The sequence below is a fragment of the Macaca nemestrina genome, chromosome 8 (genome assembly GCF_043159975.1).
Source record: "Macaca nemestrina isolate mMacNem1 chromosome 8, mMacNem.hap1, whole genome shotgun sequence".
NCBI lineage: Eukaryota > Metazoa > Chordata > Mammalia > Primates > Cercopithecidae > Macaca > Macaca nemestrina.
The window spans coordinates 40,957,644-41,096,151 of NC_092132.1; the positions used below are offsets into that span (position 1 = coordinate 40,957,644).

Here is a 138,508-nt window from a genome sequence, read left to right on the forward strand (position 1 = left end):
AACTTTAAATTATTGATGCTTTCTAATTTTTAATTATTTTGAGGTTTGTGTAAGCTGAAGCTTTAAGAGATTTGGCAATAATAATGCCTCACATTCCGCTATTGAAAATGCCATCTCTGAGGTCACATGTGACCACCTTGTCTCGAAACATGAAGAAGGTATCTTCCCAGTGTCTGTCAGTGGAACCTGCAAGTGACAAAAGACTCAAATCAGCTTAAGCAAAAAGTGGAAAGTCCAGGGGAGGGGGCTTTAGGCATGGTGGGATTCAGGAACTCAGTGTCATGAGAAGCCAGCCTGTCTCCATCTCTCCTTCCTGTTCTTGATGTTGGCTCTGTTCACAGAAGGGCTATTTCTCTGTGTTGTCTAGAAGGCTCCCAGAAGCCCCTTGTTTACACTCCCTAGGAGTCAAGTCCATGAGGAAAGAACAAGCCTCTTGTCTGCTCAACCTAAAAATAAGAAGTCTTGGGATCTGCACTCACTTCGTGGGCATGAGAAGTCAGCCTGGAGCGTGTGCCCATCCCTGTATCATCACTGTGGCTTGAGGATTCCCTGCCTTGATTGGAAGAGTCTAGGTGAGAGCTCAGTGGCAGAGCTACAGGTCCCACTGTTATGGGTGGGTCTTTGTTCTTAGAGCTCCCAAGATGGTGGTGGGCCGCTCCCAAGATGGCGGCAAGCCTTTTGTTCTCTGACCTGGGATTCTTGGCCTCATAGAGTCCAAAGAATGGAACCTTCAGCCATGCAGTGAGTGTTATAGCTCTATTAGAAAACATGGGACACGGAAGAGAACCATGGAACCTAACGACTAGTGTTCCGCTCCATTAGGACAAACCCGGGCACTTAGCCATGCAGGAACAATGGTGAGTCTCCAGCCTGAGCTACGCAGCAATGGGCACCTCGCTGGATCAGGAGCGCAGCGGACACCCTGCTGGATCCGGAGGGGTGGAAGTCAGCGGTGGGTCTGAGATGGCAGCAAACAGCAGTGGTGGACGGTGAGTAAAAGCTCAGGTGGAGCGGTAACAAACACAGACCAGAAGCCTGTGCAGTCAGTTGCAGATTTAATAGCGTGAAAACAGAGCTCCCATACAATAGGAGGGGACCCGAAGGAGGTTGCCGCTCCCTGCTGGAATGCCTGGGGTTATATCCTGATCATTGCCCTGCCCCCTGTGCTCTCAGACGATATATGATTTGACTATTTCTTTACCTCCTGCTTTTAGCCTAATTTGTATTTTAGTGAGCCCTCTTTACCACCTGACTGGTAGGGTGTGAGCTAAGATACAAGCCCTGTGTTTAAAGGTAGGTGTGATCACCTTCCCCAACTAGGCTTAGGAATTTTTAGTCAGCCTAGGAAATCCAGCTAGTCCTGTGTCTCATCATCAGTTTCTCCAAAACAAGTGTTCTGAGACTTCAGGCAGAGGATTTCCCACCACAGAAATGCCAGTGACTATTAACAGAATAAGGATGAGAATACATGTCTGGTCAGCAGATGTCCACCCCACCTCCCCACAACCTTTCATAACCCTTCTGCAAGATTCCATCCTGTTGCCCTTCTTAAAATTCTGCATTCCTGTCTTCCATCACATAGACCTGTGGTCTCCCTTCTCTCTGACCACTCTGTCTCTTCTTCCTCCTCCTCCCCTATAAGCAAAGGGATGGTCCAGGATTCAGTGTAAGCCTATCCCTCGTAGCTTAATCACAGGGAGTGCATTCCTTCATCCTCTCTGTGCCTTTACACACTGTGTTCACTCTACCTGGAGTACCATGTCCTCTTTCCACCACTCATCTCTGCGTGTTCACATTCTCTGTATCCTAGTTCAAATATCTCTTCACAAATCTTCCATATCTGATTTCTTTAAGCCAGAAATAAACTCACTCTTTCCTCTAAATTCTTATCTTTATCCCTTCTCAAATATATAATGTTCTGCTTTATATATTGAAATATGTATGTGTGTCACTGTTGGCTGTTGGCTACTTGAGGGTGGAAATGTGGTTTATCTTTCTCACTTAGCCCTCTAACCAATCCCCCTAGTCAGCTTTGTAGTCCTTACAAAACCAATATTTAAGTGAATTTGCATGGTGCTTCCCACTTTATTAAGGTGTATTCACAGCCATCATCATATTTGCTTCTCAAAGCAAATCTGGAAGGCAAGAACAAGTATTACTCAGTTTTATATATGAGAAAACTGAGGAACCAAGAGAATAAAAGATTTAACTGAAGATCTCTAAACTGGTTTTGTGGAAAAGCTGGGAGTAGAAATCGAAATCTTTAGAGTTACAGTACCAGTTATTTTCCAAGAAACACTTGCTGATATGTGTTGTATCATTAAAATGTGGAGAATAGTTGGCACCAAGTCGTTTTATTTCAAATAGATTAAATATTTTACTCTGATCTTTCCCTGTGTCTGCCAATTACTGGGATTATATGATAATTTGCTCCTGGCTTAAGAACGTTTAAAAGGAAAGCCAGATCGAGTGGCTCTGTTCTGGCTTGGGTGTGTTTGGGTATTTTTGTTGCTACTTCTGGTGATGGTTCTTGCTTTCCTTCTCCCTCTGGATCTGTCTTTTGGTACAAACACACCCCCAACCAAGGGAAGAATGAGGTGGATTTCTTTCCCTCAGGCGCCTAATCTTACGATGAAAAACGCATGTCCCTTTCTCTTAAAACTCCAAGATCTTTCCCTTCCAATGACTCCGAAGCCTGGGTGGATACCTCGACTCAGGGCGCAGAACACTTGGGATCTGAGTGTGAAAGGACCATGCGGACCTTTTCAATCCCGGCCTTTGGGCTCCAGCCCAGCCTTCCCGGGGGAGGAGCCGCATGTGCGGCCAGGTCATAAATCCGCCAGGCCGCCGTCCTCCGGATTTGCGGCCCGGGCCAGAGCTCGGGGGCTGTCGGTGGGAACTTTGCAGGAGGGCACCCCCAGCCCGGCCAGCCCAGCCCAGCCCCTGCGCGCATCCCGGGCCGGGTAGGACCCGGCGCGTCCCTTGCCATGGCGGCGCCCTCGCGGCTCCTGATCCGCGGGGGTCGCGTGGTCAACGACGACTTCTCCGAGGTGGCCGACGTGCTGGTGGAGGACGGCGTGGTGCGGGCGCTTGGGCACGATCTGCCGCCTCCCGGGGGCGCTCCTGTGGGGCTGCGGGTCCTCGACGCCGCCGGCAAGCTCGTCTTGCCCGGAGGCATCGACACACACACGCACATGGAGTTCCCCTTCATGGGCTCGCGGTCCATCGACGACTTCCACCAGGGCACCAAGGTACCCGCCCCGCCGCGACCCCGCCCCGCGGTACCCACGGAGCCTCAGGCAGCCTCTCCAGCCGTCCCGGGGTCCCCAGCAGGGCCACCTCGCGCAGCGCGGTGCCGAGGGGCTGGGTGGGCGGGAAGGAGCGCGGCCCCGGCGGGTGTCAGAGGGGACTCAGATTCTCTTCGCTGGGGTCCCTTGCAGGCTCCCCTTCTGGGCAGCAGCCCAGCAGCCTTGGCTCAACCAGACGCCCTCGACTCCTCCCTTTGGTTAATTTGATGAGTTTAAGGCCATCCCCTTAACCTCATTTCTCTATACCGCTTACTCCCCAAATCCCCCCGCCACCCCATTTTGATTGGTGTTCTGTGGCAGTCGGAAATCTTCCATACCTTCTTTAGAATCTTTTTTAAAAGTAGGCAGTCCCAGTCATTTCTTCCAACCATTTCGACCCATCCTTTATCCCCAGCCAAAACCAAATGAAAAATCCATTCACCTGGGAGTTACAGCCTTGACTCAAAGTGAGCAGTGTAGCGGGTGATGTATCTGAGTGGGCTAGATGCCCACTGTGTTCACGTTCCCGTCCCCTACCCTCTGCCCCCACTCCCACCCCCAGTAGAAAAAAATATAGCCCCGACCAGGGTTTAGAAGAAAAAGTATTCCGGAAACGACCTCGCAGCACTCACACACACCAACGCAGCCTCACAGGCTCTTTTCTCCATCCCACTTGTTCTGGGGACACAGCATTCTTGCTGCTGAAGTACCCATAGTTTTACTGATGTTGCAGGAGGGCAGTCAGATCACCACTCCCCAGGTGGAGGTAGGCTTGGGTTTCTCTAGATACAAAGACCTAGAAGTTTGGGTCAATGAAAGGAAACTTACCAACCTTGTCCAACCTGCAGGCGGCATGCAGCCCAGGATGGCTTTGAATGTGGCCCAACACAAATTCATAAACTTTCTTAAAACATTATGAGATTTTTTTTCTTTTGCAATTTTTTTTCTTAGTTCATCAGCTGTCGTTAGTGTTAATATATTTTGTGTGTGGCCCAAGACAAGGGAAGCCAAAGATTGGACACCCCTGCAACATTTCTGCAAACCTCCTCAATGCAAGATCGAGAGACTAACAGAGCAGCTTTACAGGAACATAGAGTGAAAATTCTATTCTCAGCACTTGGGCTAAAGTAAAGCCCACACCCTCCTTGAGTCCTGTGTTTTGAGCTGCCTTGGGAGAAATGGCTCCTTCCAAAGTGAAGGTGTATTGATACACTAAAGGCCTTGGCTTTTCACTTGGACCACACATTGATGTGTGAAACAAGTTGGGCTATTAAGTCCAGTGTATAGTAGGCTTCCTTCCTTCCTCGCTCCCTCTCTCCATCGCTCCCTCCCTTCCTTCTCCCCCCCACCCCCTCAATCCCTCTCTGTCTTTCTCTTCCCATGTTACTATGGACAGGCTGACGGTCTTTCAAAGCAGTTTTGGTGATAGCTACTTCATTCATATACTGATTTCTGACAGTTTTGCTCTCCTTACACTTCCCCCTCTCCAAGTTCCCCAATCCTCTATGATTGACAGGAATGTTTAACAGAAAAAAAGGAAGGCAGGTAGATTTGACCCAGAGAGAAGGATCTGGGCAAGCTGCTCAAATCGCCATTTGGAAAGCTTCTCCCTGATTACTAATTATCAACCTTTATCATTATGTCAATAAAGTCTTTTGTAGAATAGATCATTGTCTGCTTTAAAAATTGGCAAACTTTGTTTTGTGTATTCATTTTCCCTTTTGCTAAAAAGTAATATGCACTAAATTTGAATGAACTTATTTTTACATTTTAATGAATTTTTTAGCTATCAAAACAATATGTGATTATAGGAAACAATTGGAAAAATAATAGGAAAGTAAAAAGAAGAAAAACATTAATAATACTCTCCCTTTCAGTGACAGCCAATGTTTTGGTGCATTGCCTTTACATGTTTTAATATGCTCTATTTTACATAATTGAGATCATATTGTTCATGTGTCTGTGTGTGTACACCTGTATTTAAAATGTCAGAACTTGCAGTCATAGCGCAAGCCCTTTCTATTGTCATAGACTTATCATTAACGAAGTCCTTTGCTGATGGCAGGGCATCCCATTGAACACTCCCATCTGCAAGGTGGGGAGCTGCTATTTCTGACCACTAGCATCATTCTCCCTCTTATAGCTGAGCAGTAACTTTCATTCTCTTTCTGCCGTCCAGATGAAGCAGCAAATAAGAGAACTGGAATGCTGTGGGCAGGGGGCATTCCCTCTCTTTCTCAAGATTATCTTTGCATGCTCCAAGATCCTGGAAAGTGGGGTCTTCCTGGTCTTCTATCTGTTCCTTAGCCATTCTGGGATTCTCTAGTTTAGAGAGATTTACAATTCTTAACTGAGAATGTAGGTCCTTATGGGGTATAGTATGTTGTTGTCAACATCTCAAAGGATTTATCCACCAGCCGATCCTCTAAGCATTTCTGTACTTAAAAGTTGTGAAAACATTAAACAAAAACATGTTCTTCGTGAGTTTAGGATCTTAAGCAGAAAACGATATGGTCAGAGATACTAAGGTCAAAGGTTTAGCAAATACCAAATTCCTGTTGAATATTAAACAGTACTCACAAAGGGGCTGTATTGCAGTAGTCTACTTCAGAGTCAGTTGGTAGGATCCCAAAAGGTAACCACTGCCACCCCCAGAAACAACTGAGGCTTCATAAAGTGAACCAGATGGGGAAGTATAGATAAACATGAACATTACAGTATTGGCCTGAATTCTGGAAGAAGGGCATTATAGAGTTATTCTGTCTTCTTTCCTGGCCTTCACAATAATCCCCAAAGCAACGTTGGTGGGTGTTTGTTTTGGGCAGCTAGAGACAAAGATAGGCCTTTTGTAAATACTGGTTGTATGATATGTTAAACTTGAAAAACATCTTCTTATTTATACCTTTAAGTACCATCTATTTTATCAAGCGCATACCAGGCAATGTCATAAATTATGCATTATCTTCCAAAAATCCCAGATGTCATTGTCTACTTTTTTACAATTGAGGAAACTGAAACCTAAGTTACTTGCCTAAGGTCTAAGGTTGTATACCTAGGGCTGTAACTGATCGAGTGACTCTTCAAATTCAGTACTGCCTGACCCATCGCTAAAGCTGTTACCTATTAATGTCTGTTCTTTTGAAAAAACATCTAATGTTCAGATTTGTCAGGGTGGCAAGTGATAGATGACAAAGCCACATAAGTTGCATGTTAATGTGAAGCATCTTTTCTCGAAAATAGAGCAGAGTCATCCATAGAAAAGACAGTAGCTCTTCACTTTCCTAAAGCTAGAGGCAGTTAAGGTTATCAAAATAAATATACACGGCAGGTATTCGGTTTATAAGGCATTTGTATAATACATGCATTTATAGCCACATCATCTGTAAGGCTGCAGAAATGGACCTTAAGTACAGAAAAAACATAAAGTAAAAATGATATATTATGCTTTCAGGAGATGGGCCCCTAAAGGTTAGACCAATAGCTGTTTGCATTCTACATCCAGCAGGCTGATCATTTATAATACCTGACAAATAGAAAAGGATATTATTTCTGGTACTCTATTTATCGATCACTAGATTGTGATGGGACTCAATTTTAAAAACGAATATACATTAACTAAAGGTTATTTATTTCGTAAATCTAATTCATGTCAGAGATTGGTTTAAAGCCTGTAATTGATTAGCTTAATTACAGATAAAAGCTTTCTGAAGTAACTAATGGAAATAATGTTCTGCTTTAAAGAAATCGTATTTCATTTTGTTGGTCTATACCAGATGTACAGTGGTCTTCAGATAATTCAATATCTATGAGGAAGGACAATGGAATTTTTTATTCAATAGGTAGTATGAATTCAATAAATTTGAAAGAATTGTGACTTTGCTTTTATTACATTCTGTGATAAGAGAATGAAGTATAAGAGTTTGGCAAGTTTTCAAATATACATAAATTTATATTCAGAGGTGTATGCAGGTCGGAGTGGGTGGAGTTGCATTAAAAACCCAGTAGTGTCAGCAGCTGGCAGGAGGAACATCTTTTTAAATATTGGGAAACCATGCAACACACTTCTCTTTTTCTCTTTTCTTTTTTCTTTATTGTAAAGGACAAAAAGTTCTCAAAATTATTGAGAAAGGAAATTACATTATTTTGCTTTGAAACTTTTTGGTAAAATGCCATTGTGGTGATTACTTACAAGGCAGTGTAAGGCATGTGATTAAGCACACCACGCATTTACAGTTGTATTTATAGAGCTTCTGCAACTTATGGAAGAGCTGTGCTTCAAAAACCTTGGTTGCAAATCAAATCCCCTTTTCTATAGCTTTCCAGAACTCCAGGCTGGGCTTCAGGAGCTGTATGGGCTGATTTTGTGACCTTGGGCAAGTAACTTCCTCTCTCAGGATTGTCAGCATTTTCTTTTCTGTGAAATGAGGCATTGGTTAGATGAGCAATTCAAAAAGAGTTTCTTAAGTTATAAAAACAATATATACTTATCATCCAGACCTTAAGAAAATGCTGGCACATTGTAGTCACTCAATATGCATTAGTTAAATGAATTAACTGCTTTTTTAAAAAAGAAAAATGCAGACGAATATAAAGAAAAATAATATTTAAATCACCTATAATTTTAACATTTGGCTCCCTATCCTTCTAGATATTTCTTTTTTTGGGGGGACATATAAACAAACATTTGTTTCCTTCTACCAAATTGGGCATACTGATTGGAGTCAGCCTTGTTCATTAAACATTTCCCCCGTCCTAAAATACCACTGGATAATGTGATTTTGTGGCCGCATTATCCTCTCTGAGGCTGAGTCTCAGATCTCTCTCTCCAGCCTCCATATTCCTTAAGCATCAGGCCTCAATATCTGCCTGTCTCTAGATATCACAACCTGGATATCCCAGAAGCACCTCAAAACTCAGCATGTTCCAAACCAAACATGACCTCTCCTCCAAGTTTTAAACTCATTTTTCTTCCTGTTTCCCCAAACTTTGATGGTTCAGCTCTCATCTTCTCCATGATGAACATTTTGGTGATCTCCAGTTTTTTTCCACTATATCGCAATGCTGTGACAGACATCCTTATATGTAAATTATTGTTCACATTCTTGATGATTGCCTCAGAAATCATCCCTTAGAGTAAAATGCCTGGGCCAATGAGTATTAGACACATCTTAAAGGAGTTTAGTACATTCGTTCAAACTGCTCTTCAGTGTATATGCCCATTATCATCCCCATTTCACTGCATTCTGGTCGATATTGGATAATGACATTATTTTATTCTATTCTATTCTATCCTATCCTATTCTATTCTATTCTATTCTATTCTATTCTATTCTATTTTATTGAGACGGGGTCTCATTCTCTCACCCGGGCTGGAATGCAGTGGTGCAATCTCAGCTCACAGCAGCCTCAATCTCCCAGGCTCAAGCAATCCTCCCACTTCAACCTCCCGAGTAGCTGGGACTGTAGGTGCATGCAACCATGCCCAGCTAATGTATTTTTTTTTTTTTTGTAGAGACAGGGTCTCACTATGTTGCCCAGGCTGATCTCAAACTCCTGAGCTCAAGTGATCTACTCACCTCAGCCTCCTGAAGTGCTGGAATTAACAGGTGTGAGCCACTGTGCCCAGCCTGGATAATGACTTTTAAAAAAATCTATGTTAATTTCAGAGGAAAAACATAGCACTCCTTACTGTCTTTAAAAGATCATCTCTTTAATAACTGGTAAGGCTGAGCTTTGAACCATTGTGTTGTATTAGTAGTTCAGATGCTCCAGCTTTGAGGGTTTGTAATTTCGTGGTTTCCTTGAATGGCTATTTAATGATTACAAACTTAACCTTCAGACTAATCAGAAGAAGCACAAAAAAATCTCAAAGATTAACTGAAACCACTTGACGCTAACTAAAGTTTTGGTTCTGTTAAGGGTGTTGTGTGTTAGGAATCCTTTCACTGAACTTAGATTCCACAACTTGCCTTCTTTCAGCTTTGATATTCCATTGGCATGCTATTCACCTCCACCCCTTGTTTTCTCTCTCACATGTCTGGTCTGGGTGTTTTCAATGTCTGTATTAGTCTGTTCTCACACTGCTATAAAGAACTATTTGAGACAGGGTAATATTTAAAGAAAAGAGGTTCAATTGACTCACAGTTTCACAGTGTGTACAGGAGGCATGACCGGAGAGGCCTCTGGAAGCTCAAGAGAACTCACTCATGAGATCAACAAGAGGGAAATATGCCCCCATGATTCAATCACCTCCCACATGGTCCCTCCCCCAACATTGGGGATCATAATTCAACATGAGATTTGGTTGGGGATACAGAGCCAGACGATACCAATGTCTGAGAGAGGTAGTCTAGAAATCAAGGTTTCCATGACGCTTCTGTCAGGGAGGAAAATCTTTTCCTTGACGCTCTTATGTTTAGTAATTGGGGGCCTGCAAATTAAACTGACAAAAGAGAGATTCACAAAAGAAAAGACTAATTAAAAAAATTCACATGCATATGTAGGAATTCACAGAAAAATGTGACTCAAGGAGGGGGCTAGATTTGGGGGATTATACACCATCTTTTTTTTTTTGAGACAGAGTCTCACTCTGTCACCCAGGCTGGAGTGCAGTGGTGCAGTCTCAGCTCACTGCAACCTCCGCCTCCCAGGTTCATGCCATTCTCCTGCCTCAGCCTCCCGAGTAGCTAGGACTACAGGCACCCGCCACCACGCCTGGGTAATTTTTTTGTATTTTTAGTAGAGATGGGGTTTCACTGTGTTAGCCAGGATGGTCTTGATCTCCTGACCTTGTGATCTGCCCACCTCGGCCTCCCAAAGTGTTGGGATAACAGGTGTGAGCCACTGCACCTGGACAAAATATGACTCAAAGAGGAGGCTAGATTTTGGGGGTTTTACACCATCTTAACAGAATAAGGGAAGGCGGAGCAGGCACTTGCAAAAAAACAAACAACTTCTTAATAGGGGACGGTCACGGGGAGAAAAGACACATAGGGAAACAAATGACTTTTAGAAAAGATAAATAGGCCCTTAGAAGGAGATATGGGACATATGATAGTTTTGTGACAATGTCTATTTAGGTATGGTGTCAGCTTCCAAGTCTCTAGTGATAAGTCAATCGTCTCTGGTATGAAACCCCTGGAGAGGGAATCTATGATAATTGAGGTCTTTGGGGAGGCTTTGCTTTATAGCAGATTTGGGACTTAAGGAAAACAAACAAAAAACAACACCTATTCTCAAATATCTGGAGCTCAAAATAATCTTTATGCTACAGTGGCATATTCTAGAGCCTCAACTGCCATCTACTATGGAATAATCCCAAACTAAGGATTTTTCAAGTTGGCTGTTAGGTTCCATTAATTTAGTCAACAGGTATTTCTTGGAAACCCACTAAGTGCCAGGCATTGTGGCTGGTGCAGAGGTTATAGAGATGAAAACCATGGTATTCGTTCTCAGTGGTAAACAGACTAGAGGTATATGGGTCTCTAATCTGTCTGGACTTTGATAATAAATTTTATATAGTAAGTTTGAGCTTTATAGACTGTGCTTTGATGATTGTGACAATTTTTTAGTAAACATGTGAGGTCAGTGACATCTGGCATTTTCCCCTTTGCTGAGTCATCAGTCACAGTGGCCTGCATCACCTGGTTGTGTTTCTGAGCTGCTTACTTGGCTGACAAGTGAGCCTGGGCAACTGCCCAGTATCTATGCCTCAACACTGCTTTGTGCTTTCTTCTCACATGTCAAGTAACAAGTTGAGAAAGGACACTTCAATTTTTCTGTTATGTTTCATTGCACCTAACAGGGAAACTGCATTATATAGTGATAGTCATGGATGAGTTCCTGAGCCTGAGGATCTATTTTTCACACATGAAAGCAAAGACCTTAAAATTCACCTGAAAGTAAAACAAAATGTAATCTTTTTTAGAAGTCAAGAAGTTATTTGAGGCATAGATACAGAAATAAATTAAAATTGTGTTTGTTAAAAGTCCTAGTTAACACTGATTTGGTAACGAACTTTGGAAAACCTGAGCATTCAGCCTTCAGATGTGGTCTGCATTGACATTCCATATTAATATTTTCATAGAAGGATCTAGGAAACTCCAGGACCAGGACTAGCAATATTTTTGGGAAATGACATTTCACACTAACACGCAACTTACACAGGTTTCCCAGTTTGCTATTGGAAAAGTGAACCATCATAATTATTCCATCTCTTAACTTTTGGGGAAATTCACTGGTCCTTCTCTTCCTTTCCCCTTCAAACATTTAGAGAATATTCATGTGCCAGGTACTGCAATGGGCACAGAACATACAGAGATGAAACAACATTGATTAAATCAGAATCTCTGGGGAATGGAGTAAATGCTTTCTGTATTATTCCAGCATGATCCAGGGTTAAGAATTGCTTGGACTCAGCACAGGAATGGGTAGAGGAGGGAAGAACATGAATGATGTCTCTCTCTGAAATGGGAAAGAACTCAGGTCTCCTAAGAGAGGCAGGGACAGAGTCAGTGGAGCGGAGTGAATGAGTTGAGAGGGAACAACTCAATAGAGAGCTTTGGAGAAAGCTAAAGTTCAGGTCATGCAGGATCTTATGGGTTGAGCAACAATTGCTTTTTCTCCATCTTCAGAGCAAAGAGAACTCAGTAAAAGACGGGAAGTGGCAGATATGGCTGGGCAGACATATAGTAGGTATACCTCCTACCTTGGAGTTGTGTTCATGTTGTTGCTCTAAGGATTTTCTGGGGACTGAACTCTGGTTGCTCACAGTGGTAATCTACTCATTAACACACCCTCTTTATGGCCCTCTTCCTTTCTGTTTTCCCTCCCTTCTCCTTTCTTCACTGTGCTAGCCCTGTGGGAAGATGATGGTGGCACCAGGCAGTAGAGGTGAAGATGCAGGAGTGGAGAGGCTCCTGGAGTTCATAGGAGACAGCCTCCAGGGTCTTGTTGATAGATTGGATTTGGGGATACAGGGAAGAAAAGTGGGTGTCAAGCGTAACTCTTAAGTTTCTGGTGGGATGGATGATAGTGTGGTTAATATTCCAAACTTAGGGAGGCAAGAAGCCAAGCGTGGACAGGAATGTGCAAGACATCTTTACAAAGCTGAGTGTGCTTCTGGATTTCGGACAGACGTTGGGATCATGAAACTTGTTTTCATAGGTTTCAATGATTGTGAGAGAGTTAGAAATTCAGCCACGAACTTTTCTCCCTAAGGCTCAAACGTACTGTTGGGTTTCTTTTTGTTTTACTTGGGTAGTGCGGGTTCTGTGATGGATTTTAGTGAAACAAAGTCACTTGTTTTAGGATAAGCTTAGAAATAAAAATTTGGTGGCACCATAAAAGGGGAGAAAATGCATTTGAATACAGTAGTGTACCCTGAATCACAGTTTCAATTTCTGCAGTTACTTGAGGTCAACTATAGTCCAAAAATCTTAAGCAGAAAATTCCAGAAATAAACAATCATGAGTTTTAAATTGTACAACATCCTGAGTAGTGTGATGAAATCTCAAGACATCCTGCTCCATCCTACCTGGGACTGGGATGTGAGTCCTCCCTTTGTCCAGTGCATCATGCTGTAGATGCTCTCTGCCCATCACTCACTTAGTAGTTGGCTCAGTTATCAGGTCAACTGTCACAGTATTGCAGTGCTTGTGGCCACCCACAAGTCACCCTTATTTTACTTCATAATGGCCCCAAAGTGCAAGAGCAATGCTGGTTATTTGTTCTATTTTTTATTAGTTATTGCTGTTAATCTCTTACTGTGCCCAATGATAAATTAAACTTTATCATAGGTATGTACATATAGGAAAAAACATAGCATATGTAGGGTTCAATACTATCCTCAGTTTCAGGCATCCACTGGGGGTCTTGGAATGTATCCCTCTTGGATAAGAGATAACTACTGTACTTTCAGTAATAATTTACGATGGAATATTCTTAAACAAAATCTTGTGTAACATTATGACCCACTGTTAGAGTTTATCTCAATTTCTGTTCCACTGCATTTCTTCTGGAAGCAGCATGGGCTCCCCTGTCCCCTAAAAGAGTTTTTTAAATAAATTGGAAGGTTTATAAGGAAGAACAGCAAAAGTAATTAGGAGCTGAAATAATTGATTTGTGAGCCAAGATTAGAAAAGCTAAATCCATTTTGTTTGGCTAACTGACAAATAAAAATGGAAAGAAGTCAATTAGGAATAAAAGCAAAGGAAATAACTAGGCTTCATGTAGCTATTTGAGAGAAATTCAGCCCCAGCCATCCTTTCCGATTCAATACAGCTTCTCCAAACTCATTCCCAGTCTGGGGTTGGGAAGAAGGAGATAAAAATGGGGATAAGAAACAGAACAAGAAGAAGCAAACGATAAGTGGCTGTTCCTCTCCTCTCTCTTTCCTGCTCCTAGTTAATTAGGAAGGTGGAACATTTGTGATCAACCCTCATTTAAGAGCTTTCAAATTGTAGCCCCAAGAATTTTCATTTGCTTTAGTGTTAGAAGAGTGGCCCTTTGACTATCATATCTTCAATCTGGTAAGAAGACCATCAACAGCTCTGTCTATTTAATTTATACACCATATATGGTCATGTGTCACTTAATAGCTGGAATACATTCTGAGAAATGTGCCATTAGGCAAATGTGTGGTTGTGAGACCATCATAGAGTGTACTTACATAAACCTAGATGGTAGAGCCTACTACACACCTAGGCTATATGCTATGACCTGTGGCTTATAGGCTACAAACCTGTTCAGTAGTTACTCTACTGAATACCATAGGCAATCACAATAATAAATGTGTATTTAAACATTGCTAAACATAAAAAAGGTACAGTAGAAATATGGTACTGTGATCTTATGAGGCCACCATCATATATGTGGTCCTGTCATTGATCAAAACACCATTATGGTACATGACTGTACATATATATGCCTTGTGTCATATATTTATATGTAAGATATTTGTTTTTCATATAAAAATTCTGATTTTAATAGAAAGTTTAGAAAATATTGAAAATAAATTTTAAGTAGGGGAAAATTTAAATGGCCTGGAATTATACCACCCAGAACCAGCCACTGTAAACATTTTATCTTGGCTCAGTGTGGTTTTGTGTTCGTGCTGAGTATTGGTATGTTCCGAAGCATGTTATTGTGGCTCATGTTATCATGTCTGGCTTCTGTCTCCCTGACCATTCCGGCCAATCTCGGGACCCCTGTGGCATCTTCTACCAGGTCACTCCTACATTTTCTCCTAGTCTTGTATGCTCTTTGGAAACAGGTCTGTATGTCTTCCTGTCTGCAAATGCCACCAGGTGGACACGTCCCCAGGCACCTCACTCTCAGAATGTTCCACACTTCATTCACATCCCTCCTAAGTGCAGATCATGCTCCTCCTCCTCTGTCCACTTGCCTGCCATCTTCTCACTCATCCTAGTCAAATCGCCTCACCTGACTCCCTTCACAACTAAAAACAGTCATTGCCTGTCTTTCTCCTCTGGGACCACCACTTTATATGGTCCCCAGTCACCTTAATTCTGCCCTTTAACACTTTCTGCTGAGCTGCTACCTCTTCCCCCCAGATCTTCTTCCTCAGAGCCCCTCCTCATGCAGTTCACATTTCCTGGAGGCTCAGGCTCTAGGGCCTGATGACTCAGGTTCCAACCCTGCCATTGTTCCCTTGCTGGCTATGAGACTTTGGCCAGGTTATTGATGGTTCTGTATTCAGTTTATTTTTTCTTTATTTTACTTTAAGTTCTGGGATACATGTGTATAATGTGCAGGTTTGTTACATAAGTATACATGTGCCATGGTGGTTTGCTGCACCCATCAACCCGTCATCTAGTTTTTCTGCATTCAGTTTTCACCACTCTAAAATGGAGTTAACCATAGCACCTACTGTAGAGCTCTTGAGATGGTTAAAATATGCAAAACATTGGAGTAGTTCCTAGAGCATCATGGTGCACAAAAACAGCATCACAACACTTGCTGTGAGTCAGATATTATTACACTTAATTGGAAACTTCCACGTGTATGTCCTAATCCTGATTGAAATCCAAGCCATCTCTGATCTGAGTTGATCTTTCTCTCCTCTGAATTCCCAGTCATCTTTTCTCTGTACCCCTTCTAGGGAGCTTAGCGAATTTTACCTCCCTTTAGCGATTTTTATACTACTGTTTATACTACTGTTTATTATAAAAGTAGACTTGCTACCTGTTATTACAATATTTCTGCTTCTCCTATAAACACCCTGAGGGCAGAATCATTGCCTAATTATTTGTGTAATCTACCACTTCCTTTGCTACATATAATGGCTTGGATGTGTAGACCTTTTCTGGTTTTATGGAGATAGAATCCACCTACAATACAATTCGGCCATTTAAAGCGTATAGGACAATGGCTTTTAGTGTATTCACAGAGTTGTGCAAGCATCACCATAATCAATTGTAGAATACCTTTTGGTTCGTTTGTTTGTTTTGAGATGGAGTTTTGCTCTTGTCACCCAGGCTGGAGTGCAGTGGCACTTTCTCGGCTCACTGCAACCTCTGCCTCCCAGGTTCAAGCAATTTTCCTGCCTCAGCCTCCCTACTAGCTGGGATTATAGGCACCCACCACCATGCCCAGCTAATTTTTGTATTTTTAGTAGAGATGGGGTTTCACCATGTTGGCCAGGCTTGTCTCGAACTCCTGACCTCAGGTGATCCACCTACCTCAGCCTCCCAAAGTGCTGGGATTACAGGCGTGAGCCACCGTGCCTGGCCAGAACACTTTTGATACTCCCAAAAGAAACACCATACCCTTTAGCTATCACCTTGGACTCTCCTCATTCCACCCAGTCCCAGACAACCACTGTTCCACTTGCTCTAATGGATTTGCCTCTTCTGGACATTTCATATAAGTAGAATCACACAATATATAATCTTTGTGACTGGCTTCTTTCACTTAGCATCATATTTTCAAACTTCACCCATGTCATAGTGTATGTCAGTACTTCATTTTCTTTTATGGTAAAATACTATCCCATTGTATGACTATATTAGATTTTATTTATCCATTCATGAGTCGATGGATATTGTATTGTTTTGCTTGTATAGTTTCTACTTTTTGGCTATCAGGGATCATGCTGCTGTGAATATTTGTGTGCAAGTTTTTATGAGAACATGTTTTCATTTCTCTTGGCTATAGGCCTAGGAGTGGAATTGCTTGGTCCTGTGGTAACTCTATCTTTAACTGTGAGAGGAGCTCCAAACTGTTTTCCAAAGTGGCTGTACCATTTTACGTTCCCACCAGCTGTTTATCTAGTTTCTCCACATCCTGTGTATGGTAGATTTTAATAGGGAAAGAATAGAAAGAATAGTTCTTTAAGCTTGATTTTCTAGTTCAGTAGATGCTAAAAGAGGACTTTCTTCTAACGCTTTAATTAACAGCAGACTCTATTAGAAAAATGTCCTTCATCCTCAAGGGATGTCTTGTCATACTGGGAAGACACTTTAAGAAGGAAGAAGGTAAGAAGATTAATCTGTATTCAAAAATACAAAGCCTGAGGATTTTTTTTTTCCTAGTATTTTCATTACATCAATAGGGTTTTCTTAAGAAATGCAAATATGTATGATTTTGCCACAGATAAGGCAGTGTTATTTAAAGGTGGAGACAATGTACCAGATCCTGTACGAAAAGTGAAATTTTGAGAGCAAAAAGAATTGGAGTGGGGTCAAGTAACTTAAGGAAAAATAAAAATCTATTGAAGTAAGCAAGAAAAGTGGGGGTAGAATAGAGTTGGCATATCAGGTAGGACATGGGGGCATCCGGTATGTCTGGAGGCCACTGGGGGAGGGTGGCGGGGGCTGGAAAGAGAGGCAGAGGCACTGCCCCTTCCTGTGTTATAACATGACCACATTTCTGGTGATGAGATAACACGATATAGTCAAGATGGAAAAATTCCTAATCCTGAAATAGTAGTGCTCAATTCATAAAGCACTTACCATGAATCAAACTCTGTACTAAGCACTTTATTTTTATTTATTTGTTTATTTTTGAGACAGGGTCTCTCTCTGCTGCCCAGGCTTGCATGCAGTGGTACAATCACAGCTCACTGCATCCTCGAACTCCCAGGCTCAAGTGATCCTTTCATCTCAGTCTACCAAGTAGCTAGGACTGCAGGCATGTGTCACTATGCCTGGCTAATTTTTCAATTTTGTAGAGATGGGGTTTTCACCGTGTTGCCCAGGCTAGTCTTGAACTCCTGGGCTCAAGCTCTCCTCCCACCTCAGCCTCCTAGAGCGCTGAGATTACAGGCATGAGCCAAGGCGCCTGGACCTAAGCATTCTGTATACATTACCTCAGTTTAATCCTCCTATCAAGCCTGTGGTTTAGGTACAATTGTCCTCACTTTGCAGATGGCGAATTAAAGGCACACGGAGGTTAAGAAATTGCTCAGATGACCACAGCGAATAAGTGTTGATGCTGAGCTTTGTGCCCTGGTGCCCGTGAGCCTCCCAGGTCCATGGTCTAAGCCACTGTGCCAGCATCCCTCCTGTCTATGTTTTCTTCACCTACAGTGTCTGAATACAACAATTAAAAACAATGAACCATCTTGTGATTTTAGCTTAATTGAAATCAATGTAAATAATTCGTCAAAGGCATGTGATTTAGTAACAGTTTTAAAATGAGCAGTGATGTAATGTAATATAATGTGTTAAGGGGTATATTGCAAGTTGAGGCAGAATGCGGGGATTTATAGACCATGTTATGAAGATTCCAGTTTGTGCAGAGGCAGGGAGAAGCACTCAGTTTTCATCTTTGGAATCCAGTGATCACATTTGTGCTTTGGAAATATCTCTCTCGTTGCAATGAGGGGTTTGTATTGGAGGGAATGGGAGATGAAGATCAATCAGGACTCTTACAATAGTTAAGGTGAGGAATGAGAAGGATCTGAACTAAGACCAGGGCGGTAGCAGTGGACAGAGGGACAGGTGCAAATCTAAGATAAAGGGGTCACCAGTTGGTTTCTGGGAATGGAGGCAAGACCGGAACCATGTAAGTCTCCCAGGATTCTGAGAGGACCACAGGACAGTTAGAGATACAGTTCATCAGGATGGATTCTAATAAAATGGAATTTTATAATAATGAATATCGCTTCTCAAGAACAAAAATGTGTGCATTTTTTCCACTTTTCCATTTTGATTTTTCTTTACAATCCTCACTCTGTTTTCTTTGAGTCAAAGCCATTTTCGTCTTATCAGATATGACATTCTTTTTGCAGAAGCAATTCCAGCAGGTTTAATAGTTTAAACTTAATTTATGAAAAGTCTATTCATGCCCTTCTGGGTCATTTAAACAGGCAGCATCTTTTTGCAATTTCCTGGACCCATGGAGTTTGCCCAAGTGCTTACAAATGCACATTGTTCAAGATGATAAATGACTTAACTAGGAAATTGATAGCTAATTTGTTGAAAACCTCTTATGATTCCAGGCTGCTCTCGCAGGAGGCACCACCATGATTATTGATTTCGCCATTCCTCAGAAAGGTGGCTCCCTCATTGAGGCCTTCGAGACCTGGCGAAGCTGGGCTGATCCCAAAGTTTGCTGTGACTACAGCCTTCACGTGGCAGTGACGTGGTGGAGTGACCAGGTAAATCACCTGAATTTCAATGTGTTCCCATTGTCCTCTTGTCCTCACTCTGCACAAGAGCAAGAAACTGGTGATGTTGATTGCTTCCGAGATAACTGGAGGACAGAATTGGCAGGAAGACTTTTCATTGCATATTCTTTTGTATCTTTTGAATTTTTAATTCTGCAAAGTATTATCAATTTTAAAAACTAAATTAAAAAATCATATAAAGACAATAGGATAAATCTTTTACACTCATTCATAACAGCTTCTCTTAATATTTAATTGATGAATCATCAATGCTTTAAGTGTAGTGTTTAATATACTGATTTCTCTTTTTCTTAAATTCAATATCCCCAGAATCTTTTAAACAGTATTTTCCCACAGGTTAGAACTTCAATAAAAAATGTTTAATTTCTCAAAAAAAAATCAAGGAAATTCTAAATTTAGAATTCTCTAGAACTAGAAGCCTGCCTTCCCACTCATGAGCCTTCTTTAGAGAGGAAGGGACAGACCTGGACTGTTTCCAGAGTCTTCTCCTAGCAGTATCTTGACCGAGTGATCTTCCTGCTCTGCTAATGTTACTACCTGGCCAGACCATTTCATAATAGAGCTTAAAGCAACCTTCCATACCCACTAATTGCCCAGGGCATGGCAGAAATAACATGATTTAGATAGAAAAGAAAGTTTGAGAGATGTTAAAATATGTTGATTTCCTCCCACATAAATTTGTGTGTGAATTTTGGAAGAAATTTTTACTTGGAATTTAAATTGCAACATGTTTTTCCACATTTCCCTTAATTCAGCAATCTTTTTACCAGAAAGAGTTCACCATTAGGACATAGTCTCACGTCCCCCACAAACTCGGGCTTTAGACCGCAAGTTAATCAAAAACAAATATCAATCTTTAACAGGTAGTTCAGCAAACATAATAGCAAGGTTTATAGTCCACAGCTAAAGTTAGTTTTTCTTATGCCTTTTTAGTGATGCATCTGAACTCTTATGCTTTTAGGATCATCCCTCCTTCCCTTCCCTCCCCTCCCCTCCCCTCCCTTCTCTTCTTTTACCTCCCTCCCTCCCTGCCTCCCTTCCTCTCTTCCTTCTGTCTTCTTCTCTTTCCTCCCTCCCTTCCTTCCCTGTCTTCATTTTCCTATTCTCCTATTTTAAAGATGGAGCAAAGGTGATGGTGTTTGTCCTTATCAGTGCTTCTCACACTTTAGTATGCAAAGAGTCACCTGGTAAACCTTGCTAAAATGCAGATTGCAGATTCTGTTCAGGGGGGTTATTCGTTTGCTAGGGCTCCTGTAACCCTAGCAAACAGAATGTACGACAAACAGAATGGCTTAATCAACAGACATTGACGGCCTCCCAGTTGTGGAGGCCAGAAGCCTGAGATTTAGGGGTCAGCAGGGTTGGTTCCGCCTGAGGGCTCTGAGGGAGAACCTGTTCCGTTCCTCTCTCCTAACTTCTGGTAGTTTGCTGACAACCTTTGGCGTTCCTTGTCTTGTTGAAGCATCACCCCAATCTCTGCCTTCATCTTCCTATGATGTTCTCCCCGTGGCAGGTCTGCATCCCAGTTTCCACCTGATATAAGGGCACCGGTTACACTGAATAAAGCCCATGTGCTCATGTCCTCATCTTAACTAGTTACATCTGCACAGACTCTATTTCCAAACAAGGGGTTAGGACTTCAACATATGAATTTTGAGGTCACACAAGTCAACCCATAGCAGTAGGTTAGGGGCAGATGGGACCCGAGATTCTGCATTTCTAGCAAGCAACCAGGTGACGCTGCTGCTGCTGGTTCAGGTGCCACACTTTTGGAGGAGCAAGGCTGAAGCTAATATCCTTGCAAGTTGTATAATGAGACTCTTGCATGGATGTGGATGGCAGGGATGATTAATGAGGGCTCTTCTACTCAGAGAGCAAAAGATATTTCATGTAAGCAGTGCAGATCATAATCCCCTTTGGAAGCCCATCATGTGAATATGCTAACAATGTTTTAAGCATTTTTTTTTCTGACTATAAAACTAATGTACTCATTGTAAAAAATTAGAAACTGTTGGGGGAAAAAAATGAGGTGCACTGTCCCATGTTCTGTCCCTCCCAATCTAACTTGGAGCACATTCCATCGCTTGTCCACTCTCAATATTTTGGTGCTTTTTTCTATATTAATTAAGTAGTAATTAATTTATTCAATAAATAGTTATTGAGTGGACACTATGCACCAGGCACTGTTCCAGGACATGTCAGTGGACAAGCCTCACAAGGCCCCTTCTCTCATGGGGCTGAAATCCTAGTGGGGTAGACAGGTGATCAGTCCTTACTGCTTTGCTGGGGGATAAGCACCATCAAGAAAAGGGAGGGACATTTCCAAGGAAATAAACAGTGATAGTAATGAGTAAATTCACGTGTAATATCATTCTTAAACTTTGCTGACTCAATAGAATTACACTGCTTTATTTTGCACTTTTTAGTTACTAGGAAGTTTATTTCTTGCATGTGTTATTAGTCATTTTATTACTCCATGAATGGTTGGCAACATTTTTCAACATGTTTTTCTTATCAAATTGAAAGAACTTTTATTAGCTAAGAGCAATAATTCTATGCTCGTTACGTTTTTCATTGTGTGTGTATGTGTGGGTGGGTGGGTGTGGGTGTGTTTTAACATATAGAAGTTCAAACAGTCTTATTTGGTCAAATCTATGAGTTTTTCCTCTCAAATTTTTGATCCTTATTGAGACTTGAATCTGACCTACAAAAGCAATTATTGAGGCCGGGTGCGGTGGCTCACGCCTGTAATTCCAGCACTTTGGGAGGCCAAGGTGGGCGGATCACTTGAGGTCAGGAATTCAAGACCAGCCTGGCCAACATGGCAAAACCCTATCCCTATTAAAAATACAAAAATTAGCTGGGCATGGTGGTGCATGCCTGTAATCTCAGCTACTCAGGAGGCTGAGGCAGGAGAATCACTTGAACCTGGGAGGGGAGGTTGCAGTGAACTAGGATTATGCCACTGCACTCCAGCCTAGGCAACAAAGCAAGACTCTGTCTCAAAAAAAAAAAAAAAAAAAAAAAAAAAAAAAAAGAAAAGAAAAAAAGGAACAATTATTGAGATAGCTTTGATATTAACTTGCCCCTGACCCCTGGCAACCCTGAAGGCCTCTGAGCTTCCAACAGGTCCAGAGTTGAGTCTCCAGCTCTCACCTCCTAGGAGCTGCCAATGGGTCCCATGCCCGCTACGGCTGGCTCTACAGCGACACCCTGAGCTCGTGCTTTCTCAGGCATGCTTGGGTCCATCTGCATCTTCTACTTCCTCCTTCTAAGAACTCCACCTATGGCTTTCAGATTTGAACCTGAATCTTTACCTCACATTAATGTTCATTCCTGCTGGATCCATGATTGCTTCTGTTGCTGCCAACCTGGCTTCAAGGTCATTTTCTAGAATAATTTTCTCGAATTGGGAGATAGATGCAGAGAATTTTATATCCAAGTACAGAAATAAAGTATTTTGGAAAAAGCTGTTCACTTTTTCATGATTTAAAAGTATGAGAGCAGCAACAGTTTATCAGATGAAATGGGGTATAACCTTGGAGAAAGATCAAGGCCTTGATTGCATTTTTGTGGAACTAAACTGTTGTCCTTATTTTACTTAGTTCTCTTCCAAATGCAACGTTTTAGAGAATGTTGAAATTATCATTTAAATTAGAGTAACATATTGTTGTTGTGGTTGCTGCTTCCTTTTAGGTTAGAGAAGAAATGAAAATCCTTGTGCAAGATAAAGGTGTTAACTCTTTCAAGATGTTTATGGCCTATAAAGATCTATACATGGTGAGAGACCTGGAGCTGTACGCAGCCTTCTCTCAATGCAAGGAAATTGGAGCAATTGCCCAGGTCCATGCAGAAAATGGAGACTTAATTGCAGAGGTACGCATTTGCATTCCAAAGCTTCTACAGAAATGACAGCAGCCATAACTTAAGGTGAAGATGATTGGGACTACATAGGTAAACTCATTTAATGCATTGGAACATGAGAAATCCAGAAATGGATTTTCTGTGGCTCAGAAACGGATTTTCTGTGACTCAGAAACTCCCGACTCCATTTACTCGAGTCCCTGCTCTCAGCTTTATGCAGGTGGTATATGCACTAGAATGAGGACTTCCCCCTGCAAACTAGCTCTTAGATCTCAAACATGTGCTGTTATGAAAACACAAATACTTTTCTTTGTGTCCTCCAGCACAGTTTTGGCTTTGTTGTTTTTCAGAAGCTCAGGCTGCCAGTTCAGAATACCAAAGCGTGGACAACATCAGTGTCATCTGATGACTTAAGCAGTGTATTAGGTAGCTGTTTAAAGCCCTGCTCTTTTCAGAAACTGGATATTAAAATGTACTCTGGAAGAATCTAGATGATATTTATTTCTCATGTTAGTCCCATTATTAATGCCTGAAGGGTACACCGTCTGCAAGATTTAAAGAGCTGTCTCTTGCCCTTTATATTAGCTGACTTTTTTTTTAAACTCCCTAGGCTCAGCTCCCATTAAAGTGAGTGAGATAGAGGCTCAGTGGCCACAAGGCAGAGAGGAATAATGAGATGAGAGCGTGAGCTGTAAAAACAAAACAAAACAAAACAAAAAACAGACCAGGGTTTAAATTGGACTCTTCTGCTTTATAGTTTCATGACATCAGGAAGTCTTTTTACCACTCTGAGTCTGGACTTCATGCCCTTTTTGTAAGGAAGAAATAACATTTTGAAGAAGAAAGAGAACAGGTCCAATACCATTTAGTGGGTTGGGTTGGGGAGCAAGTGAAGAGGATTATTCCACAAGAAAAGTAAAACTGATTACATAGTATGACAGGGAGTCACTTCAACAAGGATCCATAGTATTTTTATTTTGTTTGTTAGAATCAATATTAAATCTTAAATATAGATATTGCTTTTCAAAGATTGTGATTAGAAATAACTTCATATCTTTTTCACCTTTTATTTTTTAATTTTTTTTTATTTTTGTGGGGTACCTAGTAGATGTATATATTTATGAGGTACATGAGATATTTTGATACAAGCTTGCAATGCATAAGAATCACATCATGGAAAATTGGGGATCCGTCCCCTCAAGCATTTACCCTTTGTGTTACAAACAATCCAATTATACTCTTTTAGTTATTTTAAAAGGTGCAATTATTTTTTATTTTATTATTATTATTTTTTGAGACAGGGTCTCGCTCTGTTGCCTAGGCTGGAGTGCAGTGGCATGATCTCTGCTCACTGCCAGCTCCGCCTCCCAGGTTCATGCCATTCTCCTGCCTCATCCTCCTGAGTAGCTGGGACTACAGGTGCCCGCCACCATGTCCAGCTACTTTTCTGTATTTTTAGTAGAGATGGGTTTTCACCGTTTTAGCCAAGATAGTCTCAATCTCCCGACCTCGTGATCTGCCCACCTCCACCTCCAAAAGTGCTGGGATTACAGGTGTGAGCCTTGCGCCTGGCCAAAAGGTGCAATTATTGATTATAGTGCCCCTGTTGTGTTATCAAGTACTAGATCTTATTCATTCTTTCTAACTTTTTTTTTTAAACACACGAACCATCCCCACCTTCCCCCTCTCCCCACAGCCATCCCTCCCCACTAACCTTCCCAGCCTCTGGTAACCATACTTCTATTCTGTATCTCCATGAGTTTAATTGTTTTAATTTTTAGATCCCACAAATAAGTGAGAACATGTGATGTTTGTCTTTCTGTGTCTAGCTTATTTCACGTACATAATGACCTCCAGTTCCATCCATGTTGTTGCAAATGACTGGATCTCATTCTTTTTATGTGTATATGTACTACATATTCTTTATCTATTCATCTGTTGATTCCAAATCAGGTTCCAAATTCCAAATTAGGTTGCTTCCAAATCTTGGCTGTAGTGAACAGTGCAGCAACAAACATGGCAATGCAGGTACATCTCTTCGATATACTGATCTCCTTTCTTTTGCATATATGTCCAGCAGTGGGATTGCTGGATCATATGGTAGGCTCTATTTTTAGTTTTTTGAAGAACTTCCAAACTATTCTCCATAGCAGTTTTACTAATTTACATTCCCACCAACAGTGTACATAGGTTCCCTTTTCTCCAATCCTTACCAGCAGTTGTTATTGCCTGTCTTTTTAATATAAGCCATTTTAACTGGGGTGAGATGATATTTCATTGTAGTTTTGATTTGCATTTCTCTGATGATCAGTGATATTGAGCACTTTTCCTATGCCTGTTTGCCATTTGTATGTCTTCTTTGGAGAAATCTCTATTCAAATCTTTTGCCCATTTTTAAATCAGATTATTAATTTTTTTCCTGTAGAGTTGTTTTAGTTTTGTATATATTCTGGTTATTAATCCCTTGTCAGATGGGTAGTTTGCAAATATTTTTTCCCATTTCATGGGTTGTTTCTTCACTTTGTTGATTGTTTCCTCTGCTATGCGGAAGCTTTTTAACTTCATGTGATCCCATTTGTCCATTTTTGCTTTGGTTGCCTGTGCTTGGTTTTTCCCCTTTTCAATAAAAAAAAGTGATGGTAAAATATGCATATGGAAAATTAACTTATATGATTAGAATATCAAATTTATTCTTACCAAATATACATGTTGTATATATACACCCACACAAACATGTTCACACACACACACACACATGCACACACACACCCCTATACCTAACAGATCAAAAGCCTGGCATTGCATTTAATTTATGATAAAATAATGATATCTGTCATTAGTAAACCTTCCTTGCACGTATGCACATTCCTGCTGTCTTTTTAGGGAGCAAAGAAGATGTTGGCTCTGGGGATAACAGGCCCTGAGGGTCACGAGTTGTGCCGCCCAGAGGCAGTGGAGGCAGAGGCCACGCTGAGAGCCATCACCATAGCCAGCGCTGTGAACTGTCCTCTCTACATTGTGCATGTGATGAGCAAGTCTGCAGCTAAGGTGATAGCGGATGCAAGGAGAGACGGTAATTCCTGAATGTAACCTCACTTAGAACTCAGTGTTAGCTGAAGAGGAAAGTCCATGTCTGTGGCCTCTGCTTCAGTTTAGGAGAGAGTGCATGTGGATTTTCACAACTTTTCTTCCTCCCTTTTTATTAGCCTCCTGGTTTCGTTTATCCTTATGTGTGTCTGTTTTCCCCCACTTTTGTTCATCTTCATCCTTGCCTCTCTACCTTCAGGTTTCCTTTGTTATTTCTTCTCCATCCTTGGGACCCCAGGACATTTCCTTTAGCCACATGCCCCCACACTCAATGCCACTAGCAGCCACTTTTAAATACGATAGTTAAATGCAAAGCTCTCAGGTTTTTGTTTGTTTTTGTGATGGAGTCTCGCTTTGTCGCCCAGGCTGGAGTTCAGTGGTGTGATCTCGGCTCACTGCAACCTCTGCCTTCTGGGTTCAAGCGATTCTCCTGCCTCAGCCTCCTGAGTAGCTAGAATTACAGGTGAGCACCACCACACCCAGCTAAATTTTATATTTTTAGTAGAGGCGGGGTTTCACCATGTTGGCCAGGCTCGTCTCAAACTCCTGACCTCTAATCATCTGCCCGCCTTGGCCTCCCAAAGTGCTGGGATTACAGGTGTGAGCCACCATGCCTAGCCCTCTTTCATTAATTTTGAAGAAGCTTCCCTATCTCTTAGGCAGCTCCACTACCCTTCCCTCTACCTAAATCAGGGCAGTGCAAGGCACCTAGTACATGCTCAATAAATTTCTTTTGAATTGAATTGATTCATCTGACAGCCACTTGGGTGTTGGAGCAATTGAAGCAATTATCCAAATGGTGTTTTTATGATAGTTATTTTAAGATTTTAAAACCTAAGTTATTTTTACCCCAAATTGCCTAATTGCCTCAGTTCTCTAGTTCAGTCTAGCATGTAAATATTCATCTTAAAGGAAAGAGAAAATCTCCTATTTTTGATAAGCATTGGGCAAATAAATGATTTCATTCTTTTGCCAATACTGGTAGAGAAAGGACGAAAAACAAATAAGGTGCATTTTACTCAATGACTTTAGGCCCATGGTAGCTTCTGTCCTCTCAATTTTAGGAATACAGATAATCAGAGACAGTCTTATAATTCAACCTTGCTGTTTTTTTTGTTTTTGTTTTTTTTTTATTAAAACAGGCTGTATTTTTATAAGATTCATTATAAAAATAATGGGTCTCACTCTGTTGCCCAGGCTGGAGTGCAGTGGTAAAATCACGGCTCACTGCAGCCTCTAACTTCCTAGTGATCCTCCCATCTCAGTCTCTCAAGTAGCTGGGACCACAGGCATGCGCCACTATGCCCAGCTAATTTTTAAATTGTTTGTAGAGACAGGGTTTCGCCATGTTGCCCAGGTTAGTCTCGAACTCCTGGGCTCAAGCAGTCCTCTCACCTTGGCCTCCCAAAATGTTGGGATTACAAGCATGACCCACCGCATGGTTTTGGCATGTATATAATTGATACCAAAATAAATTTTGTCAAAATTTCTTCTTGTTGCATTAAGGTTCAGTAATGATTTGTGCAAGCTGTGTGCACTTTTAAAATGTAATCCATCAATATTTTGTGTTAAGAGTAGGCTTATTTCACATAGGAGTTAATAATGTCTTATTAACCAACCATTTCTGATTGCTACTCTCGTATGTAAAAGAATTTCACCCCTTAAAAAAGAAAATATAAGTACTGCAATTTTAAAGTTATAGGTTTTTCCCACCAGATGGTGCTGTTGCCAACTCTATGAGATGAGTTGGTCTGTAATTATTTGCTTTGTTAAGTCGTGTACCAGGTCCGTAATGTCAGAATATTATTTAAGGAACAGTGAAATCAGCAGAAATTTTCACTTCTAACCCATCTTCAAGCTCCAATTTTGACAGTTCTGTCAGGAAGCAGTTTCTTGATCTTGGGTATTTGTTTTTCATTGAGATAGAATTCCATTAGGAGCAAAGTAAAAGTCTAGAGAGGGTTTTAGAATACAGATCATAGGCAGAAAACTAGTAAATACAGATATTTTAATTTTATTGTAAATTATTTTAAAATTCAATATTATTTCTTGAATCTGTAAAACATTTGCATGGTCCAAGAGTCAAAGTTATATCTAAAAATGTTCAATGAAGTTTTACTTGCCTTCTCTAGCTCCTTCTTCCCATACAGTATAAGTAATGATTTTTATTAATTTATTTCTGGCCTATCTTTACCATGTTTCTCTTTACCAAATAAGAATATAGTTCTTCTTTCCTACATAAAAGGTAGCATACTGTACACCTTGTCTACACATTGCTTTGTTTTCCACTTGAAAATATGTTCTGAAGGTCAGCCCACATTAGACACAGAAATTTTCCTCATTCTTTTTTGTAAGTACAGAGTATGCTACTGTATTTATTCAATGAGTCCCCTATGGATGGACATCTGGGTTGTTTCTGATCTTCAGCTGTTTCAAGAGAAACCACTGTGATGACCTTTTGCATATGCCATTTCAATTTGTGAAAGACACATTCGTTCTGGAGGTCAGAAGCCTGAAATGGGTCTCACCAGGCTACAGTCAAGGTGTCTGCAGGGCTGCATCCCTTTCTGATGTACTAGGAAGCCCTTGCCTTGCCAGCCCTTGTGAGGCCCATCGCATTACTTGGCTTGTGGCCCCTCCCTCCATCTTCAGCACCAGCCACAATGGTTGAGACCTTCTCACATCACATTATTTTGACCTTTTTGCCTCTCTCTTTCACTTTAAGGGCGCCTTATATTAAGCCTACCTGATTAATTCAGGATAATTTCCCCCATTTCAAGGGCCTTAATTTAATCATATCTATTAATCCCTTTGCCGTGTAAAGTAACATATTCACAGGATATGGGGATTAAGATGTGGACATCTGTTGGGCTCCATCTTTCTGCCCACCACAAAATGGGTATCTTGAGGGTAGATTCCTAGAAGTGGGATTGCTGGTTCAAATTGCATATGTAATTTTTGGGACATTGCTCATATTTTCCCCAAGGAATTATAAACACGAAATATTTAAAATACCACCCTAAACGTTGTAGTTGAGTCAGACTTACTGTGACAGTATAATACTTGTGAAAATACCCTCATGTGCAATTGTCAAAGAGGCGACATTGCTTCAGAATAAAATAGTTTGAAAGATTCCCTACCCCATGCATGTGACCAAGGCATGGGATCAAGCAGGGGCCCAAAGAGGAAGGGGTGGACATAAACTGTGCCCAGCTGTTCACATGGTGACTGCATCAGCAAACCAAAGGACAGATCCCTGCGGGTACAGTGGGACAAGAGCCGTTGGACCACACTGACCTCTTACAGAAGATGCATCTACCCTGTCTGCACTCATTTATTATCTCACATCATTTCTAAATGTAAAAGAGCAAGATAGATGTAAATAAGAAATCGTTCGGTTTTACACATTTATACTATGAAAATCTCCCATCTGTAAATACCATTGCCAGCCCATTCTTTTTTATTTTTTATTTATTTTTATTATTTTTTTTGAGACAGAGTCTCACTTTGTCACCCAGGCTGGAGTGCAGTGGCGTGATCTTGGCTCACTGCAACCTCCACCTCCCGGGTTCATGCACTTCTCCTGCCTCAGCCTCTCGAGTAGATGGGATTACAGGCTCCCACTACTATGCCCAGCTAATTTTTTTGTATTTTTAGTAGAGACAGGGTTTCACCATGTTGGCCAGACTGGTCGAGGTGGCTCATGCCTGTAACCTCAGCACTTTGGGAAGCCGAGGCGGGTGGATCACCTGACGTCAGAAGCCCATTCTATCTTCAAGGGCCTTGACTCTCACAGTGTGGTCCCTAGAGTGCAGCCTCCACATTGCCTGGGAGCTCCTTGGTCACTCAGAGCCTTGGGGCCCATCCAGATTCCCTGAATCAGAAAGTGCACTTATAACTAGAACCCCAGGTGATTCATATGGATATGAAAGCCTGAGAATCACGGCTCCAGGAGGCACAAAGAAGATCCAATTATTGATTGCTTCATTGTGGTAGCCTAGAAATATAATGCTATTAAATTTGATTTTATTGTTCAATCGCCAGCTCTATACCCAGAAGAGCGGGATAGTAATGATAACAACTAACAGCTTGCTGAGTGCTTAATATGTGCCTGGCACATAGTAGTATTTTAATCTCTTTTATCTCATTTCAGGTTTTACTATATTCTTATCATCAGTGCGTTTTAATACACATTGTCTTTTAAAAAATTGTCATAATAATGCCTCATGCTCAATTTTACCACTCTTTTGTGATTGATGAAATTGAGGCTTGGGAGAGATTGGTGAATTGAGCCAAAGATCACTTTATTAGTAAGTGCTAAACTTGGAATTCAAGTCCAAGTCTATGTGTCCCCAAAGACCAAACTGTTTCTGTCACTCTCCACTCTGTTAAAGGAGAAATTGATCTGAAGTTGGGAAGACCTGGATATCAAGTTTGTATTTAATGGGCTTGGGGTTTATTTATTTATTTTTAGAGGTAGGGTCTCTCTGTCACCCAGGCTGGAGTGCAGTAGCACAATCTTAGCTAACTGCGGCCTCAAGTTCCTGTGCTCAGATGATCCTCCCAACCTCAGCATCCCAAGTAGCTGCAACTACTCATGTATGCCACCACACCCAGCCAATTTTAAAAATTTTTTGTAGAAATGAAGTCTCCCTTTGTTGTTCAAGCTGGTCCTGGCCTCAGGTGATCTTCCTGCCTCAGCTTCCCACAGCACTGGGATTACAGGAGTGAGCCACCACACCTTGCCGGTTTTGGTGTTTTAAAATTTGTAATTGTAATTGGTTTTTGGTTTTTGGCATTACATTTAAATTTCTTATTTAAGACATTATCATCATTTTGCTATCTTTATCATTAAAAGATTAATTTTGGGGGCGGAAATGATGAAGTATTAAATGGAAAGTAAATATCTTCTATCTCTCTCAGCTCATTCTTTAGAGCCAGTGATTTTAAACTTATCTATCTTTAGTTTTTGGTGGTTACCTCTAAAATCCTAAACTATAAGTTTGTAGTGATTTGTAATTTTTGACAGTATCACTTGACTCTCAACTATGAAAAATGAGTAATTTAGTTCCTGTAAACTTCTCACCTCCTGAGTTTTGTCAGTAATAAATGTCAATTCAAATAATATATTTAATTTTACGTGTTTTATTTTACGTGTTTTAGCTATTCCTTTTTTTTTTTTTTTAGAGGCAGGATCTCACAGGAGCTGGAGTACAGTGGCAAGAACGCAGGTCACTGTAGCCTCGATTTCCTGGGCTCAAGCAATCTTCCTGCCTCAGCCTTCAGGGTGACTGGGACTATAGGCATGCACCACTGTACATGGCTAATTTTTAAATTTCTCGTAGAGTTGGTGTTTTACCATGTTGCCCAGGCTGGTCTCAGGCTAACCTCCCACCATGGCCTCCCACAGAGCTGGGATTACAGGTGTGAGCCACCGCACCCAGCCTGACATCTCTTCTCTATAGGCTGAAAAAGAAACTTAGAGGCCCTAAATGCTCTCTCTCTCTGCCTCCTCCAGATGTCTACCAGCTGTATTATTATCTTTACACAGACTCTGTAACTCTGATTACGTCTTCCATGCTTTCTCTATAGGTTAAGTCTAAAATTTAGAACTGTCGCAGGGTAAAATTATGGAAATATTCTTCTCTGTAGAAACTATTAGTGAGAAAAGAACTTCAGAGAAATTTATAGCACTAACTTGGAGTACAAGTTAGTGTTATTCAAATTAATTCTCAGAGAAGCTATTTCCAAGTGTCAAGGTCAAGTGAGTTTTCTTCATTCCAATAGGACTCAAAAGCATGCCTTATTTTAGTTTGCTACATATTTAGACCATTATTGTCTTGTAAAGTTTCTTGTTTCTCCTGACATTTTTCCAATTAGCTCTTTTTAAAATAGGTTGAGAAAAGAAATATGTGCCTTCTTTACCATATCATGAAGAGTTCTAGCTTCTTCATCATACTTTCTATTGAATAGAATCAGCGCTACTTGCAGAGATTCTTTGTGGGAGGAGAATCTGCTGACTTTCACTTTCATTTTTCGTAGCTGCTTGCTAAGCCTGCAGTAGAGATGTCATTCTGGGATAATGAGGTTGGATATACTGATTCCTGGTTTCCATATCTCCCCTTTTCTTGAATTACTTTGAAGATTTTCAGGTAATTTTTAAGGAAAAGTGTGTAAAAGGTGAATTTTCTGATTCCTTGTCTTCAGGCTTGTTGGGTGATTTGAATGGGCGTGGAATTCTTGATTCCGAAATAGTTCCTTCTGAATTACGAAGGCACAATTTCCTTCTCTACTGGCATCCAGTGTTACTGAGGAACAGGCAAATCTCTATACAATTTCTTGTCTTCTTATCACAAACTTTTCATTATCTGTAAGATTTTTATCCTTTCTCTTCATTTTAGATGTCCAGAGATTTCATTAAGACTATTACTGGGAAGGGGTCCCAATCCAGACCCCTAGAGAGGGTTCTTGGATCTTGCTCAAGAAATAATTTCGTGTGAGTCCATAAAGTACAGTGAAAGCAAGTGTATTACGGAAGTAAAGAAACAAAAGCATGGCTACTCCATAGACAGAGCAGCCCCAGGGGCTGCTGATTGGGTATTTTTAATGTTAATTCTTGAATATCTGCTAAATAAGGGGTGGATTATTCATGAGTTTTTCAGGAAAGGGGCAGGGAATTCCTGCAACTGAGAGTTCCTCCTTTTTTAGACCATATTGTGTAACTTCCAGATGTTGGCATGGCATTTGTAAACTGGCATGGCATTGGTGGGAGTGTCTTTTAGCTAATACATTATAGCTAATACATTATAATTAGTGTGTAATGAGCAGCGAGCATGACCAGAGGTCACTCTCATTGTCATTTTGGTTTTGGTGGGTTTTGGCCAGCTTCTTTACCGCATCCTGTTCTGCAGCGCAGGAGGTTTCAGCCTCATGTTACCCAGCCCCTCTTCAAGATGGAGTCGCTCTGGTTGGAACACCTCTGACGAGGCTATATTTAGTAGTAGGCCTTTAAAAAATTTACCTTCATGTTCAGAGGCCTTTATCAATCTGACAACTGAGCTTTGATTCTGAAAATTTCTTCTGTGTTTTCCTCCATATTCATTTCCTCTGTTTTCTTTTCCTGGGACTCCATCATAGTCCTCCATGTCCTTTAACTAGTGTCACCTTTTAAAAAAATATTTGAATTTTTGCTCTACAATTTAGGAAATACTTTTGTTTTCCTGCCCTTCTAATAAACTTGTGTCTTGGTAATCACACCTTTATTTCCAAGAAAACGTTCTAGTTTTTTAAGTGCTCTTTTTTTCCATGGTTGCTTATTCTTTTCAATGTTTTTCTTTCGATAGATGCATGATCTTCCTTTTTGAAAAAAATTTTGTACTTTATTTGTTTATTTATTTATTTTTATATAAAGACATAGTCTTACTATGTTACCCAGGCTGGTCTTGAACTCCTGGGCTCAAGTGATTCTTCCGCCTCGGCTTCCCAAAGTGTTGGGATTACAGGCATGAACCATTGGGCCCAGCCTACCTTCTTAATCTAAGAATACTAATGAAGATTTTTTTTTTTTAATTCTCTTCTGTTTCCTGGGTTACTCTGTTTCTTTCTAGTTCAATTTTTCAGGGTTTTTGTTGTTGTTGTTGTTGTTTGTTTGTTTTTAGATGGAGTCTTGCTCTGTTGCCCAGGCTGGCATGATCTCGGCTCACTGCAACCTCCTCCTCCCAGGTTCAAGTGATTCTCCTGCCTCAGCCTCCCGAGTAGCAGGTGTCCACTACCATGCCCGGCTAATTTTTGTATTTTTAGTTGAGACAGGGTTTCGCCATGTTGGCCAGGCTGGTCTTTTACTCCTGACCTCAGGTGATCTGCCCACCTCTGCCTCCCAAAGTGCTGGGATTACAGGCGTGAGCCACTGTGCCCGGCCAATTTTTCAGTTTTTAAAACTCCTGGTCTTCCTTTTTGTGTGTGCATGTGCTGTTTGTGTTTTCTTCAAAAGTCTGGTCATCCTTGGCTGTCCATATGTGGACAGGACAGTTCAGTTGGTCAGTGTGGGAGTGGGCATGGAATTTCTCTTCCACCAAGCATGTCTGTTTCCTGAACTTGCTGTGTGAATGCAAATGGGACATAGTCACTGGACAGCTTCAGTTTAAGGTGTGGGGACCTCAGTCTAGCATCAACACCACCTAAGAAGCTTCATTTCCCAGCAGAGGTGAGGGTGAGTGTTGAGAGACCCAGACCTCCTCCTCCCCTCCCCTTCACTGCCCTTTCTGCTCCAGGAGGAAAGCTCTTCTTGACTCCTTCTACTCCTTCAGGTCAAGCTGTCACTCCGCCTAACTTTTCTTTATGAATTATTGCTATCCCATCTGCTTTCCACATTCCTAAAATCTACCAAAACCCTAGTCAGCCATGATCCTTTTTCAACCCCAGTGCAGCTCTGGATTCTTTCCCTTTTGTCTGTCTTCACCAGGATTTTTATGTGAACTGGGAAAGAAGAGGTGGGGAATGTTCAGTGCATCCAAAGCCTGAGCTTTCTTTTTGTTCATGCCTTGATATTTTCTTTTAGCATTCTGCAATAAAAAGTGAAAAGCAACTTACAGAAAGAAGAAAACTTTCAAGTCCAAGCCATCAAAAGTGGTGTCACCTTTGACAGTTTGCAAAGAATGCCCATTTCATGGTTAAGTCTTTTTTTGTCCAACTTAAGTAACTATTAGGCTGGTGCAAAAGTAATTGCAGTTTTTGCCATTACTTTCAATGGGAAAAACCACAGTTACTTTTGCACCAGCCTAATAGAACTAGGTTAGTTCTCATCCACCCTTCTTGTGAGAAGATGCTTTTGCAAAGATGAGGCAAGGGAATCAGGTGTTTCTCCCTAAAGCATTATCCTTTTCTTCCAGAAGCAGAGTTTGTCTCCCTTGCTCCATAGCCCAAGTGTGAAGTTGGACAAACAAGCTGTCATTGTGTTTCATGTGGACAGTCCAGTCTGCCAGTCTCTGACTTCTATCACCCACTACAGTCTAGTTTTTGTCCGAAGAATGTATGTGTCAATGTGTGTCATTGGCTTCAGAGACCCTTTTTAAATTTTGGTCTGAGTAGCTATACATGTTCTTTTTCTGCCACAGTATTGGCATATGGGATCATTAATGGCTTTTTAGGAAATACTTTGTTCACTTCACCTTCGTACTTCCCAGTAGAACCTGTAGGCTCATGAATTCACTACCTTTCTGTGATTTGTTTAGAATGGTGGCAATTTCTCACAGCAATTTAACTTGATGCCCCACTTGCTATGTATCTGGCATTATTTGTTTCCCATTTATGACTGAAATTGTCAATGCACTGATTTGCTGTTGTTTTGGTTTACAGTTAAACTTGTTTTAGCTTGTCTTAATAAAGCTTACCTCTATTTTATATCCATGTTCCTGTATTTAGGGTAAAAATATGATGCTCATTTGAACTGAACAAATATTTTCTTTATGTTTTTCATAAACAACAAAGTTCTTGGATGCCAAGTGCATGCTAGGTACTGTGCTCTAGGCATTAGCTTTGCTAAGATGATTAAGACAATTTCAGATCTCAAGCAGCTCACAGTAAACTGGGCTAGATTGTGGTTGTTTAATGTGTTTGTATATTTGATTTGATTTCGTTTGGCTTTAGTTTTGCTTATAATAGAAAGTTTTACTTAATAGGCATGTCTTTGTAAAATAAAAAGTTCTCTTGCAGAGAGGTGTAAACAAAAAATAAAATTCTAAGACCCCTTAACCATCTGAATGGACCTCTCCTCTCAGTCAGGGTGTTTCAAAGTTAACCTGAAAAACTGGTTCAGGCCATGCTGGGAAGGGAGGGTTGGACATGCCTCATTATGTCCTCCTCCCTTTTGGAATTCGGGAAAAGCTGACCAGCATTTAACATCAACACAGACCTTAAGTCTAATAAAAACCATTTACAATCTGTTCTCTCTGAAGCCTGCTACCTGGAGGCTTCATCTGCATGATAAAATTTTGGTCTCCACAGTCCCTTATCATAATCCAAACATTTCTTTCTATTGATAATAACTTTTTCAACCAATTGACAATCAGAAAATTTTTACATCTACCTATAACCAGGAAGCCCCCACTTTGAGCTGTCCTGCCTTTCTGGACCAGAACAATGTATGCTTACATGTATATGATTGATGTCTCCTGTCTCCTTAAAATGTATAAAACTAGGCTGTGTCCCAGCCACCTTGGGCACATGTTCTCAGGATCTCCTGAGGGCTGTGTCATAGGCCATTGGTTACTCAAATTTGCCTTAGAATAAATCTCTTCAAGTATTTTACAGAGTTTGACTCTTTTTGTCAACAGAGGCTTTGGTATTCCTATTTTCCATTTTATGTAAACTCTTTTTTTTTTTTTTTTTTTTTGAGACGGAGTCTCACTTTGTCGCCCAGGCTGGAGTGCAGTGGCCGGATCTCAGCTCACTGCAAGCTCCGCCTCCCAGGTTTATGCCATTCTCCTGCCTCAGCCTCCCGAGTAGCTGGGACTACAGGCGCCCACCACCTCGCCCGGCTAGTTTTTTGTATTTTTAGTAGAGACGGGGTTTCACCATATTAGCCAGGATGGTCTCGATCTCCTGACCTCGTGATCCGCCCATCTCGGCCTCCCAAAGTGCTGGGATTACAGGCTTGAGCCACCGCGCCCGGCCATATGTAAACTCTTTATGTAAACTCCCATATATTCCTCTTGTGTTTTAAAAGATGGGGAGAAAAATCCACACAGTGGCCCCTCTCTTCCCAAGTTGTCACGCTGAGTGCTGCTTGGCAGTGTTGAACAAGAATACACCAAGTTTCATTTACTTGCGTGCAATGAACTGATGCTTAGGCACTAGTGCTGTAGGCAGAATCAGTGTGCCACTGGGTCAAGGTGATTTTCAGTCTCAAGTTTCCTTTCTTCTCTTTTTTTTTTTTTGGAAAAAGAGTCTCACTCTGTTGCCCAGGCTGGAGTTCAGTGGCATGACCTTGGCTTACTGCAACCTCTACCTTTTGGGTTCAAGTGATTCTCATGCCTCAGCCTCCCAAGTAGCTGGGGCTATAGGTGTGCACCACCATACCTGGATAATTTTTTGTATTTTTAGTAGAGATAGGGTTTCACCATGTTAGCCAGGCTGCCTTTCTTCTTTCTTGCATATGAACATCAGAACACTCCATTGTCCCTTAAATTTAGAACAAGATGATTTACATTACATCAAATTGCATAGCAGTTAAAAGCTGGCCATTAAAAAAATAGAATTGTGTGGCTATCAGGAAACTAACATTTGTGGAGTGTATGAGTTTTCTACGGCTGCTGTAACAAAGTGTTACAGACTGGGCCGCTTAAACAACAGGAATTTATTTTCTCACAGTTCTGGAGTTTTGAAGTCCAAAACCAAGGTGACAACAGGGTTGAGCAGGGTTGGCTCCTTCTGAGAGCTGTGGAGGAAGGATGTGTTCCAGGCTTTTCTCCTTGGCTTGTGGATGGCCACCTTCTTCCTGTGTCTTCACGTTACCTTCCCCTATATGTGTCCAAATTTCCTCTTCAGATAAGAACCACAGTCTTATTGAATTAGGGCCCGCCCTAATGACCTCACTTTAAATTTACTACCTCCATAAAGATCCTTTTTCCAAATACAGTTACATTCTGAGGTACCAGGGGTTAGGACTTCAACATGTGGATTTGTACAGAGGACACAATTCAGCCCATAACATGGAATGTCTCCAGGGTCCCAGGAAGATTCTGGGTACTTTCATAAACATTAATTTATTTGACCTTCACAAAATTGCCACACTAGAGGGACATTGTGATCCCATTTCACAGATGAGAAAAACAGACTAAGGGCAATGACTTACCTCGTACAATGTCACTAGCTAAAAAGTAGCAAAAGCAGGATTTGAACCTAAATTTGTATGATCCATTCTACCAAGCTGCTTCTACGTGTTTTCCTTCTCAATTATTTTCTTCCTTTGTAAATGTAATGTTTGGAATCAAAATAAAGTCCAGGAAAGTTTGGCTCTATGCTTTTGGCTAGGAAGACTGATTTCTATAAATATGTTTGGCCTCCTATTTAGTGGCCAGGGCTTTTGCTCCTGGATGCCTATGCTTTTTCTCTGCATTTTTCAACCTTCTCTAGCAGATCTCAGGACTCAATAGGAAGCGTTGCTGGCAGATCCAGACAAGGTGTTAACATCTGCTCTAACACCGTCATCTAATAAATGGGTCATCTGGTCAGTGGAGAGTTTGGATTGGTTTGACCTGCTCATTACTGGGAAATCTTGAATATCTCTCAAATGGTGAAACTCCTTTAAGTGGGAGGTTACATCATAAAGGGCAGAGGCTTTTCTTTGTTTGGGTTTGAGCCAAAAAATGGACAACTAAGGAGAGAACATCTATGGGTAGACAAGATACAACCTAATGTGAAGCTTGCTAAGACAGTGGGAGGAGATTAATGATGAAGATGTTACTATCTCCTAAGAGCTGTTGAAACCCTCCAGTTGTGAATGTAATCAGGATAGTACCAGGCTCAAGACAGATAGAGCACTCTTCACTGCCAACCAACTAAGTGTAGTAAATGAAACCAGTAAGTGAGATTGGAAAAATGCTCAGCCACATCCATAAATAGCCTGTGGTTGACTTAAATATTTAGAAATACATGCTCTTTCCCAAGAAATAAAAAATGGCACTTTTCCTAGTAACATAGTGCATATGATATGATATTATAATACTATGACTCTAATTCTGGCTGTACCACTTAGTGCCAGTGTGTGCTGGGCACATTAATCTCATTGAGCATCAATTTCTTCACCTGTCAAACCAGCATGAAGGCAACTATGAAGGTCAAATGAGATTGTATTTGGGAGCCTTGCAAACTATAGAATGGTATGCATGTGTTAGCTATTTTTATTGTTATTTTATTTTTAGCCCAAGTCTAACAGAACCCATAATTATGCTGAATTATCCAGTTTGAGTATCCAATTTATGGATTATCCAGGCCTCCTGTTTTCCTTCCCCTTTTTAGTTCTTGTATGCTTTTTAGTCCTTTGAAAATGCCTTAGGAATAATGAAATAGAAAATAGAGAGAATATGCAGTTAGGAATTTTCACTTTTTAAATTTTATTTTGGATATTAACAGATACTAAATGGGGAGAAAGTAGAAAATAGCCCAGTTAACGAAGAGCTTGCTGTATATACTAAAGTGGCCTGTCACATTTTAAAGGAGCTAAGCCCTTCCAAGGAAATTACCTGTCATCTGGTTTCAAAACAGTCCTGGCAGACTCCCGGTAGATGCTGACACTTTTAATTTTTCCTGAGTGCTGTTAAAATTGTAGGACTTTTGGAACCATATTCCCATATCACCTTGATGAGCCAAGTGATTGAATAGAACATGTGATAAGGATCTTTCCTCGATGATAAAGCACCATGGAAAATCCTCAGTCAGCAACTTGTAAAGTGATTGCAGATCAAGTCTCTGAGTTTTCCTTGTCCAAGCATCTGTAAGACGTTCCCTTGGAATAGGAAGGTCTCTTCATATTTGCAAATAAAATATCGTGTCCATCTTCCCAGTTCTCCCGTAGATAGTACATTACCTCTTCATTCACTGAAAACAATTGCTGCTTATTCTATATTTAGAAAGAATTGCTAATGGTGTTTCTCCTTTTCTGGGGATAGGGCAGTAAGAATCCAAATGGGGACGGGATTCATCTAGTAGGGTACGTCATGGAAGCAAAGTAACTTAGCCATGGCTGAGTCCCTGGGGGATAACTTTTATTGATAATTGGTTACTTAAGAATTGAAGTTCTTAGGCTTCAGTAAGCCTTGCTTTCATGGTTTTCCAAATTCCTAACCTAGCTAGTGGAAGATGGCTAGTTTGGAGAAGGATCTATGAAATAATAGGGTGCTGTGTTCCAATTTGGTATGACTCAGTCAACTGGTGGCCATCTACTGTCAGTACTCTCTGAGGAAATCTGTTAATTTCAGTCATATATCAGGATTTTAACTAAAACTCAGCATCTAATGAACAAGAGTGAACTAATTTGGTATGCCAGCATCTCTCTACTGTGCACTCTCCTTAATGATTGCCTGAATATGATCAGGTTGATGCCAGCAGAACTATTATTCTGACAAATGCTAATCAGAGATAGGATTCTGATTGATTTTAAATTCAAATTCACTGTGCACTATTAACTTTTCTAACATTGTATGCTTTTTTGATGGCCTCATTTGCATGATTTTTAAAATATGCATTTCTGGCTAAGAATTTATTATCTGAGTGTTCTTTCATTTAATACAAGTTTTTTGAGGAGTTCTTTTTTTCAAGGGCATGAAAAGATTATCAATTGATTTGCAGCAGAAATATGCTGTGGTTGAATTCCATATGACCTAACTAATAATTATCTGTCATCAGGGTAATAAAGCATAAAAGTTAGGACCACTGGAGTCAATATGCCTGGGTTCAAATTCTACCATCTCCACACCACATGGAGTGTATGTAAGTGGAGTGTACATATGGAGTGGAGAAGTTATTACTCCATAGCTTTATTCTCATCCTTTGATGGAGATAACAATAGCGTTTATCTGGTAGGGTTTTGGAGAAGGTTTCATTAGAACGGCTCTTGTACCGGCCAGCTTTTGCTAAGTTATATGGCCGTAAAAATGGATCTAAAATATGAATAGCTTACACTTACAGAGGTTTGTTTCTCATTCATATTTATGTTCATCATGGATTTTTAAATCCTGTCCACAAAAGTAAATTATAGTTTGGGATTCTGCTAAACTGTAGCTATTACCCTCTGCTAGGGCAGAAAAGATTAATATTTATGTGTTTGTCACATGGTCCTCTTAAGAATAAATTAAAGTGATGAATGCTTCTTTTAATCTTTCCAGGGAAGGTGGTCTATGGCGAACCCATAGCGGCCAGTCTTGGCACAGATGGCACACACTACTGGAATAAAGAATGGCACCATGCCGCCCACCATGTCATGGGTCCACCTTTGCGACCAGACCCCTCAACACCCGACTTCCTCATGAATCTACTGGCTAAGTAATCATTTTGCAGATGACTGGGAAGTGTATTGCCAAAAGAAGGTTTGGGTGGAGGGGAGCTCGTCCTCCCATCTGGACCTTCCATTAACCTCCCAGTATTCTCTTCTACTTGACCTGACAGGCCCTGGGTACCCTCACCTGCAGAACAAAAAACATCGACTTAGTTATGCTATGATATGTTGCTAAAGCCTTTCCTAGACTCACAGAAATCAGATCACTTTCACTGAAACTTTACTCTTTTCTGACTTTTTTCATCTCTTGTTGCCTAAACCCAGGGCTCTTCATTACGCTTTACTTTTTATCAGAATATTGTTGAATTTTTTTCTATGCTGATATAATCTGGGAACTAGGTTGTTGTGTAGGTGACCCTGTTACTTTCTGGGAAGGTATGATCATTTTTCTTGAAAATTCTACTATTCTTGGGCCAGATGCAGTGGCTCATGCCTGTAATCCCAGCACTTTGGGAGGCTGAAGTGGGCAGATCACATGAGGCCAGGAGTTTGAGATCAGCCTGGTGAACATGGCAAATCCCCATCTCTACTAAAAATACAAAAATTGGCCAGGCATGGTGGCTCATGACTGTAATCCCAGTTACTTGGGAGGCTGAGGCATGAGAATCACTTGAACCCAGGAGGCAGAGGTTGCAGTGAGCAGAGATAGCGCCATTGCACTCCAACCTGGGTGACACAGCAAGACTCTGTCTCAAAAAAAAGAAAAAAAGAAAAAGAAAAGAAAAAAGAAAATTCTACCATTCATGGACATCCCGACACTCCCCATTCACAGATACTCAGTCTCAAGCTAAGAGTTTTTCATGACAGACCTTACAAGAGTTTACTTACCTGTTCTTTACAGCTTCCTTCCTCCTTCATGATTCAACATCCGCAAGATTACTCACGAGTCAAAGCAGGATTCCTGTCCCTGGTAATATCAGCATCCTCAGCCAATCTCACCCTCTGTTCATTCCAGTGGGCCGTGTGGCTCAGGACTGCCCCGGAGGACCTGCCCTCCATTCATGAGGATCACCATGGTGATGTCTTTGTGGAGTATTCTGCTCACAAGAGGTTTTCTCTTACATATTTGCTGGTGATTCTGAAGTTATCTTCATCAAGTACATATAACTATTCATTTCTAGATGAGAAACAGAGTCTCGGACAAGCTCATATCACAGAGCTAGTAAGTGACGGAGCTGAGCTTAGAAGCCAGGTTTCCTAACCTGTCTTGCACCACGCTTCCTATCAGTGTGTCGTCTGAAGGTGCTTCCTAGAATAGAGACAGGAGACGGATGAAATATGTTCTTGAAAAAACTGTTCATTCTCCATTGCATTTTTCTGACTTCAATTGAGAAGGGAGCCAGGAGATTAGTAAAGGTTATGGCAGTTTCCTCCTAACGTGTTCTGTATACTCACCCCATCACTCTTGTGTTTTTTTCTTTTACAGTGATGATCTAACCACAACAGGGACTGATAACTGCACTTTTAACACCTGCCAGAAAGCTCTTGGGAAGGATGATTTTACCAAGATCCCCAATGGGGTGAATGGTGTTGAAGATCGGATGTCAGTAATATGGGAAAAAGGCGTGGTAGGTTCAAACGTTCCAGCCTTGCTTTGCCTAGTTCTTCAGCCAGGATCCTGCCCATTTGAGGACCAGAGTGGCACAAATTTTCATAAACAAACTTTTTGATTGTTTTTACTAGGGAGGATACGAGGAATGCAGTACTATCACCTCTGCCACCATTCCATCCCTCAGTATAGCATCAGCAAAGAAATAATCTCTGCATAGTTTATTTTAGTTTAGAGGATGCATCGCACCATTTTGCAGAGACATTAGGAGATGAATTAAGATTGCATACAAAGAGGGTTATTCTTGAATTCTCTGAAAAGGCATAGCCCTTCTGCTTGATTTCTCATGCTCTTGAATTCCAATGCCTCATGTGTCATTGGCACAAATACTTGAAATGATAAAAAATACACAAAGGGGTTGGGTGCGGTGGCTCACACTTTTAATCCCAGCACTTTGGTAGGCCAAGGCGGGTGGATCACTTGAGGTCAGGAGTTCAAGACCAACCTGCTAACACGGTGAAACCCTGTCTCTACTAAAAATACGAAAGTTAGCCGGGCATGGTGGCACGAGCCTGTAATCGCAGCTACTCAGGAGGCTGAGACAGGAGAATCGCTTGAATTCGTGAGGCAGAGGTTGCGGTGAGTCAAGATGGCACCATTGCACTTGAACCTGGGGCAACAGAGTGAGACTCCATCACACACACACACACGAAAATACACGAAAGGTATTCATTATGCTTATACCTCCTTGTCATGAAATCTTTGTCGATGTCAGTTGTTTTTTGTTTTTTGTTTTTTTTTTTTTGACGGAGTCTCACTCTGTTGCCAGGCTGGAGTGCAGTGGTGTATTCTCAGCTCACTGTAACCTCTGACTCCCAGGTTCAAGTGATTCTCCTGCCTCAGCCTCCCAAGTAGCTGGGATTACAGATGTGCGCCACCATGACCAGCAAATTTTTGTATTTTTAATAGAGAGGGGGTTTCACCATGTTGGCCAGGCTGGTTTCAAATTCCTGACCTCAAGTGATCCACCCGCCTCGGCCTCCCAAAGTGTTGGGATTGACAGGCGTGAGCCACCATGCCCAGCCTGATGTCACTTCTTAAAGGACCCTTGGATATCATATTTTTAAATTGCTGTATGAAGTCACAAAAGTAATAATTTAAAGTCTGGAAACAAAATGTAAATGCTCATGACTAGAAAATTTCTCCCTAAGGATGGAGAAGAATCACATAACTAAATGTCTGTGTGTTAACTTGTCCAGCCAGTTGACATGTGGAGCTGTGAAGACCAGCAGAGGGGACTTGCCTGGTTAGATTTCTGGTCCCCAGTGTCATGCCCTTCTCACCCATCTCCTAGGATGCCTCCCTTGAATGACACATTAATTACATCTCACACTTCAGAATCCTCTTCAATTGCCTTTACCCTACACATACCACCTACTTCTAACTCTAATGAATTATTCACCAAGTCTTGTCAATTTTATTTCCAAAGTGTCTCCTTATTTCTTTCTTCATTGCTGCCATTCTAGTTGGAGGCTCATATTTTGTTTGGACCTTTGCAGTAATCTCACAGCTGGTCCCCATCTCTAGGGTCTCACTTGCTACAATGTATTCTTTACTCCAGTACAAGAACTCTTGTTCTGTACTGAGAACAGCTGACAATGCTTTTATTATTGTTTTTACAGTATTATAGAGGGAGGATAGGTTTCGAATGGGAGCTCTCATTCAAAAATAAAGTTCTGTTTGTGCTATTGTTCTCTTAAAAACCCTTTACTTGTCTCCATTACTTAGTGGATGATAGTTGAATCATTAACTTACAATTAGATCTTCAAAGCATCTCTATAGCCCCATCTTCTGCTGATTATTTTCCTTACCCCCTCTTCCTCCACCCCAACTCTAACCATCCCCGACGACTTCTCTTCACTCAGATTTTCTTGATAACAGTTCAACCTTCCACTTGAACTTCTGTTATTACAATGAATATCTTTATTATAGCAGGTTTTCATCATCCATATAGTTCCCTGGTATATAAATGGCTTTACAGTGACTGAATAGTTCTTCATAATATATAGAAAACCATGTCATTTTATGAAACATTAGTGTGGTTTACTTATGGAAATATTACTTTCAGGGCATGGTTCTTAGTGATTTTTAAGGCAAGCACTCTTTGGTAATTAAATAAACCTTAAGTACCCTCTTACCATGTAAATAGGAATAAACTCCTAACACTTTTAAATTTTATTTTAGAGGAGCCACATCCCTCTGAATTCTGTCCATATTAAAATCTCTTGCAATAGACTATCCATAATTGTTGGTTCGTGCAAAACTTCAATTGCATAAAATTGAACCTCTTGAGTTGATTTTTTTATCTTTTCAAAAGGATTGCATCTGGGTGTGGTGGCTTATGCCTGTAATCCTAACACTTTGGGGAGGCTAAGGCAGGTGGGTTGCCTCGGCCTCCTGAAGTGTTAGGATTACAGTTCCAGATCAGCCTGGGCAACATGGTGAAACCCCATCTCTACAAAAAATTAGCCAGGCATGGTGAGGCATACCATACCATGTAGTCCCAGCTATTAGGTTGGTGCAAAAGTAATCACAGTTTTGCCATCACTTTTAATGGCAAAAACTGCAATTACTTTTGCACCAACCTAATGCTTGGGAGGCAGAAGGGGGAGGATCACCTAAGCCAAGGGAGGTTAAAGCTGCAGTGAGCCATGATCACGCCACTGCATTCCAGCCTGGGCAACAGAGTGAGACCATGTCTCAAAACAAAAAATGAAAAAAAAAGGATTGTCACCTGATTCAGAAGTGTTGGCCCCTATCCTCACTCTATAATATTCTTTAAAAAATAATAAAAGCATTGCCAACTGATTTAAAAATGTTGTCAGCCAGGTGCAGTGGCTCACGCCTGTAATCCCAACACTTTGGGAGGCCAAGGAGGGTGGATCACCTGTGGTCAGGAGTTGGAGACCAGCCTGGCCAACATGGCGAAACCCATCTCTACTAAATACAAAAATTTAGCCATGTGTGGTGGCGCATGCCTGTAATCCCAGCTACTTGGGAGGCTGAGGCAGGAGAATCACTTGAACCTGGGAGATGGAGGTTGCAGTGAGCCAAGATCGCACCATTGCACTCCAGCCTGGGCAATGACAGTGAAATTCCGTCTCCCAAAAAAAAAAAAAAAAAAAAATTATCACCTATTCTCACTCTATATTATTCTATCTAATGTCTACATGATTATCTCATAAATCTTAGGTCTGTAATAAATAAGCCAGATCATAAATGTGGTATTGTCAAACTTTAAATGAGAATCGAAAATACCATTACCAAAATCTAGCTGTCACTTATACCAATTTTTGTGATTCTAGGATGAATGGGAAGAATTAGTGTGGATGCTAATTAATGGGGTTTTTGAAAAGTCATCTTCAGGCTTCCATATGTTACCCCATCATCTCCATCATTAGCATTATGACTGTTTAATACTTATCAGCATCCTCAGATGCTCCACGATATAAGAAATTAGGTGTAGTTCTGTTTGTTTAAGAGATGCATGTCTTGTCATTTTTATTGATAGGATACTTTTTAGTATTTGATCATTAGAATGATTCTTTGAATTGCTTTACAGCACAGTGGTAAAATGGATGAAAACAGATTTGTGGCAGTTACCAGCACAAATGCAGCCAAAATCTTTAACCTCTATCCAAGAAAAGGAAGAATAGCTGTAGGATCAGATGCTGACATTGTTATTTGGGACCCAAAAGCCACAAGGTAAGTCTAAGTTCTTGTATTCCTTGGCTTCATCGTGGAGAAAATGCACTAACTTGCAAAGAAATAATGCTTTGGCATTAATCAGCCATTTCTCCTTAGATGACTTCTTTAGCTGTGCTCAGGTACTTTGAGCCTGTACACAAGATAAAGGTTTTGATGTGCAAATATTCCTTTGTTTTTCTTGGCATAGAGGATGCAGAAATTGTGTTGCATTCTCTGACAATGGATCTGTATATAAAACCAATATGAATTTACCATTTCAGTGCCTGGCAAATGCCCGAGTTCACATGGAAGAAAGGTACAGAGTGACGAAGGAAATAAAAGGCTTAATTTGAAAAGGGTTGAATTGAAAACTCAAAATAATTACAGCCTTTTTAAAGCTTTCAGATAGAAAAATTCCAGCACAAAGGATGTCACTTTCAGTTAGCCAAATTTTCCAGTTGAGTTCATCTTCAGCCTGTCATTCCTAGTAGATTCCAGCTTTTTGTTTCCAATTTCCATAATTCTATGTTAATATTGCAGGTCTGGCAAATTCCACCAACTCAGGAAAGCAGTCAATAGAGGCTGGAGCTCTGTTATTGTCTCCTTATAGGACGTTAGCACAGGCAACACCTGCAGCCTAATTTGTGTTTTTCATGTACTTTGCAGCTGTAGTGGAGAAAATCCCATTAAATGCTTTAATAATCTGTATGTATGTGCGCTCGCATGGACTTCTGCCTCCTTGTACAGGCATTTATTCAAAGTCTATTAGGGTTTTTATTGTAGTAAGAAAAAAAAGTCTACAGTTTCTTGGGCTAATATTGTCACAAAGGCCCAGCTTCAATTGAAGTGCTCCTGGGTTACCTTTGGGAAAACAATGATCATTTGAAGCACTAAGGTACCATCACTGTAAGCCTGAAAACAAGCCGCAGATATTCCTACAGAAAATCCTCGTTTTTTTTCACTTGACACTCTCTGGGCACCCACTTTTCTCACTCAGGGACCAGTTCACATGGCTGGCAGGCCGTAGTCATAGCAAGCAAGCAGCCTTCAGTTAAACACTTCAGCATATCACCTCATCGCTGGTTAAGATCCATGCAATGCCCTAAAGGGTGGTATACACATCTTATTTACATAAATATCTTAAGATAACAGCAAGACACGGTTCAAGGTCTTTCTTAGGTTAATAAGGAACTATTGCCCATTTAAGGACTAAATATCTGGTTGCATACAAAATAGTTACATGCAAAATGAAGACAAGCAAAACCAAATGTAGGCAGCTTCTCTACAAGGCTAGAAAAATTGTGCTTGGAAAGGCAATGGAAAAAAAAATTGCTTGGATTTTGATTGCTCTGTGGCTGAAATGAGCATGCTGTGTTTAGAGAACTCTTGATATTTAAAGTATCACTCTACAGAGGGCTGCTGTCCACCCAGCAGGGGCCTGCCCAGGGCCATCTTGGCTGTAATTCAAACCATTTAGGCTGCTTCAAGGGCTGGGCTCAGGCAGACCTTTTGAAATAACTTGTGGGTTAAGGAGATCGTGAGCTTTAATCTGAAAACCTAGAAATTTTCAAAAGGGAGAAAACTATTCTGTGAAAGAAATATTTGTGGAAAATGATGCTTTTGAAGCATAACATCAGGGAACATCATACTAATGTTAATCATCAGTAATAATCTGTATGTCACAGCTCTCAGTGGGTTTTTTAAATGTTTTGGTGTCTTAAATGTGATTTTACCAGGAGAGACAGCTACTGATGACCTTATGACAATGAGAAAACTGGAGCTGTGCAACAGCGTAAGTGACAGGTTTGCTATGAGAACCCTGACCTAGTGACTTCGACTTCATAAACTTGGGTGATTTTTCATGAGATTCAGTACCATGTTGTCTGCTGATAGCAAAGCAGAGCACTTTATAATGTTCTTGATTTTTCATATTCCATTTTGTCTTCCAATCAGGTGGGCCAATAACTAAAAGCATTTTTGGATTTGATTTCATTCTCTGTCATTCTTTATCAAAGGTGAGGGAAAAAATGAAAACACTTTATTGTGTGGTGAGACTCTCCAGTCTAATTCTTAATAATATGGAGAATCTCAGGAGGCCATTCGATGCGCTTCTTCTTTTGAATCCTCCACCTGAGTATCTCCAACAGGGCCCAGCCTGGCGAGCCCTCATCTGCCGTTTTAATTTCTAGGGATGACACCAGCTCAGGGGTAGAGCACTGTCTTCACTAGACAACTGGACAAAGAGAGATGACCTGAACCCAAGGTTGTGAATAGTTCACTTTATTTACCACATATTGCTGCCTGGAGGATATTTATAGGCTGCGATTATGTCTCTTTGAGTCATGTTTTTAGACTATATAAATTTAGACTGCTTTCTCACAAGTTTTGCTACTGATTTCTATAACATTGTCTTACCCTTCTTTTCCTATTCAGTTGTTTCAGAATAGCACATAATGATCCAGATGTGTAGATTTTTTTTTAAAGGTCTATATATATTACCTGCTTAATTTCCCTCATTTCTAGTCTAAGAATAACTAACTTAAGGTCAAACTAAAAAGCTCCTATGTTTTTACATTTCTTTCCATCGCTTTCTCTTGTAAGTTCTTTCACGTTTTTTGTATGATTTCCATCCTTCACTTTATGAAGGACATTATTTATCGCATTAATGATCAAATTTATTTATCACAATAATGATAACAAAATTAAATATTAACGTTTTTGTAGATGTGTCTTTTGGGAGAAAGATACATATTCTGCATTATCTTACTAGCATGAAGCTTCTTTATCTGTGTGTGCTGATTGTGTACACCTCGGTGCCAGACATAAGGAAAACCAGCATAGCCCCAGAGCCTAATGTGTAGGTTCTGATCCCAGGCCCATCAAAGGCCATTTAAAGTCTCTGAAAATCCACTCTCTCATGTGTAAAATGGGATCATTGAGAATTGTTATGCCTACCTCATAAAGTTTTGGTTAGAATCACATGAGATACATGTGAAAATGCTTTGTCAACTAAGAACGTGTTACACAAAGACAAGATATGTATTATTATGGTTATTTTCTATTTCTCTAGTTTGACTAGTTTCATTCTTTGCAGGACATTTTCATTTTTAGGTGTTCTCAGCTATTTTGCCTGTGGTGATCGGAAGGCAGATGAACCATGGGGTTCTATTTCTCTGACTCCAGATCCTTTTAAAAAGCTGGTGACCTTTTTGTTTTTCTTTTCTTGTTTTATTGTTTTTTTGAAAAGCGGAAAAATCTCAGGGTATATTGAATTGATTGAGCCTCCTTTGGATTTCTTTGACATATTTGACTTATTCTATATCTTGCTTCTTTAATCCTTTAATTTAACATTTTCCTCTAAACCATCATCAGAATAGTTTTGCACTATCATCATTCATTTTTTTCAATTGCAGCATGTGGGAAAAAGGAGAGAAGGGGGCTGTTGAAGAGGAGGCTTCATAGAATAATGAATCTGGAAGAATTCAAGGAGAAAACACGTTTGTTGTCGTTCACATTAAGGGAGAGAGATTGTTTCAGAAACTGTATGCTGAGCCCTTATCTGGGTCGATCATAGCACCAGCTTTCTCTATTCTTGGCCTGGTTGTTATGAGAAACTTGCTCATCTGGGCTGGCTGTTCCCGACCAAAATTTATGCTGATGACCTCAACTAGGACCTTTCTGAAGTGCAATAATATTTTTAGACTTTTCTAACTGTCCATGAATCATCCATAGCTTTCCGCTGTCCTTAGACACTACCCCTACCATCGTCACCGTCTGCCTCTTCTCACCTTGCAGCCTGAGTTCTACTGAATCCTGCAAACCCACTTACAATCCTGTACCACAATCTGTCTTCCTTTTCTTTCTCATTAATATTCTTGAGGTCTAGTTCCATTTTTTAAAATAAATGTTTTATTTTAGAATATTTTAGATTTACAGAAAAGTTGCAAAGATAGTACAAGACAGTTCCTATGTACCCCATACTGGTTGCCACTATTATTATCTTACATTAGTATGGTACACTTGTCACAATTAATGAACCAAAACTGATATGTTATTATTAACTAGAATCCATACTTTATCATATTTCCTTAGTTTTTGCCTTTTTCCCCTTCCGGGATCCAATATTGCATTTAGTGGTCATGTGTCCTTAGGCTCCCCTGACTTGTGACAATTTCTCTGACTTTGTTTTTGATGACCTTGACAGTTTTGAGGAATATCAATCAGGTATTTTGTAGAATGGCCTCTGTTGTAATTTTCCTGATGTTTTTCTCATTATAAGCCTCTGGTTGTGGGTTTGGGGGAGGAAGATCACAGAAGTAAAGAACCATTGTCATCACATCGTATCAAAAGACATACTGTGAACACGACTTACCACTACTGGTGTTTACCTGGATGAACTGGCTGAGGTGGTATTTTCCAGGTTTCTCCACCATACAGCTGTTTCCCCCACCCCTTTCCATGTTGTATTTTCTGGAAGGAAGTTACCATGTACAGTCCATACTTAAGGAGTGAGGAGTTATGCTCTCGATTTTTGTTTTAATTGATCCTATATGACGTAGGCCTAGCTTGGTTCAGCATAGAGAAGAAGCACAATAAATGTTGAACAGGTGAATGAGAAGGATGCAGTCTTCCACACTGCATGGAAGATTGGCAGGACTAAGAAATAGCATAAATGAAAACTAGAAAGATTTTATTCAGCACCGGCTATGGTGAGAGGAAAAGTAAGAATAGCATCTTCCCATTTCATGCTTTTTACTTACTGCATGTGATCAATACATGACTGTGTTGAAAGAATGAATAGATAAAGACGAATTTAAGTAGAAAAGATTTATTACCAAGGAGAGGAGGAAGAACTGTCTCACTGGTCTTATTTTCTTTAAGTGCCCCTTCATATTTTAGGTTGGGAGCAATGAGTTTGTTAAGCAGAGCTCTTAGAAGAAATGAAGTCAAAAGAGTTACCTTTGTGTGCTCCTTCATTCACAAATTCCCTCTGCACAGGAGCACCTCGGCAAGCTGCAGGCTGAGGGTCAAGCTTATACAACAGCCACGCCCTGCTTTTAAGAAGCTGACAGTCTAGGAGAGGAGAGGAGATGTAAAGTCAAATATTCTCAGCCTAAGAAGGGATGGGTTAAGAATATCACACGAGAGGCAGAAACAAGATGCCTTAGAAGTTCAAAGAAGAAAGATCCTTGTGGAGTTAGAGCAGTCATCGACATGAAATCGTACGAGAAAGGTGAGTAGATAACGTGGCTCTGTGACTCAAGACTAAACATGGAGGTGAGATAAACCAAGGCATAGATAGGGGGTTCCAGGAGGAAGCAGTTAAGACTGGGGATTGCACCACAGAGAGAACAGGTTCAGGCTGTAGAAGGAAATGAGAAGGTGAAGAGGTTGTGGCTGTCTCCACTTTCAATTGTGTTTATCACAGACAGAGGCAATTTTAAATAGAGTTCACCTTGTAGAGAAGTGTTATTTAATCAAATGAATAAATGAATATATCTATAGGGTTTTTTTTTTCTTCTTGTAATAAAGGCCTCCCTTTTAAATTTTACCTGCCTGATTTTAACATTAAATGCAGGCTGGTAATGTGCAGGCTTTTTGTCTCACCACAGCATTAGATATTGGCCCAAATTTTCCTACAAAATTTCCTCAAACGGTTTTAGCAAAAATAACTGCCCAGCCGACTCGTTAGTATCTAACAGGAAAGCAACATGCATTGTACCCTAGATGCTGAAGGGGGCGCCCACAGCCCACACTGAGCTCGGCTGGCTCCAACCAGGCCATTCGAGCTGCTGGTTATGCAAGAACAAGCCAGCCCCTGGAGAACGAATGCATTTGCTAATGATTTTTGGCTTCATGGTACACAGATGTTTTCGTTTTTAAAATTCTTGTTACTTATTAATGGCATGTAGACGTAAGTGTGCTTGCCACACAATCTGTAGCCTTAAAAATGGACCACGTTAGAGTTACCAGGGGAGACCAGTGGAAAGAAAAGCAGGGCAGCCATGCTTATTTTTTCCTTTTAAATCTGTAAAAAGCGAGATGATTCCAAGGTGAGGAATTTGACATATGGTGATGGATGGCAGGAGAGAATTGGGAGTGGGCGTAGTAGGGAAGGTTTGGACATCCTGATGAAAGATTACCTAAGACGTCACTAGCCTGTAAAAAGTTCCTGCAAAAATCAACTGCAATAGCTCTTCTGTGTCATTGCACAATAAAGAACAAACTGCATTTAGTGTAAAGGGAGCATTCACCTTTTTCGGAAATAAAAGAGCCTGCTGTATTCAGCTTGACGGCTCATTGAGCTGGTGTCTGTTGCTTATGATGGAAGTATGTGTCCTACTGCTTCACTACTTGGGTCAAAGCTTCAAATTTAAGGACGTTTTCAGTTTCTGAATGTTTGACACATTTCTGTAGAAGATCTTGATACCTGGAGTCAGGGGAAGAAATCAGGAACATGCTTTCATGTGATGTTAAAACAGAATCTTGTGGTGTCATGTGGTCAAGACGGAGATCAGGCAAATTGGCCAACTTGTTAAAAATCTTATTAGAGAGAGTGGCATGTCAGTTACTTGCAAGCCCATAGCTGCAGCAGTAACTCATGTTCTGGCAATTTAAAACTATCCTCGGAGCTTCAGTTCTTTGGTATTCATTAAATAGCACTTAGTTACTATGGTAACTGTCCCTTTTCAGTATTTATGAGCTACAGGGTATCTCACAGAATCTCAAGCACACAAACACACAGCTAACACATTGTGTGTACTGGAACATTTAATGAAGACTTCTAGCTGGACTGTATTCTGCAGAGCAGACATGTTTTCATTTATTATTTTTTAACTCAATTATGGCAGGCTTTGACCTTGAATACACCATTCTTGAAGGCATTGGGCCATCTTTCCTGCTTAATTTCCTTCCCTTTCTCATTGAAGATGGAGATAAATGAATTTAACTTTATATTCAGTGAAGAGTAATGGCTTGCAGCTTATGATGGTGCCCTTCTGGATTCTAGAGGGGGCCTTTTGTGTGAAATAAAGCGGGGGAAGAATAACTGTCATCCTTGGGTGGTAGGGATTGTAGGGCGTGGGGAGGGAGAAGAAAGGAGGAATCAGGTACCCTTTGGCAAAGAGTGATGGTTATGGCTTATTAGGATAGCTACATCACCAGTAACTGTCTCACAGAAACTATGAGGCATTTTCCCTTGAAGTTGCACATTGTGTATCCTCTGACTCATTTGTGCATTATAATCCTCCTCCTCTTCCTCAAAGAAAGCGTGCGCACACACACATTCACATGCACGTCAGCACAGCAGCCTGGGTTCCTGCTTATAACAGTTGATCAGCCTGAAGATGCTGCTTTTCACGCCTGTTTCTGAGAGTGTCTGTCACTAATGCGCCTGCCACTCCCCACACCCACAAGCATCCCAGTGTGCATTGTGTGGGTCTTGTCCTGGGTGCATAAGTGGAAATGAATATGATTTATGCCATGATTTGTCACTGTGATGTCTTATAACACAACGTCAGGGCTGCAACATGGTGTCAGGGCTGCTGCCTAATGTGGTTCAGGTTGTGCTTTTGCACAGTTACAGGGGCACTCTTCACATCATCGTTACCACGGATATATGTGTATAGTTAGATAGCTAGATATAGATACAGGTAGTAACTATGCCAGTTTTCTAGCATATGATAGCAAAGCACCTTGAGGAACAAATGTCTTTTGCTAATCCACACAAAATCAAACCTGCCATCTGGGCTATTGGGGGAGCGGTACCATAGAGTGAAGAGAAAGGCTTTGGTGTTAAAGTCCTAGTCTGCCACTTATGAGCTGGGTATGACTTTGGGTATGTCATTTAATTTTTCTGAATTTCAATTTTTTTGTTTGTAAAATGGGCATGATAATGCTATTTATTTCCTAGCTTTGTTGTGAGCTTTAAGGTCGTGTCATAAGATGCTTGGTGCATAGTCAGTGTTCAGTAGCACTTAGCATGTAGTAGGTGGTCAGTGGTAATAGATAATAGTAGTAGGTGGTCAGTTTGTGGAATGAGTGGGAGCTCTTATTAGCTATAGCTGTGAGTCAGAAATCTTTGTATAATGACTTAATTCAGACAGGACCAAAAGATATTAGAATTATATTTCATATAAAAACTCTGTCTCCCAGGTTTCTTGCACACCTTTAATTTTCACCACTAAATTTCAGAATGACTAAAATTAAGAAGCTTAGATGGATTGTTTTGGTTAAGAGAGCCTGAGCCTCCAGAACTGACACCTTTTAAAAATTATTAGCAGTGAAACTGTTCAAACAAACCTCCTAAGATCCATTTTGTGGCCTTCAGAAGACATTTGCTTTAAAAAAAAAAAAGTTTGGGCTATGCATGAAAAAAGCTAGCTTTGCTGGTTATGTATGCGTACAGTTTTAACCACTCTTTGTTCCAAGTTGTTTATTTAAACATATTTTCATGCAACTGAACCTTTCAAGTGAACTAGAAATGATTTCTGGGGACTTTACTACTAATAGCTGCATTTTCCCCCAAATTATAAAAGAAAAGCAGCTTAGAATGAATCGCAGTAACCCATTCTATCACTGATCATTTGGCTTGGCCAGAGTAAGCAGTTTATTTTCAGCATTAGCATTGGGCAAAAAATAAGCACCAAGCGAGTCTGTGTGAAAGACATAGGTTTTCCTAACTAAGCACCTGCTGTATTTTTCTTCCTACCTGACATAGATTCTATGTTTTTATATCTTTGACATTTGCTTGTATTATTTACAACTGTATTCCTAGGTTTCAGCACAGTTCCAGGTATATATAGAAGCTCAATAATCATTTGTTGAGTGAAGAAACCAGATACTAATGGACAAATGTGTGATTTAACATTTTTGTCTGAACTTTATCTGCCCATGGAACTGGTTCAAGAGTCATGTTTTACATTTTTTCCCCCTTTGAATTAAAAAGAAGAGAATTCTCAGCACTTCTGTCTTCTTTCCCAAAGCAGTGCTTGACAAAGATGCATTCCAGAGATAGTGGCTAGTTGTGTCACCAGACCTGTCCATGCATATGGTTTACACCAGGTCATATCCTTCTGTGGGTCAAACAACTCTGTTTTTTGGACTCAGACTCATCTCTAATTCCGGCCAGTTATTTTAAAATTATGGCCATTAGTTATGGAGGAAACAGAGGGCAGAGTGAAAATGGTTCAAAAGAAATTTAATATCAGTATCTGAAAAGAATCCCAGGGTCCTTATACTCTTATTGTACAGCAAAGAGCCTTGTCTTCCTACAAAGGCCTTAGAAGAAGTCATTTATAAAAATGGTCCCCTCCCTCGAGAAGACTACAGTGGAAGTCTATTTGGAGGCAGTGAGTAATTCAAGGAAGGGCCTGCATTTTAGTGGCCTGACCGAAACACCAAAAAACTTAAGCTGATTTACTTTTTTTTTTTTTTTTTTTTTTTTAAAGAGCAGACCTTCTCGAAGCATGGTTTCTGGACTAGCAACATCAACATCATCTGGGAAGTTTTTAGAAATGCCAACTCTCAGCCCCTACCTCAGAGCTGCTGCCTCAAAAACTCCAGGAGCTGGGTCCAGCAATCTAGGTTTTCAAAGCCCTCCAGGGACTTCTGATACACATTCAAGTTTGAGAAACACTGGTTTAGAGTCATAGAATTAGATAAGATGTTGGAACTCAGAAAGTCCAATTAGCGACCCCAGATGGAGTTCTCTATAGTATCTCTATAATGCAGATGTTGTAGGTTTGCTTGATTACTGCTGGTTTCAGGGAACTTACTACCTAACCAAACGGTCCATTTCTTTCTGGGATGCCTGTAATTATGAGGACATTCTTCTTTTGGTTGCATTAAAAATTATCTCCTCTTAGCCCTTCACATGTTTATCCTTTGGAATTATGCAGAATGTATCTACATTCTCATATGATAGTCCTTTCATTTATTCATTCAAATGTTTGAAGAAGTTATTGGCTCCCAGTAAGCCTTCCCATCATGAGATATGCATTCCCACGTTCTTCACCAGATCCTTAGGCCCATGAGTAGCAAAATCCCAATGACCTGACCACTCCTGTACCCTACCTTCTCTTGACACACACTTGTCCATGTCCTGCAAACATGTGAGTCCCAGAACTAGACATGTTCCTACCTGTAATACCATCAGAGCAGGAATATCTGAGGCTGATTAGTTTGATAACTAAATGCAGAACTTTGCATTTTTTAAAATAACATTTTTCTTGAATGCACCTTGTACATCCAAAACAGTAATTGTGAGCAACTGCATGAGGTTTTAATATCTTACCACATTTATTCAGTGAGTAACTTAAAAACATATTGGGTCTTCTCTGATGTTTATGTTAAAATGACTAGGATTATAGTAAATGGTTGCTTTCTGTGTTACACTTTTAAGTCTCTTTGAGTAGACAGTAATTTACAATGTCCATAATTTTTTTAAAAAGTACAATTTTAATATAAACAAAAGGTACAAAGAGTACTTTAGCTAACACTTGTGTATTAACTTTCCCAGGCCTGCCTCCTTCCTCATCTCAACAACTACCTAATTTGGTGTTTATCATTTCCATGCATTTCTTTCTATTTACTATATATAGATGCATTTCTAAGGCATGACTATATATTTACATAATATATAATATAAATATTATATATAATTTTTGTGTATTCTTAGCTTCATATGAATTGTACTGTATGTATTGTTCAACTTTCTTAATATTATAATTGTTAGACTTTCCATGTTGAGATGTTGTAGGTTTGTTTTATTCATTTTCACTGCTTTATACTATTCTGCTTTATGAATATACCATAATTGATGATATAGTCTTTTGCTGGTGGACACTCAGGTTGTTTGCAATTTTTCACTATTTCAGACACTCTATGTCTTGTATATATGTGTGAGAGTTTCTCTGGGGTGTTCATCTGTCCCCTGATTTGTTTTACATGAAATACTGTCACATTTTCTCCAATAGAAACATATAAATGTATGGGTCTTTGCAACTAAATGCAGAAATTCCCATTTCTCTCTATTATGCTTTTATCTTGTTCCACATTCATTTATTCAGTCATTACAAACTGTATCTTGGGCCTTGCCATGTGCCAGAGACATGGTAGGTGGTGGAGACAAAGTGATTAGGCATAATCCCATTCTTTACCAGGGTGGAAAGGGCATGGCCAGCAGAGAAGTGGTGGCTTTTGCTTTTTGCCCCAGTTGTCTTTTGAATTGTGATTCTGGTGGTCCAGGTACTAGCTCTCACTGCCAGAGTAAGCCCACCAATCAGAGGGCTCTCTGGCCAGATCTACCACACCAGAGTCACAGAAACAAAGCTGGTAGGCCCTGCAACCCTGGCAGGGGTGGGCCTGGAGCTGGAATGTCAGTTGGGGAGGAAGTGGAGACAACAAGACTCCGGACTCCTTCCAGTCCCCTGAGACAACACAGCCGAATATTCACCTATTTGGTGACTTGAGTCTGCACCTATTTCATCATTCTAACTGCACACACAGTGCTTGAAATATATAATATTGGCACCCACCCAAGACACATGCACATCAAGTTTTCACAAACATTCGCATTGGCCCTTGATTTCCTGAGCTCATCACATAGAAGCTAAGATCTGTGAATCTGAGGTCAGTGCTTTCTTTCTGTGCTCCAGGGCAACAGATTGCGCGTTCTGTCCTTGGTTACAAGTGTGCACTTGGCAGGAGCACGGCCTGCATCCCTGCAAATCTGCCAACACTCCTGGACATCGGTTCCAAGCCTGTCCTTCTGGCGGCGGGGCTTCTTTGAACACCAGCAGGCGGTTGACTTCTAAGTTTAAAAGATTTCATGTACCTGCAGAACACTTCCTTGGTGCCCTCCCCAAAAAAAGTGACCTGTGCCAACCAGAGAGCATTTGGGAAGGAGAGTCAGAGTACATCAGGTTTATTTCGCAGCTGCAGCTGGAATCACATTAAACTTATTGCCTAATTTCCTTTGTCTAACTTGATTTCTCTTTGGCTGGGAGGCAAATAGATCGATATTGGTTTTTTTATGCTGAGGTTATGTTGTCTGAAGGAAATTTTCCATTGGTTCACTATGCCTGCCTTTAGTCAGGTAACTGGGGCCGCGATCTGTCTGAGCAAGGAAGGGCTCCCCAGATGTGCTCTCAAGGCCTGCTGTCTGCATGGAGGAGGTGCCTCCTGGAGGGGGTCACAGGGGCTGCCCCTCGCAGGGTAGAGCTGAGCGTTTGTGCTGGGCTCTCAGCACGTTTCTCTGGCTGTCTTCTAATAAACAGCTTTGTTTTATCTTTTCCTTTCCTGTGAAGTCCTTTTCTCCCTATGTTTTCTCTATCATTTTGTATATTTGCAATGCTCTTTCCCTCTCCACAATTTCTTAAAGGTGGTTTCTTCATGTTTTTGTTATGTTTTCTTCCTGTGAGCCCCCCACTATCATCCTGTGCTATGATTGTTCCCTCTTCTTCTCACTCGGGAAGGGAAATGTTCATACTTTGCTCAGTTCTGTCCTCCTGCCAGGCGTTTATTTAAGAGAGCTAAGTTTCTGGAGGCAAAATAATGAGAAGGCAATTTACCCACAAGAAAAACAAATGGAGCCTTTATCTGTGTAGAAGGATTGCTGAATTCCTCACATGGTGGAGGTGAGGGGGTGAGGACAATGTTAATCAGTTATCTGAAAACACATATTGATTGCATGTTCATTGTGTGTAAGAAATGTGTGACAAATTATGAGTACTGTGGGAGACATAAATATAAGGTGTAATACCTCTCATCAGAGGGGTTGCATTTTGGTGAGACAAAGTTATAAACATAGTGAAGGATAACTAAGTTTTGGAAGAGAAAAATATCAGCTCAACACATCAGTACCAGAGATGGAGGAGGTCTCATGTGCTGGTCTCCTTGACAAAGGAGAAGACTTCACAGATGACTGGTTTGGGCTTGGGAAGGGGCTTTGCACTAACCGTATCCTTGAAGATGGCTCTGGATAGGTGGATGGGGACAGTAAAGTCATCCAGATGGTGGAGTCAGGGGCAAATGAGGAAAATGGGAAAGATACAGTCATGGGGTAATAAAAACTGGAGAATGAGCAGAGGGTCAGGATGGGAAGGAGTTGAAGATGAGATTTGTCCTGGTCAGACTACCAAAGGCTTTGAATGTTAGGTGAAGTATAGCAGATTTTATGTGAGGGAGCATGAGCTATTGAATGTCTTTGAGTGAGGGTTTGAGTTGATCCAAATCTGTGCTTCCCAATTTGCCTGGCACCAGTAGAAAATGGTGTTGTTTGTAGAGTACATGGCTGTAAAGAGAAGGGACTTTGGAGATGGGGAGGAGGATGTAGCATAACCAACTCACCCTGGTTTGCCTGGGACTTTCCTGGTTTGAACACTGAAACTCCCATGTCCTTGGCAACGCTCTCGGTCTAAGCCTAAGCTGTGATTGTCACTCTAGGAAGTTGCTTTTGGTCAAAGGTGTTGGTCTAGAAGCTCTACCCATACCTGATCACCCTAGGGTCTGAGGGTCTAGACCGGTCGGCTGGGGAAATCTGACTAAATCGTATTTTAGGGTGATGAGTGTGTAGGATGGATTGGAGTCAGGGAGAATGGTTAGGAGGCTATTGTAGGAGTCTGGCCTGAGGGAATAAGTCAAGATGACAGCAAACAAAATCAAGGCCTGGAAAATGGGGATAAAAATGAATTAATTTAGGTTGGTGAAAAATTGGAAATGGAAAGAGAGGAGTCAGAAGTGACTTCAAAGTAACTGCAGCCTTGCTCATGTATGAACCAAGCATTTATCGAGTGCCAGCTGGATGCAATACATTGTACTCAAAGTTGAGTGAAAAAATTATTACCCTAAGGGAACTTAGGATCTAATTAGACAGATAAGAAACACCCCAAATAACTCAAATCACTATAATACAAGGTAAAAGATTAGGCCCAATAGTTAAGGGACATGCCATTTAGAGCCAAATTAGGCAACTGTAATTAAATCTGAACTGTACCAGTACAGGCTGCAGGACCTTGGGCAAGTGACTGCCCTCTTCAAGGCTCTTTCCTCCCCAGCAAAATGTAGATATGATAATAATTGTAGCAACTTTTGGGGCTTTTTGAAAAGAGTTAATACCTTTAATATGGTGCCTGGCATATAGTAGAACTTTAAAAAGCATTAATATCATGATCACGTATAAAGTGATAAAGCACTAGAGAGTTATCAAGAGAGTTATCACTAGGGAGATACCAAAGTAAATGACTTTTATAATGTGGGATTCTAGGAAAAAGCTTAGAAAAATTCAACAATTATCCCAAATTTCAGTTTGTTTGGTCAATCACAGTTTCGCCCCTGTTTATACATTTCCTCTCCTGCATATTTAGTTTGTATTTTTAGAAGATTTTTTTATTTTTTATTTTAATTAATTAATAATTAATTTCTCTGTTACCCAGGCTGGAGTACAGTGGCGTGATTTTGGCTCACTGCAACCTCTGCCTTCCTATTTCAAGCAATTCTCCTGCCTCAGCCTCCTGAGTAGCTGGAATTACAGGTGTGCACCACCATGCCCAGCTAATTTTCACATTTTTAGTAGAGACAGGGTTTCACTGTGTTGGCCAGGCTGGTCTTGAACTCCTGACCTCAAGTGATCCACCCACCTCAGCCTCCCGAAGTGCTGGGATTACAGGCATGCGCCACTATGCCTGGCCCTGCACATTTAGTTTGTGATTGGCATGTTGGTGAGGCACAGTGGTAACCACAATTTTAGTAGAATGCCCCTTAGACATTTAATTACACAGTGCCATTAAACATGTTTGACTGGGCGCAGTGGCTCATGCCTGTAATCCCAGCACTTCAGGATCATGAGGTCAGGAGTTTGAAATTAGCCTGGCCAACATGGAGAAACCCCGTCTCTACTAAAAATACAAAAATTAGCTGAGAGTGGTCGTGGGCGCCTGTAATCCCAGCTACTTGGGAGGCTGACGCAAGGGAATCATTTAAACGTGGGAGGCAGAGGTTGCAGTGAGCCAAGATCATGCCATTGCACTCCAGCCTGGGAAACAAGAGTGAAACTCCATCTCATAAAAACAAAAACACATGTTTGGAGGATCCAAATATATTTTAGAATCCTTTGATTTTTAAAGGCACTCTGTCTGACAGCATGGACTAGTGGCCTCTATATAATTTTTTTTTTTTTTTTTGAGACGGAGTCTCGCTCTGTCGCCCAGGCTGGAGTGCAGTGGCCGGATCTCAGCTCACTGCAAGCTCTGCCTCCTGGGTTTACGCCATTCTCCTGCCTCAGCCTCCCAAGTAGCTGGGACTACAGGCGTCTGGCTAGTTTTTTGTACTTTTTAGTAGAGAGGGGGTTTCACCGTGTTAGCCAGGATGGTCTCGATCTCCTGACCTCGTGATCCACCCGTCTCGGCCTCCCAGAGTGCTGGTATTACAGGCTTGAGCCACCGTGCCCGGCCTAATTTTTTTAATGTTAGGTCCTTAATTTAGATTTCATAGTAATGGGTAACTTAAAGCTTTAACATTTTTTGCTATTTGAAAACTTAAAACCAAATTTCTTATTTTTCTGTTGAATGGATTACTAAAAGAAAATTACTGTTTCAAAGGGTACAATCTTTTGAAGCACAATCTCTTGCTTTTCCTTTTATTTTTGCTACTTTTGCAAGTAAAAATTGTTACCTTTCAGCTATGAATGACATACATTTGAGCACTAAGGAAATTGAACACTTTTTCATGTTTATTAGTCATTGAGGTTTTTTTCTTATGAAGAAATATCTATTCATGTCCTTTGTTCATGTTTCTTTTGGTAACATAATATTATTTGTGTCTTTATTTAAATGGTCTGTCACATTTCTTGCAAAATCCCTAAGGCTCTTTTGAGAAATAAATGCTATAGTTACATGAAAGTGTTTTGTATAAACTGTAAAGTACTACAAGCATGTTACTATTATGGAAACATTGACTTTGTTCACTAAGGTATGTCAGAATCATATTTATAACAAAGAGATTCTTCCAAATGCAGAAGTAGCATGACTAGGCGTGAGCTCCATGGGGGCAGAGATCTTTATCTTTGTTCACTGCTGTATCCTGAGCACCTAGAACCATGGCTGGCATGGAGTAGGTGATTAATAAATGCATGTAAAATGAATGAGTATGTGATAAACCCATTGAATGGTAGGGAGTTTCTACATTCTTCCATCAAGATGACTTTTTTTTTTTTGTCTGTCTTAAGCCAGAAGTGAATAGGGTTGTATATAGTTCATGGGCTAGAGCTATGGAATAGTGGTCTTAAGATTCTGGACATAGGAAACTCATTTCTTAGAACCTAACTTTCTTTATGGTAACATTTTAAGCCTAATTAATATACTATTCTCCCTCATTTAAGAGAGAAACCAGAGACAAGAAGAGTTTAATGATCCAAGAATGATTTTCAACAATAATAAAAGACCAAGTGGTACTTTTGTTTTCAATACAGCAGTGTTTCCAATTCCTAAAATATGGCAAACCTTTTCTTCTCTTCTCATGCCTCATTTATTGTTTTTCTGTTACCTATGAGAACAAATTGAATGCATGGCCAAAAAGAAAACATGACAACATGCCTTCAATGGATTCATTTTTTGGTTGCCTATTTTTGGGGAAAGGTTTTGTATAGAAGTTTATGCTAATGAGTATAATCTCTTATGTAGATCTAAATTCCACTACCACAGGTATGTGGCGCCATCTTTTTTTTCTAATGTTTTCCTGCTCTGTTTTTATCCCTAATTATCCTACCACCTGTTAACTTTTTCCTTTTAAAGTGCTTTAGTATTTCTGGAAGAAGAGGGGTTAAAATTTTATATAAATGTGCATTTGACTCTAGACTTGTGTTCTGGATGGATCGCTTATAGTGAGAGACACTATACAGTGGGTAAGCACATAGTATTTGAGTCATATACACTCATATTATGCTCTGAGGTGAGTTACTTGGCTTCTCTGAGCCTCTATTGCTTCATTTATAAGTATGAGAAAACTCTGCTTCCATAGGGTTAAATAAAATAATGAGGATTGAATAAAATAATGTATGAAAAACTTCTCACATAGTGTTTAATAGCATGCAGTAAATGGAAGCTCCAATTGAATACTTTTCCTTATTAGCATCATTTTCATAATAGATGGCCTTGGCCATGGCTTCCAACCACTGAAGTGAAATTAGTAAATGTAAGAAAAGAAAGTGAAAATGTCAAGGGTGAATGCTGTTGGAAGCAAAACGATCAGGAAACTATTCCGAGAATAACCTAGCCAGGATATATTAGTCAGGGTTCAATCAGAAAAGTAGATCCACTTGGATGTCTGTGTGTGTGTGTGATTATACATATGCATATGTGTGCATATATACATGCATAAATATACACATACACATGCATATGTATGACTTGACCTTCCACACTCATAGGGGCTGGACTCTCTGCAAGGTTGCTGCCTTCATGTCTGATGCTGGAGCCTGCAGACCAGTGGTCAGGAAGGGAAGATGGAGGTGAAGTGGGAAGAGCAAGGACCAGGTCGAACCCCGACCAGGAGCTGGAGCCCCACAGGGAAAGATGGAGACCTAAGCCTGTTCTTGTTGCCTTTGCCCTGGGTATGTGGTGTGAGTGGCTGCCTTTGGTCATGGGACCAAAGTCACACACCTGGCCCAGGAGTCGGAGCAGGTGAAGGAGGATCCAGGGGGAAGGTGGAGCATTGCAAACCTGACCACATTCTCACACCACAAGATGAGTCAGCAGGTATCATGTGTGCAAAATGGCTGCTGTGTCACTTCTGCCCTCCACCAGAGCTCTAGGTGTAGATGCCATTATCAATGCAGGTAACCATTTTAAGAAGAAAACAACGGAGGTTCAGAGAGGTTAAATAATTTGCCCCAGTTCACACATCTGGAAAGGACAGAGCTGGGATTCAGAGCAGGCCTGCTTGACTGCAGTATCTAGACTCTTAACCACTGCAGAGCTTACAGCCTCTTAGAAGGGCAGGCAAGGAAGGAGCACTTACAGCACAGGGGTTCGTATTTGGTCTCTGGAGCCCGACTGCCCGGGTTGGTAATCTGTCCCTCCACTTATTGACAGGGTAGCCCAGGGGGAGTTACTTCACCTTGGTTTGCTTCAATTTCCTTGTCTGTCAAAGGAGAATGATCATAATGCCCATATCAAAGGCTGAGAGTTGATACATGTGAATTCTTTGCAACAGTGCCCAGAGTTTTAAGCACCCCACGAACTTGGCCGAGCAAGTCAGCGGATCCTGGAGCATCTGGCTGTGGCGGGCAGCTCATCGTGCCCTCCTGGGCGCTGCTCCCCTCCACCCCCTCCAGCATGGATGCCCTCAGGCGTGCTCCCTGGTGAAGCTGAGTCAGTTTCAACGTCTGCAGTTCTGCAGCTTTTCAGCATCACCACCTTGGATTAGCCTTGTGCCTGTTCCAGGCCGACAGAGGTGATGTTACAGTGACTACATAAGCGCCAGCTGACTGTGCTTCCTGGAAGCAGACACCTTTTAGATTGGCCAAAGCTCAAACCATACAACTTAGTTGCTAATTGGGACCCTGAGGCTGAGCTTCTAGCTCTGACAGCCTCCAAGATGCTCTATTTCAGGAGTGTCAATGAAACGCTAGCATGCACCACCGCTGGAAGAGATGATTAGCTGTCACCAAGTTCTCAGATGGAAAGTAGATAATTACTGTTAAAATTCCAGTATCAGGTAATTGAATGAGTGAAGAGTATAGTGCTTTCGTCCTTTGAGCAGGGGATGAACACTGATGGCTGGAGTATTGGGGCAGGAGAATGGAGTGGGGTCAGTGTCAGCCTGCTAAGTTTGATTTCTGGCTCTGCTGACTCAGGACAAGTTACTCAAGCTCTCTGAGTCTCTGTTTTCTCATCTGTTAAACGGAAATACGAATGTGGATTGTTGAGAGACTCAGTGAGGCAATGTACCTGAAAGTACTTGGAATACAGAGATGCTTCATGGATAGTGGCCACACCTGACGCTGTGGGGACGGTCATTGGTGTCCCTCTGCCACTGTAACTTTTAGTGGTTACTTTTTTTCCCCCATCCCTTTTGTTCTCGCTCCCTTTAGGTCCTTGACTGTCATTTTTTTTTCTTATTTGTGGCTCTGTCACACCAAATTTTAGGTCTTCCAATTACTCTTCAGGAGCCTTGTGTTGTTATTGTTGCTTTTTGCTTGTTTGTTTGTTTTTGCCACTGGAGACATTCAGAGCAGGGGAAAAGCAAACTTTTTGTAAAGAGTCACATAGTACTTTTTTTTTTTGGCTTTGTGGGCCATATGGACTGTGTTGCTAGTGCTCAACTCTGCTGTTGTAGTGCAAAAGCAGCAACAAATAATATGTAATGAATATGTAAATGAATGTGACTGTGTTTCAATAAAACTTTTTTTGCAATGCAGGCTGTGGGCCGGATTTGGCCTGTGGGCCATGGTTTGCCAAGCTCTGGTTTAGAGATTTGAAGATTTCAGACTCCTCTCATTGAATATCCAAGGTCATCTCTTCAGATGGACATCCTGATCTCCAGTTCACACTAAGGAGCCTTTGATGCCTCGAAGGCTTTTTGCCTTATTTTGCCACAGCACAGTCTTCAGACAGTGAAGCAGGAAGTTACTTTGTTATTCACAACTCTTATTTTGTTTACTCATTTAAGTTTAGAAGATTCTAAACAAATTCCACTTAAACACTTAGATCTTAAGTGACTTCATCAATTCAAAACTGACGGGTGGTTTTGAGCAGTGAGCATTAGGTAAAACTTCCTAGCCTTGGCAGAAATATATAAGCTTGGTACTAGTACAGTGAGCGTTGCATGGTTACTAACTGTCTCAGGTCACTTCCAAAAGAGCTTACAGACCCTGCATTGAGGTTCAAATAAGCTGGGAACCCTTTTTACTACACAAATCTGAGTTCAAGATCTAGTTTTTCCATGTGCCAACTGTGTCTTAGGCAACCTTATTCAGCCTTAGTGTTCTCATCCACAAAATAGAGATAATAATAATAATATTGATATATGTTTATCGTGAGGATTAAAGATAATGCTTTTAATGCCTAACTCAGAGCAAAGAGGCCATAAATATTTGTTATGCCTATTATAAGAACATGTTTGTGACGGCTTTGGAGTTTCTGAGTGCCCCTTCAGCTGTGACGTGGGAATAGAATCAAGGGCATTTATGTTTCTGTTTGCCTTGTTACCTTCTCAGGAAAGTTGGAGGCCAGGTCTTGATTCTTAGGATTGCAGAACTTGAAGTTCTCCTGACCTTTAAAGGAGTGCTGCAGCCCATTTTTGTGGATTTCACACAAGCATTCTGGGTTTCATGGTTGTCTGGCTTGACCATAGACTTTCCTTCTCTCTTTTACTAACATACCTCACTCCCTGGTTGTCAGCAAGTTATTTTCCAGTGTCAAACTACATTTCATCTGTCAGCATTTATGCTTACTAACTCTTTTCATTTCCCTCAGTAGGGATGGAGGGAAAATAGGTCATCTTCTTCCTTTCAAAAAAAGAGTAAAGTTTGTAAGTCCCCCAGATATTTCTGTTATCCAGCTTCTCTTTTCCATCCCTTAAATTGACAGCCCTCCTTCCTGTCTTCCCTTCACAGTCTAGTCATTCCGTTGGGGGAGGTTAGGACGGGGACTTGCTCCCAGAGCTCCCAAGAAGGTGGTGGGCCGCTTGCAAAATGGCGGCAGGCCACTTCCAAGATGGTGGTAAGCCTCGTGTTCTCTGACCTGGGGTTCTTGGCCTCACGGATTCCAAGGAATGGAAGCTTGGGCCATGCAGTGAGTGTTGTAGCTCTATTAGAAGCCTGGGTCATGGAAGAGAACTGTGGAACCCAGTGACTAGTGTCCAGCTCTATTAGGAGGAACCCAGGCGCTTAGCCATGCAGGAACAATGGCAAGCCTTTAGCCCCCTCGGAGTGGCAGTGGGCACCTCACTGGATCAGGAGCACAGCGGACACCCTGTCAGATCTGGAGGGATGGAAGTCAGCCGCATGTCTGTGACTGCGGCAAACAGCAGTGGTGGACAGGGAGCGAAAGCTCAGCTCAAGCCGTAACAAACACGGACCAGAAGACAGTGCAGTTGCAAGGTGAATACAGTGAAAACAGAGCTCCCATACAAAGGGAGGGGACCCAAAGAAGGTAGCCATTGCCGGCTTGAATGCCTGGGTTTATATCCCGATCATTGTCCCTCCCACTGTGCTCACAGGTGATGGATGATTGGCTATTTCTTTTTACCTCCTGTTTTTGCCTAATTTGCATTTTAGTGAGCTCTTTTTACTACCTGATTGGTCGGGTGTGAGCTAAGTTGCAAGCCCCGTGTTTAAAGGTGGATGCGGCCACCTTCCCAGCTAGGCACAGGGATTCTTAGTTGACCTAGGAAATCCGGCTAGTCCTGTCTCTCAATTCCTTTTTCTTCCTAAAATATGGAGCTAAAGCTAAACATACCAATAAGTCCCTGGCCTATTGTATACTTTCAGGAAGGATGTTATGTGAGTTTTACCCAGTGTATTTCCATATAGGAAACTGACATCTTTTCCTGCTCAAGTTGTCCCCATAGTCTGTCAAGCAGTGTCAGCTTGCCAAAGGCAAGACAGCTTCCTGGGAAGGATGACAATAAAATTATAAGACCAAGTTCACACGTGACCCCAGAAAGTTATTTCTAACTCTCACCAGTATGTCAGGCCAATAGCCTGGCTTTCCAAAAGCTAATAATCATACCTTACCTATAAGTACTTATCTGTTTAATATTCATAAGACATACATCCTAGTATCATGCTAGGTTGACTGATTCACATTCAGTTCCTGTTCCTTAAAGACACTAAATTATTTTTAGTTTCCCACTTCCTGAAAACTACCATATAGAACATGGAATATTTATGCTAAGTAGAAATCCAGAAATTTGCTAATAGCTTATTTGCAGATAAACAAATACATATATAAAATGCCTCTGTTTGCTCAGTACTATGTGAGGCATAGGAGGTGAAGGACACGGTACCTACATACAAGGTCAGCTTGCTCATGTCTAAATCCAATTTATCTCACCATGATCTACATCACCATCCATGACCTATATTACATACCTCCAAGGACAAAATACCAGAGTGAAATTTATTCCTTTAAGTCAATGTTTGGGGAGCATTTTTATAAACCTGCATTAAGTATTTTGTCATCTACTAAGCACCGGTAGAGTTCCAAGTTATTGTCCAATTTAGATTTAATAATGTGGCTGAGGCAATTCCCATTTTCTCTTCTGCAGGAGGCGGGTGTAGAAGTCTAAATAGAGGGTGGAAGATTGATGGGTGCAGTGAGTGGCAACTTTGCTTAATAATGACAATGTACTTGAAGCAGCACCATTTAGCATTTCCAGAGATGTGGCTGCTTTGCTCCCCATTTATATAACTTGTCACATCTAAGAAATTGACAGAAGAGGTAGTTTGAAATAGACAGAACACACGTTTAAAAAAAAATCTTCTATGGTGATTACATCAAGAATGACTGGTCAATTTTGGCTTAAGGAGTTCTTAATAGCATCCTAAATCCTTTACTGCTAAACAGAAAACAGACCAAGAAACATTATGGAGTATGAAACAAGCTGCTTCCTATTTATTTTCTGGTGGATTAAGAATGTTTTCATCAACTGCATGCTTTCCAGGTAGCTTCCCATAAAGCTTTCAAGGGGCAGTATTGTCTAGTGGTTAAGAGCACAACCTCTGAAGCCAAAGGCCCAGGCTTGTATCACACATCATATTCATATCTCAGCTACGTGAATTTACTAGCTATGTAACATGGGGTGAATGTTATTAATCTTTCTGTGCCTCATCATCCTCATCTAGCCCATGGGAATAATAATAATAATAATAATACCTACCTCATAGGAAGATGTCATGATTATTATTGTTTCACATTGAATATATAAGGCATCACACAACACAATGTAGAGAGATGACGTATATTTTTAAAGATGCCACTAATAATCCTGACATGATTCTATTAACTTTTTTTGTTTCTCATGGCAACCTGGTAAGAATCTATCTGTTGCAAGGCCAAAGTGCCTGAGTGGGACAGAATAGAACAGAATACCTAAAACAAGTCATTTCTCTGGGGTTGGGGAGACCCACATTACTCTAATCAATTCTCTTCCTCTCCACAATGTTCCCCCGAATGCACACGGGTGGTGTTGCTGTCTTCTGCAGGCTCCACTTCAGTGATTTTCTCATCTGTGAGAGCACGCGGCTCTTTGACAGAAAGCTATTCGCAAAGGGACAGAATGTTTTTCTGCAGCTGTGATGTGAGTGGTATCAAAGTCATTGGCTAAGTTGGAAAACAGCTTAATGTTTTCAGGGCTTCTGCTTCCGTATCTGCTTCTGCCTTGGAGACGTATATAATTGGGACTCAGTGAGACAGCCTTGACACCCCTCTGCAGCGAGACGTGCCTCTTTCCAATAGGCTTAAAGTGAGCTTAACAAAGAGTAGCTTTTGCCTAGGGGCAGAGTGACCATGGACAACACCCTTTCTGTGAATCTGCTAATGAAGAGTCAGCGGCCAGGAACTCAGCCTCACTCCCTAGATGGTCAGCCTTTCATCATTCTGTATCCTTCCTGTTGCTGCCAGAGCAGGCCAAAATCCTAGCTGTCCAATCAATCATTAGAGAGAATGTATTTCTCACAATTGCCACTCTCTTGAGCTGCTTTGCATTTGGTAATTTTGAAAACTGTTTAGTAATGAATCTTGCAGCTCTTTGCTTTTGCCTACAAATGGAGTGAGAACATCGCCCCACATCTGCATCTGTTCTGCAGAAAGATTTAGTTGAAAATATCTTCTTGGTTCTTTCTGAGTCACAGGCCTTTTGAACTCTGCCTCAGAAACATCCATGGGTTCTTCATTAAGGGAATTATTCTCCAGAGAACAAGGTGTCTATCAGTCAGGGACTTTGGTTGCAAACCCTGGTAACTAACCTGTGCTCACTTCAGTGAAAACACACTCTGTGGGAAGGCCATGGGGAGCTCACAGATGGAAGGCACAGTCCCTGCTCTGGCTTGGAATGGTTGGAGCCCAGGGCGGCCCCAGGCAGCTTGCAGAAGGAATTGGTCTGAGCTCAGGGGTGTACCCTCCAACCGCTTTTAATCATTTTTGTCACCCTGCAAAATATTCTAAATTACTGGGAAAGAGAATGCAATTACCCATCTCTTGGTTAGGGAAAAGCAGAAAACCATGCCTAAGGATCTTGTCAGATTATCTCCAAAGCAGGAAAGTAGTTTCTTAAAGAAAAATTGGGGTGCTGATGCCAGAAGATGGGAGAATGGACGTCAAGGGGCCGAACCACAGTTCTTGTTCTTCTGCATGTCTCAGGATGGGATAGTGTGTGGGGCCCACTTAAAAACTTAGATACACTGCAAAAGATACATGATGCCTGCTCCAAATATCTCACAGTGTCACTGCACCCCAATGACAATAGTGTATTAGTCCATTGGCTGAATCTCTTAGTCAGAGCCTGGATGTGGGTTTTCTTGCTTTTTTTTTTTTTTTTTTTCAGATGGAATCTCACTCTGTTGCCCAGGCTGGAGTTCAGTGGTGCCATCTTGGCTCACTGCAACCTCCATCTCTCGGGTTCAACTGATTCTCCTGCTTCAGCCTCCTGAGTAGCTGGGATTACAGCCATGTACCACCATGCCCCGCTAACTTTTATATTTTTAGTAGAGACGGGGTTTCGCCATGTTGGCCAGGCTGGTCTCAAACTTCTGACCTCAAGTGATCTGCCCGCCTCGGCCTCCCAAAGTGCTGGGATTACAGGCATGAGCCACCATGCCCGGCCTGTTTTCTTGCTTTCTTCCAAGATTGTCTCCCAGCCTTCAAAGCATTGTCTGCTCATCGGATGACATGAGGTCCACCAGCTCTGCAGGGGAGGTCATTGAGTCTGACTTTGACCTTCACACCTGGACCTCAGCTGCTTCAGGAGAAGCCACTTTGGGCAAATTAGAAGAACCTGGGGGATGTTTCATTACAGTGAAAGGGAAGCACAGGGTGAGTTTTGAAAGGATGGGTCTGTTCCCATGTGCTATATGACAATGGCCCTAGAAAGGTGTTAAGATACTGCACTAACCACCTCTGTCCAGAGCCTCTCTTACGGACAATGCCTGGAGGGCAGTTGGGCTCAGCCTTCACATTCAAGAAAGACCTCAGATTTGTGCTTTTCAAATTATCACGAAAGCAGATTCTTCTAAAAGTCCCATAGGTACATTGCAAGAATTGAAAGAAAAAACTGTGTCAGGCAGGGTTCTTAGCTGCAATCAAGAGAAATCCACTCTAAATAGTTAAACAAAAAGGGAATGTATCGAAGGATACTGGGTGGCTCATAGACTCTCCAGGAGGGCTGGAGGAGCAAGCTGAGAGGTGGAACAGCCAGGACTGATGCCCCAGGCATCCCACAGGGCATCAGAGAACTCTGATCCTGCTCCTAGGCACAGATACTGTAGATCACCTCACTGTGGTGGAGCTCAGATCCTACTGCTAGAATCTCTGTCACAGCTGGCCCTAAACCCAGGATTGACCCATCTCTGTCCTCCACATGGATTCCTGTGGTAGCTGCTTCCTGTGTCACCAACTTGCCAGGCAAAGTCTGGTGCTAGGGCATCATTTTGAAGGAGCCCAGGTCACATGCCTGGGCCCCAGCTGCAAAGAAGGCTGGGAAGACATGTTTTTGGCTTCTGCCATGGGGAGAATTCCCAGAGGAAGTGTGCTCAAAGGAATGACAGATGTCCTTACAAAGATGTGTGACTCTGAACTTGCATTTCTTCCAATAATGGACCACATCTCCCAAACTGCACAACAAATGCATAGATTTTAAATACCGTTTGGTAGTAATCTGATATATCATGTGATGATATTGTTTTGTATTATTATGTTTAAAACAATCTAGAATTAAATATTGAAATTGTACCACAATTTTAAAACTTTCTTATGGCAGGGTTACAAATATAACAGTATTCTCAAAAGTTGAAAGTGGTTTCTGCCTCTCACAAGTTCATTCAATATTAAACTACGTGAACCTTGGGCAAGTTCTGAAACAGCTCTATTTCAGCATTATCATCTTGGAAAGGTAGTAATAATACTGAGCTGTGTGCTTATTACAGTTGGTAATATTAGAATCGCCAAGTATTTATAGGTATTAGTGAACAAGTATTTCATATAAGCTAAGATGCCACTAAGAATGATAGTTATAACAATTTTACTTATTTATTCATTACTAATTAACCTGGACAGCATGCTAGAGAACCCAGCAGAAATGGACTGGATGTTTACCTCTCATTTACTTCAGTGTTGTGTTCCCAAAACACAGTCATGTCCCAGAGGACAGTGGAGGCAGGAATTTAAATTGACCTGACTAAACAGGAAGACAATCATGCAATCTTTTTATTTGATCATCACATAAACATTTATAAAGCACGTAGTATGTGCTGAAGCTAAACCAACCTAGTCTCTTTCTTAAAACGTGCACCAAGTAGGAAAAGAGAGCCTTGTCAAGAGACCATTGTGATACTTTCAGATAATGCTAAACGACCGAGGAAAATGTTCAGTTTCACCCTGTGTCATCAGGGTCAGCTTCTAGGGACCAGGATTCTTGGGTGGAGTTTTAGGGAAGGGAGAAGGGCAGAAGTGAGGAGGGCATTTAGGGAAAAGATAACCTCATGTGCAAGGATTCAGAAGTGGGAAAGCTCCTAAGATTGGAGAATTACAGCTTAAGCTGGAAAGAAAAAGTTGGGTGCCAAATGACACCCTGTCAGACACCTTCCAATGTGAAAGTGGAAGCACATTCCTTTTGCTGCTGGTGATAATGCCTCAAATTTACATTTTGTGTTAATTTGACTTCATTTACATAATGACTTATTATAAAGTATCTCTTAGATGTTGTCTAATTGTCCTCTTTCTCTTGCTAACCCCAAGGCTGAGAAAGTCAAGGTAATGACCTTCAAGGCAAAGAAATCCGATTTGATATTTTGCTGTGTCAACCTCATTTTAAGATCACAACTTATGTCAAGGAAATAGTATAACAAGAACGCTGAAGATACTTGGAATCCGCCATCTTCCTTTTCTTAACCCACAGAAAAAGCTACTTTGTATATTCCCTCCTGTATTTGCCCACATGCATATATATTTTTCTGGTAGACATAATGTATATACTCTCTGTTTTTCCATTAATATTACATAGTTTTCAGGGTTTTTGCTTCTGACAGTATTTTTAATTCTAGTCTTTCATAAATGCCTAATATTCTATAGAACTGACTTTGGAAAATAGTTATGTTTCAGTTTTTAAATAGTTTAGGCAACATTGTAATGACAATCTTTGTGTATAAAGATTATTTCTTCTGTTAGATGTTTTCCCTAAGAACTTCAGTAACTCTTAAGAATTTCTTTTTTCCTCCCATTCATGTACTTTAAATAACCATTTCAGCACAAATTTTTAATTCATTTTACTTTCTTCATATAGCAGCCTTACTAATGCATCAGTCCAAAAATCTTCTTTATATAGTATGCTGTAATACAATACCAAGAGTCCCTCCCATCAATGTAACTGTGATGCTTAGGATTTCAGCTGCCCAGGCTATGGAAATATTTGACAGATTGTAATGGCCATATAAAGTCTTTTCACCCTGAAAGTCTGAAACCCCTCTATATTGTTTCCTAGCTTTATTTTCTTGGAGTTTGTATCTTGCATCACCATAATTCATCATAACTCATTCTATACTTAGTATTCCTTTAAATATTTTCTTCATTTTCCTGTTTTAGTGATGTTATTTACCACTGGATTAATACTCCTCCATCCTTCTTAATGTTTGAAATTATTGTTGTATTTGTACCTGCCTCCTGCTTCTTCGTGATTCTTTGACATTTCTTTATATCAGTAAGTTGGTTCCTAAGGTCACTGAAAGCTCTTTTTTTTGCTGCAGCATACACTTAAAATATGACCCAGCAATTTCACTCCTGGGTATTTACATTAGAGAAATATTCATGCAAAACAGGTACCTGAATGTTTATAACAGCTCTATTCATATTCATCAAAAAAACTATTTAGAAACAACTCAGATGACCTTCAGTGGGTGAATGTATAGCACACTGTGGTACGTCCATACAGTGGAATACTATGCAGCAACAAAAAAGGAGCCATTCATACACACAACAAATTGGATTAATCTCCAAGGATTGATGTGGAATTAAAGAAGTCAGTCTTGAAAGATTACATACTCTGTGATTCTACTTATATGACAGTCTTGAAAAGAGAAAACTATGGTAATGAAGACTAGATCAGTGGTTGCCAGGTGTTAGGGATTGGGGGAGGGCGTGACTACAAAGGGATAGTGTGAGTCTGGGATAGTGGTAGCACTGTTCTGTGTCTTAATTGTTGTGATGGCAACACAAATCTATGTATGTGTAAACATTCATAGAAATGTACACCAAAAGGTCATTTTTATTGTAAATTTTAAAAATATAAAAAGATCCAAGTTTCCAGGCCAGGTGCAGTGACTCATGCTTGTAATCCCAGCACTTTGGAAAGCCAAGTTGGGTGGATTACTTGAGCCTTGGAGTTCGAGACCATCCTGGGTAACATGGCTAACCCCTGTCTCTACCAAAAACAATATAAAAATTAGCCAGGTGTGGTGGCACATGCTTGTAGTGCCAGCTACTTGGGAGGCTGAGGTGAGAGAATCGCTTGAACTGAGGAGGTAGAGATTGCAGTGAGCTATGGTCACACCACTATACTTCCAGCCTGGGCAACAAGAGCAAGACCCTATCTCAAAATATTAAAATTAAAATTAAAAAAAATCCCAATTTCATCAAACTAGTCATATGTCCTTTGGCAAATGATATAACCTTTCTAAATCTCAATTTATTTTTCCTATAAAATGTGGAAAATACTCTCTACCTTGGAGAGGTGTTCTAAAGATGAAATAAGATGTTATAAACCATCTCCATGACATACTAGATGCTCCTCTTTCTCTTTTCCATGGCAGCTGTTTCTCACTGGGAGCAGATTCTTTTTTATTATTATCATCACTGTGCTTTTTTACAGCTATTTGGCTCTTAGGTAGCAGCCTGGAGCCACTGAGGGTTTCAAGCAGGAAAGTGACATGATCTGATCTTCATTTTTAAAAGATAATTTGAGCAGCTTTGTGGAGAGTGGTAAGGAATGCAGGGGGGGTAAGAGTTGAAACAAAGAAGCCAGTAAGAGTTGTTGGGGTTGTCCAGGTGAGAGATGATGGTGTAGACTCCAGTGGGAGCCATGGAGAGGGGGAGAGGAGGAGAGGGGTCTTATTTTGGGAGGAGGTAGAACGAAGTAACTTGATGCTGGCTTGAGGGGTGAGGAAAGATAAATGGTGATGTCACTTACTGAGATGAGAACTCAAGGGAGGAGCAAACTTGAGCGGGTGGGTTGTGGTCAGCATTAAAAGTCAAGAATTCTGTCTGGGCATGTTGGGATTGGAAACCAAGTAAGCAGTTGGACCAAGGACCAGGCAGTGTTATCTTGTTCATTTCTAGGACTGCAGCACACACACGGCAGCTGGGGCTTCCTCCTCAGCCCTTCCAGATAAGGCTGGGGGAACTTTGAGCTGCTCCTCCTTAGACTCACTCAGCCTTGAGGATTTTAGCAAAATTTATCTCTTTAATCCATTCCTGAGAGGGATTGTAGAACTTTCTACCAGAATTCAGATTATGCTATTATTCTAAGTGAAGTAACTCAGGAATGGAAAACCAAACATCATATGTTTCATTCGTAAGTGGGAGCAAAGCTATGAGGATGCGAAGGCATAAGAATGGCAGCATGGACTCTGGGGACTCAGGGGGAAAGGGTGGGAAGGGGTGAGGGATAAAAGACTACGCACTGGGTTCAGTGTACACTGCTCAGGTGATGGGTGCACCAAAATCTCACAAATCATCACTAAAGAACTTACTCATGTAACCAAACACCACCTGTTCCCCAAAAACTATGGAAATAAAAAATTTTAAAGAAAAAAAGGACTGAGATTATGCTCATATTATTCACTGCTGCCAGATTTTTTTCTTTTCCATTTAATGAGATTTAAGGAAAGGAGGCATGTAGCATTTTCAAATACCTAGCCTGGAAGTCATCAATCATTTTGTGTAAGATTGAAAAATATTATTAAACTACTGAGAATGATGACACATGTATGACATAGAATATGCTAAGAGATTATATTCCAACATATTTGGTTATTTCTGTTATCTTCAAATTTCTAGTTTTGCTACAGACAATGAAAGAAATTACATATATACTTTTCCTTGATAACTACCAAATCCAGTTGATAACTATCAAATAGCTATTTCCTTTGGGAAGGCAGGAGCAGGCATGGGATTTGGGAAGGGGTTTTGAAGAAGCCTCCATTGTATCTACAAAAAGTTAAAATTCCATAGAGCTGGATATAGGGTCAGTGTGTTCATCAGTCATCTGTGTTTAAAAATATTTTATAATTTAAAAATGAAAAAATGTTAACATATAAATACAAATAATTTTAAAATCTGAACATAAAAGACAATGCCCTCCTTCCACCCACTCTACCCTCATCAATCACCTTAAAGAGTGATCTCTTGGGTTTTTCTCTCAGAAAAATGTAATTACTTTGTAATGAAATGTTAATGTTATGTTCTATTCTTAAAGTCACTTGTTACAGTGATGAAGCTATGACCTAATAGAGTTGCTAAATTTTCTTCTAAGTCATTCTTCTTTTAGTATTTTATATTTATCAAGTGAGCTGGTGATGATCTGGAACTTATTTGTTGTTTTCACAAATATAGGACTATCTCAGCAAAAACTCATCATCAGGCTGTTAACTTCAACATTTTCGAGGGCATGGTTTGCCACGGGGTGCCCCTTGTGACTATTTCAAGAGGCAAAGTGGTGTATGAAGCCGGAGTGTTCAGTGTCACAGCAGGAGATGGGAAGTTTATTCCTCGAAAACCATTTGCTGAATATATTTACAAACGAATAAAGCAGCGAGACCAGGTGAGTGTGCCACAGTGGGATACTGCTACAGGTCAGACTGTCTCCTGCTCCTGGATATCTGGTTGGTAGTGGTGGTGTTGACACTACACTTGGTTTAAGGTGTTCCTGGGGTGTCAGGATTGATATGAGAGATTAGAGATGCCATGTTTTAGAGAAAGGATCATTATTGGATGGATGCATTTCCCCTTGCAGACTGATAGGTCAGTTCGGGATTTCCAGATTGTGGGAGAATCTGGTGGGGGCTTTTGGCAATTGTGTTAGTCAGGGTCCTCCAAGAGGCAGACACCCAGATGGATAAAGGTGTATGAGTTTTATTAGGGGAAACACCCGTGAAAGAAACTAGGAGGTGGCTGGAAAAGATTGGGAGAGCCCTCAGATTTTAAGTTAAGTCTGAAACCAGTGAAGAAAAGAAAGAGAGAAAATGGGTAAAGGATCATCCTGGAATACCCTACAGTCTAGGGGAGGCTGAGAAAGGCCTTCAGGGAGTCCTAGAGCCATGTCTCAGATCTCCCAGCTACAGGCCAGGCCCAGTCATTGGCTGAGAGCCACTGTGGGAGGTGTGACCTCTGTGCATTAGTGTAATGGAGTTCAGAGCTCAGCCCCAGCCCCTTGAAAAAATGTGCTCCCAGTTGAAGATCTGCAAGGTTCGTTTTTATGACCACCAGTGCAATGGTGGAGTTTTGGGCTGGAAAAGACCTAAATACAAATTCTGTCTTACCCTCGCCACCATTTCCTAGCTGTGTGGCCTTGAGCAAGTTTCTCCATCCTCCTTGGGCTCAATTCCCTCATCTGGAAAATGACAACAATGTTTCCTTTCTAACAAATTGTGACACTCAAATGGGTTTTTTAAGTGAAAGAATGAAAGGCATGGCCCAAAGCAGTAGCTCACCACACCTGTAATCCCAGCCCTTTGGGAGGCAGAGGTGGGAGAATCACTTGAGGCCAGGAGTTTGAGAACAGCCTGGGCAACAGAGTGAGACACCATCTCTACAAATTTTAAAAATAAAAGATAATTAGCCAGCCACACCAGTGCACTCCAGCCTGGGCAACAGGTTGGTAGGAGGTCAATAAATGTCATTTTTGTCTCTTTGCTTTCCCCTTTTGATGAACAAATCTATATCAAAGACCCCTGTTATTATAAAAGAGATATTTGGGCTTTCACACAAGTTTTGTTTAGTTCACACAGAGTTTGAAATAATTTTAAAATTTTGCTATGCCAAATACACTAAAATATTTGAGAATTTTAGATTTTAAAAATCTAGATTTCTGGATTTGGGGGCCAGGGGAAGCAAACCTGTGTCCTCAATGCCACATGGGTCCAATGGGCCAGAGCTAGATGGCAGGCCCCTAGCTAGGAGGTATTTCTGGGTTTCACCCAGAAGGCTTCACACATTACTTGCCTGGCCATGTAGATGGTAGTGTTTGCCACCCTTGGACTAGTTCTAAGGCTTCTCCCTCTTCTTTCTATTTTTCAAATGTACCTCTACTTTTCCAGAGCTCTCTGGCTGTTTTTTTGATTCACTTCATTTGGATCTTGTAGACCCTTTGGTTTCTCCTCTAATGTCTTGTGAAAAATTTTTACTTGTGGATTCTCAGAGTCCATTACGCAAGATTTATCCATTTTTAAACACTTCCTAAGGCTTTGATTAGGTAAACAAATGTTCTCACGTGCTTTAAATTATCAGAAATGCTATAGCTCTTTTTATTCTGTATTTATATGCTCAGTCAAAATAGATGGTTTAAGGTTACAGTTAATATTTCTGGGGAGTTAGTTTATAAATGTTAACACTAATGGGTGACAAGTAGGTGGTAACTATAAGAATCCTAGGATCCTAGGTGTTTCTGAAGATGTATGTGATAAATAACAGCAGCACTAACATTTAGTGAGTGCTTACTGAATGCAAGACACACTGCTAAGGTCTCTGTCACCACAATAACCCTGGGAGGGAGGGAGGTATTTTTTTCACTTAAAATTAAAGAACTGGACAGGCATGGTGGTTCACACCTGTAATCCTAGCAGTTTTGGAGGCTGAGGCAAATGGATTGCCTGAGCTCAGTAGTTCAAAACCAGTCTGGGCAACATAGCAAAACCCTATTTCTACTAAAAATACAAAAAATTAGCCAGGGGTGGTGGCGCACTTCTGTAGTCCCAGCTACTTCAAAGGCTGAGGCACGAGAATAGCTTGAACCTGGGAGGTGGAGGTTGCAGTGAGCCAAGATCACACCACTGCACTCCAGCCTGGGTGACAGAGTGAGACTCCATCTTAAAAAAAAAAAAAAAAAAAAAAGTTAAAAAACTGAAGCTTCAAGAAATTAAGAAATTTGTCCAAGTCACACAAGCAAGTATATGGCAGGGCCAGGACATAAACCCTGCCTATCTGATTCCAAAAACTTTATCCTTAAGTAATAATAGATACTGTAAATTATAAACATTGAGTTGAATGAAGTAATGAAGGATAAGTTACTCAGCATTTGTTTTGGAAAAAAATCTCTCAAGGAAAACATTAATCTAAGTTGGAGGCACTGATGGCAGCTGGTGCATTCATGAGACTATAGCAGTAATCTAGGAGATGAACAGAGAGGGTGGCTTTAGGATATCATAAAGTAGTAAAATCAATAGAACTGGGTGATAGATTATGTGACACCTGAAGTGGATCCAAGGCAGAGCCAATCTTGGCATCAGTTCCAGTTGCTTCCAGCAGGGGCGCTAGACTAACAGGGAACCCTGATGGACCATATTTAAATGCTTGACTTTGCCTTAGTCTTCTTGCAGAGAAAATGTTTTGAGGCAGCAGAGGTCCTCAAATCACTGGTTTCATCAGTTCTCCTTTGCAAATTGTTTTGTGATTTTTTGGCAGAATTAATGCCAACTGCAATTTTTATGAGTTCACTATCAATTCTGTGAATTATTTTAGTTTCTTAATACTTTTTTCTAATATCAAATTTTTAGGCATTTTAGTGCATCATTGTTTTAAAAATACCAATACATGATAGTTATCATGTGTTGTTTTGAGCACTATCTGCCAAGCTCTGTACTAAGTGGTTTATATTCATTATTTTACTTAATCCATGCAACAAGCCAAGTGGTAGGTATTATTGTTCCCATTTTACAGAATAGAAAGCTGAGTCTCAGTAAGATTAAGTAACTCCCTAGGTTAAGCATTAAGTAAACCTAAGAGTCAGGATTTGTGATAAGGTCTTTTTGATTCCTACTGTACCAGTGGACCTCTGTAGAGACAAAAAAAACAAAAGGAAGAAAATAGTCATGAAACCCAAATCACAGAGAAATGCCTTATTAAAAAAATGTTGGTGTGGAAAAGATATTAAATAAAATGGATAAAATTAAATGAGGTTTGGGAACTGTCTGGAGATGGTTCCTTATGGCATTAGGCAAAGACAACTCACAGGATAAAAATATCACATAAAGGTTAAGAAAAAGAATTATAAAAACTCTAGATTTTTAAACTCACATGAGGTTATCAAAGTCTGTGCTTTGGTTTTCATTTCAAATACTCAGATTTCTTTGTGAGTGAGGATAAGAGTTTGAGGGCAAGCAGGAATAGCCAATGCTATTTCTTTGCTTATCTGTTATCCCTACCAAGAAAATTAATCACTTCCTATTCTGGACTCCCAAAGCACACAGTACAGAGTCACATCAGCATTTGCCAGTCCCTGAACTCAGCTGGTCTCCTGGCTAGAGTGTTAATTCCTTCAGAGCAGCATCTTACTCTTTTTTGCCAGTACTTGGTACATAGCAGGCATCTGGTAAATGAATAAACTGCAAACAGAAGGAGCAAAGGCTATAGTTTCAGAGGTGCATAGAAGGAAATTTAACTAAATTTACCCAGCAGATTGTCCCTGCCTTATTTCAAATAGTGGGATTATCTGTGACAGCTTTATTCTTATCTATGATTTTATTACATAATAATAAAATTTGTCAGCATCATACCATTCAGCTATTACTGTTACTGGATCTTTTGGGAAATTTCAAAGGAAAGAAAAGACATTTTTATCTGATTTGACAGCTTTGGGGAATTGTTAATTTATTTATTTTAAAATGTAGACAGCTGATCCTAAGGGAAAATATTGAATCAGAAGATGAGGCATCAAATTTTATTTGATAAATATAACATAATAGAATATATTTCCACTTCATATAAAAGTTGTTTAAGGAAAGGAAAGTAAAGGAAAAGAGGGAGGGGAAAATGTAACAGCAACTTGGATGTTCAAGATAATTCTGACTGAGCAAAATTACGTATTATTAATTGTTTACCAAAATATATAGCTCTTTAAGTTAAAATGGGTTATGTTTCTTGAATTTTTGTGTGTTTAGAGTATTATAAGTTCCAACAAAATGTGAAAGTATAGACATTTGTTAAGTCATCTCTTTTTTTTCAGTGGTAGGGAACCCCAACCTTTTCTGGAAAATCAGGGTCACGTTACATTTTACAGAGAAACAGGAATAGCTTGGAGTAATGTATGGTTTCAGAATACTGCTGCCAAAGCTTTTAAACTGGGTTGTATCTTTGCAATGATAAGCATAATTTGCCTTGTAGATAAGATAAAATCGAGTGGATGGCTGCTTTGGTCCTTGAGATGGGTATTCTCCATTTCTGAAATAACCATTTGTCAATGTCTTTCTCAAGGTGGTAGCTCAGAGAAAATAATTTAAGACATATCACTTTCCATATAATCCTAATTTCTTCAGATTAATTACTACCAATACAAGGTAACACAAGAGACGTATGTATGCATCTCTGCCCATCTCTTCATTCAGTGGTGTCAGTTTGGTAGCTTGAAATCAGCCAGGGAAGGAGTATTTACACCACAGAAATAGGCAGGTGCTTTAAGTTAGGACTTGAAGGGTGGTGAGGAAAAGGGAAGGTAGAGATAGTTGTTAATATTTACCAGCACATCACTATACACAAGACCCTTTCTAAGTACTCTTTTTCATGCTTTATCTAATCAGTCAACATTCGTTTAGTAAATATTTATTGACCACCAATTCTGTTCCAAGCACACTTTAATTCTTACAACCACCCTTGGAGGTAAGTAGTGATATTCCTATTTTATAGATTAAGAAATATAGGCTCAGTGAGCTCACGTAGTTACTAAGTGACAGTGTTGGGACTCAAATCCAGGTTTGTCTACCTCCAAAGCCAATCCCTTTAACCTGTATCACTGCAGTATCCTAACCATAAAGTTTAATCTCTACTCAAACAAATAGCCACCCATTCCCCCATCCTCAGGATATCACTCCCTCAGACTCCCCTCTGCACAGAGGGTTCACTTCCTCTTGGACTGGCAAATTTACCAGAGGAACCAGCCCTGAAATGAGACAGCCCAGCTTTGTAGCTCACAGCATATTTATTTATTTATTTATTTATTTATTTATTTATTTATTTATTGCTTCAAATCTTTCCCTCTCCCACTCCAGCCAGGATATTTTAAGGATTAAATTGAGATATTTGGTAAGTTGTAAACATCATCAAAATGTCACTTTTCATTGTTATAGATCACTGGTCGCACCTATGGCTTCCTCATGTACTAGTGATTCACAGAGCCCTGGGTAGCTCAGTTCAATGTGTACCCAGCGCCCTGTAAATTCACCAGGCCAGGCATGGATTTCATTCTCAGGGAGTCACTGTTTATTTGGTCTGTTTGCTGTTGACCCAGCATCTGCTGTTTGGTATTTGGAAGTTCTGTTGTCTTTATTGATATTTTAGTATCTTAGCCTCTATGAACAGCATTCAATAATTAATACCTTTGGGATTCTTCTCTGTTGATCTTGCTATTTTCAGAAAATCTAGCATCCAGTTGGGCCTGGTGGCTCATGCCTGTAATCCCAGCACTTTGGGATGCTGAGGTGGGTAGATCACCTGAGGTCGGGAGTTCAAGACTAACCTGGCCAACATGGTGAATCCCCCTCTCTAACTAAAAATGCAGAAATTAGCCGGGAGTGGTGGTGCATGTCTGTAATCCCAGCTTCTTGGGAGGCTGAGGCAGGAGAATCATTTGAACCCAGAAGGTGGAGGTTGTAGTGAGCTGAGATTGCACCACTGTACTCTAGCCTGAGTAACAGAGTGAGGCTCTTTCTCAAAAAAAAAAAAAAAAAAAAAGAAAAGAAAATCTAGCATCCCAGCACATTCCATCCTCAGCAGTCAATATGATTAACTTTCTCTTTTCTTTTTTTTTTTTTTAGACAGAGTCTCACTCAGTTGCCCAGATTAGAGTGCAGTGGCATGATCTCGGCTCACTGCAGTCTTCACCTCCTGAGTTCAAGAAATTCTCCTGCGTTAGCCTCCCGAGTAGCTGGGACTACAGGCGTAGGCCACCACACCTGGATAATTTTTGTATTTTTAGTAGAGACGGGGTTTCACCATGTTGGCCAGGCTGGTCTTGAACTCCTGACCTCAAGTGATCAGCCCGTCTCAGCCTTCCCAAGTGCTGGGATTAGAGGTGTGAGACATCATGCCGAGCCCAATATGACTAAATTTACTATCAACTTATGTCTTCGTTTTTCCTTGTTTACCTAACCAAAAAGCATTTCTGCAATTATGAAAGTGTAATGATAATTGGAATTAATGTTTATTTATAGAACCACAAATTATATAATTATCATTTCCATCTCTCTATTAATTTGTCACAATGACAAGTATCATCAGATACCGAGAACTCAAGTTCAATTCTCATTTACCCACCAATGTCCTGCTAGGCGAGATGCCACTTATGTCTTCTGTATTACTTATATTTTGTGCGTGCTGCTATAACAGAATATCTGTGGCTGGTTAATTTATAATGAACAGACATTTATTAGCTCACATTTCAGGAGGCTGTGAAGTCCAAGAGTGAGGAGCTGGCATCTAGAGAGGGCCTTCTTGCTGTGTCATCCCACCGAGGAAGGCATCACATGGCAGAAGGGCAAAGAGAGGAGAAGGGGGAGAGCCAAAGGGACCAAACTTGTCATTTGATAAGGAATCCACTCCCAAGATAACAGCATTAATCCATTCATAAAGGCAGAGTCCTCATGGCCTAACCATCTATTAAAAGTCTCACCTCTTAATACTGTTACAATGGCAATTCAATTTTAACATGAGTTTGAGAGGGGACAAACATTCAAACCACAGCAACAGCCACTCGTGGCTTTACCCTCAAGTCATTTTATTTGATTGTGATACCATCAAGATGGAAAGAATTGCTGTCAAGGTGTGATCATCTAATCTTGACCAGCATGTACTAGGGGGAAAAAAAAACCCCATAATCAGATTAGCCTTCCAATGGTGTGTTCTCAGGACTTGAGTCTCTTGAAGTATTCCTTGAGAAAGCTGTCAAATAATTTTAGATTATGTTACCCTCAGGTGATACAATTGCCCAATATCATCAAAAATTTCAAGAGGTCCTACAGTCCAGAAATCTCCCTTCATTTAACAAATGTTTGTGGAGCACCAGCCACTATTCCAGATCCTGAGGATATAGGCATTAATAAGACAGCCAGTCTGATCACAAAGAGCTTACATTCTACTTGTTTCAACTGTGGTTCATGGTGCTTATGTTCTAGTTGTGTTTGAGACAATTTTACACCTCTTTGTGCTGTAGCCAATGAGCACAAAGGAGATAAAGGAGTCTGGAGATCAAGAGACATCAAAGCTGGAGATAAAATTTGGGAATCATAACATATAGATTTAAAACCGCGAGTCTAAGGTCACCAAGGAGATTATATTAGAGAAGAAAGTGGGCTTACAACAGAGCTCTGGGCCCACCAACCTTCAGAGGTGGAGGAGAAGAGCAAGCATCAGTGGAGCCTGAGAAGGCTGACCAGTGAGGCAGGAAGACCATCAGGAGAACATGGAGTCCCAGAAGGCGAGAAGAGAAACCTGCTGTCTTTGTTCAATCCAGAATACTCTGTTTCTTCATTCTGGTTTTTTTCTGTGTTTTATGCTGCATAAATGTCCTCTAAGAATTAGGTATGCTTTTGGCCAGGAGAATAGGGATGGAGTCTTTATTATCTCCATACTCATCTAGGATGCCAGAGAAAGAGGCTCACTTTATTTTGACCCTGACTGCTAGTGTCAAGTACATGCATTAAGCAATGGCTCTGCCATATGCTGGGGTCTGTGTCAGGCTGGGCAGTTCATACTTCAGACAGAGGTTTGCCATTGTCGTTAGAGAGAAGGAATAAGACAAGCATTGCTAAGTGTTGGAGGTTAAGTCTACTTAGAAATAGGGCCGGGCGCGGTGGCTCAAGCCTGTAATCCCAGCACTTTGGGAGGCCGAGACGGGCGGATCACGAGGTCAGGAGATAGAGACCATCCTGGCTAACACGGTGAAACCCCGTCTCTACTAAAAATACAAAAAACTAGCCGGGCGAGGTGGCGGCGCCTGTAGTCCCAGCTACTCGGGAGGCTGAGGCAGGAGAATGGCGGGAACCCGGGAGGCGGAGCTTGCAGTGAGCTGAGATCCGGCCACTGCACTCCAGCCCGGGCGGCAGAGCGAGACTCCGTCTCAAAAAAAAAAAAAAAAAAAAAAAAAAGTCTACTTAGAAAACAAATGTGCAGCTGAACTTTTGAATAACAGCAGTGACGGTTTCAGATTCTGCAGGAGTGCCATCACTTTTCCATTTTGTCACAGTGAACATCTAGTGATGTCCTAAAACATGCCCAGAGAACAATGCCAGGAGCGACAGACAGCACAAAGATGAAGAAGGCATGAATCTAGCCATCATAGAGCTTATGTGACCCACTTCTAAGGATGAGCAAATATTAAAGGGTTAAAAGGGCTGAGAGGCTTGAGACTAGAACTTAAGTTGTCTTTGATTTCTGTCAACTTATCTATCAAAGGAAAAGACTGTGGAGTGTGAGGCAGCACAAGACTCCTGACAGGCGGCTGCTTGTTTCGGAGGTGGCCGTGCACGCAGGCGTGGCTCCCATCCACGGCTATTCTGAGAGGAAAGCAGACCTGGCCCGCCCAGAGCCTCAGAGGCAGGCAAGAGAGAGACGGTATGCAGGTTAGACCCGGCCAGTCGGGTCAGAGACGTATGATGGTCAGCGTGACCAGGGTGACAAGCCAGACATGACTGGCTCCATGACTGAACAGCCAGAAAGCAGTTTGTAGCAGCCGGCCACAGAAAAATTACAGCCCAGGCCAGGCTCAGTGGCTCACGCCTGTAATCCCAGCACTTTGGGAGACTGAGGCAAGTGGATGACTTGAGGTCAAGTCATCAAGACCAGCCTGGCCAAAGTGGCGAAACCCTGTCTCTACTAAAAATACAAAAATTAGCTGGCCATGGTGGTGTGCACCTGTAATTCCAGCTACCTGGGAGACTGAGATATAAGAATCGTGTGCACGTAGGAGGTGGAGTTTGCAGTGAGCCGAGATTATGCCACTGTGCTCCAGCTTGGGTGATGGAGTGAAACTCTATCTCAAAAACAGAAAAAAAAAAAGGGAAAGAAAAGAAAAGTACAGCCTGGAGGACAGATAAATGATGCAGCACAACAAAAGAGCATGACAGAAACTGAGTCAGCCCAGGCCAGGCCAAACCACAAAAAGAAGAAAGCAGGCTTAGATGGGAAGCCCCCTTCATACCTCCCTCCCCCAAAATCCCTTCTACCCATATCTATTGAGTGCTTGTTATGGAGAAGGAGAGTAGCACACCAGCCCTCTGTCTGCTGGGGGAGACTGACAAGTGTACAGATTATTCCAGAAACCTGGGGTAAGCAAGATAGTGCATAGGGCACAGAGGGCCAAAGTTTCCTAGACTGATGATTAGCTGAGCTGAGTAATAAAAGAGAAGTCAGATAATTACACAACAGTGAGAGCGGCAGCCTAGCCCATGCAAAAGCATGGCCCTGACCAGGAGCTACCAGGAAGGATTCTGATGTGCCTGGAGTGGGTAGTGCATGTTCCCAGAGCCTGCAAGCTGGGTTCTGGGGAAGCATCCTCTAGGTGATGGAGCAGCCCGTAGAGCAAACCCAGCCCTGAGTGAAGAGGACAGGCCCTGTGTGTGATGGCCCCACCTGAGTCACCGGCATGGGCAGTCAGTTCCAAGAAGGAGTCCAGGACAGACAAAAAATGAACAGCTGAAAATCCCAAGTAGTGTAGGTTCAAGGAAGTAGTGTAGGAAGAGGGAGACGGAGTGGGATCTGAGGAGGGCTATACAGCACACAGTAGGCAGCACAAAAGTCTGCTCACTTAGGTCACATGCTCCAGAGGCGCTCACTGCAGAAGAGCCTGAAGATTGAACTGAAATCAATAGGCTTTGAATGCCATAGGCTTTGCTGAGTATGAATGCCAAGAGGAGCATAGAGGAGGCAAGCCCTCTAGGTGATAGGCAGGAACGAGCTGAAAGAAGGACATAAATCTTGGTTTGCTCGGATGGGCCTGGATTATACTTATGTTAATTATGTTTAGTGCCCTTTTCATGTTCAGAAGTGTCCTACTTTGGATGATAAATTGTACAGTCACCCCAGGTTTAAGTGATATTCATGCAGTCTGGCTTGGAAAGTAAAGCCAGGAGAGGAAAAAAGACACACACAAAAAAACAGGGACCAAGGACCTGAAAGGGAGGATGCCCTTTCCTTCCTTTCAGGAGGAAAGGAGGAGGCCAGAGAGTGGGGTATTAGGTGAGTTTAAGGTTTCAGATGTGGTGCTCCAAGGTGGTAGGAACGGGAGGGTGGCGCTTCATTTCCTGGTGTCTGTGTTCCTCAAGATGACGACAGGGATCAAGGACTGAGTAGATAGTGAGCCAAAATGGAAGTCCAGCAAAGCATTTAGACAGATACAGAAAGTGGGCAGCCTGTTGAGGGAAGGGCAGGGGTTCCCCCATTTCCTGAGCACTCAGTTGCCCACCTGGTGCTGGGCTTCAAGTTCTGTGGCTGCAGGGGCTGCGGGCCTTGTTCTGTGTTGGATCCTTGGTGTTTGGCATACTCTCTGGGGCTGTGTGAGCTCAGTGAATATCTGCGGAATGAATGAAGAAAATGCTTGGCTCTGGAAATTCTCAGCTATCTGAGAGATAGGTTTATTTTCCCCATTTCATGGATGAGGAAGTAGGCCTGGAGGCATTAATTAACTTGTCAGTTTCCTACACGTAGTAAATGGCAAATGGAGAATTCTAACTGAGATCTGTCTCACTTCAAAGGTCACACTGTTGATCACTACAATGTATCAATTTTGGTGGTCAAGATGAGACCCACAGTAATTTGTTATCTGTGTGTGTGTGTGTGTGTGTGTGTGTGTGTGTGTGTGTGATTTCAAAACTCTGCTCAAGCACTGACAGCTCTAGCTGAATCCAGCAGAGGGTTCTGCTGCATAGTCGGTCACCAACGAAGTGAGATTCTGTGGACAATTCATAATGCACAGAGATAGTCAGGAAAGGGGAAAGCACACACAATTGCTAGAACCTGAAGCAACTGCTCTGAGTGTTAGGAGAGGTACAAAGAAGCACTGCAAACTCAGGCAAGTAGGATTGGAGCTAGAAGAAAAGGTCGGACGTTGGAAAGGACAGTAGGAGACAGTTGTGGGACTCAGAAGGGCATGAGGATATGGCAGAGGCCCCAGTGAGTGTCCCTGGGCCTCTGTCTGTTGCAGATTAGTACCCACAAAAAGTGGGACAATCCAGATTCTCAAGGTTGCCAGGAATTTCTTTGAAAGGCCAAGGGGATGGGGAGGCATGTGATAAATTTACAAGATGGTTTTTATGCTCTCACAATTATTAAAGGGAGCTACACTTAACTTTGAACTCAAGAAAATAAACCACAAAAGAGAAATGAAATGTTCTCTTTCAGACTTGCACACCTACCCCTGTGGAGCGTGCACCCTATAAGGGAGAAGTTGCCACACTGAAATCCAGAGTGACAAAAGAAGATGCCACAGTGGGGACCAGGAAACAGGCCCACCCCTGAAGTGTGTGCTGTCGGTAAGGGACTGTGGACAAGAAAAGTCTTCCTGCGTGAGAGCATAAGAAATTAGCATCTCTCCTCATAAGAGTTGAAGAGACCAAGGTCAGATGCTTCACAGTGATCTAAGACTCAAGGACAATTGAGCCCAGGGATGACTGATCAAAGCAGAGCATTTAGATAAGGCTTCCAGATTGTAGTAGGCCTTGGGCTTGCTAGAGAGTCATTCTTTGAGATGTTAGGAAACATTCAATACAGCCTTGGGGAATCAACTATGAGCAAGATGCAGTAAGGAGGCTGATAACATACAGAGGGAACTACTTAAGACAGGGAGTACAATTTCATGGTCAAAATTTACAAATGGATTAGGACCTTATCTGGTGAAACAAATCTTCATATTGTAAATACAACGGTATTCTGCAATTTAGAATAAATGAAAAATGAATAAAATGTTGCTTTAGGGGGTATAATCCTCCAGGAAAATTCTTCAATAGTATCTGATTATTTCACAATTAGTTCTGGAAATAATATTACAGATGCAGTCATTTTTGCAAAAGTATTTGAGCACTTCATCAGTTTTCTCTGTCTTTTGACAGGCTGATCTTTCTTTTCTGAAGTGTCTAGTATCATCATCCTTGTCAATTTTCTTTCTTCAATTGTCTTCTGGTCCTGCTCTCTCAGATCCCCATTTAACAGTGGCTTTGCTGTAATTTTAGCATCTCCCTAATATCACTTCCACTGACTTCATGAAATCTACATATTTTGCCAGTTTTGCAATTTTGCTAGATTCTTAATTTTTTTTTTTTTATGTGTGATATGTTTTCAGACATTTCAACATGTGGCCATCTGCACAAGACTTAACCCCAGAGGTTGACCTAATGGACCTGGTTAGACATTTGTGTTAATGAGAGGCACAGTTTGACAACGGTCTGGCTTTCTACATACTGAAGCACTGCACCTTTTCACATTTTGACAACCTCTTGTTCCCTGCATAAATCCTGTTCCTGCAGGGATTTGGATAATGAGGGCTTGAATGGCAAAGCCCTCTGTGCTACATGCCATGACTTTCATTATTGAACAGTGTGTGTTTAACAAGACTATCTAGCCCAAGGTCTCAACCTTTTTGTCATTTTCAGACTACCAGAATTATTCTTCTAATCCAAGATGATTTTGTTAAAAATTCAGGGAAAGATTAGTAAGAGAAAGAAATGCGATTGAATGCTATAACATGCTATTAATGACATTTATAGGAGCAGGATTAGTGTTTACTTTGATTATAGCATTTCTTGGGGGCTCGGTTTGAATTCTGCATCTCTTTGTGAGGGAGAATGTTACAGTGAGTTCCTTTCATTCTCTTCAAAGGTAAAATCAGAGGAAAGGAGGCTGCCATTCCTTTCACAGCCAAACGTTGTCAACCCATGGAGAAGCAGGCCTTATTCGACTCCCTGGGATCCTTTAGAAAAAAATCACCGCTCTAGACTTCTTTGATTTTCTTTCAGAAGCAATTGCTGTCTTTCTCACTGTGTCTTTGTTGCTGCATAAGATTGAAGGTATAAATGTATATTGTTGTGATGGAAAGGCTGTGTGGAAATTTATTGATGATACTTTAAAATGTCATCTTTGCTTGTACTAGATTTCTTACTTAGAATTTTTAAAAATCATTTTCTTGTTTAAATAGTTTCTTTTTTTAAGAAAATGGTTACATTAGTTTTAAAAAAGCTCTGTGATTTTACTTTTTATTGTAATTAATAAACATTGAGATCTTCATTTTATATCTTATCTGATTTATTTGTGTCTCCTTCTATCTAGTGGGATTGAGATTCTAGGAGGTTGGTTTTCATTTGAGAGCATGAGTTCCTGGCCATGTCTCTTCAGCAACTTTTGGAAATCTAGTCTCAGAAAATCCCACCTAATCAAATTAGATGCTCAAGTTTAAAATAAGTCCAAGGCAAATTATCCAATCACAATGATGAATGTGGGATTTGAGGGAATTAAATGGAATCAGCATGGCTGAAAGATGCTACGTTAATACCTTCCTTCCCCTACGCTTCCTAGTCTATGGTATGATCCTTCTGTGTGTGCAGAGAAGCTAAGATTAGATTTCTTCTCCTGGGTAACTAGGTCAAGCAGGATTTTTAAAACAGGGAATAAAATTGGGGTGATTATGCTCTCCTTGCAGGTGCATCTGCCCCCAACATACTCACTTAGGAGTATATTTGTACATTTAACAAAGGGTAGTAGAAATTCAGTTTACCCAATTGTGATTTGTTTTGAGCACACAGAGAAAGGACAGTGAGCTGCACCTGAAGAAAATCCTTCTGTTTCAATCAAACTACAGCTCTTTTTTCTCAGGTTAAGAGATACTTTAAAATATTTATTTCTCTCCTCTACTTTGGTTGACAATGGGAAGTCTACAATAAGACTATTGAATCCTCTCAAAAGGAATATATAAATTGCTTTCTTACCCCGAAGTCAATTCCCACTCATCCTTTGGTATTCAGCTGAAATAGCACCTCACTAAGAGTCTTACCCAGTTCTGACATGCTCCTCCATAGGAGGCCAAGCATATACCCATCACCATGCCTTATCTTGTTGCCTTATAACACCTGTTCTACTTGTCTGTCTCCTCTAGGAAACTGAAAGCTTCTTCAGGACAGGGCCTGTCTGGCTCACTATTATTTCAGCAGCATCTAGCAGACTACCATGCAATTGATGGGTATTCAATGGATATTTATTAATATTCAGATAAGGGAGGAAGTGAAGGAGTTCCTGTTCAGTTCTCAAATTCATAAATTTAGTGAGAACTCTCAACAAAATAGGGACAAACTTTATAGAACATTTTAGTGTAAGGCTGCTTTAAATGGAGAGCGCAGGTCATTATCTATTTGATAGATCTGTGTGGGAGAATGAAATAGCTATAGGATTCTGCATCAATAAAGACATTTGAAATGAATGTGGAAATCCCTTTGTTGCTTTTATTAGATTTTGTTGCAGTATTTTTATGGAAAGATAGGTCTAAATAATAATACAAAGCAACAGAAAAACATAATTCAAGCTATTAATATTTAATACCATAGTTTTCAAGGCTGCCTCACTATGCAGTGAAAGATTTGTCATTAACCAATTGCATTTTTAAGGTCTGCAGAAAGAATAGGTGGAATGAGTAACGTTCCTTTTCCATATTCCCCTTCCATTGCCTCCCTCCTCCGCTAGGTATTGTGATGGATTGGGAGGGAACCATGTGTTCATGGTGGGCCCTAAACTTGGCTCCTCTATTGACTAACGATGAGGCCTTGAGAAATTTTTAAAACTGAAATACGAGATTATTGAAACATACAAAAGGCATCAAAATTAACACAACCACATCTCTGAACCTATCACCCAGTGTGGAAAATAAAACTTCAGCAATACGGTTGAAGTCCCCTGTGTTTGTCTCCCTATGGTTTGCCCCTTCCTTCCCCAAGGTAACCAGTGTCCTGATCTGCTGTTTTATTCCAGTGTCCATCATTTATACCTTTTTCTTTTTTTTGAGACAGAGTCGCCCTGTCACCCAGGCTTGAGTGCACTGACTTGATCTCAGCTCACTGCAACTTCCACCTCCTAGGTTCAAGTGATTCTCATGCCTCAGCCTCCTGAGTAACTGGGACTACAGGCTCCCTGCAACACACCCAGCTAATTTTTGTATTTTTAGTAGAGATGGGATTTCACCATGTTGGCCAGGCTGGTCTCAAACTCTCAAGTGCCTTGGCCTCCCAAAGTGCTGGGATTACAGGCATAAGCCACTGCACCCAGCCTATACCTTTGCTATGTATGTACATATTTGTAAGCATTGTTTTGTATGTCAGGGGTCTCCAACCCTTGGGCCATGAACTGGTGCACAGCAGGAGGTAAGCAGCGGACAAGCATTGCTGCCTGAGCTCCACCTCTGTCAGATCAGCGGCAGCATTAGATTCTTACAGGGCAAACCCTATTGTGACTGTGCTTGCAAGAATCTAGGTTATGTGCTCCTTATGAGAATCTAATGCCCGATGATCTGAAGTGGGACAGTTTTATCCGGAAACCATCCCTCCCAACCCCCAGTCTGTGGAAAAATTGTCTTCCATGAAACCAGTCCCTGTTGCCGCAAAGGTTGGGGATTGCTGTTGCATGTGGTGAAATCTTATAAAAGCACAACCCAGTATGTATTGTCTTGATTCCTGCTTTTTTGTGGTCAACATGTTTGGGAGTTGTTTTCATAGGCCTAGTTCTGGTTATTTACTGTATTGCTGTGTAGGATTGCGTGGTAATAACCACACCGCAATCTATTTAGGCATTCTCTTGTTTAATAGACATTTAGATTGTTTCCATTCTTTGCTATCACAAACAACACTGTCATAGGCAATTCTGTGCAGGTTTCCTCATGGACATGTGTGACAGCTCCTCCAGGGCACATGCCTTTAGGACAGGGGAGTGGGACTGGTGAATCCTAAGGTGGGCCCTTTCTCACCTCACTTAAATACGGCAAATTGTCCTCCAAAGTGGTGAGTTATGCCCTCATTAAGAGAGTGTACGAGTTTCTGTTGCTCCACATTCTCATCAATATCAGATATTGTCCAATTTACTAATTTTGCCATTCAGATCCATGTAAAGGGATCTTACTGAAGTTTGAATTTGCATTTCCTGAGCGCTAATGAGGCTGAGCTCCTTTTCATTGTGTAAATTAATTGATCTTTCTAAGCCTCCATTTTTTCATTTGTAAGAGAAGAATGATAAGGGTATCTGCCCAATACACACGGACGCCGTGAAGATTACGAAGCCCAGACTGTATGGTCAACAAGTGCTAGCTATGATGACTGTGTTAATAGCCATGCAGTGAGTTAATAAACGATGTGCTACCCAGAGACTGCCAAAGTAGACTGTTCTTCTCTTTCTGTGGGGAAGTTCACCATGCTTTACAGTTCCAACTCCTTTGGCAGCTGCAGAAGCATGGAAGCCAAGAATGGGAAGGATGAGTGAGCCCAGGCACAGGGTGAGGGTGTCAGGCGGGCCTGGAGAGGGTCAGTGGGCCTGGGTCCCAGGCGCTGGCATTGTGAGCTGTCTGAGTAGGAGTGCAGACTGAAATAGGGGAATGGGTAGAGCCTCACTCTCAAGTAACCTGTGCAGGTGCAGCAGGTCCCAATGTCAGCATCCAGGCCAACTACAGCAGGCTGTTTTCTCTCCTTTCTCTCTGTACATGATGCAGTATCCTATAGGGGAATGATTAAGAACTTGTCAGAGGCTTTAAAGTCACAAGAGCCAGTTAAGCAAGATAGGTAAACTTCCTGAGCCTCAGTTTCTCTATTGAAAAAGTAAGAGTAATTAATCATACCTCTTTTTCACGGGATGGTTGAAAGGACACATTGGGATGGCACATGCAAAGCCTCAGCTCTCCCTCAGTGGTGGACAGATTCAGCCTTGTCTCCTTCTCTTGCCCTACTACGACTGCCACTCTTTTCATTCCCATGTATCCAATACAGAGCCCCCTGAAGGCAAATATTTAATTAGGTTTATTTTTGTCAAATGCACTTTCTCCCTTTACTTCGTTTTGGAGAATATCTGTGGACAAGTTAAAATTTAAAAAAAAAAAAAAAGAAACACAGAGCGTCCATCATTTATTAAACACCAACTGTTTATAAAACACAGAAGCAAACTCCTTAGTTTGGCTGCCACTGGTCCTCAAATGCCTTGCACAGGGAGTGGCACAGAGAAGTGCTCAGTAAATCCTTAATGAGGGAATGAATTAACCTTGGGAACAGAAGATGACAGAGGAGGAGGAGAGGAATAATTCATGAAAGAAAAGTAACACTACTACAAATCATTATTTGTGTCCAGGGGTCAGGACTCCATTTGTCTTAAGAGCCATCCTAGTGTTAATAGTGATTGTAAACATATAAATGGCACTGGGGAGTGGCCTTCTGAGACTGTGGGCTTAGGCGAGCTTGCACAACCAGCCGCGGGAGTGAAAAAGCATTCAGGGTGTTTTCAAGCAGTGGTTTATATTTTTGTTTTGTTTGTCAGTTTTTTTTTTTTTTTTTTGCCTTTTGACAAGATGCAGTCTTCACAAGCACATAGGACCTTAGCTTTTTCTTTAATAAAACTTATAAATGTGCTCAATAGAGTCTTAATGATAATATTTATTAGGCCCTTATTAGGTGCCCAGACTTGTGCTAAGGTCTGTATAGATGCCATCATTTAATTGTCTCTGCAGCCCTATGAGGGCAATATTATTACTATTATTTTATTATATATTTATATATATAATATGTTGTATTATCTATTATATATTTTATATATTATATAATATAATTATTAATTATATATTGTATAATAATTAATATAACTAATTATTAATATATTTATAATATATTATATAATATTATATATATTATATTATAATATAAATAATATTTATATATATTATATAATATTTAATATATTATTATATAATATTTATAATATATATTATAATATAATATATATTATTATAATATACTACTATATATAATATAAATAATATAGTATATATTATTTATTATATTATTATTATATTTATTATATATTATATATTATATATTATATATTATGTTTATATTGTTTATTATATATTATATTACTATTTCATTAATATTATAAATAATCATTATTATTTTATTACTATTAACAAATTATTATTATTTTATATTATTATTATTTAACAGATGAGAAAATGAAGGCTGAGAGAGGTTGAGTAACTGCCCAGAGGCACTCAGCAGGTCAGTGGGTGGCCCAGGAGATGAATTCTGTTCCATTTGACTTCACATCACCCCTCTAATGTATCTGTTAGTCAAGACTTTGGAAATAACCCACTCCTGAATGATGTACATCATTAGAACTCAGAAGAAAAAAGAACCTGAACATCATTAGAGCCCAGGAGAAAATATCAGGAACTCACAGTTATTAAGGGCTCACCTAACGAGCCCCAAACCCTCTACAAACATTAGTTCACATGATCCTTCCACCAACAACATGAGGCAAGCACTTAGATTATTCTCACTTTATACATGGTGAAACTGAGGCACGGAGAGGTCCCTTAACTGTAACTTTTCAAGCTACACAGGATGACACGGAAAGGAGTTTCCAAGGTGTATTAAGTCTTTTCAGTAAACAGTTTCCAAGCCAATATCACTAAAGTGTATCATCTCATCTCTACAGTCTTGCTAAAAACTTTCTCCAATTACTAATACATAAAAAGCCAAAGCATAAGAAATGATTTTCTGAAATCAGTGGCAGTTATCATGGACTCAGACTTGATTCTTTATGAGAAATCTAGCATTCAGTACGGACGTCTCTCTTGGAGCAGCCTGAAGGTTGGTTGTTTTGTTTTCTTTTAAACATCTTATTTAAGAGAATTGAATCCAAATTTGATGTTTTTCCCTTTTGAAACCAAAGTCAAGAGCACAGGTGGGAAACGGAGGCTGGCGAGCGGTGGGTGGGAGAGACCCATGGTGCCAACGGCCTCTGAGTGGGCTGCTTCTCCTGGTGGGGGTCGCTCGGCTGCCGAGAAAGTGCTACAGACCAGTGGAGGCCTGGTCACACCGGCCCTACAGTCATCCGGAAACTGAACTTGAAGCAGAGTCAATGAGGACACGCTGTTCCTGGGCTGTCCCATGCCCATCAGCGCCTCTGCCAGGGGCACTTCCCATGATGCAGAGTGGGCTTGACTACAGAAACCCGGCATTAGCCCCGGCTCCGCACCATTTGCCTGTGGGGCTCGTGCAAGTTACAGCTCCCCTCTCAGCTTCCCGGTCTTCACCTCCGTGGGAGGAGGTGGGACTGGCGGTGTAGGGAAGGGTGCAGAGCACAAAATCTAGAATCAAACTGACTGGATTCAAAACTTCCCTCTGTCACTTACCACTTGTGTAACTTAGGCAAATTACTTAAATTTGCTCAGCCTCACGAGTCTCATCTGTAAAATACCTACTCCTGGTTTTGAGGGAGAATTAACTAAGACTTAAGCAATTAACATTGCCCTGAGCACGAAGTGAGCCCTCAATCAAGACAGCTACTATTATTTCTTTGAGCTTGACTGCCTTATTGCTCTACATCAAAGCAGGACGAAACCATCTGATGTCATCTTAGAAACTTCCAGTCTCCTCTGAGTTACACCTGATGGCCACTGCTGCTCAATACTACAATTACAACACTAAAACTGAAAGACAAAACAAACTCTTCAGCCAATAGCGATAGACTATTGCCCTCCTGTTTACTTTTGTGGGTTCCCTGATTGATATGGTTTGACTGTGTCCCCACCAAATCTCATTTTGGATTGTGGTTCCTATAATCCCCATGTGTGGTGGGAGGTAATTGAATCATGGGGGTGGTTACCCTCGTGCTGTTCTCATGACAATGAGTGAGTTCTCACGAAATCCGATGGTCTTATAAGGGGCTTTTCCCCGTTTTGCTTGGCACTTCTCCTTGCTGTCACCATGTGAAAAAGTATGTGTTTGTTTCTCCCTCCACTACGATTGCTAAGTCTTCTGAGGCCTGTCCAGCCCTGCAGAACTGTGAATCAATTAAACCTCTTTCCTTTATAAATTCCCCAGTCTCGGGTATGTCTTTATTAGCAGCATGAGAAAGGACTAATACACTGGCTTAAAGAGTGATTTCTGCCTGGGCACAGTGGCTCATGCCTGTAATCCCAGCACTTTGAGAGGCTGAGGCAGGTGAATTACTTGAGGCCAGGAGTTTGAGACCAGCCTGGCCAACATGGCAAAACCCCATCTCTACTAAAAATACAAAAATTAGCTAGATGTGGTGTTGAGAGCTGCAGAGAGCTACAATCACACCACTGCACTCCAGCCTGGGCAACAAAGCGACACTCCATCTCAAGAAAAAAAAAAAAAAAAAAAAAAGAGTGATTTCTTATTTTAACCATTGAGGTACACCGAAGCACAATCTTGTTCCTCAGGTAATTTACGAAACCGCTTAAGAAATAGACCTTGCTGTTTTCTTTTCCAGTTTTCTCATGAGCCAATTAAACTATAAGACTTCCAGTCTCCCCAAATATATTATTTGAGTTAATTACTGCTGAATGAGATGTCAACAATCATTGGAATAAAACACTTCTGCAACACTCTTCTAAAGATATAAATGTTTTGGAACTTTGTTTTCACAAAAACCAAACTTAAACTGAAAGTGTTTATTCCTCAAAACTAGTATTATAATAGAGAGAGAGAGAGTTGTTTGCTGGATGAAGTCTTCATTATATCCAAACATAGTTCAGACTTAAACTTTATTCAGATGAGAAATAAGAGCAAGACAGAAATTTAGGGACAGAAAGAGCTTTTAGTTTCATGTCACAGATGAGGAAAGGGAGGCGCAGAGGATATATGACACTGAGCTGCCTTCCTCACTCCCCTATTCACTGCGAGCTCTTGCCCTTAGACAACTAGTATTTATTGAGTATACATTATGTGCCGGGTATTGACACCAGTGATAAAATTGTGAATTTAAAAAAAATTGTTTCTGCTCTCCTGGGAAAAACAGACATTGATCACAAGCCAGCATAAATATATAACTGTAGTGCTACAAAGAAGGGGAATGCAGTGAAACAAGAACCCGAAAGAAAAGATTTGGTGATTTGGGGAGTGGTCAGGGAGGGCTTCCCTGAGGAAGTGATGTAAGAGCTGAGACCTGATGAATGGGTAGGAGATAACCAGGCAAAGGAGGGAAGGAAAGGCTTCCTGCAGAGAGCCATGTGTGCAGCTGGAGCTGGGGAGGGTGAGGACCTGGAAGGGTGAGTAAAAAATGAAGGCTAAAGTATGGGGTGGGCGCGGTGGGAGAAAATGAAAGAGAAAGATGAGACAGAGAGAGATTAAGATTGAGAAAGAGAGAGACTGAGAAAGCCTGAGAAAGACAAAGATGATCCTAGAGGAACCAGGACAGTTTTTCTTCATCCTAAGAGCAATAGGAAGCCTTTGAAGGGTCTTAGGCAGAGTTCTGATCTGATCAGAACAGCATTCCGTAAGGATCACTGGAGCTATAGCACAAAGGATGAATTGGAGAGGACCAGAATGGAAACCTACCGGCCAGAAAGGAGGCCGTTGCAGGTGTCTAAGCCAGAGATGGTGATAATTTGCACAAGGGTGGTGGTAAAGATGAAAAGTGGGACATTTGAGGAACATTTCATTGGTTACATTGACCAAAACAACAACAACAACAACAACAACAAACCGTAAAGGACTAGGTCAGCAAGAAAAGGGAACCAAAGATGACTCCTCTTTTCTTGGCTTTTGAAACTGGATGGATGTTACTGCCATTCTCAAAGAAAACAAGACCAGCTTCAGGAGACAGATCAGAGGCCGGGTTTTAGACACATTATATTTGAGATGCCTGTGAGATATCCAAGCAGAGAGAACAAAGAAGGTGTTGAACACACAGAGGAGAAAGCTGAGTCCAAGATTACATTTGTGAGTCTTCTCCAAATAGAGAGAATACGCTTCCATTTCCTTACCTGTAAGCTGGAATCATCGTAGCATCCACCTCAAGATTAAATAAGATAGTGTAAAGAATTCACCCAGCACAGCAGCAGCACACAGTAGGTGCTCATAGAAATCAGCTCTCATTGTTTCTACCAGGGAGCTTATTTCTTGAAGTCACAGCTAGTAAGTCACTTGAAAATAGCAGCCCTATGGATAATCATAAGATTCAACACCGCAAGTGGGGAAGACTTTTAATTTATTAAGTAACGAGATATGAAAGTGAATTCTTCTTGACTGGAAACTGCAGTTTCTGAGCAGGAGCACCTAATTCTGCAGATGTGATTAATGTAAAAGTTCCCAGTTTACCAGGCCCTTAATAGAATCCCATGAATTTTGCCACTGAATGTGCTCCTGTTTTCTAATCTAGAAATACAACACCAAGCAATGAAGTGAAGATGATGTGAGATGGCACTTTCCAATCTTTTCTGAAATGAGGCAGGTACAGATAACTAAATACAATTTAAAATGTGAAATAGTGTCAAGTTCTGGCACCGTGTCTCTTCCCTGAGATGTACCTGCACCTTTGAGTACTGTGCACATCATTCATTCAATTCCCCAGCAAATATATGCTGACTCTTTCATTCTTCCTGGTTATATGTAAGGCTCCCAGAATGTAAATCACCCCTTTGTGCATGAGCAGGGTTTGACAATCATAAAGTAACTTTTTTCTACTTAACTTTTTCCTATGGTCCCTTCAAATCTATTCTGTGCATTCATTCTTTCCCCTCTCGCCCGCCCTCTCTCTTTCTCTCAGGTTAAATCTTGGCCAGATCCCATGGCTCTGATGATCATGTTTAAGTGGCAAGAGAATGTTCTGGCATTTAAAAATCAATTTCAGTCTAATGACCGCAAAACGACAGTCCAGTCTAGGATAATTGAAACTCTTGAACCCGTGTGTACCCCAGTTATGTCAGTTCACCAACCACACCCATTTGCTTCTCTCAACTCCTCTACCTTCTCCCCATTCACCTGGTTGACCCGAAGCAAATGGTCAGAGATTGCTAACTCTCCAGTCAATCACACAGCCCCATCCTATGTGATCTGGAACAAGCCACTGAAACCCTGTGGCTCCATGTCATTACCTCTAAAATGCTGGTATTTCATCTACTTCACTGAATTCTCATGAGGCTTAAATGAAAGTATTTTGAACAGCATCTGACACTTGATAAGCACTTAGTTAACAATGACTATTCCTAGTGCCTTCCTCTCTTCTGCCTACAAGTATGCTTTGTAATAAATCAATGGTGCTACCTTTTGTTCCCTGTTTCTATGCCAATTCCAAGCCCCAAAGCAATTCTTGACTGTGTCACAGTCTTTCCTCAGCTTCTATGGGACATGGTATATATTCTGAGTTCCATTGGCCACAGATATTCTGCAAGAGACTGGAGTTCTAATATCCCATAGCACTGTTCCCATCAGAGTCTTTGCCTTGACAGAGCCTCTTAAAGGGTTGGGTTTGAGCAAACAAAGTCAACAGTTACACACTTGTGTAATTGCCCCTACCACGTGCCAGTCTCCCCAGCTGGGTTATGAATTCAACCAGGCAGAGATCATGTCTTACTCATTGTTGCATCCCAGTGCCTGAGGTGATGCCAGACAAAGAATAGGCACAGCAGTGGAAGTTAGTTGGGTGGTTCCTCCATCAGTGTAACAGAACTACCACGTGACCCAGCAATTCCAGTCCTAGGGACATTCCCAAAAGAACTGAAAACAGGCATTCTAACAAACATCCATACACGAATGTTGATAACATTATCCATAATAGCCAAAATGCGGAGACAACAAAAACTGTCCATCAATTGTCAGCTAGATAAACAAAATGTGGTATATCCATGCAGTGAAATATTATTCAGCTATTAAATAAGGAATGAAGTACTGATGCGTGCTACAACATGGAAGAGCCTTGAAAACATTACGCTAAGTAAATGAAGCCAGACACTAAAGGCCACATACATGAGTTCATTTATATGAAACATCCAAAACAGGCAAATACATGGAGAAAGAAAGCAGATTAGTGGTTTCCAGGGGCCAAAGGAAGGGAGACATGGGGAGTGACTGCTCAATGGGCCAGGATTTCTTCTGGGGTTGACAGAGATATTCTGAAATTATAGAGTAGCAACGGTTGTATAATACAGTGAATGTACTAAAAGCCACTGAAATGTACATTCTAAAACTACCGCGGTTACAATAGTAAAATAGGTATGTATTTTACCACAATTTTTAAAAAACTGGAAAAAGGAAGTAGGCTTCACATAACCATTTTAAAATAAATTGGTGAATATAAATGAGGGATTTGGGAGTTGAGGTGGTTAAAAAGTTTAAAGGAAAGTTGGAGAGAAGGGAGTTGAAAGGCAAATGTCTCCGAATGGCAGTAAAAGGTTTCAGGAGCCCACCTGCGATACCCCGCAGTCTTCTTCCCAGAGGTAAAGAACCGAGTCCTTCCAGATGATCAGGGAGGGTCTGTGAAAAAGTCACATTGGAAATCAGCAGTTGTCTACTGCGAGAACCAGAACTGTATTAGGAAACAGCTTTGTCTTCCTAAGTTCTATAACTGAGCATTTCAGGGATCAAAGCAATTCCTTAATTCAAGGAGTCTCCTCTCTATGCCTGGCAAGGCACCCTGTGTGCTCCATCCTTACTGCCTCTGAGGTCATCTACTTCCATCCTCTGCCTGTAGCAGGACGAGTGGCAGACAAAACTCCTCAGACACCGAGTTACACAAGGAAGAGGTTTATTCGGCCGGAGGGCATCGGCAAGACTTCAGTCTCAAGAGCCGAGCTCCCCGAGTGAGCAATTCCTGTCCCTTTTAAGGGCTCACAACTCTAAGGGGGTGCATGTGAGAGGGTCGTGACTGATTGAGCAAGCAGCAGGTACGTGACTGGGGGCTGCATGCACCGGTAATTAGATTGGAACAAAACAAGATAGGGATTTTCACAGTGCATTTCTATACAATGTCTGTAATCTATAGATAACAGAACCAATTAGGTCAGGGGTCGATCTTTAACTACCAGGCCCAGGGTGCACGCCGGGCTGTCTGCCTGTGGATTTCATTTCTGCCTTTTAGTTTTCACTTCTTTCTTTGGAGTCAGAAATTGGGCATAAGACAATATGAGGGGTGGTCTCCTCTCTTATGCCCACTCTCCAAGAATCAAACTCTGTGCGAAGCGAGCTCCAAAAGGCGACGTTGCTCACGGTCATGAGATGTGACCACAGTGTTAGATCTGCCTTGAACGGGGTCCTGAGAACAGCGTCCAAGGGACTCTCTCTACCCCCGTCTCTGCTCCCTTTCTAAGCTAGGTGGCCTTGGAAGTCAATGAAACTCTCTGAGCTTCTATTTCTTTAACTGGAGGTGGTAGCATTCACGGAGTCTTCCTCACGAAGTTGTTGTGAGGCACAGATCGCTTTGAAAACTATCAAATGCCAGAGAGAGGTAAGAGAGCCCCATTTTTACAGCGTTTCGGAGTCCAACAAGCAGCGTTTAGCGGCTGGGAGGCCAGGGTCAAGGGACCTCTGCACTCCGGACCGCAGGTTCCTCGCTGGAAACCAGGAGCGTCGTCAGAAGTGTGTGGGCCAGGAGAGGATGAGACTGCAAGCAACGCGACCCGCGCAGAGCTGGACGGGGCGTCAGCTGGTAAAGACAGCAACTGCGGAGGCTCCGGTGAGCGCCGTTTCCATGAATCAGCGCAGGCCCTGGAAAGGGGCTGAAGGAGCGCAAGCTTCCCTTACACCGAGCGCGCTCCGGTCCTGTTCCTTACCCAGAGAGGCTCCGGCAGGGCCTGTCTCTGGCTCAGCTGTCCCAGGGGCGGCCCCGCGAGACCCCCGGAGGCGGCTCCCGGCCTCTCCCCTCCCCTGAGCGCTGCAGACAGGGGCCCTGGGAGTTGTTTACTCTCTCCCCGCCACCGCCTCCCCAACCTCTGTTTCCTTTTCTTAAGTGGTTTACAATCCTCTGAGTGGCTTTACACTTTGGGGCCACTCTCACTGTAAATAATTATCTTGTCTTGGGATTTCTTGTTGCAAGAAGCTTGCTTTCTCCTTCCCAAAAGAACAAGCACGCCCGCACCAATCAATATGTACCGCCCTGCACAGGTCTGCGGAGAGGGGAAGAGGTTTCCAGAACATTAAGGAAATGTGGACACAGCCCTCGGGGCGCTTCTAATAAAAACGTGCCAGGGAGAGGCTTCTCGGAGTGCAGGCAGGAATGCTAGGCAGGCAGGGCTGGGATTTCAAGGGAGCTCCTGAGACAGGGAGAGCCTCCCAGGATTTTCTCGTTGTTTCGCTTGTAGGCAAAAAGGAAAAAATGGAGCATCCTGCAGCTTAGCTGGAGGGCCTTAGACAATGCGGTTATGCCACTGGGTCTAATGGGAAATAGGAAAATGCAGGCATGAGTTGGTGTTTCTGTTTATTGAAATTCTTTGGAGGATGCTGGCTTCATACCAAGAAGGAAGAAGTCTTAGAACAGGAGTGGGGCATGGTGTGGGCACAGACTCAGTGCCACAACAGGCAGAGCCTCAAGTGCCACATGACACGTGACAGGGAAAAGGAGCCCGCTTAGAACGAGAAGACGGGGTTCATCACTTCTCAGCGTGTGACCTGGACAAAGTCACTTAACCTTTCTGAACCTCACTTCCTGATTTGTGAATTGGAGGTGAAAATACCTGCCTTGGTTACTTTACCGCATTGTTAAAGGACCATAAGAGAGGAAGTTTGTGAACAATAAAGCAATCCGAGTGCAGTGTGATCACAATACGAACGTCTTGCTCAGTGTCGGTTGCTCTGGAAGGAAAGTTGGTTTGTAGTGAAAGAAGATGCAGCATGAACGAGATTGTAAAGGCAACGGGAAGTTTAAAAATAGATTGGTGAGATCACAGTAATAACAGAAGGCCACTGTTGAGGAGAGGGTGCTAAGGAATGAAGAAAATAACGAGGACCTGAACAGGAAGCTTATCGTTGGCGACTGAGCAGGAGGAGGTGTTGCCCGGTCCCACGGGAGGAAGCTGGAGGTTATGTTCACTGATGTGCAGAGGAACGGGTTAGGGTAACAACTTTGATTTGAGCATTTTCCATGAGTCACTATCCCATCCCTATTGAAGGTCACATGCAAAAGCCAGAGCCAGGAGCAGAATGCCAAAGTCAAGGCTGGGACTGAGCATGAGAACGGATGGGGAAGGCACACAGAGTTGGGAAGACCAGGATGGTGAAATGAAGTGGACATTCCAGGCAAGTTCTGAGAAAGCCCTGCAGGAAGCGTGGGAGGAGTTCTGTGGAGCACAGGGGAGGCTGATCACAGGTGCTGGACCTGCCATGGGGATGACGTGGAGGCCAAGAAGATCAGTTCTGAAGGAGCTGGAATCCTGGGCACAGTGGTCAGGGTGTCCCTCAGCCAGGAAGGCGACCTGGCTGGCCCACTGCAAGAGGACCAGAGCTGCAGGGCAAAAGGAGGCCCAATTCCCAGGAGTGAGCCAGTGGCTGTGTTTAGGTCTTGCTCTTCCAGAGAGCAACCAGAGACAGAGAGCTACTGTGCCTCCTTAGTCTCTAGCCCTACACCTGTGCCTGGCACACAGAAGGCACTCGGTCAGTGTTCTTTGGAGTAACCCAACACTTGAATGACAAAATGAATACGGTCAGATTGAAAATACTCAAGAAGCCCTGAATTGTATTCCCCTTTTTGGTGGCTTTGGAAGCTGTTGGCTTTCTTTCTGGTGGCAGATAGCTAATGGGAAGGCTGTCTCATTGTCCCTCCTGAAGACTCTTGGCCGCCTAGCACGTTCTTGGTCCCCCTCCCATCTCTCTATATGGTGTCCGCCCGCAGGATGGTCGTGTCTCACTTGGAGGCTTGTTCCCTTGGCAACTCACTTCTACATTATGCTGTTCTCAATTGGCCTCTAGTTCCCAGGCACTGCTGTACTTTATTCAGATTTCTAACCATGGCAATTCCCAGCCGTATTTACATCTACTCTTGATACAGAATCTCTTAAATTAAGGGAACATTGTCGTCTCAGAAATTAACTTTGAAAATGCATTTAAACGCATTTTAAACTAGAATATAGAGAAATATAAAATTTCTTCATGACTTCCTCGCCAAGAAATAATTCTTGTCAGCCATTTTCATTGACTCGTTTCAAAACTGTTTTCTTCTCACATATTGAAAGCCAGCCCTGAAAAGAGTCTCTGGGAGAAGCGTTTGGTTCCAAAAATAATGTCTGGCTCTCAAACTTTCACCCATCTCAGTAGACTCTGTCACCTCCTGGTCACTGCCATCATCTGGCTGCTGGTAGGCTCACCGTCAAGACTGAAGAAGACCTGAACATCATCGCAAGCAAATATGGGAACAAGAGTCACAGTGAACACTTAATTTTGTTTTACCATGCCATTTTTATTAGACTGGTCTATTTGTGTTTTCCAAGGCCCTAACATGGTTTGCATACCTTTAATGAGGATGGATCGTGCTGAGCCATTCTCTATTCATATAGTGTGTGTGTGTATATATAGATAGATAGATAAATAGATATATAGATTTTTTTTTTTTTTTTTACCATAGTCTCTTCTTCAACTGTAAACTTGTAAACTTGTAATACTTCGTTTTGTTTTTGTTTTTTGAGACAGGGTCTTGCTCTGTCTCCCAGCCTGTGGTGCAGTGGCACAATATTGGCTCACTGCAGCCTCATCCTGCCGGACTCAAGTGATCCTCCCATCTGAGCCTCCCAAGTAGCCAGAAATACAGGCATGTGCCACCACACCTGGCAAATTTTGTTACGTCTTGTAGTTTTTGTAAAGATGAGGTTTCATTATGTCGCCCAGGTTGGTCTTGAACTCTTGAACTCAAGCAATCCTCTCATCTTGGCCTCTATAAGTATTGGGATTACAGGCGTGAGCCACCGCTCCCAGGCTAAAACATGTAAGACTTTTAAGAAATACTCAGATGGGGCCCACTAATACTGGTTGAGGATCACCTCATCTTTTCTTTTCAAGGTGAATTTTCGCCTCTTCTAGCAAAACTGTCTGCCACACGTATACTACTCACAGCTGGTGTAGATAGGCATTCCCTTGGTGCAGCAGCTGAACCTATTCCTTACTTAAGGTCCTTAACCACCATTCTCTGCCTTCCCATAAAACCCTGTATTGATTCCCACATTTGGTATCTCTCTCTATATGGCCTCTGATGGCTCAGTTCAATGTATTGCTGAGGTCTTCTGTCTAGGTCCTGAACATCATCTCAAGCAAATGTAGGTCCTTTCCTGAATGCTCAATGAGCCTCTAAGTAGCAAACCATTTATTGTGGCTAAGATATAATCCCAAATTCCTTAGAACAACTTCCCTCTGACTGTATCAAAAACCCAATGTTGATTTCTCCTACTCTTTTTTGTCTGCATTGAGAGCTGAGGTACACTCAAAAATATAGAAAGTTCATTCTAACTGTGCAGCTGTGCTATGACCGACTCGTAAATGTTATGTTCTAAAGAGTTGATTCTGCATAATGCACATAGCGTGATTCTTGAAGGGGAAATTCTTTGCTGGTTGTTCACTGTACCAGGTTGAATTGTGTCCTCCCCAAGAGATATGTTCAAGCCTGATATGGTTTGGCTGCGTCCCCACCCAAATCTTATCTCAGATTGTAGCTCCCATTATCCCCATGTGTTGTGGGAGGGACCTGGTGGGAGATGATTGAATCACGGGGGCAGCTTCCCCCACACTGTTCTCGTGGAAGTAAGTCTCACGAGATTTGATGGTTTTATAAGGGAAAACCCCTTTCACTTGGCTCTCATTCTCTCTTGTCTGCTGCCATGTAAGATGTGCCTTTTGCCTTCCTCCGTGATTGTGAGGCCTCCCCAGCCACATGGAACAGTGAGTCTATTAAACCTCTTTTTCTTTATAAATTACCCAGTCTCGGGTATGTCTATAGCAGTGTGAAAAAGGAATAATACAAAGCTCTAACTCCTGGTACCTATAAATATAATCTTATTTGGAAATAGAGTTTTTGTGGATGTAATAAAATTAAAATGAGGTCATACTGGATGATGGTGGACTGTAATTCAATAACTCTGTTCTTATAGGAAGGGAGAATGTTGGACACAGAAAGAAGACAGTCATGTGAAGACAGAAGCAGAAATTGGTTTATGATGCCATAAACCAGGGAATGCTGGGGAGTGTGAGCAACCACAGAAGACAGAAAAGACAAGGGAAGATTCTTCACTGGAGATTTTGGAGGGAGCGTGATACTGCTGACACATTGAATTCGGCTTGAATACATTCACCAGCTGAAAAACAAGATAAAGGGGAGAGGTTTGAATTCTCCAGAATCTTCCTGCCTTCAAGGTTCAGCCCTGCCAATGATAAATAGGAATTTGTTTTTTGGGCGATAACAGTTTCTCTACTTTTAAGAGAGAGAAACTTTCTCTACTTTTGTGAGAAAAAAAATGTACTAGAGAGTTCTTCCTTTCCAGGCATTTGGTAACATTGTTGTCCATAATGCATTAGAGACTTATATTTGAGATAGTGTCTAAATATTTATAGCTCCTCCTGGGGTATGAATGTTTGATTTCCTAATGAGGGACCACTTGAGAGCACCTCCCCCTCATGCCCAGCTTGTGACTTAAAGATGCCCATTAACCTTCAAGGGCAGCGGCAATTTGGGGATTGGCTGTGATAAGAAATGGGGATTGTAAATTTCCACGTACATTCTCTTCCAGGGAAAAGCTCTGAACCAAGTGCTTTTAAATTAGTTTTTGTTTCATCTCTGGAGAAGGGACTGCAAAACTGAGGGGCGATGGAGAAGCTGGAGTAGAGACGAAAGCAAATGTAGTGATTTGTTGAGGACATGATGGTGACAGCCAACATTGTGGGGTGGAGAGGAGGGTTAAGGGATGCTGCAGCAACAGAACTGGTTGGGTGTTAGACAGCAAGAGAGTTACAAATAAAGCTGACTTCTAAACTGAGAAAATCAGGAAAATATTCGGGTCACTCACTGTGGTGGGGAATTGGTATTTGAGATCAGGAAGGGCAAGGAAGGGGAGACGAGAATGAAGATCTATCAGACTCACTGGCTAATAGAGCTTGATAGAGCTCTCAAGCTCATTGCCTCTAATTGCCCATTTTAAAGATGAGGAGACTGAGTCCCAGAAAGGTGAAGCTAACTCATCCAAAGTTCCATAGTTAGCAAAGGGCAGAGCCAAAATCAGAATCCAGGACTCCTATCATCATCCCATACCCTTTCCAAATTAGAAATCAAGAACTGGAAAAAGTGGGAGGGTTTATCTAGATTTTGTAGAATTTCATTCTATAGCTGGTAACACACAACTTCCTCATAGGAGAGGGTATGGGGCAGAGGTCACAAACTGAAAAGCTTATGATTTGACCCCCACTCTATTTTTTAAATTAATATTCTAATTTATTTCTAACATTTCAAGATTAGGCAAGTTTCTCTATCAATCTGGATTTTTGCCTGCTCTGGGAAAAGCCAGTCGATCTGTCAGAGGTTTAGTAAAGAGACGCCCTCCTTTCAAGAAAGGGCGTCGTCTAATTTACCCTCATCTACCTGGTTGGCTTCATATTATCTACCTGACCCCTCTAGCCCTTGGTTTGCAATCCCTGGGAGGGCAGAAGGAAAGCAGAGGCCCTGAGCCCAAGACTGACAGTTGGGATTGTAAATGGCAGGGAGTGAAGGGAAGTGACCAAAGGAGCCCAGAACAAGAAGAACCTGAGCCCTGAGGTCACAGAAGCAAAAGGTCTTGTCCAAGAATTCAGGGACAGGGTTTTCATCTGTTTTTAGATAAAGTAACAGGATGTGGGAACCAAAACAGTGGTCAGTTCTCCAATACCGCACAATGCTGATGACTTATGCAAAACATCCTCTTTCCTATTTTTAACTAGATCACAGAAGCTGCGTCAGAGGACTTTGCTGCTGACTAATCCTGTTGAGGCATCTTTCTCTGAATTGCATAAATGTCATCTACATAGGCTAGAGAACATTTGAGAAAAAGAAAAACTGTAAAGACTACTGCATACGGGGCATTCTTATAAATAGTGTTCTGAGTGGGATCGGGGTGTTCCGGGCCACAACTTTCTGGAAGTTGTCTAGGATTTCATGGTTGAAGAATGCAGACAGAGAAATCATTCATTTGTGTAAGCCGAATTAATGATTCCGTGACTTTTTGCACTCTAAAGAACAGTGAGGACTGTTTAGAATTATGCTGATTTTTCAGGAAAACAATTTTCTAGTTGTATGGATATCCCTGCACTAGCAATAGGCTTTTTATTGGAGAAAGGAATCAGGAATGACAACAGAGGTTTCTCAATGCTTTATAGGTAACTTGTGGACAAGTTAGCCTCTTTGTGCCTCAGTTTTCTCATCTACAAAACAGCAATAGCAGCAGATCCTCTCTCATGGGGTTTGGGTGAGGATTAAATGAAATAATTCACTAAAAACAGTATCTGGCGCCTAGTAAGGGCTTACTAACTAATAACTATTATGATATTTTCTATGAATAACTGAATTGAGTCGAGAGACAAGTGCTTTGGCTAAGCTACTTGGTAGCAGTACCAGAATTAGAGACCAATTTTTAATTCAGTATCCTTTCTTTCATCACGTGTTTTTAAACAACTTACTATTTATTTTCTAGTACATATTAACATTTCCTCTTGCAGGACATAGCACACTTACTGTTTCAGTACAAACATACTTCCACAATGGTTTCCTTTGGAAAAACAATTTTGATTGATTTTTTTTTACTCCCTGATTAATATATCACATTTAGAGTGAGAGTACTGCTCACTTAGAAAAAAGCAAGACTTTCAATTAGCAGGTCTTCAGCCACTGACATGGCAATCTGACTTTAAGCCATATGAAATTACACATGACATTTAGAATTGAGTAACCATTCTGATTGCTTCTTTGTGTCTGTGGAGAAAATAACATTTATTTTGACCAAATGTTATTTTTTCCCTTTTTCATCAAATAAATCATACTTAGGAGTGGAGTGCTTCTGTTGTTCTTTATGATTCATTGATCAACTGTGAAAGAACAAACACATCAAATGCTGAAACTTGAGTTACAGTCCATTGGTGATTCTCTCCAGGACACTGCTGTCTCCCGAAGAATCATAGGCTTAAAGAGATAGCAGAGATTTCAGAGATTCTTTAGCTAAACTCCTTGATCTTTATAGATGAGAAAATTGAGCTTAGAGAGGTGACATGACTTGCAAAGTCATCCAGCTAGTTGGTGGTGAAGAGGGATCTCAAACCTTGTTTTTTCTGACTTTGAGTCCCCATTGCATCATGTCCTGCACCAACTCATGTATTTCTAAAAAACCTTTCTGTATTATCAGGTGTTGGCAAACAGCCACAGGCCATGTCCAGCTTGCCACTTGTTTGTGCAAATAAAGTTGTATTGGAACACAGCCATGCTCATTTGTCTACTTACTGTCTATGGTTGCTTTCTTGCTACAATGGCAGAATTGAGTAGTTGCATCAGAGTTGCTCTGACGTCTGATCCTTCATAGAAAACGTTTGCTAACCTTTGTTGTATATCAAGTTTGACTGAAATTCTCTTTTTTTGTTTGTTTCCACTCTTTTTGCATCAGACCCTATTGTCAAAAGTTGAAGAAAGTGGAGTTGGGCAGGGAATTATGGGAAAGAAGAAAGAGGAAGAAAAGAGCTAACATTGCTAACATTTATTTATCTGAGACAGGAAGTATTCTAGAGGCTTTATATATGTCATCTCATTTAGTTCTCAAAAAGATGCTGGGAGACTCATATTTTTCAGCCCCAATCTGTACATAAGAAAACAGGCTCAGAGAGATAAGAGTTAAGTTGCTAAGTTTATGTCACTAATAATTAGCAGAATGAGGATTTGAATCCAGCCTTCTCCATTCTAAGATTCTATAATTCTTTCAATTACATCATGTGGTGGTTGTAGTCAAGGTGACCTTTCATTTTCTTAAAAAAGTGTTACACTATCCTCCAAATTGAAATCGTTTAATTAAAAAATAGTATTTGGTACCAAATCATATTTAAAAAGCAAGTAACTATAGGTTAAAATTGTATAATTCATGGTGTTGTCATGGGTTTTGTTTTTGTTTGGGTGCTTGTTTATACAAGTAAGTGAGTTGGACTGCAGATGATGAGAACAATACATTTCTTGACAAGAAATTTGCATTTGGCATTATTGAAGAAACTGAATGGCTCAGTAACAGGTAGAATCAAAGAAACTGAATGGCTCAGCAACAGGTAGAATCAAAGTCCTGTATGCATGTTCACACAGATAATTACATAGATACCATGTAATGTGTTTTTATTTAATCAGCAATCCCTGCTCTCCAAGGCTTGCCACAATTCTCTAAACCAGTGGTTAACGAACAGACCTAATCATCTGCATCACCCATGAAGTTCCTTAGGGTACACACTTCCAGGACCCTCCCTGCACCTACCTAAGTCAGTATTTCTGAGTTTAGGTTTGGGCGTCTGTAATTTTATTTTATTTGTTTAACCTCTGGAGATGGTTCTGATGATCAGCCAGCTTTGGTAACCATAACCCTACAGAATGAGTGAGCAGGCAAGGCCTGCGTCTTTGTCCCAGTCTTTCCTGGTCCTCCTCTATGCCCTCTAAACCTGTCCACCACCTGAGCCCCACGCTTTGGTCAGTGTGCATGCTCTTCTCTGTCTTTGTCGAATGAGGCCGAGTGCAGTGGTAGGGGCACTTCCTTCACCACAATGTACTTCCTCAGCATCCAGTAAAGTGGTGCAAACACCTTCTGCCTTAATTGCAGTGACTGTGGCTTGTTACGCTTTCATTACTGTCATTGCCTTTTTTGTTTTCTATTTGCATTTGACAGAGTGCTCCAATGACAAATTCAATTCTGATTTCTTTTGCTCCCTGAGTACAAAAGTAAAGTTCATGGACACTCAGAATTGAGATAATAAAAGGTCATAAATTGTCCCCACTACCTAATTACTTACTTCCTTTTCTTTCCTGCTTTTAACAATGTCACCGTAATCATGATGGATTGAAACCAAAACGGGTTTTGAACTGGGAAAGCTTGGAAAAGCCTCAGCCACCTGTTAATTTGAATTTTTCCTCCCCACTGTGTGGGGGTTTTATTAGCCTAATATAATATAGACATTTAAATATAGACATATAACTACGTTCAACCCACACTCATTTTTTCATCCAGTTCCTCTCTTCCATACTATAATCTCAACAATTGACTTCAGTAGTCTTTACTACTTTTGGGAATCACTATTATTGAGTTTGGATGAGAGCGCTAGTTTTTACTTTCTTAGGGTGAGATATGTGTACTTCTTTCTCTTAAGTGAATTAGGACAAAAATATGTAACATGTGAGGACTTCAACATATCCCATATTACAATTATGATTGATTAGGTCCCAAAAGACAAAGTAGTAGATACAAAATCTCAGAAGAGGAAAGATAACATTTTTTATCCCAAGTAGAACAATAAAAGAGACCTGTTCTCATGAAGGTGTTTAGAATTACCATGTCTTACTATCAAAGAGAAACTCAACTGACAACAGAGTTATTAAGCACATCAGAAAGACACTTGATAGCCCCTAACAAAATATGGAACCAGACTGAGACTTGTGAGACGAGAAATGGTGACTTAGGCGATAACGCAATATACTTTTATAGGCCATTACAATTAGAGGTGAAAAAAGGGTGCTCTATGAAATTGCCTTGGGCAGTACCTTTCTGCCTCCGTAAGATTAACAGCACATTTCACAATGGATGTCTCAAGAAACTTAACATTCATTTAAATCAAAGTGAGTAAGCTGCAATTAAATAAGCATTTCCCATCCAAGTGAGATGGACCCTAATGAGTGAATCTAAATCCTGTTTTCAAGATCAAAATTACCTTTGGTGACAGCACTGCTTTCCAGTCTGTCCTTCCAACAGGGAAGAGCACTTCAGACTGAGGGCAAACGTGCCTAACAGAAAAAGACAGTGTGTCCTGTGACTCGTTAAAAGTGATATGGGGGCTGGGCATGGTGGCTTACCCCTGTAATCCCAGCACTTTGGAAGGTCAAGGTAGGTCAATCACCTGAGATCAGGAGTTTAAGACCAACCTGGCCAACATGGTGAAACCCCGTCTCTACTAAATACAAATATACAAATATACATATATATATATAGAAGCTGGGCTTGGTGGCAGGCGCCTGTAATCTCAGCTACTTGGGAGGCTAAGGCAGGAGAATTGCTTGGAGCTGAGAGGCAAAGATTGCAGTGAGCCGAGATAGCACCATTGCACTCCAGCCTGGGCGACAGAGTGAGACTCCATCTCCAAAAAAATAAAAAATAAAATAATAAAAATAAAAGTGATTTGGAGTGTAGTTAAAGACAAAAAGGGGCCCAAATGTATACTTTAACAAGAATTGTATGAAATTTTAATGCACATGGTACGTAGGCCACCCTGTCATAAATATCAGCCAGGGGATTTGCTAAAAGAGGAGAAAACAAAATAGAGGCGGGTAGAGGGCAGAAGTGCAGGTGGTGGTAAGAAGAAACTAGGAGCTGTTAGGAATGGGTTTCAGAAAGAGTTCTTTCATAAGAGGGCAGGGAGGAAAGAGACCATTGTGGGGGCAATAGACATGCAAGACATTAAGGACAGAAGAGTTTGAAGATAGTTTACTGGCTTTTTACATGTATGTTCCCCTTGGCATTTGCTTGTGAGGCTGTCGTAGAGATTTCAACTGTTTTTGGTTTATTTTCTTTGAACATTATTCTATGCTGAAACTCATCACCAGGGACCCAGCTAGAGTCCTATTACATTGTGACATAGGCGAGATCATGTGGTTTGTTTGGAAGACAGATCACATAACCATTTACCTGGCAGCTCTTTGGCTTTGAGGCATAACCACGTGCTGCAAGGTGGCTCTGTAAACTCAGACTCCTGAGAGGACTGCATCATATAGTTCTGTATTATCCAGCATGAATAGTGACTGCCATCATAGACCTGAGGAGAACCGCTGGTGCGATGTGGCTGAGGAGTACCCAGGGTCTCTCATGGCTTGTCTGCACTTGCCATGTCCATTTGCTTCTTCCTAATCATTTTCAGGACTGGAAGCCAGAAATAAATCTGAAGGGACAGAAAAGTGGATAATTGGGCATTGGAGTTGGAGTCATTTAAAATGCCTCTGACTTAAATTTTTCATTGTAGGGTTAAAGATGTTGGGGAAAACAGCAAAAGACTGAAATAACCTTATTTTTGTGGGTTATGTTGGTCTTCCATTGTCTATGGGCTATTTCCCAACTCTGTAAGTTGCAGATGGCTGATAGAAACAATGTGAGTGATTCTTGTCCATGACCTGCATATGAACTCCGCCCAGTAGAGTACAACTGACCCCTCCCATCCACCCTTAAAGAAAAAGACAGTTTTTGCATCTATTAAGCAAATTCGTTGGGTATTCCTGATGGCCTATATATATCTGTGTGTTCTTTGAATTATTCTTTGGTTGTAATTTTTCTTCCCATTCCCTCATTAATACGTATGTATTAAATTACATAAAATTTTTGATATATGTCCATTTTATAGATGCATGAGTCATTATGCTTTTATTTATATATTTGTATATATATTATTATATTTTTATCTATCCTCTCTCAATACACACATACACATACACTGGAAAATGAACAAATTCTTTGGCATTTACAAAGCTATAGTAGACATTTCCCTGTCTGTTTTTTCTTTACCTAGGAAAGCATATCTTATTGTGCTTTGCCCTTTAGTAGTCAACACTAAGGACCTCTCCAGTCGCCGCTTTACAATGACTGAACATACTTACTTGAAACGAATATATTAAGAATATCTTGTAGTATCCTTTGGATCAGCATTCAAATCACAGAAGTAAGAGCCCTAGCCATGTATGTTTGTTCATTTTCCCCCAGTGTCCTATCTACTGCTGGGATACAAGCCCTGATGTGAAGCTGAAGCATTAAGTGCTTCGAAGTCCCCTTTCCCATTTCCCTCTCAAACTCAACACTTCCTCAATTGGAGGTTACACCACCATCTTGGCCTTACCTTTGTAAGATAGAGACTCAGCCGTTTTTTGACTTCTCCCAGCGGCTGCTTTGATCTTTTTTTAAGCAGCTTTGCATGCAGGTATTGGATGCGCTTCCTCTCCATGCTGGGGTAGAAGGATGCTGACACCAGGATTTTAAGTTGCATAAGGATAGAGGACAACAGTCCCAGCATCACTAATATCACAAGAATGACACTGAGAGGAACCCAGGTCTCAGATAGAAGGAATTTTGGTTTCGGGATACAGTTGGGTTCAAACACAGATATATTAAAGGAAGAATCATGGAAAATATCTTGAGTTCCTTGTTTCTAAAATGAAAGAATAAAATAATCATGATGCATGCCACTTTTGTACTCAGTCCTTGTCTTTCTCAGTACTTCCCTGCAGCACACGGCACTATCTTCAAACATGCAGGGAGCTTTGGCCAAAGGAACTATCACATATTCCTTTGTGTGTTATGATTGGAGCAAAGGAGAAGAGATGTGTCTTATTTGTAACTATTGCAGTGTTTTCTGAAGTGGGTTTGTAGAAATACAGTAAAGATTCCCTTGAGAGAAGTGTATTAAATACATTTTTTCACTCTATCCCTTCTTTTGAAAATCACAATGCCCATTAGACTGTTGAAGGCTCTGAGAAGTAGGCAGAGGAATCTTTTAACTTTAGCCAGCAGTTTTCCTAACAAATTTGATCACGTAACTCATTTTCATGGAATATTTGTTTCTACATGTTAGGACATATGGGACAAAAGAAAGAGCGAGGAGTCAGCTAAACTCAGGGAGAAGATTGCTTTAGAACATAGCCCATTAGGACCCCATCATATCCTCCCAATACCCCTTAAGCAGACCACAAGGTCACAAAGATGTTGAGGCATTAAATTATGTTCTACATCTACCTTCCGGAGCTTAGGGGGGATTATTCTTATTTAGTGTACTATATTCCCTTCTAGGTTGATACACTGGCCCTCCAGCCCACGTTATTGAAGGAGACTCTAAAATCATGTTTGGGCAGGTCCTAAAAATAGGAAAATTTCTCATCCCTATTGGATGCTCATGAGAGGTACATTCCTTCCTTTTTGAAAGCAAGAGCATAAGCCAGTTGTCCTCAGCAGACTGACACAGAGGGCAGGAGGTGACATTGAGCCACCCAGCCAAGCCACCCAGGAGAGAAGTGTGTGCTGATCCAGCTCTTTCTTTCTCTGACCTGGGAAAATCATTTAATCTCTCAGTGGATTTGTTTTCTAATTTGGCAAAACAGGAGTTAATGGACCAGATCCTGCCCATGAATAAACTACTCCCAGTGTAAATTAAACACCTTGGGGAAGGAACATTAGCTTTACAGACTGGGGTGCTTAGTAAGTTATTATCACTCTAGTGCCACAGAGCCCTGGGGCCAGGAAAAGGTAAATGACTTCTCAAAAAGATCCCAACCACACCCAGAGGACACTGGCCACCTTGGATCTATCCCAGTGCCTGTGAAGACTCTGGAAATCCCAAACCTGGGACCTCTACACAAATGTCAGGTCAACTCTATAATTTCCCCAGCACTGTGCCGAAGCAATGAAAAACATTTGTGTTGCCTCTCCCTTTCTCTTATTAAAAAAATAGTCTGCCTACAATTAAATAGAGAGATTTCAGTCCCCAGAGCAAAGACATGCACTCTTTTTAATACTGTTGAAGAAACAAACACATCGATTGAGTCAGTGATGAGAAATCCTGCAATAAGAAAGCAGCGGGTGTTCGGTCTGGGACAAAGTTATTTTGTCTAGAAATTTAACTGGGGATTTTGCAGTTGGGAATCAGGGCTTCAGAAAGTTTGTGTGGACACTTTTGTATGGGGTTGGTTGAGGGTAATGTGGAAGACAAATTAATTCTTTCAAAATGCCAAGCAATATACTAAATGGTACCCCAATGTTTTAATATATATGTTCCTCTCTTAAATAAACAATTTATTGGCACAGCACTAAGCAATGAATGGAGGGCAGGCTCTGGTGTCAGCCAGTCCTGAAAAGTTAATGCTGCCAAATGCAGTGAACATAGTAGGTGCTCAGTAAGTAGAAACTCTGGCTATTTTTATTTACACTGCCCACCCACAGAGCTAGCTCTACTTGGGTCATTTCCCATCTTCTTTATTTAAAACATATATTTAAAATCATACGAAAGTGAGAAAGAAATTGGCAACACCTTGAGCCAGTGTTTCTCTTCCTGCGTGACTTTTCCTTGGCAAATGTGAGGCAATGGTAAAGACCAGGAGCCCCCAAGGGCACCCTGGAGTAAGGGTAGGGCATCGCCAGTCATGCAGAAGCTGGTTCTTGGCAGCACAGTCTCTCAGATACAGCAGGAGAGAGTTTGAGAAGCGCTCCCACAGCAGTCTCGTACTCACATCTGTTCCAGTGCCCACCACCCTGCTGTTTCACGTGTGTACACGGTGACCTCTCTCTCAGGACATAAGCCCCTCAAGGAGGCCCTCACAACCTAGACATCTTCGCACCCCCAGGAATCAGCAGTGCCCAAAGAACAAGGTGTCAGGACATTGTCATTGGAAAGCTGGGTTTTTTTGGAAGGCAGAACTTGCTTTTTTCCCCCTCTATCTAACATGGTGAGAATTCACAACACAGGTATGGGTACTGGCTAAGAGATAAGTAAATGAGAGAGAAGAAAAACGTATGAGAGAGAGGGAGAATTGAGGGGGGAAGCCAAGAAAGGAGAACACAGGAGGGGAATGGGAGGGAAGGAGCGAGGCCCTTTTCCTGGCCACTCCTAAAGATCAAGCATGTCTGAAATTCTTGTTTGGCTTTCAGCTAAAACACTACTTCCATTATCCACCGCTCCAAATAGCTAGAGCAACAGCGTGCCTTGTAATTAACGGGATTCTTCAGGGGATGCAGAGAGCTCAGAATAATCAACTCTGAGAAGCAGCCCAGGCTTAGGAGGGCAGGAGCCATGGGACTAGATCTGCTGAGCCAGACGAAAGGGGAGGAAGAGTGTGGATGCAGCAGGGGGATTTGAGGCCCTGAGAGGGAAAGAGAGAAATGGCAAGCAGGGCTTCACGGGAGGGTTTGCAGGCAACATTGTGGCCGTTTTTCCTCTATGATTTCCCCAGCAGCTGGCACAGCCTACGGCAGCTTGAGGAACAGTATGGCAAATCAGACCCATGGAAACAGGTACTGGATACCCCATAAATGTGTACAATGATTATGTGTCAATTAAAAATAACCATAACAATTACAAATAATAATTTTTTAAAAAAAGAAACAGCTGTTGGCGTTTTTGAGGCAGGAGAGCAGCAGGACTTGCTTACTGAGCCTCTGCCATGACCCTGTGGATAGAAACAGAATATAACAAAGAAACCAGCCAAAATCATCTAGGACCAAGATGGTGATGAAAAAACCTCTAGTTGTCCTCGCTGCTCATTATATGCTAATTATAATATATTTGCATAAGGCACTCCTACCAGCACCATGACAGCTTATAAATGATACCATGGCAATAACCCAGAAGTTGTCTTATATGGCTTGGGAACTCCCCACCGCTTTTCCAGAAAGCTCATGAATAACTCACTCCATAATTAGCATATGATTAAGACTAGGTATAAATACAACAGACTAACAATCCAGGAGTGCTAGTCTGGGCCACTCTGCCTATGGGGTAGTCCTTCTCTGCCTGTGGAGCAGCCATTTTGCTGTACTCTGTTCTAAAAAACTTGCTTTCTTTCACTGTCAGCTCACTCTTGAATTCTTTCCCAAGCAAAGCCAAGAACCCTCCTAGGCTAAGCCCCAGTTTTGGGGTTCACCTGCATTATTTTTGCCAGCCTGGGCTAGTGTACTTAAGCCCAGCATGCATCACACACATGCACATACACACCTGCACACGTGCATATACATCCCATGTCATTCAGCCTGGCAATTTCTGGGTTTAAAAAACAATAAGCTAAGTGTCTCACAATATCCAGATCCTCTGAAATGTCAACATAAGCACAAATATCCACAGAGAAAATGGAAAAGAAATGATAAACGATGGGATGCCCCATCCCCACCATCTTCTCTGTTTGTCCATGGTTGCCAAGAGGAGGGAGAGGGAGAATAGAGAAGAGAAAGCCAGATCCCTCAAGATGCAGGAGGCACCAGCTCAGAGACAGATGCTGTCCTGGCTAATGAAGATTTTTCACAGATCCATCTGATGGCAATTAGGAGTTAACTTTCTGGCTTTGTTCTTGGAGTGAAGGGTTTAGAACAGGGGTTCTCAATCTTGGCTGCACGTTAGAATTACTCTGGGAGGTTTTAAAAATCTCTCACCCCAGTTCAATTAAAACAGAATCTCTGGGGATTCTGGAGAGAGATATTGAGTTGGTTAGTTCAGCTCCACAGTGATGCAACTCTGTATCCAAGGTTGAGGACCTCTGGTTTAGAGGGTCCTTGCTTTCTAATACCTAGGCTAGAGTTTCTCAAAATGTGGTCTATGGACCACCTACCTTGAAATCACAGCCATGCTCATTTAAAATGCTCTCCCAGTTAAAACAAAATCTGTGTAAATCGAGGCCTGAAACTCTATATCCAACTCAGGAAATTCTTAACACACATTTAAGGCTGAGAACTAGTAATCCGGTCTTTCTCAAAACACCGAAGTGTAGCTGTGTAGCATTTTTAAAAGTGGGTGCTACCAGCTACCAGCACCAGCCATTTTACTGGGCAACTTAGGAGCCCTTTTCAACAATCATCCTTTTAAACATTGTGCCGATGCCTTGGGAACCCTCTTGTGTTTGATAAGGGCTCAGGATGCACAGCAAAGTTCTCGCTCAGAGAAGGTGCTCAACGTCTACTTGCCCAAGCTTGAGGATGAGAAGAAGGCAGGTCCTAAATCCCTGTCTCTTAGGTTCACGCCAGATAGTCCTGCTTGGGAATCCACTTCATGTTCAACCTCAGAGATAATTATTTCCACATTTGAGTGTTTGTTGACTGTAGGAGGCTGGAGGATGCCCTACAGATACAAGGTGTTAGTGCCTGGAACCTGTTAATGTTACTTTATTTGGAAAAAGGATCTTTGCAAATGTTATTAAGTCAAAGATCTTGAGATAGAGAAATTACCCTGGATTATACTGGAAAGTCCTAATACAATCATATACATTCTTTAAGACAGAGGCACAGAGAGATTTTCCACATGCGAAGAAGAAAGTGATGCGATGACAGAGCAGAGATGGGAGTGATGTGGTCACAGGCAAAGGGATGCCATCGGCCACTAGAATCTGGAAGACGCAAACAGCAGCAACAACACCTGGGTTTTAGCCCAGCGACACTCACTTCGGACTTCTCCCCGCAGATCTATCCGAGAATAAACTTCTGTTATTTTGAGCCATTCAATTATTGGCCATTTGTCACAGCAGCCACAGGGAACTAATGCAGAATCACACCCTAACATCGGGACTTCACTTCAATTTAACCTGCATTTTTGGGTTCCTTCTATGTGCCAAGCACTATGCCAGGCACCAAGGATGCAAAGGCAAATAAGCCACTTCCCTGCCTTGGGAGGTTCATGATCTTTTGCAAGACAGACCAGCAAATAGCCAGGATACACCATGGGAAGTACCTGTGGGTCCCTACCTCTCCATGCAGCTTCAAGCGAACCTCAAACCCTGGCAAGCTTTGAAACTGTTTGCTCACTGAGAAAATGAGCCGATACAGCAGATAATCTACAGCTGCAAACAGCACCCAGATGCCAAGATGGGTAAGTATGGGGAGGAAAAACAGCCCCAGGTTTTTCCTTTCTTTAGGAATCGGCCAGAAAGTCGGGATGATGACATACTTCCTCCTTTCCTCCTTATTCAGCGGGAGCACACAGGGCCTCTGTTGAAGTCGCTCCCTTTCATCAAACTGAACAAATTGTCTGGTGATATAGATGTTTTCATACTTCCAACCACAAGGGCCCAAATATCGCTTCATGAAGAGGCCAGTGCCAAGTAGGACGAGCGAAAGCCCTGCAAAGGCAAGTAGCTTCTGACCCAGGGAGGACAACACCTCTGTTGTGGTTGCCATCTGATACAAGATGCTCAGGACTTCCCCTTTGCTGTCATTTAGCTGTGCCTCCAGGATGTGGCTGGGACTGAAAAGAGAGACTGCCAGGGTCTGGTTCCAAGAAACAAGGTCATCAAATACACTTAGTGGAGTGGCAAGGCCATAAATCCACTGAATTGCCTCAATATATTTTTTCAAAAGTGGAAAATGTATGGAAAAGCTCTTTGCCCTTAGGTTGCAAGTCATACCATCTAGGAGACCTTTAAAGTTGTGAAAAATATTTTCTACGTGTCCCAAGATGACGATCCCTGTGCCAGCTGCAATCAAAGCGTTCCTGCCTTCACGCAGGCCACAAGAGAGAAAGACGAGAAGAATAAAACATCGTGCATGCTTGGAGCAACACAGCAGAACACATGTGATAATCCAGGAGCCAGCAGCCGCCATGACTGATGATAGAAACCAGCAGAAGGCCACAGACAGGAGGCCCACTGAAATAAGAGCAACCAAACAGCAAACTCCCAAATGCTGGATAAAGTCCATCCATCCAGGGCTTCTTGGAGACAAGTAAGTCTCCCAAAGACTTAGGAAGATATCAGTGCCTAAGGTCCAGGTACCCATGCTCCCTGCGTCCTGAAAATGAAAAAGAAACCAAGGTCAGAAACTGCTTTTGAATGTCCTCTGACCTTCATAAAGGCCATGGGGGTAGACTGACTGCAGAAAAAGTGGCCATAATTATTTACTCTTCCTGTGTCTTCTCCCTTGAAATATGACTTCACAGCTTCTTCCACCTTCCACCACCAAGAGATGAGGTCTATTCCTCCATCCCTTGCATCTGGGCTGGCCTTGTGACTTCTTTGCCCAATCGAATGCAGCAGAAATGCCAGTGACGATCCTGGGCCTTGGACTCACTCCACGTGCTCTCGTGGAACTCTGCTCCTGCTAAGTCCAGATGCATTTCCCAGCTATCGCTGCTGTAACAGATAACCACTGAGTGTTTTAAAGAAGCACATATTTATTCTCTCACAGTTCTGGAGGCCAGAGTCTAAAATGGGCCTGCAATACTGTGGTCCTTCTGGAGGCACTGGGGGAGAACTTGATTCCTTGCCTCTTTCAACTTTAGAGGCAACCTACATTTCCTGGCTCATGGACCCTTTTTCCGCCATCTCAAAGCCAGCAACGTTGCATCTTCCCTCTGCTTTTATCCTTACATATTCTCTCTAGACTCCGATCCTCCCTCCTCCCTCTTCTAAGAGCCCTTGTGAATACGCTGAGCCCACCCAGATCATCCAGGATAATCTCCCCATCTCAAGAGACTTAATCACATTTGCAGGGTCTCTTTTACCATGCGACATAATATATTCATGGGTTCTGAGCAGTAGGACATGGACAGCTCTGAGGGGTCCATTATTGAGCCTGTTATACCAGGCTGGAATGCTGGATGACGAAAGGCACCTGACCAGGCAATTCCATCAGCTCAGCCAATAGCCATCCAACGGCCAGATGTGAGAGAGGCCATCCGAGACCAGCTGGTTCTCAGCTGACCCACCGGCTGACCACAGACACGTGAGCCATCATAAATGCTGATTTATTTCAAGCCACTGAATTCTCTACTGGTCTGCTAGAGAGTCGTTGTTTATTGATAAGGGTAACAGTCCTATATCATAAGTCTTAATAGTTGAACCCTAGGCTGATAGGCTGAAATGTCAATAAACTGCATTATGAAAGCTTACTCTTTAATAGTCATCTGTTTCCTTGTGCTCAGTTTTACAGACCAGAAAGCACACCAAGGGCATCCAAACTTAAATGCAGCTTTGGACTGAGGCCATTGTGTCTCCGCTCTGTAACCATGGCTTCTTCCCTCTTATGCCCCTGCTCTCTGAGAAGAGTTTCCTCCTGAGACTCTGACAAAGAAAAGAAGAATATTTATTTTGTGTCACTGAGATAATCATCTTTTCTTTTCTCCTAGATCTGGAATAATTAGAATGAAGGCACTGTGGAGCTGCTAACACACCATCAGCCACACAGATTTAGGTCTGTGATGCTCTCAGAGAGACTTGGATTCATTTGGAGTGATATATATATATATAATAAAATCGATATTCTCTCCTGATTGACATGAAAATATCTAGTAAGTGTTATATCACATGTATGGGATTTTAATGTGGACATTGATCAATTTTTAAACAATCTCAAATAAATCCCGTCTCATTAAATAGGATGGGTCTGAATTTACGGAGTAGCTGAATACAGTGAGAGCCAGTGAATTACATTTGTCGTGTGAGATGAACCCAGGCATTGGCTAGAGGTTGTGCACTGAGCAAACAGAGGTGAGGAAATTATTCTTTCTGTGTTCAGGCCGAATGAGGTTAACGAAGGGCAGAAATAAAATGGGGGGAATAGGCAGGTTACGAGTAAATGTGTAAATTTCTCCACCAAGAGTAGAGAGTGCTTGCAGTTCCTGCCGTATAATCCGAATGGAAATGCTCAGAGCAGAAAAGAGATATGAGGTGAGCTTGAGTGTTGAAGAGGGGTCACTGCCATGTGGAACTGGCCTTAGCAGAGTCCAGATCCCACATATGAAGATGTTCTGACAGCATCAGCAGGAAAGGGAATTAGAATGGTAGTGAAAATGGGGGCCAGCAAAAGGCCATAGTTCCTTTTTCCTGCAAGCTTGCTTCCTTTTGGAATCAGAGGTTGGACTGAAGGGTGAAGATAGAGATGGGCCTTACCATAGGCCCCTGTGCTGCTGAACCTTCCCTGGCATTGTGGACTGAGTCAGACAGGCTCCATGGCACAGGCAAGAGGACTCTGCAGGTGGATGGGCAGAGGGCAGGACACCCAGCACCAGAGGAAGTCAGGAGCCTCTCCTCCCAGGCATGACTCGTTGCTCTCCCATTGCTTTGGGTTTGACCCCAAACCATTATTTGATTGATACCCTAGAAGATGTTAATTATCTATTATATTGTAGGCACTTTTTATAAAGCATCTTTCTATCCCTGCCCCAAGCCTGCAGATGCTATTTGCATCTGATACAGTGGAAACTGAGGCTTGGAGTGCTTACTGGAATTTGTCAGCAATCACACAGTGGAGACGGCACAGCAGGATTCAGGCCAGACTTCCAGGCCCTGTTGTCTGTACCATGCCCCAATTCCGTGGTTCTGCGTCATGTGACAGGACCCTCAGCTCACTGTTTTTCCCTGCTGGAGGCATCACACCTTCTGCCAGTGGCTGTTAAGAGCTGACCTGGATATCACAAGCCCATTTCCATTATCTGCTCACTTTTTGTTCCCTGCATCAAAATAGTTGACTCTGTAAGGATATGTCTCAAACTAGCAGATTCTTCTTTAAAGGAAATCAGAAATCCCAGCTGCTTAACTTTTTTCTAATTTCCTTTATGAGGCACCATTTTGCTTCCTTCCTAAAAAATTAATAATGTGTATTCTGGATTCATTTTTCCTTTCTCTTGCCTTCATCCTTGTACAGTGTGTTCCTAATACAGACATTTTTCTGAAAGTATGAAAAAGATTTATGGACACATTAACATTTTAACATTCTGCAATAAAATCTAATATCAATTAAATAAGATATACGACTGCAATTTTGTCCTGTAAGAAGAACATGTTTTCTTAACAGGCAACAGCTCTAATGTTATCCTTCTTAGTGTTGTGTTGAAAACAGCACGTCACCAGACACCAAAACTTTCTGCGGTGAGAGGACTGAAGGTATCTTCTCTTATTTTACAGTTCAAGCCCCAGAGCAGAATTTAGGCCCACGAGCCCAAAGGCTGATGTTCCAGTCTGCCATTTTGGCATCGTTGACTGAGGCATTGATTTCCTCTCTGTTCCTCATTTTCCCTAACTGAATATATGACCTACCTGCTCCTTTCGGTTTAATGAGGGGAACCTTAGCAAGAACCTTAAGACTCTCTGGATAAAAGGTCCCCAGTAAATGCAACTCATTTCTTGTTTCTTTGCTGCCACAGAAAATGAAGACTGTCCATTCTCTGCTCTTTAGGCAAAGATTGAATGCCCAAGCTGACGGGAGGCTTAGAGATAGGCACTGGAGGCGGAGCGTGGCGGCTCATGCCTATAACCCCAGCACTTTGGGACACTGAGGTGGGAGGATTGCTTGATTGAGCCCAGGAGTTTGAGACCAGACTGGGCAACAGAGAGAGACCCCATCTCTCTTTTTAAAAAACAACAACAAAAAAAGAGATAGGAGCTGGATTGTACCAACCTCCAAGGTGTACCACCCTCCAGGCACGGTGACGCCACCCATGCCTCCTTTAGACATCTGCTGATTTCTTTTTTGCTCCTGTGGAGGTGCGGCCATTCTGCTGATCTTCCTTCAGATCTTTCAATTCTCTCCTCTTAGGCAAATTGGTGAATTGGAATTTTGATAAGCTAAGCAGGTGGTTTCTTTCTCAAAGACTTTGTCAAGCAGATACCCAGATTCGTAAATTTTCTTTTTTGAGCTGGAGGGAGTCATAGCTCAGAGCTTCTTAGACTTGAGTATGTGATCACTGGAGGGAATCTTGTGAAAATGCAGATCCTGATTGAGAAGGTTTAGGGTGGTCCCTGAGAGTTGGCATTCCTAACAAGTTCCCAGGTGCTGCTGAAGCTGCTCTCATGAAGACCAGGCTTCAGGTAACAAGCTCTGGAATTCAGCGCTGTCTGATAGAACTGTCTGCGATGCTGGGCGTGCTCTATATATGCGCTGTCCAGCATAGGAGGCACTGGCCACATGTGACTATTGAGCACTTGACAGTGCTCATGCCACTAAGGAATTGAATTTGATATTTTATTTGATTTTAATTAATAAATTTAATTAATTTTAGTGTTATTTTATTTAATTATGATATTTTTAAATTTTAATAAATCATTTACATTTAAATTAAGATTAATTAAAATTTAAATTACTTAAAGTTAAATAAATAACTGGAGCCTTTGTATTGGATAGCACAAGTCCAGATGGTTTTGACTGACACCTCCCTGGCTGATAGTCACAGTCGAGGAAAATAAAATCCAAAAAGGCTAAGGGACTCTAAGCTAGGAGTGAGACCCCCAGTTTTCCACCACTTGGTGACACATTTCCCATCACATTCATATCTCATCTCTGACTTTTCATGAGTCCTGTTTTAAAATTCCACTACAGTTCCTGAGTAATGGAATTAAAACTTCCCATGTACCTGTTGTCATCTGCCAGTGCTGCCATAGCAGAACCCCACAGGCCGGAAGGCTTCAACAGCAGAAATTGATTTCTCACAGTGGTGGAGGCTGGAAGTTCCAGATCAAGGTCTGGCAGGGTTGGGTTCTGGTGAGGACCCCTCCCCGGCTTACAGACAACTGCCTCCTCTCTGCGTCCTCACATGGCAGGGAGAGAAGGCGGGTGAGCTCTCTGGCATCTCCTCACACTGTGTTACCTTTAATTAAGTACAAAGACCTTTCCTACATGGCACCCAGAAATCCTTTTACCCACTGCTCTGTTTGGCTGCCAGTCTCTTGTCTCTCTCTTCCACAATGGTGAGGCAGTTACATTTTCCTCTTCTTATAGGGACACTAATCCTATCAGATGAGGTCTCCACACTTAGGACCTCATTTAACCTTAGTTACTTCCTTAGAGACCCGATTTCCAAATACAACCACACTGGGGGTTCAAACAAATTGGCATAAGACACAAACATTCTGTCCATAACAGTACCCAGTTGGCCCTCAGTCACCACAGAATACATAATTAGAGAAGTGGACAAACTATAGCTTGTGTCAATGTCTGAGACTTAGTGAAATACTCCTAATAATAGACGGTAGTCATTAAGGTGTTACTTTATGCCTGACCGCAGCATCTGATATACATGCTTTCTAACCCTGTACTATTGTAGCTATATCTTTTTAGATAGGAAACTGGGGCTCAGAGAGGTTAAATAACTTGGTCAAGCTCACACAGCTAATAAGTGCAAGAGCCAGGATTTTAACCCATGTTTAAATGACCCTGAGGGGTCAGAATGGACAACTGCTCAGCCCCTCTTTGACATGATCTTCATAGAGCAGCTTCTGAATTTGGTCGAAATATATTCCCAGGATTCCAATCACGCACGCATCCTGAAATGCAGATTCACCATGCCAGGATGAGCTGTCCTGCATTGTCAACCACATCCAGGGTCCTCCCCTCCTCTGCCAGCACAGCTTTATTGAGCCTTCTAAAGCTGACTACAGCTCTCCTTTCCCCAGATGAACACTTACTCTGCAGCATCGTGCAGCTCATGAGCCCCTATGTTTTACTCAGAGACTGTTACAGCCAGCGTTAGGCTCACCCTGCTCACCCCTTAACGTCGGGCACCCTGGACGCAGGCCCATCCTGGTCTGAGGTCCAGATCAAGGGCTGTCTCTCCCAACTTAGCTGTTTCGCCCAGGGACGGGGAAGAAAAGTGCATTCAGTGTTGGTTTCACCTTCCCTGTTAAGCTGGGGTCAGGAATGGGGGCTCATCCTGTCCCATGCAGGCATCACTCAGATTTTCAAATGCCTACAGGGGTCAGACAAGCACTGGAAACAGTGAAGGAAGTAAGGAGATTCAGATACTCCCTGGGAGTGTGGGGTGTGGGACAGTGGGCTATGGGTCTCTAGCGGGCTGGAGAGCCCACGCCCCCATTTAACTTGCAAGAACAGCAGCCTCTAACCCAGCAGATTTTCTTCAAAGCTCTCTATAGAGGCAGTCACCAGATTTTCTGACTTTTTTTTTCCAAGTCAGAAATCTAGATTTCTTTGGGTGACATCTTCTGGTTCTTAAAAAACTGTTGGCTCAAATTATTTTTAAACACTCTGACGGCTGATTTTGGCCACGGATTGTGAGAGTGCAGCCTTGATCAACAGATGACACTCACATGGCTCTCTTCTCTCCTCTCTGGCCCACTTCTCACCTTAGCTCTCCTCTTCTCCATTCCTCTGAATTACCTTTTCCCCTTTTATCCCTGGAGACATTTATAAACCATGCTTAAACCAAGTTCCAGTCTCACACATAAAGGTTTTCCTCTATACCTTGGAAATGTTTATTTTTGCCCAAAGATTTCTAACTGTTTTATTCCCCTCTCTTGTGCTCACAGAGTCCCTCCCTCTGCCTCTCCATCTTTTTTTTCTGGCAGCTTCTAAAAGTTTACCTGGTCCCTTTAACCTGTAATTTCTCTTTACTTTGCCTCCATTGTCAATAATGTCTATTCCTGACTCAACATGCTTGTGTCCCCAGGATACAGTACCTGCTTCTGGCTTTTACCAACAGCACTATCCCTAGAGTAATGGCCACTTTCTTGCTTTTATCTCAGAAATGCAGTTTCTACCACACCTCAGGCAGGGAAGCCTTAGCTGGAGTCCACAGCAGAGTGCCACCAAGGGCCCTATCTCTCTTCCATGGGGTTAAAATGCTTTTTGTGTGGCCAGGTGGAAGGGAACAGGAAAATAGCAGAACAGGGTTAGGGATGAAGAACCCTGATTTGAACCGAGAGCCCTGCAGAACCATGCTGTCTGGGCATCTGGCTTGAGCCCACATTTACCTGCTTTCATGCAGGGCCAAGCTGTTGCCATGGGAAGCAGAAACAGCCAGACTTCCACATCAACCCTGCCCACGCTAGCTAGCAGACACCTCTGCAGGTGCATACACCTCGATTGTTTTCCCTGCAGGGAATCTGTGCCAGTGGGAACATCGAGAGCCCCAGTATGAAGGGCACAGGGCTCACAGCCCCCACCCACAGAGCTCTGTTTGGCCACCTTTTTGATGAGTCAAGGAGACCGGCATTCCCGAGCACTGTCTTTTGAGCACAGATCAACTTTCAAGGTGCAGATGAATGTGTCCTTGCTTCAGATACAAGGTCCAGTCAGCAGCCACAAAAAAATGGAGCCATGAAATAATGAGAATCTCCACATGAAAGGCCCACCCTAGGAGCTTTCTAGACTGGGGATTATTGAAGCTGCACATCACCAATGTGGCTCCAAAGCTGGCAAGCAGAAACCCACAAGCTTACTGCTAGTGAAAGTGTGAGAGGAAGAAGTGTGACCTTCTCTGGAGGAAAGGCCAGGAGACAATGACCTTGGGAGCATCTTATTGCTCCCCTCTCTCCCCATTTCCAAAGCTCCTGCCTCATCTGATGTCCCGCGATTCCCATTAAGTGATACCAGTTCATTCTGACTCTGCCTGTGCAGAAGCCAGTGGCTTATGCTCAACAAGCCCAGATACAGTCTGCAGACACCCCAGGGGACAATAAACCCAAACGGACAAGCACTCTGTTCTTTCTGTACTCCTCAACCAGCCCTGCCAGTCCCCTGCGGGAAACCAGTCTGAGCCCATCAGTCTCCCTCATTGGCTTGATGTGAATCTCATTTTAAAAGGAATTCGAACAAAGGGCAGAGCAGCATAGGAAAAGAGCTCCGAACAGGGAGGCCTGTGGCCCAGGCTGCCTCTACCCAAGCCAGGTTGTGTGGCCTCGGATAGGTCACATCACCTCCTGGACCTCAACTCCCATGGGCTAGCTGAGTTCTCAGGTCCCTGCTAGCCCCGTGCTCTCTGAAATAAAAGGTGCAGTGAGCAGCGGAGCTGGTTCTTGGAGCTGGCGTTCAAAAGTCACTTCTGAGACAGAACATCAAAGCCCAGCACCTGGGAGTGGAACAAAAGAAGAATGGAGGGTTTCTTTTCCTTTTCGTTTTTTTTTTCCCTTTCTTTTTTTTGTAAGCTCTTGCAAACTTACAATGTGGTTCAGAATGTACTGTTCTCTCAGACTGCCAAAATAGCTTGAGCAGGAGCTGCGGCCTTCATTTGAGGTAGAGAGAACTCCTCATGACTTTGTTTTCATTGTTCTTGCCTTGGGAAAGCCAGCAAATGCCTTCCTCTGTGAAAACAGCCTTCACACAAGAAAGAAAAGATTAATGAACGCTGCTAGGTAAACAGAATAGCATTTACGGAACAATTCAGCCCATTGCTGTGTGTGCCAGGCACCCAGAGCTGCGTCGTCAGGGAGGCAGGACTGAGCCAGGCTAGGGCTCCCCATAACCGCCAGGAGGCTTAGCTGAGGGGATTCATAAAGCGGGGGGTGGCTCCAGTACACCCAGGCTATGCCTGTAAGAAGATATTCATGCTGCAGTTTTCCCTGAGCAGAGGATATTCAGATACCAACGTGAAAAGACTTTCTGATACATCCATACATAGGGAGACCATTGGGGTAGAGGGGGCCTTAAAGTATGCTCTGGTTATAATTGTTTATTTCAATTTACTAGCACTTTTTTAAAAGCAATTTTAGAAATAAGATTATTCTGAAAGTTTACTTACAGGTTTCTCTCAAGTTCTTCTTCTAATGCAGAAATGCACTTCCCAAGGGCTGTAGGTCTTGATATATAGCAGGAAAAAGGGAACCAGAAGTGGTGAGAGGGTCACATCACCATGAATCAACCTCTTTATTTCCCCCATAAAGTGACTAAGTCATTTAATATCAACAAAGAGTAACACTGATACAAAGGAATAGCATATTTCTTTCTAGCATTTTCCTCAGATAGATGCTCTAGAAATTAATTATAGAAAATAATGAAATCAGATATTTTCAAACACAAGAGAGTGAGTTGTGAAAGCTTGGATGGCTTCTCTCCCTCTTTCCTCTTTTCCTCTCACTCCCATACACCCCACGTCCACTTGAGCCATTGGGAAATGACAAACATCCGCCATATCCACCTCCCATCCACACTTGAAGAGGCAGATGGCACGTAGGAGCCGCCTCTGCACTCATGACCCCAGACAGGTCACATAATTGGTTTCATGCCTCCCACTCATACATGTGACTTTCCATCTTAGAAATTTAGTTTCCAAGTCAAAAGGACCAGCTTGTGTACTTTCAGAGAGTTAGGAAAGTCTCAAAACCTTTCTACAAAATTACTCTTTACTTTTTGATGGAGATCCCTATTATACCTGCAAGAACTTTTATCTTAAAAAAAAAGAAGAAGGATCAGAATAGACCCGTGGGCTCAGGCTGGGCACACAGACTGCATGACCCTCATGAGTCCTTTGTGTAAGAGGCTGACTTAGTCCTGCAGATGAAGAGAGCTGTTGAAGTGAGATGTTTTCATTTGAACAAGAAGGATGGGACTGCAATGTGGGTGTCTGATCGAGTCATCCAGAAGCAGCCATGGTGGCCCCAAGGAAGGGAAGGGTCAGGGAGTGGGCAGGATCTTGAGGAAACGGCCCCAGACTTTGGTGAGTGGGAAGTCACTGGTGTTTCTGGAAGAGCCATTTAGGCAGGGGCTTGGGGGTGGGCACCACTCTTCAGTGGGCTGGAGTGTGAACTGGAGTGGGAGGAGGGGAGGAGCAAGCCAACAGGCTTGACTGGACAGGATTCCTTTGTAGTAGTGATGGGGATGGAAATGGAGAGGGAGAAGGCAGCAGTAGAGATGTAGTGGTTTGAGTTTGGGGAAGACTAGATGAAATTTAGCATATCAGCCTCACAAAGAAGAACAAAGATAAGAGAGAGAAGATGTTGGTACTCTCTGAGGAGGGAGCGAGGAAAGCTGAGGGCAGTTGCAACCCTTTTGGGGAAGGAGGAGATGGAGACTTCTGAGAAAGAGGAGTGCAGACAGAGGTTGCTGGATCATGGAGAGCAAACCTGGGGGCAGCTGCTAGAAGAAAGAACTTGGAAGAGGAAATGGAGGGGCTCCCAGCCTCCACAACCAAAAGTGAAGTCACTGACCTGGTTTTGAGAGTCCCCAGTAATTCCCAAGCTTGGGAGTGAAAGGAAAAGGCTGATGTGACAATACCTGTACAAATGTATAAGCTACTAGAATTAGTCATTCCATTTCTAAGAATTTATCTTATATTTGCATGGTATGTGTGTGCAGTGTGTATGTGTATGTGTACGTGTGTGTACAAATCTACCATATACCTCTCTATGCCAGCTGGATAGCTAGATACACAGATCAGCATTGATTGTAGTAGAGAATATGTAGAACAACCTACATGTCCATCAATTGGGAATTGGTTACATAAGTGTTCATAGTCTCCAATAAAATGACTTATTCCCAAAATGTATCCTTCTTCCAACTGAAATGGTCTTCCCTTCCTCTCCTTCCTTTGGGAAGCCTTCACAGCATATCTCATATCTTCCTGATGACTCCTTTAGTAGATGCTAAGGTATTCCCCACCATATCGATTTTCATTCTCTTTTACCACCCTGCAGTGCTAGATCCCAATTAATACCCTCTCTGTATGCATGCCCTTTGCCTTGTAACTTTGTAGTTCCCACCCAATTTGAATCTGGGCTTAACCATGTGGCCTGGTTTGGCCAGGAGGTAGGTAGCAAACTTGATATACGAAAGAAAGAAAGAAAAAAAGAAAGAGAGAGAGAGAGAGAAAGAGAGAAAGAGAGAAAGAGAGAAAGAAAGAAAGAAAGAAAGAAAGAAAGAAAGAAAGAAAGAAAGAAAGAAAGAAAGAAAGAAAGAAAGAAAAGAGGAAAGAAAGGAAGGAAGGAAGGAAAAGAGAGAGAGAGAAAGGGAGAAAGAGGAAAAGAAAGAAAGGGAGAGGTCAATTGGGTTTAAAACTCAGAGACCCCTACAGATGGGTGCAACTTAAGGTGGAGGGGCTGTAATATAGGCAGATGAGATTCAGCTGGTGCTGCAAGATTTCTTTCCTGCACTCCTAGAGAACTTAGAGAATGGAAAAGCTATGCTCAGCTGGGAATTTTAACCTGATCAGCTCAAATGTTGTTTAATTACTTTGAAAGTCTGCAGTTAGTGAGCTAGACTCTTTGAGTATGCACCTGCACTTCTCAGAAGAATAGCCTCAGAACAGCAATGGTTGGTTAAGAGGGCCTGAGAAGCAGAAACCATGCTGATTTTAACGCCAGGGCCATTGACCAAATGAAGTCAGGGCCTAAACTTCCAGGACATCTCTGGGATTCTGCCTCAGGGGCCCAGCAAGGAGTAGTCACTGCTGAAATTACTGTATGACCCTAAGGTCAGGAGCATCTTTTATTCTTTCTCCTGCCATCAAGGAATCTCTGTCCTGCAGAGGTGGTTTTAGATTTGATGAGTCACAGAAGCATAGATAACGCTAGGCTCACTTCAGACCCATGACTCACCCAGCCCAGGAAACCAGCATAGAGGATGTTTTGTGAAGCTGCATGGCCTGACATAGACACGACTTGTCAATTTGTCCATTTAGTAGCTTTTAACCCTTTAAAAATTGCTGTGGCCAGGTGTGGTGATTCACACCTGTAATCCCAGCACTTTATGAGGCCAGGGTAAGAGGATCCCTTGAGCCCAGGAGTTTGAGACCAGCCTGGGCAACACAGTGAGACTACATCTCTATTTTTAAAATAATTGTTATAGTCTTTCCAGAATAACCTACTAGAGGTAATAAGTTTCACATGTTAAATGAAGAATGTGAGAATTGTATTCTACGAGTTCAGCTGTGCTGTCTCTGCCCTAAAGTGCTCTCCTTTTCATTGCAGAGTGATGTTCCCAGCTGTGTTCTTCTGAGATCATCAGTTATATCCTTCGCAATGATCTTGACCATTTCTGCTATTTCTATAATGAAACCTTTTAGTGTTTTGCACTCACTTCTGTACTGAATCTGCTTCCCCAGCTTGGCCTTTCTGTCCTCCCCAGGATGGGAAAAGCTCCATCTGCTTTTTTCTGCCATCCAAGACCACTTTTCAAGCATGGCTGTGCACCAAGCCCTGTACAAGGTCCCTGGGCTCCCCTGATGCAAGAGGAGAGATTGCAGAAGCTCATGTCTGGCTGTTAAGACAGATGCACACATACAAAAGTCTACACAGAGGGATGATAAAGTTACATAGAAAGGCCTGAGGAAGCTGAAAGGAGGATTCCTGAATGCTCCCAGGGATAGAAGATGGGTCAAGGGAGAGCCAAGAGAAGCGAGAGGGAAGGAGCATGAGTAAAGGCACAGAATTCTGCAAGTGCCTGTGTGGCCCCAGTGGGTGCTTGCCCTGCAGCCCTCTCCCTTCCTTGCAGTCAGATCATGGATATGAGACTCAACACTGACCAATGGGACACAAGAGGAAGTCTATGAGGAGCTCGTAGGAGAGCGTTCCTTTCTCTTAAAACAAGATGCATAGGAAGGAATATGTTCATTTTTACTGAACGCTGTTGTGCCCGCATGTGTGACTTCAACGACTGCAACACTTTTTATAACATGAAGGGAGACAGAGCCAGAAGATGGGAAGCACCTGTGCCCTTGATATCACCTTTAACCATTGAACCAACTCTCGATCCTCTCTACCCACCAGACCCCTGATTTGGGAGACAATAAATATCCTAATTGTTCAAGCCACTTTTAAAAATGGACTATTTTTTGGAGAAGTCTTCAGTTCACAGAAAAGTTGAGCAGAAAGTAGAGAGATTTCCCACATACCCTCATCATCACACAGGTACAGCCTCCCGACTATCAACATCCCTCACTGGGGTGGTACATTTGTTGTAATCAATGAACCTACATTGGCACTAATCACCCTATGTCCATTGTTTACATTAGGCATCGCTCTTGTTATTATACATTTTATGGCTTTGGACAAATGCATAAAGACATGTACCCATTATTATGGAATTGCAAAGAGTATTCTCACTGTCCTAAAAATCCTCTATACTCTGTCTATTCATCCCTCCCTCTTCACTAACCCCTGGCAACCACAGATCTTTTTACTGTATCTACAGTTTTGCCTTTTCCAGAATGCCATATATTTGGAATCACACAGTATATAGTCTTTTCAGATTGGCTTCTTTCTCTTAGTAATATGCATTTAAGTTTTTCCCATGCCTTTTCATAGTCAAGCCACTTTTAAATACCATTTTATTAAAGTATGATTGGCATACCACAAACTGTACATGTTTAGTGTATAATTTGATGAGTTTAAGTTCTTACGTATGTGTACACCCATGAAAACATTATCACAATCAAGCTAGTGAACATATATATCTATCATCCCCTGAAGTTCCTGGTGATCTCTTCCTCTTGTCCCTCCCCACTCCATCCCATCTCCAGCCACCATTCATCCGCTTTCTGTCACTATAGATTAGTTTGCATTTTTTAGAATGGTATAAATGGTATCACACTGTGCTTTTTTTTTTTTTAATTGTGCTTGTTTAATGCATTGGTATTAATTTGAGGTTTATCCATTTTGTTGGATATGTCAGTAATTTATTCATTTTTATTGCTGAGTAGTATTCTTTTGTCTGAATATTCTACAATTGTTTTATTCATAAATCTGTTGATGGCATTTGGGTTGTTTCCACTTTGGATCTAGTAAAAGTAAAGTTGCCATGAACATTTGAATATAAGGCTTTGTATGGGCATATGCTTCCATTCTTTTGGGGGAAACACCTAGGAGTAGAACAGCTGAATCAAATGGTAGCTGTATGCTCAACTTTTAAGAAATGGCCAAAGTTTTCTAAAGCGGTTGTACCATTTCATGGTCCCTCCAGCAGGGTGAGAATTGCAGTTGCTTTGTGTCCTCACCAACACTTGGTATGGTTAGTCTTTTTCGTTTTAGTCACTCTAACAGATGTGTAGTGCTGTATTGTTGTAGCTTTAATTTGCATTTGTCAGTGATTAATGACGTAGAGCATCTTTTTATGTAATTATTTGCCATCCTTGTATCTTCTTTGGTAAAATGTCCATACTGGTCTCTAATTCTTTTTGATACAACTGCCACAGTAACAGGATTTCTGTTAAGATTTGTCTTCTTTACAAAAAGTAATGCACATTAATTGTAGAAAAGCATCCTTAACTCTACCATTCAAAGATAATTATCTACCAATTTAATGCAATTCAAATATTTTTCTAGTTTGTAATTTGATTTACAGGTTTTTTTTAACATAGAGGTTTTTAAAAATGCTATAACTCTGTCTTTGAAATTATACTTATAAAATTCTCCTCTTTCCACAAATTGTTTGTTTGTTATGTTTTGGGGGGTCTCCCATACAAACATTTAATCTATCTAATATGTACTTGATAGATTATAAACTAGGGATAATTATAAACAAGGGTTACACATAAACTGATAAACTAACTATAAACAGTATGTATTCTTTTTTCTCTTTTTAACCTGGCTTTTTTTAATCCACTGTAATTATCAATAGTTTGTTCCTTTTTATTGCTGAGTAGTATTCCATTCGTTTTGTAAAGAAGACAAATCTTAACAGAAATCCTGTTACTGTGGCAGCTGTATCAAAAAGGAATGAGAGACCAGTATGGACATTTTACCAAAGAAGATACAAGGATGGCAAATAATTACATAAAAAGATGCTCCACATCATTAGTCACTGAGAAATGCAAATTAAAGCTACAACAATACAGGACTACACATCTGTTAGAGTGGCTAAAATGAAAAAGACTAACCATACCAAGTGTTGGTGAGGACATATACTACAGTTTGTTTATTCATCAATATGTTGATAGACACTTGGGATCTGTATCCCTTTGCTATTGATATTGTGACAAATTGCCAAAAACAGTTGCTTAAAACAACATAAATTTATTATCTTAAAGTTCTGGATGTCAAAAGTCTGACATGGGTCTTACAGGGCCAAAATAAAGGTGTCCACAGGGCTGTTTTCCTTTCTGGAGGCTCTAGGGAAGAATGTGTGTTCTTGCCTTTTGCAGCTTCTAGAAGGCCACCCACATTCCTTGGCTAGTGTCTTCTTCTGAGTTTCAAAGCCTGCAATTGCATCACTCTAACCTCTACTTCCATCACCGTTTCTGTTTTTCTGAACATGAGGTCCTGCCCTCCTCTTGTATGAACCTGGTGATTACATTGGGCCCACCTGGAACCCAGACCCAGGATAATCTCCCAATCTCAAGATCCTTAATTCAGTCATATCTGTTTGCTATGCAAAGTAACATGTTTACAGGTTCTGGGGATTAGGACATGGATCTCTTTGGGGGACCATGATTCTGTCTACCACAGGATCTAATATTGCTTTTTATCCAAATGGTTCAACAGTTGGCCCAATATCATTTATTAAATAATCAATCCATATTTTCTTCACTGATTTGAAATTTTAGGTTTATCATATAAGAAATTCATATAAGATGTATGTTTTTTTCAGAACTTTCTATTCTGTTCCTGGGCTCAGTAGAGTCAACTTTTTTTTTTTTTTTTTGAAACGGAGTGTCTCTCTGCTGCCCAGGCTAGAGTACAGTGGTGTGATCTCAGCTCACTGAAATCTCCGCCTCCCATTCAACCCATTCCCATGCCTCAGCTGCCTGAGTAACTGGGATTACAGGCACACGCCACCACGCCCAGCTAACTTTTGTCGTTTTTTAGTAGACATGGGGTTTTGTGAAGTTGCCCAAGCTAGTCTCAAACTCCTGGGCTCAAGCGATCCACCTGCCTCGGCCTCCCAAGGTGTTGGGATTACAGATGTGAGCCCCTGTACCTGGCCTCAGTAGAATCAACTTGCTTATATGCACACCTGCTCCCCATTGCTGTAGTTTTCAGTTCAAACTCCTTCCCATGACTCTTGTGACCTACTTGACCCTCTCCTGCCTCTCTTCTCAGCTTCACTGCCTACCATGCCTGGTGGGCCTGCTGTGCTCCCACCAGGCCTAGGAGTTCAGTGATACAGTGTCCTGTCTAACTTGCATGTGACAAGCTATTCACTACAGTTATAGAAGAAACAAGCCACCATCCCTGACTTTGAGGAATTCCCAGTGGTATATATATATATGGTAACCCACTCAAATATTTTACGTAAAATGAGAGTTTTAGTACAGAGATGTAATATGTAATAGAGGCAGC

The 138,508-nt window shown here is 41.7% G+C and overlaps 2 protein-coding genes across 14 annotated transcripts; one reads left to right on the plus strand and one right to left on the minus strand.

The window, feature by feature from the left end:
• Window positions 1–2,894: 2,894 nt before the first annotated feature.
• On the plus strand, window positions 2,895–97,752 carry LOC105476005 (dihydropyrimidinase). Of its 13 annotated transcripts, none has more exons than XR_011606834.1 (10): window positions 2,896–3,251; window positions 18,751–18,909; window positions 22,636–22,815; window positions 25,687–25,876; window positions 40,773–40,929; window positions 42,369–42,510; window positions 46,114–46,256; window positions 47,975–48,030; window positions 51,237–51,471; window positions 77,060–77,196. XR_011606834.1 is itself a non-coding variant. In XM_011731568.3 (10 exons), the coding sequence occupies exons 1-9, from the start codon at window positions 2,988–2,990 to the stop codon at window positions 89,162–89,164; spliced, it is 1,560 nt and encodes a 519-aa protein (XP_011729870.2). In that variant the 5' UTR covers window positions 2,910–2,987; the 3' UTR covers window positions 89,165–89,178; window positions 95,875–97,752. The 13 variants fall into 13 exon arrangements, 8 of the variants coding, with proteins under 8 accessions (XP_011729872.2, XP_011729873.2, XP_011729874.2 ...); XR_983776.3 differs by lacking the exons at window positions 47,975–48,030; window positions 51,237–51,471 and adding exons at window positions 90,521–90,708; window positions 95,875–97,752 and having other exon boundaries at window positions 2,899–3,251; window positions 77,060–77,267; XM_011731568.3 differs by lacking the exons at window positions 47,975–48,030; window positions 51,237–51,471 and adding exons at window positions 89,048–89,178; window positions 95,875–97,752 and having other exon boundaries at window positions 2,910–3,251; window positions 77,060–77,267.
• A 16,282-nt stretch (window positions 97,753–114,034) lies between these two features.
• Window positions 114,035–122,349, minus strand: DCSTAM (dendrocyte expressed seven transmembrane protein). Its single transcript, XM_011731575.3, has 3 exons — window positions 121,320–122,349; window positions 115,726–116,034; window positions 114,035–114,780 (listed from the first exon to the last, which is right to left on the minus strand). The coding sequence occupies exons 1-3, from the start codon at window positions 122,346–122,348 to the stop codon at window positions 114,706–114,708; spliced, it is 1,413 nt and encodes a 470-aa protein (XP_011729877.2). The 5' UTR covers window position 122,349; the 3' UTR covers window positions 114,035–114,705.
• Window positions 122,350–138,508: the final 16,159 nt, after the last annotated feature.

Bases quoted from the DNA above. Each gene is read 5' to 3' on its own strand.
- LOC105476005 (XM_011731566.3), top strand. From the start codon at position 2,988: ATGGCGGCGCCCTCGCGGCTCCTGATCCGCGGGGGTCGCGTGGTCAAC. The intron at 25,877-40,772 runs GTAATTCCTGAA...TAATCTTTCCAG, and splicing joins AGCGGATGCAAGGAGAGACG to GGAAGGTGGTCTATGGCGAA. The intron at 77,268-90,520 runs GTGAGTGTGCCA...TTCTCTTCAAAG, and splicing joins GAATAAAGCAGCGAGACCAG to GTAAAATCAGAGGAAAGGAG.
- DCSTAM (XM_011731575.3), bottom strand. From the start codon at position 122,348: ATGGGTACCTGGACCTTAGGCACTGATATCTTCCTAAGTCTTTGGGAG. The intron at 116,035-121,319 runs GTAGGGACCCAC...CTTTCATTTTAG, and splicing joins GCTTGAAGCTGCATGGAGAG to AAACAAGGAACTCAAGATAT. The intron at 114,781-115,725 runs GTAAGGCCAAGA...CTGTCCCTTCAG, and splicing joins TGAGTCTCTATCTTACAAAG to ATTTATTTCTGGCTTCCAGT.